Source organism: Uloborus diversus, chromosome 1, assembly GCF_026930045.1.
Source record: "Uloborus diversus isolate 005 chromosome 1, Udiv.v.3.1, whole genome shotgun sequence".
Classification (NCBI taxonomy): Eukaryota; Metazoa; Arthropoda; class Arachnida; order Araneae; family Uloboridae; genus Uloborus; species Uloborus diversus.
This window is the reverse complement of record NC_072731.1, coordinates 28,248,069-28,392,247: the sequence shown is the minus strand read 5'-3', so window position 1 is coordinate 28,392,247 and position 144,179 is coordinate 28,248,069. Positions and strand designations below refer to the sequence as shown.

The 144,179-nt window shown below is 34.3% G+C and overlaps 3 protein-coding genes across 7 annotated transcripts; 1 reads left to right on the top strand and 2 right to left on the bottom strand.

Annotated features, from left to right (window-relative positions):
- Positions 1–23,129: 23,129 nt before the first annotated feature.
- On the bottom strand, positions 23,130–60,897 carry LOC129234509 (solute carrier family 52, riboflavin transporter, member 3-A-like). Of its 5 annotated transcripts, none has more exons than XM_054868514.1 (7): positions 60,777–60,897; positions 52,822–53,015; positions 42,160–42,401; positions 40,431–40,716; positions 38,774–38,977; positions 30,694–30,924; positions 23,130–24,005 (listed from the first exon to the last, which is right to left on the bottom strand). In XM_054868514.1, the coding sequence occupies exons 2-7, from the start codon at positions 52,981–52,983 to the stop codon at positions 23,802–23,804; spliced, it is 1,329 nt and encodes a 442-aa protein (XP_054724489.1). In that variant the 5' UTR covers positions 52,984–53,015; positions 60,777–60,897; the 3' UTR covers positions 23,130–23,801. The 5 variants fall into 5 exon arrangements, with proteins under 5 accessions (XP_054724489.1, XP_054724486.1, XP_054724487.1 ...); XM_054868511.1 differs by having other exon boundaries at positions 52,822–53,072; positions 60,777–60,859; XM_054868512.1 differs by lacking the exon at positions 60,777–60,897 and adding an exon at positions 57,002–57,072 and having other exon boundaries at positions 52,822–53,072.
- A 17,659-nt stretch (positions 60,898–78,556) lies between these two features.
- On the bottom strand, positions 78,557–113,272 carry LOC129228567 (ATP synthase subunit alpha, mitochondrial-like). The gene is made up of 10 exons (XM_054863253.1): positions 113,128–113,272; positions 112,866–112,938; positions 106,470–106,639; positions 105,167–105,340; positions 103,734–103,900; positions 91,400–91,548; positions 91,169–91,320; positions 88,500–88,832; positions 81,226–81,370; positions 78,557–78,998 (listed from the first exon to the last, which is right to left on the bottom strand). Exons 1-10 carry the CDS (start codon positions 113,191–113,193, stop codon positions 78,766–78,768), a joined length of 1,662 nt encoding a protein of 553 aa, XP_054719228.1. The 5' UTR covers positions 113,194–113,272; the 3' UTR covers positions 78,557–78,765.
- Positions 113,273–113,545: 273 nt separating this feature from the next.
- LOC129234508 (60S ribosomal protein L6-like) lies at positions 113,546–140,803 on the top strand. The gene is made up of 6 exons (XM_054868510.1): positions 113,546–113,650; positions 113,883–114,169; positions 115,254–115,397; positions 121,252–121,300; positions 127,951–128,138; positions 140,592–140,803. The coding sequence occupies exons 2-6, from the start codon at positions 113,894–113,896 to the stop codon at positions 140,751–140,753; spliced, it is 819 nt and encodes a 272-aa protein (XP_054724485.1). The 5' UTR covers positions 113,546–113,650; positions 113,883–113,893; the 3' UTR covers positions 140,754–140,803.
- Positions 140,804–144,179: the final 3,376 nt, after the last annotated feature.

The following is a 144,179-nucleotide window of genomic DNA, read 5'->3' as shown; positions in this document are numbered from 1 at the left end:
ACAGTACGTAATAGTGACGTTCCCAAAAGTGCCTTTATTCGACAAATTTTGTCTGGTTACTCGGCAAGTTTTGGAACAGTACTGCAATGTTTTTTTTTTTTTTTTTTTTATAACGACGCCTTATGCCTCATTTTACATTGGATGTAGACATGTATGGAAGCTCGTAATTTATCATTCAGCAAAACTTACAGTTTATTCGATAAAATGTCTATTCCCCTCCCACAAATTTCATTTCGAGGCACCATAGTATGTGCTAGTAGTTCGGATCCCGCTTTAAACTGAAGCTTCCCCGACAATTCATAGACGCACGTCGTACTCGACTGTTCAGTCAAGCATTCGTACACCAAATGGTTTGTCGTTTGGGCTGCAAGCTAAATGCCAAACAATCAGTATGTCAGCAGTAAGTTTCCTCACTTAAGCCAGGGCTAAGCCAGAACTACATGCAAAGTACCGAGAGCCCAGTTTGACATCCAGAGACTTCAGTTTACGTCCCTGTTATGGATTCATCAACCAAGAATAATCATTAGCCGACCTGGAGGCACATGTCACCTCATTGAAGCTGAGATGTCCAACCAACTGATTCATAAAATAAATTTATCAAACTAGCGAGAGTTCGAAAGCGATGATGCGGTTCATCTCGTACATTGATGTAAAAGATCATTTAGTAGGGGAGCCCATGATGCTAAACGTGCATTTACTCGAGCGTCGTGGGGACCTATAACATTTTGTAGTTTAGGTTTAAAGAAGAAGAAAATGTTACTTTACGTTCCCTTTTATTGGCGGGGAAAGTGTCTACTGATAGCCATAAATGTAAAAATTAAAAGAAAAAAAACGTTTACATTGACATACTAGAGCGTGTCAGATATTGATAGATAGGGGCCGTGGTTGCCTGATCGGTAAGGCATTGGACTTGGGGCCGGACGGTCTCGGGTTCGATCCTCGCTGGTCGAAGATTCACCGTCGTCATTAATGGGGACTGGGCGACGTTAAATATGCTCGTGGTCACAATGTCCTCCAAACGAAACGATAACTCTGGGGGTGCCAGACCAGGCTCCTGGCCTGGTTCTAGTTTCTCGAACTGTCCATAGACGGCACCACCATCTATTGTGTTGTCTTCTGAAGGCAAGGCGCCTGTCACGCAGTCCTTCATAGTTTGAGTGCCAGAGGTTCCTTTGATAGTTGATATTGATAAATGCTTCATCTTGTCTGTGAACCGATGGTATATAATCCGCCGATTTGTGTGGTAGGGGGTGGGACTACTTTCTATCTAGAGGGATAGAAAATAGTGAACAAAATTTATTTTTCGATGGCGTCAGATACAGGGCCCGATCAAGCCAAACTGGTGCCCAGGTCCCTCCCCCCCCCCCCACATGAAAAAATTCGAGCAATAGTATACTAGAAACTACATTTTAAAGGAACATTACTACATTTGAAAGGAAATCTGGGATTTCAATACCGAACACTTGATAGTCACCAAACTAATCACAGTTAAAATTTCCTCTTCAGGCAAAAAAGAGTTAAAAAACTATATAAAACTGCAAAAAAAAAAAATCTTACTTATTCTGACATCAAGCTTTAAAAAAGCTTCTTTCTGGCTTTAACAGAGGCAAATGTGTTGATCAAAAAATCGAAATCTATGTTTGATGTCACAGAATTTTCAATGGTCAATAAAGAAAACGCCTGTAAATTATCCTGAGAAACGCAGCTTCTCAAATGATTTTTTATTCTTTTCAAAAATTAAAAGGAACGTTCACTGGAACAGCTGTTGATAGGCAAGGTAAGAAGAAGCTGCAGGGGTGAATCCACATTCGGAAATGTTTGTGTAATGTTTAATGATCTTATCCTTTTAAAACATTCTCCAGGAGAAGGGTTCCTACCTTTTGCAAAAAAGGAAAGTGTGTTAATTCTTCCGGAAAATATTAATCTATGTCATCCGAGTAATTATTTTGAAATTCCAGAGCTAAGGGACGACTTCTTTACGCGAATTGTTTTTAACTTGATGAGGTTTTGAGCTGATTTTTTTAAAAAATTGAGCCTCCTCTCCCTTAAAGTTGAGAAAAAATAAAATGAGCTTTAAAAAAAAAGGAAGTAAGTAAGTGAATTTAGGCTAGGCTATTTTGGTGCCCCTAAATTTGTGGTGCCCAGGTCCGTGGACCCGCCGGACCGTGCGTTAATCAGGCCCTGGTCAGATATTCAGAGGGGATGTTAAGTTAACCTTAAAAATGCCACATTCAAAAGACTGACGTTTTGAAGTGACGCAAACGCCTAGCAAATTTTAAAAATGAAAAAAAAAAAAAAAGATTCTTCATGTTGAAATATTCGAGCATGTCTGATTTTTATACAGAAGGTTCAGTTTGATGTTTCAGTCATGGTAGCCTAAATTCTGACGATTTTTTAGAGGGGTATTATTAATTTGACCGCTAGATAAAAAATTCTCGCACGTCATACCTATTAAACAATGAAGTATTCCGTTCCAGCTGTCTAGTCACCCGCCGCCTCTCCGTGGGCGAACTTTAACAGGTCCGTTGCTTTGCGATCAGCTGTAATCGCTTACTGCGTACGTGCAAGTTTTGAACTTTGTAGACAAGTTTTATTCCTTCGGGTGTGATCGGTAAGGCATTGGACTTGGGGCTGGATGGTCTCGGGTTCGATCATCGCTGGTCGAAGATCCACCGTCGTCATTAATGGTGACTGGGCGACTTTAAATATGCTCGTGGTCACAATGTTCTCCAAGTGAAACGATACCTCTGGGGGTGTCAGACCAGAAAGTTATTCGGCTCCTAGCCTGGTTCTAAATTCTCGAACTGTCCATAGATGGCACCACCATCTATTGTGTTGTCTTCTGAAGGCAAGGCGCCTGGCACGCTGTCCTTCTAGTTTGAGGGCCAGAGGTCCTTTGATAGTTCGATAGTTTATTACTTCGGCTAGTAAAAATCGTCAGATTATATTTTTTTCGCGGTCCTTGTATTGTTTTCCTTAAAATAAAAAATAATCAACAGCGCTCAAAAATGTCATAAACACATTTTTTTTTTTTTTTTTTTGCGACTTTGTAACCTTCCAACACCTTTACGTCACTCTCAAATCGTTAGATTTTCTAAATGTAGACTTTTTAGCTAGTAATCAACCCATCTTATATTAATCTGACGCGCTTCAATAAATCTGATGATCAATTTAGTTTTACTACTCTGATTGACTGTAATGTCTACGAAAAAAAAGGGCCAACACTTGGTGTGGGAACTCCGCAGGATGTAAGGTATCTCCCCTATGATATAAGGGGTGCCAAAGATAGGGTAGGGTGCCTAGAGGAAGTTCTAATTCTCCAAAGAATGCGATAAATCGAAAAAGTATGGTGACCCCTGATTTTTCCCTTATTTTGGATATCTGCCTCTAGTTCGGTTATTGTCTTCTCCATACTGATGAATCCAGATTGAGGACGAAAGTGCAGTCTTTGGATGACAAAACCAGGCTGTCAGTATTTTACGTGTAGTAAGTAATGTTGTCTGAACTTGTTTTTTCTTTCCTTCAATTGAAAATATTTTCTCGTTTTACATGAGATTCACTTTCGGCTCTTTAATTGCATTTTCTCTTCTTGTTTTATGAGAAATCTTAAGTACAACTTTAAATTTAATATTCTCAGAAATGCTCAACGATATCAAACAAAATACAAGGGACTTAAATTAAATAACCCTGATAAATTCCGTTCACGTATAACTACTCTCAAGAGCGTCAATACAAACAAAACAACCCGCCTAACTTTTAAAGAACCTCGAGATCTACATAAATTTATAATTCCTCATATTTACCCTCCGTACATTGCATCAAAAATTCATCGCACGCAGCCTCGTGTCTTCATTTGAAAAATATCGAAACTGCAATGGCAGGACTAGTGTCATTAAAATTGATTTCTTTTGTCGTCATTAACATCGGAAAACTTTAGATACCTTTCATTATTATTCTGCTCGTTTTATCTACTCTGTAACCTCTAAAATAATAATTTTTAGTCGTTGTACTGGTACTCAAAACAAGTGTTTTTTCTCAGTTATAATTCGATGTTTAATATCAAAAAATGTTCAACTTTATCATACCGTATTAGTTTCAAATTATTGCTTTACAAAGTACGAATAAAGCTCCTATCACGCCCGCCAGTGACTAAAATTGGCCGACTCTGGTTCCGACTTCGACTCTGGGAATTTCCGAGACTTCGACTCCGATTCCTTTATCCCAAAATCAAACCAACTTCGTCTTTAACACCACATAGTTACCAGAGTTGTGCATTCGGGGGGAAAATGTTAAACTTCGACTCTGTGTCTTGGAATTGTAAAGCCTTCAGACTCCAACTCCAAGACAGTCTCATCTTTAAGTATGTTGTCCCGATGTCCCTGAATACGGCTTCAGGACGCCGAAATGTCCCGTTTTCAAAAGGAGACCTAGATAAGACAGCAGACTAATAAACAGATTTAAATTTTAAAAAAAAACAGATAGAGACCCAACCACAGGCAATGCCAGTAGTTGAGTCTCTATCTGTTGGCAATTTTTGAAATATACTAACTTTTGCATTACTATTATTCATTACGAAGAGTTTGTAAAGTACAAATAAAAGCATTTAAAAGCGAGTTAAAAACTCAGCAACTTTTTTAACTCGCTTTTAAATGCTTTTATTTTTACTTTATACACGTTGTGCCATTTTACTTATAAGGATAGTTTATCTTATAAATAAGTTATGGATTAGAGAATAGACGCAGACCAACAAATGCATGTCTACAAGCGATTTCACGCTATGAGGAGGATCATGAAATTGTGAGTTTGTGACAAGATGCAGGAAGGAGGTGACAATAGCTGTGACATCATACGTTTTAAAGCCACCCCCCCCCGCACACACACATAAATTAGTCTCGCTGTCAAGCAGAAAAGGATGGAATTTTAAGTGTGTTAGAAAACGGAAGTAGAACCTTCAGATTTCTTTTCTACATAGATTTAATCAAGTCTAAATCCCCTTTTCTTAAAAATTGAGGAAACCCCAAGTACGAGGGGGGACCCAAAAGAAACCGGACTAATGGTGCGATGCCAATTCTAGATGTAGTAGAGTGTTCTCGAGCTAGATGGCTCAAGTAGAGACCTTCACAAACCAACTGTGCAAGTGGCGTCAGTTTAGTTGATAACGTCTGATCGTTGGTTTTCTCAGGTGTTGTTGCTTTCCGCCTGCGAACTCATTATGGCAGATTTAAAAAGAACAAACTGTAAGCTTGAAATTTTGCTTCCTGCTTCAAAAGTCGTCAACGGAATAGCTTACCAAATGCTTCAACAATCTTTCAAGAACGATGCTATGAGCCGTACATAAGTTTTCGAGTGGTTTGGGTGGTTTAAGCATGGTAGTATGAATGTTGAAGATCATGCTCGCTCTGAGCGCGCTTCAACGTCTTGAAATGATGAAAGCGTTGAAAAAATCCGCCAAAAAATCAACGAGAGTCGTCGTTTTACGATTGACGAAACTTTAGAAGAAACAAGAATGAGTTGGGGCTCGCGCGGGCGATCGGAACAATAGTTCCTTCACCATGATAACGCTCCCGTACACACAGCCTTCACTATTAACCGTAACTTGGCCTCTCAGGGGTGGCTAGTCGTTTCTCTACCCCCGTATTCACCAGATCTAGCCTCCAGTGATCTTTTCTGTTCTGGAGGATGAAATAAATTCTGAAAGTGAAGCGTTTTGATGATGTAGATACTGTAAAAACTGCTTCGCAAAGGGCACTGGACATGGTCAAAGTTAAAGAGTTCCAGGGGAGCTTCTAACAGTGGAAAAAAAGAATTAACAAGTGTATTGCATCTAATAGTGATCACTTTGAAGGAGACTAAAGAAATTTTGTTAACAAACTAATATATAAATGTTTTAGAACAAAAATCCGGTTATTTTTGGATCCCCCCTCGTATACCTAAACTCGAGTCTTCAAAATTCACCAAACGTAGTTATAAACTCCGCAAATCAAATTGCTACATTTCCCACAATTTCTCCGCAATTTAACTAGCATAACGTAAAACAAAAACAACTATTAAAAGTTACTTCCTGCTATAAGTTTGGGAATGAAACAAAATGTTCGAGCCTTCTAACGAGTCCCAATGGACATCATTAGGTTAGAAGACATGATTTCTTTTTTTGACGTTCCCCTGCGCAGCGACTTAGTTCCCTCTCAATGGGAAAAATATTTTAAGCATGGAATTCATCAACGAACTTTATGAATAGAATGTCATGTTTGGGAATTGTTCCTATTCATAGTTATTCTACTCATTTTAAGCAGAGAATTTCTGAAATTATTTCATATGTGGCAATTGTTGGAAAGGAATTAACGTTTGCTTCATTACTATATAAGTTTGCCATACTCCGTTCGGCCGTACGGATTATCCTGGGTATTGGGTGCGTGTTTACTTAACGTATTCACTTTTATTTTCCTGATATATTAATCTATAGTGAGGCAAATGAAAGTTGTCCTCTGTTAATATTTCAAAAGTAGGTAAATAATGGGTGTTTGTGAGAGAGAGTGTGTCTTTGTGGGAAAAAATAAAAACAAAAACAGTGCCTTAATCAGTGGCGGATTTTCCATGTCTCAAATGCCGCTATTGCCAGGGGCCCTGACGACGATAGGGGCCCTGAAGGCGACATCCAAAATGCACATGATAAATGTTTTACATAGTGCTGTAATAAATGAAGGGTCCCCCCAAAACTGTATTGTTAAAGCCCCAAAACCTGTGAATCCGCCGCTGGTCTTGATGTGTAAGGAGATATACACATATTAATTACTACATTATTATGCCGAGCAGGGGTTCTCAAACTGGGTGCCGCGTTACCCTGGAGTGCCTCAAGTATTGACGAGGGGTGCCGCGAAGTGTCCGAGTTTTGTGGCAATTCCCTCCAGGGCTTGAAAGGCTTATTGACGATTACCAATACAGCAACAACGCTGACTTTGCTAGAGAAAGAAACTGCTATATAAGTTTTGTTTTCCAAATGTTATAAGTGAACCTTTCGTATTCACGTATAATTATACGCGAACCTTTCGTGATGCGGCAGATATCAAGTCTTTGATTCTTCTTTCACTCGCTGTAACATCTCACGATCAAGTGTCGTTCATTTTCCAATAAAATGGAGCACCCTTCATTTTCTGACATTCCTTCACTAACGAACTTCCAAAACGACAAGGTTCTGATAACGACAGTCCCTTTCTTCCGTGGCCACCCTGCTCTCCAGACCTAACTACAAGATATCTTTTATAAAGTTACATGAAAGATCGTGAGTTCATACCCCATGGACCAAGTGCTTTACAAGATTTACGCCATAAGATCACAACCGCATTTTCCAACATTGATCGTGACTGACATGTTACAGCAAGTAAAACAGACGGTATTTGCCGCAATACCATCTATCGAAAATTTCGAAGCAAAACTTGTAGAGTTTCATTCTCTAATTGCTGCTGTATTAGTAATATAAGTGTTTCAATAGGGCCTCCAAACCCCGAATTTGATATGTATATGTATATAGTAGAGTATAATGGAGATAAAAAAAGGTGCGTGAAAAAATTCTAATTTTTTAAAGGGTGCCGCAAGTCGAAAAAGTTTGAGAACAGATGCAGAGTATTTATAAGGATACATAATTCATATATCTCTTACTGTATCCCTGTATTACATTACTGTACCCTGTGTTACCAATTACTATAAATTTATCTGTCGATACAACAGACAAATAAATTGGTGGAAACTAGTGTTTAAATGTAATTTGGAGAACCATGTACAGAACTTCGAACCTTAGCTTTTTCACTGCCAGTTTTAAGATCAAACTTTCGCAACACGCCATCTTGCATCACAATAATTGACTTCATTAAGCTTTATATTTTCTAACAGAATACTTCTTTCGATCCAATATGTCCAAAAACAGAAAAGTGATTCAGTCTGAACAACTTAGAATAATTTAGAATGTTCTAAATCACTTTGAAAGGAAAGTGACTTCCGACGAAGTTATTTCAATCTGTGTCCAGAGCTACACTGAACGCTGAATAAACATCCATGTTCTTTTACAAACTGGTTTTCCACAGCCCTATTTTACCAAATGGAATCGCTCAATCCTCCACCCATCGGGAATCATCTCATCAATATCGAAATATACTCTTTTTAATTTCTATCAAAACTTCAAAAGATAAATACAAAGTATCTCGAAACTATCCATTTTGCTACTAAAATATATGCTTTTCCTCGGTGAAAATTATTTTAACCTTATAACTTACACATAAAAATATTTCGCACATTTAACATCGAAAACCGCAGACGAGTTTTCATAAAAATGATAAAAAGAATTTGCTAGTAGGAATAGATAGTTAAATGGGAACTTTGTGGCACCATATAACGGAACTGGCTTCGTTCAATCGATAAGAACGGGGAAAGGAGCTGAACAGGCGTAAAAGGAAATTTAAAAGACTCTAAATTGCCGTCGTGACCAACGTTCAAAAATGGTTATAATAGTTGATGTGACTGAAAATCACATCTATCTCTCTTCTTTTTCACGCTCTTCGGAGAGGATCGAATTTAATCTGGTATCTATTCTTCAGTTTCCGAACAATTTCAGGTGAAGTCATTCTCACGTAAATTGAGAAAGTTCACCCCTGTTGGATGGCTTCATGGCGACTCGTGATGAATTTTGATTAAATATTTAGTTCCACTCAAGCTTTACGTGGAAGTGCTAATTTTAAAAATTTGCTTTAGTGGTGTGATATATCTTTCCAGACTGTTAGTTATGCTAAAAGAAATGGCATGTGATTAATTCCTCGATTTGTACGGAATTAAAATGACATTTCAGAAATTTCAAAGAACAAAAAATCTGCGGTGCATTATTTTAGTAATAACAACAGATTAGTTTATTCCACTTATCTTTTTTGCTTTTCTTTTATTAACAATTCAAAACATATAAGAAAATATATGGATCATACTCACGAAAATTTTCCCATTTTAAACTAAACGCCTCGAAAAGAAATAAACGCTCTGAAGATCAGACTCCACTTAATGAGTCTGACCTTGAAAGTGTTCCCCTCTGTATGCAATAGTCATACCTATACTGCAACAAACATGGAGAACTATCTTCCGTAGTATTTTCATTAGGAATAGCGGTCAATGTCGCAGAGATACATTTTGTATTTTGCCCAACAGACTGCAGTTATCAAATTGTTAATGGAGAAATTTCCGATTTTTTTCAATATTAAAGTATTAGCTCACACACATACACAAGTTTAATAGTTTTTTCTCTTTCCTAAAGAGAAATCTTAAGCTGCAGATAATTGTTCAAGTTATTAAAAGCAAAATAGTTTACTTCTCGATGTAAAGCAGCAGTCTAGATTCGATATTTCGCCATTACGCGATCCAATTATTTCTCGTTCTTCAGATGACGTTTTTGCTTTCGCAATAAATTTGCGCTTGACTACAGAAACTTTTTGGATTTGTACCTGTTGGTAGAATTGACGAGAGGCCATGTCAGCCTATTCAGAAACTAGAGGCCCATCTCTTGAGAGAGCCCGGCTAGGAATCGGATTGGTATAAATTTGACAAGTGTTATGGGGAAGGAGATCCGGTGACCTAACTGACAAGTGGCCCGCCTTGGCTCTCGGCGGCCCTACCTGTTGTTGTTGTTGTGGATTTGAACTGCGAATTGGGAGGTTTCAAACTAGTATGCATGGGTGCTTGTTCACCACTCTAAAAAGTGGTTGATATTCGCGGCAATATATTATCAAGTAAAGGGTTAGAAAAGACAAGACAACGAAAACTGCATTTTAATTTTTCATTTCAATTTTCTATCACCTTTGGGCAAAACCGAACTTTATAGGGTCGAACAGTGCGTGAAAAATTTGTACTGAACGTTAAAATTACACCGTACCTAAATTAAAATTTCACGGAAATCAAAAATTTTAAACAGAAAGAAAGAATATTAGAAGGTACGAATCAAAGAAATATAGTTACTTACGCGAGTACATGAGCAAAAGCAGTCATTTTTCATTCTTTAACGTTTTCTTTATATAGAGACATTTGGATAAAACTGGGTACTAAAACTATGTTTTCTCTTAATTAGCCATAAATGATTTGAATTTAAGTGATGAATTGTTTTTCCAGTTTCAAACACAAATGTGTTGCAATGCAAAAGGTCTACAGTTTAGAGGGCAAATGAATCGTTTTCTTTAAGTATGCTATAGCACTCAGTTTTAAACTCAAACAAACTTGATCCATTACCTCAATTTACTTAAAATTTTAAGAACAGAATAACAAAGCTTTCATCATGCTCCGTTGCACTGGAAATCTTCATGTGCTCAACCTTAATAGTTGAGACATTGTATTCAAACTCCCAAAGGTTTTCAATTGGAAGTACAATTCATTTCAAAAGATATATGCTTCGTTACTTTTCGCATCGCCTTCATCTGTTTCAACGCTCAACTCAACATTTTTATCAAGTTATTTAAAAGCACAGTATTACTAAACAGTTTAAACTTTAAGTTTTCTTTCTCCTTGTCTTTTTCCACAATAGTTCGGGTTTATGAGGTAAAGAGGAAAGATTAACTATCTTCTCTAGCAACTTGTTAGATTTCTTTATAATTCTAGGGATTTTTTTTTTTTTTTTTTTTTGACTGTTTGGTTTCGCCTGACTGAAACGTGTTAAACCCTTCAGAACTCACGCCGAGAGAAAATTACTTCCACCCAGAAGAAATGAGAACTTTTTTTTTATTCAACAAATATTTCATTTTTTTCATCAAGTACTATTATTTTTATAACACTTGGTGTTTAGAATGAATAATAAATGAAATATTTTGAACTATGAAAAACGTTTTTAACAGTTTGTTTCTTACGCGCGAGTTCTCAGGTCACTCATTTTGACCGAGTTCTGGAGGGGGAACAGAAAAGTCAGCGCAGCATATTGTTCAAGCGCCATGTTAAATATGGTTTGATAATATAAAATACTAGATTAAAGATTCGGTATCAAGCGCATTGAACTCAAAAACTCTTTAACAAACTAGGAACTATTGTTTTAAAACCTTTGGGGGTCATTTCACGTCAAATCGCCTAATGCCATTTGCCGTCATGTCTCAGATTTTGTCCATTAATTTTTACTAACAGATATCTATGAGAAAAGTCCAAATTATTTTTTTTAGATTTTTTGAATAAAAATTGTGTTTTGGAGAATTTTTTCAAAAATTCGATTTTTGATCATTTTTTGAAGTCACCGTTTTTGGCACGAATTCAGAAAATCTCTCTAATTTCTTGATTTTTCAACCAACTAAAAGCTGAATTTGGTATCAATTTCAAACTAATCGTTTTCTCTTTCAGTGTGAACGACAGAAAGTATTCTATGAACAGTTGGGTGTTGCCACTCTTTATCTAAAGTCAGTTTTTATGTTTTTTCAATTGGGAGATTAAATAAATTATATCTCCGGAGTTCCTACTACGATCTGCATCAAATTTTCTCTTTGTAGCGTATTTAAATCACTCTCCAAAAAATCATCAAAAATCGAATTTTTGAAAAAATTCCCCAAAGCGTAATTTTCATTCAAAAAATCTAAAAAAAATTAATTTGGGCTTTTCTCATAGATATCTATTTGTAAAAAAAAATGGAAAAAATCGGAGACATGACAGCACGGCCGACTATTTAATTTAGGCGATTTGACGTGGAATGATCCTTGGGTGAAAATCGACAAAAACTTTTGTCAAGAATTGAATTAAAAGGCCTCTTCAACAGACTAGAAACTACTATTTTAAAACCTTTGGGTGAAAATCGACAACAAGTTTGAATCGATTCGATTCGATTCCGAGTCACAACTGACTACAACTGTATTTATGTCGAGGACTGCATACTAAGTGCCTTGCCTCCATTATTTTTTTATACCGATAGATGGCAGCACCATCACCGGATCGAACAGCTAAGGAGAATTTAGAACTAGACCAGGAGCTAATAGCTACCTGGTGCTAGCACCCCCAGAGGTATCGTTTCACTTGAAGGACATTGAGACCACGAGCATATTTAACGTCGCCCAGTCCCCCTTAATGACGACGGTGGATCTTCGACCATCGAAGTTCGAACTCAGGACCCTCCGGCCCCGAATCCGACACTCTACCGATCGGGCTACCACGGCCCGCAACAAGTTTGAAGAGCAAATTTTTCAAGCATCGGTGTTCGAAAACAAATAACTTTCACGAATTTCTTTGAACACCAAAGAACGTGGAAACTGTCCGCCACTTGTTTCATTTGATTTCCAACTGATTACAGAACTAACTTTGTCAATATTACTGTCACCCTGTTTTAGACACCATAATTTTATGCAACTTTCCCGTGAGTGAAAGAGATCTGGTACTCCATGTAAAGGGCCATTCCACGGAAAACGGTCATTTTGTCCCGCACGTGACGCCTCATATATTTCATTAAAAATAATACTTAAAAATATTGATGAACATTAACGTTTTCTGCTTAACGAATTACAAGCGAATGTGTTATTTACTAAGCAAAAATTTCGCCATTATCACCCTTTTAATTTTTACTTTTTAATGAAATATGTGAACCGTCACGTGCGAGACAAAGGGTTGACTTTTTCGTGGAATGGTTCTAAAGCTTAAACGAATATAAAATTGTTAAATTATATATTTAAAGTAAAGTTCTTAATCTTTCTATCAGTAAGTGTAATATTCTGATCGAAAAACTCGGTATTAACCTTCCCTGGAGAAAATAGAAAAAGCCTTCCACAGGTGAATTTTGAAAACCTGCTTGCAACGTTATGAATAATATGTTAGCTGTCTTCCTTCACAACTGATGCTTCTTTCGTTATTTGATACGAGAAGGTAAAACATTGCTCTATGCATGAAACGAAGTAGAAAAAAAAGCTCAACTGGCATCCAAACAGGAACACTGAACAGCTTCAGCCTTATATGATATCTGCTATATATATCTGCTTTTTTTTTCCAAATTTTTCCATCCTTCAATGTAATTATGATTTTTCAAAGTGATTATGTAACGCCTGCTTCAATACTACTTTACTTCAGAATCACCACCATTTCGAAATCTTGGTTGCCAACCTTCCATTATACTTTTTGCTAGTAATTGCTATATTAAGTAATTGGAAGGGGCCTTATAGTACGTGTAGTAGCAAGCGTTTGACCTTTCTTTCTTGCTCATGATGCTAGCTAGTACAGAAAGGTGGGTTAATGTTGCCATGAACAGGTACCATTTGTCCAAGCAAAATGTCAGAATTATTCTTACGCACGTATTTACCTGACTACTCGACTCTCAGTCAGACACCTGAAGCTCAGTTTGGAGCCTTCTTACTGGTTGAAATGAGCTTCGATCGTCAGTTAGGCAGTCCGACGAGGTTCGAATCGTCTGGTGAAAACGGACTTTAGATGCCATTTGCAAACATTTATCAATCAGACACTTCTTCAAACTCGAGTTTAAATTCTTTAATTCGTTCGGATACTTCTGTTGACATTGTAATTCAAAGCAAAATGCCTTGTTAACTTCAGCTTTGCTGCAAAAGCAAATTTTCTGCCCTTAATAAGGCACGGCTTATACTTATTTTATAATAGAACATTTAATTTACGTTACAAAAGAAAATTTTACATAAGTCCATGTCCATGTCAAAAGTTTGACAGAGTAAAAAGTTTATCATCGTATTTTTGATACAATTCAAATCAAGTACGCTTCTGTTTATTTTAAGTCACAAGTCCTGTTCATATCGCAGCAATTGCCTTAAAATAAATCACAGTAATAGACAATAAACATTGTTTAGATTTGTGTTACTTAAAATATTATCCAAGAGAAATTCTAAGGAGTCATAAAATACGCCGAGTGGAAGAATAAGTCCTCCAGAGAATCCTCGGCTTAAATAGTAACTTTTCCTGAATTACCACCTTGTCCAAATCAAAGAGATTCTCAGGAATGATAATTCGACTAACGGTAAATAACGGTAGACGGTAAAATACTCGGCCAAGACAGTTGGACTTGATAGGCACGGAATTTCCGACTTGCGCTTACTCCAATTCTCTCTCACAGTCTAATAATTCTCCTCGCAAGATAAGACAAGGAGGGGCCCTCGGTATGGATAATGTTTGATGTAGGAGGAACGCAGTTTAAACCACGTCTCTTGGCACTACTGGAGAGGAGGATTTATGTAACAATGCAGCAAGATTTATTGAGTGGTTACTGGAATAAGGAACGGGATAAATGGAGCAATCGAGGGTTTACTGCGAAGCAAGTTAATGAGATTTTACCAGCTGGTTAAACTTTTTCAGAACAAGGAAATTGAGTTACGTAGGAGATGATATTGTCAAGAGCAGTTTTGCAAGGTAAAGACATCAGATGATTTATTAGAAAATATGACACCTATTTTAATATTTTTTACTTGTGTGAAGTTTGATATTGTAACGGATCCGGTGCGGCTTCCAACTTTCTTAAAAGGACGACACAGTTCTTGATTAAAAATACAGGAAATTTATTTACACTATGTACAGGAAAGAGCGTCAACAACTGCTAAATTAATCATCAGTAATTAAACAAGTATCACTCAACACCGTAAACTCAACGGTTACACACGTATTTACTTCCAAATACGAAACAACACAGCGAAATGCCTCACAATAAACAGAGCTAATACACTCTCAGTACAAATTCTCAATCGAAACTAACTTTTTATCCAGCGTAACGGCCTATATACACACCGAAAAGAGAGCTCTCAAATATTCCACAAGATTCGAAATGCTTCTCGAAAATCGTAGACCGTTATTTTATTTCTTCTTTTTATTCATTCAAGAATCTTATCAATAAAAATAGGGGGACCATATACTTCAATCGAATATATAGGGGCTGTATATTCATTACAGGAATCTATTTACAGGTTACGTTGCTACAATAATTACTATTTACAGAATTTGTAACAATATTTTTCAATGCTTTCTTTCAGATGCGTAACAGAGCTATAGCAATGAAAACAAAGCTCAGTGAAGGTAAAAGCTGATAAGTTCTGTATTGAAAGCGGAGTTTTTAATCCTCCTGAGTGCATAGGATGGGTTTGTAAAATCAACAATGTGTAATTCGTGTTACATTTTTGTTATTTCAAATGTTTTATGAGAAAACCGTGCATCTCTAGCTTGTATTAGTCAACTCACTAGTTTTTGAAATTAGGAATATTTTAAGAATTTAAAAAATTAAAATACTTTAGTTCAACCTGAGTCGGGGCACCGTTAATCAAGTTGCAGAACAGGATATTTACGATATTTTTAACAAAACATTCATTTCATAAGATATGTTTACTAAATATAAAACAATAGCACAGTACTTATTTACTGTTCACCAGATGTTTTTAGAACTGATCAAATGTCGATCAAAATCCAAATCAAAGTAGGAGCAGAACCTTCATTTTTTCTCTTCTAAATTGTACCCTGTTGTAGCTTTTCTTTCTTCTTCTTTTTTGAATTTTTAAGTTGACTCCACTGATTACTAATAAGCAAATGTTATTCCTGTAAAAGAAATAACTGTTGTGTGCTTGATTCATCGAATATCAGCTGTTCGTGAATCGTTTTGCGATCGAAGGTGGTGATCTAACAAAATGTTTTTCTTCATTCTTCTTATAGACACGACAGCTATCTCACGAAGTTATGCAAGGCAAAAGTTTGCGTATCGAAGTATTTTGACACGTTTTACTCACCCCAACGGCTTATCTTTCAGCATCAAAACTTAGGTTTACTCTGCATTGTCACATAGCCCGGAAAACTGGTGATTTCTTTCTATTCCGGAGATTCAGTGGCGTAGCCAAGGGATAGTCTGAACCTCTTCCGAAATGAGAGAGAAAATTTAAAATTGAAAAAGTCTGTTTCTTTACACAAAATTCGTATACACAATAAAATGATGATGAATGCGAATTATGTTTTCATTGTGTTGTCTGTTCGTACACATAATAAAGCTCGAATTTGAGAGCATGCAAATTTCATTGGACCCCATACAAAATGAAAACCTGGCTAGACTAATGTGGGTATTAGAGCCCAAGCGTCTATAGTTGGTGCAAACCATTGAGAAGTGATAAAATGTCAGGAGTGAAGACTTTCATTCGTGAAACGAATATCCCAAGTCACGTGACAGATTTCAAAGCAAAGCACTGGAACAAATCAGGTTTCTTTAGCTAGTTTCACGCAAAACGTGTTAACCATTCGTTGGTACAGAGGGCGCTTCCGCAGGAAAGTAAAAAAGACTTTTTAACAAATTACCAGCAACTTTCGATAAATACATACATACATAAGCACATACAGACGTCACGAGAAAATTCGTGGCGCTTAACTCGGAGATCGTCAAAATTGATATTTCGGACGTCCATACGTTCACTAACAAATTTCGGAAACGTTTCTGGGTATATCGGAAACGTTTCCGAAATAGTAGGAATCCTTCATCCAATAGCGAACTCCTCAATATTCAGAAAGCTTTTTGTTATTTCAAGATATCTAGAAGCGGAAGTGATGACGCAACGCTTCGAAACCTATTTCATCCTTCCAACACAGGCGCCAATGAGTCGGAAATAACGAGAACTTCTTTTTTTCTTATCTATGGTTGCTGCAGTCAGCAACTGTTTAGCATTGGATTGCTTGTTATTTCATGTCTAGAGAGTAGTAAAATGTGTCGAAACTAATTATACGCTTTTGCATTTTGGACTGCCCTTGATTTTTTAGACGATGTACGCAGCTATTAAGTTAGTTAATAACCATTTGCTTCTTTACAATTTCCAATGCGACCATAATTAGATATATATTGTGTGTTCAAGCGTGAATAGTTTCAACACCCGTGTTTATACTTAATGAAACGAAACCCTTTGGATTACTTATTGGAGTTGTAATGGAGGTACTTAGATTTTCTTCCGCTCATGTTCACTTGTAAGTATTAATGAATATTTTAAAACATGTTGTTATATACATTTATATTTTTGTTGATTTGCATTTGATGAGGCTCCAATTGTAACTGTTTTTGGGTTTATCGAATTAATTTAAAGTTATCTTACATACCTATGTGCGCGGTGTACTATTTGTTGTAACCAACTGAAACTGATTAATTACGCAAAAGAAGTAAGATTTATATTTGAGAAGCAATCACAGAAAAGTTATTTCGAAATACTTGGATGTACATACATTTTGGTTCAAAAAGAAAAAAAAAATCAATTGTTTAATTCATTAGAAATATGGTAATGCAAATATTTTCTAGTATTGTAATATGCTTCACAAAAAATGTGCCGGTATAATTTATCTTTTTTTATTATAATTTATTCATTTATTTAAAAATATTTATACCATTAGAAAATGACCATGTTATCTATTAGTAAGAACATAGTTATGAAATTAATTCATCTGCTTATTCATTTTGTTAAATGTGGTTAACAATAAAAAAATTCCTTGATATTAGTTCCGAAAATAACATTTCCTTCGTGGATATACTAGTTTAATGTAGGACACTCAGGAGGAATGAGTCAGTGGCAAAAATGGAACAGCTGCATTTACATGCTGAAATAAAAAGTAATATTATTTCATGTCATCGTTTTAAAAGTGATCAGTTTTTAAATACTATGTTATTAATATGCAATGCACATATGGTGAGAAGACGAGGGGCGTTCACCACGCAGACTGTGCTATTGACATTTTCAAGGGGTTGCTTTTTTTAAGGTGGGGGGCGCTTTATATCATTTAATGGGTGCACCATCACTCTTATGGTGTGGGGGGGGGACTCTCGTATATATGAAATGGAATAATCATGTAATAGAGTTCAATGTTTTAATAAATAAAATATATAATGCATTTTGCGCACACTCTAAATCAGTAACCTATTTTGATTAAGTATCTATATTTGTGATAAACTGGAAAAGGGCAAGAACAGAAGAATAAACCCGAATGGTTCTAGAAGGGGGACTTTGGTGTCATATTTAAATTCATCAATTTCTCTGTTGGTACTTTTCGGTACACTTTGTTCGTCAAAGAAATTGACTTGACGTGAACGAATTTCGGAACGCAAAGTGTAGGTAAGTTCTGTCAAATTTTATTCGAAAATAAAAGCTATCAAGTTTGATACAAGATATGTTTTTAAGTTCTGCATTAAAAATACAATATGTTGATAATTTTGTCTTGAAAATATTGAGAGAAAAACTGAAGTTTAATATTGTTTAACAAACAATCCCACTTTTGAGAAAGTACTCCCCTTCCCTCCCCCGACGATTTTGTGATTATGAATGAAACTACTATATTGTTTCATAAATTTTCAAAAATTTATAACTGTGCATATGTTATGCTGTTAACCATGCTATTTGTCATTAGAAATTCAGAAAAAAAAAAAATCCACGAATGATTCTAAAATTGCTTGTTTCATTGCTCTTAGATATGAAAGAATTGAAACTGATATGGCATGCAATACTATAGTAAAGAATTATTTTTTAGAAAAAATCACGGAAAAAGGATTCCGAAATTCTCAGAAACGTTTCTGAAAATTGTTTGGAGAATTCCGAAATACTCGGAAACGTTTTCGAAACTTTCATGAACCACAGCTGCACAGAATACTCAGAAACATTTCTGGAAATTACGGAAAGAGGATTCCGAAATACTCAGAAACGTTTCTGAAAATTACAGAAAGAGGTTTCCAAAATACTCAGAAACATTTCTGGAAATTATAGAAAGAAGATTCCGAAATACTCAGACACGTTTCCGGACATTACAGAAAGAGAATTCCGAAATACTCAGAAACGTTTTTGAAAATTTCATGAACCGCAGCTGCACGATATACTCAGAAACGTTTCCGAATTTTTTTTACAGTGTTCTTAGGTACATATGCACGTACAGTCGGGAAGAGAAAATAATTCACATTCATGCGATGGTGAACAAAATAGAAATTTAGGCGGATATTTAAGTGAAATTTTTTTTCGCGAATACAATACTTCCGTTACCATGCAAAAGGAAGTAAAAAAGCACCAATGTTTGAATTTAAATCGTTCTGTGAAACTCATAAAAATTCACACAGCTTTTTTTTTTTTTTTTTTTTTTTTTTTTGAACCTGTTTTAATGAAACCCCCAATTACTCGAAACTAAGTTAGGGTTTTACTAATCGGTATCTTTTATGGAATTGAAACTGTAGGTAAAATTCTTACCCTTTACCGATCTTTTTTGGACGTCTGCATCTTTATTACTTGGAGAGTAATTTAAAACAGTTAAAAAAATACAAAGTAATTTTTAAAGAAACTCAATATATTAACACATTATTTACAACTTCAAATAATTATTCACAAATCGAACTGCAAAAAAACTTCGTTCTATGTTCCATCAATTTTATTTATTTTTTCAGTTCACTTCTGCTCTGTGATGGAAGGAAAAGTTTAAAATAAAATGTAAGAATGAAGGCTTTCACGGCCGGGGTCAGTAATGTTGTAAGATTCCGGGCTGTTGTGCCGTGCCCTGAGTGTTCCACGAATGGACAGAATCTGCGAACCAACTGCTATTGAGAAGGAACTTTCCCACCTCACAAATGTCTTCCAAGCCAACGGCTTTTCGAAGCAAGAAATTAAAAGAGCTTTCCACCCCGAAGTGGAAAGACGACCACCTGAAGAAGAACCGATCAAATACTACCTCCCCTACGTTGAGGACTTCACCGACAGAATTGAAAGACTGCTGCGCAAACACAACATCAAGATTGTTTTCAAGCCTACCCATCGAATCAGCGACTTACTACGATCAGTAAAAAATGCGGGACACCCTTTGTCCGCTGAAAGAGTTTACAAGATCCCGTGTTCTTGCGGATTGACCTACATTGGAACAAAAAAATAAGCGTTAATCTAAGTTTAAAAGAACACCAAAGAAATTGCCGTCTGGGCCACACTGTGAAATCAGCAGTCGCCGAACACACTTTTAGTGACGGCACCCATGGCATTAAATTCAAAGAAACCAAAATACTTTCAAGGACTTCCCACTATTACGCCAGATTAAACAGAGAAGCGATTGAAGTTTTCAAACATCCCAACAATTTTAACAAAAAACAAGAAGGGATTAAGATCAACAAACTTTGACATGCTACACTTAGACGGATTATCCCGAGAGATACTTCTAGTCAACCAGAAACAGCGACGGACCCACAGCAGCCAATCCCCAACCAGAATGAAGAGAGCTCAAGCTTCAGCCAACCAGAAACAAGAACGAACGTTCATCAGCCAATCCTGGACCAGAACGAAGGGAGAGCTAGCTCTACCCATATAAATAGTGACAAAATTTCGGTATCTGCATCAGTTGCTAGGAAGTCGCTTCCTCGGAAACTTCGACCACGCAAACACTGAAGATGGCCGACGCAGATGAGGCCGAAACGTTTGGAGTAACAACACTCATACCACGGCACAGCAGCCCGGAATCTTACAACATTATTATCTTTACTAATAATAAAGCTGAAAGTCTCTCTGTCTGTCAGGATCTCTGTGACGAGCATAGCGCCTGGCCTAGACCGTTCGACCGATTTTCATGAAATTTGGCACAAAGTTAGTTTGTAGCATAGGGGTGTGCACCTCGAAGCGATTTTTCAAAAATTCGACGTGGTTCTTTTTCTATTCCAATTTTAAGAACAAAATTATCATAAGATGGACGAGTAAATTACGAAATTATCATAACGTGGAACCCTAACATGGGTACAAGCCAATTGGCGAGAAAATTCACCATACATTATTTGTAAATATACAGGTGAACCAAAAGACCTTTTAATGTTTCTATTACGGGCAAAGCCGTGCGGGTACCACTAGTTTAAAATAAAAGTCTGAGGCTAACCTCGATTAGTTGCGACAAGGGTGACGTACCACACTCATTCGAGCAACGCCGTGGAATAAGAGGAAAAATGATGCAATAAAGATAACATACGAGGAGATAGCATTCAAAATCCTAAATTAGAAAAAAAAGCATTCATTTTAGAATGTTTTTCCGCTTTTATAATACATGTTCCAAAAATATCCAGTTCTTAAAACGTTATTCAAAAAGCGATCTAGCATTTCACGACCGTAATAACCACTAAATCTTTTTATCAAGTGAAAAATGACAAGTAATGCATCTTCAGAAATTGCCGAATTTTAAATCTCATTTACTCGTACGGGAAACCGAGCAAGATTCAGATCAACTGCTCCGACGTTGCATTAAAAGGAATTAAGATATTTAAAATATATCTGGAGATTATTCCTTACGGGCAAAATATTCGCGAATAATACTCCTTTAAGAGCATTATGGAACCCATTCGATCGCGCTATTCTAGTAGGGAATGTTTCGGGGAACGTGTAGTTGCTGGTTTTGGATGAATTTATGTGAGCATAAAGGCAATTGTTTCAAGCAAGCAGAAAGTTTATTGTCGAGTAAAGAGAACTTTTATGGATTCTTTGAATCAGCAACGCGTGTTTTACTTCCTTGCTTTTTATTTTTAGCAGATATGACAAGCAAGTATTTCCGCTTATGTTAAAAACTGCTTAATGAGCAAAACCTCTAGTTATCAAAAAACAAAAGAAAAAGAGATTTATGTTGGCTGTTATTTTTTATTGACAGCAGTAATTTTCAAAGTGTACGCTATAATACTTCCCTGTTATGTTCAATTTAAAAAAATAATTAATCTCTACATAGTATAAAATGAAGTCCCCAAAAAGCGTCTGTGTGTTTGAACTCGCAAAACTCTAGAACTACCCGGCCGATTGCGCTGAAACTTTCACAGTTTGTTCCTTTAAGTCCTGAAAAGGTTTGCAGACCAGTTCGTATAAAATTCGATGAATAGTTCTTTTTTTATTCCAATTTACGTCCAGTTTTCACATTAGTTCTCAAATATCTCTACAATATAAAATGAAGTCCCCAAAAAGCGTCTGTGTGTTTGAACTCGCAAAACTCGAGAACTACCCGGCCGATTGCGCTGAAACTTTCACAGTTTGTCCCTTTAAGTCCTGAAAAGGTTTGCAGACCAGTTCGAATAAAATTCGATGAATAGTTCTTTTTTTATTCCAATTTACGTCCAATTTTCACATAAGTTCTCAAAGATGGGGGTGAAAAATTATTTGCACATATTAATATTACATATCGTTACAAAGGGTAGAATTTTCCGCGTTCTATGCAAGTTGTTTCAATGTTCTAACTTAATTACGGGGGGGGGGAGTTATTTGCGTTTTTAGCTCGAATTTTTTTAGGCATAGCTGAAATTTAGGCATTACTTTCTTCATTAAATAAATCAATAAAAAGTGAAGGAATTGTCCCACAGCTTTCTTTTTGACGCCATTGGAGAAAGCGACCTTTTTTACTCCAGATCTAACTCGACCTATGGTCGAAAAAATAAGCTTTTATCTCGAAAGGAAAAAAAGTTACAAGCCTTTTTAAATAAAATTTAAGAAATCTCGATTCCATTCAAAATGTGAACCATTTTCTTCCGCATTTTAATTCCTTAAACTTATTTTATTTAATGTTTCCATGGTTACGCATTTTAAATCCATCTTTCTGGATTTAATTTCTCAAAAGTATTTTAATATCTATTTATATTTTTTTAGTAGTATTTATATTTTTGTTTGGAAAGGAAATCATGAGGTTTTTTTTTATTTATTTTTTTCGCCTGATTGTTGAATATACGTCACTTGGCACAATTTTTATTTTCAAGGTGGACCGGGCAATGCAGCTAGTTGATTAATATATGAAGAAAAGCAAATGAGTGAGTAAAAGAGTGAATGAATAAGCGAGAGGATGAATAAATAAGTGAATTACTAAATCAAGGAATGTAAAAAAATAATTAATAAAAGAATACGTAAGTGTTTTAGTGAGTAAACGAAATAAGCTATTTCCCTTTGCTCCATCCACTTTGCCTCGCATGTACTCGACTACTGGAGCAAAATATTTAAAATACAAATAAGCTTAGTATCAACTAAATAAACATTGCATCATATATTGGAAGGTCTCAATTCATATTTAAGATGTTAATAACAAGAACTTTATTATTTTATATTATCAAAAATAATTTTTGTCTTACAACAAATATTACAATAAGAGAAGCAATTTTTGAAAACTGTCTGTATTATTGTAAGCTTTAATCTTCGACGGTATTTTTTTTTCTGACTCGAATAGACTACATGTGCAACTGCATTGTTAAAATGTTATCAGATAGGTGGCGCTAAACGCAGAGTAAATATTGCAGCATTTCACTTTACCCCGTTATTTCACTTTGCGCCGCATTCCCCTACTTTGTAAAGGGATGGGCCACATAATTATCAGGAGTAAAACCCTATGTGGATTAAACCCCACCACAACAACGGAAGGGACAAACCTAAAATTTTGAAAAATAAACTTATTGAAAATTTTAAATCTAAATTAAATGATATATCTTACCACAAATCTCACACAAAGTATTCGTGCGTTATTAACGATACAAGCAATAGTGACACAATAATCAAAGTTTCTTACTTTAGAAGAAAAACTTTCGAACTATAAGAATATACTATTAAACTAAAAATCAACCGCAAATAAAACATAATAAATGTTTTGCGTGTGTGTAGTGTTTGAGAATAAATCAGTCAAAATTGCCACTACGTAAAAACATGATTTTCTCCAAAGTATTTTTTGAGTTACGCCACTTCTGTTGCCAGAATGCAATGTGTAGACAATTCGTTTGTCGAACATAGTCATACAATTTAATCGCTGCTTATTCGAGATCAAAGGTATCACTCTATTTGGCAGTGAATCTTTGTACTCCGCGTGGATTCATCAAAACATTCATCAGGAGCTTTCAGCTTGCAACAACTTCAGATGAGGCACATGTTTTCGTCTTCGAAGAGGTTGAAAACATTTACCAGTAAGAACATTAGAAGAGCCCCGGCTGCAGCACCAGCTTGCGTGACAGCGCCACACCAAAAGAGTGCTCTGTGGCCCCAGAACTCTTCAAGTAAGATGGTTACCATTGTCTTGATGTAAGAAAAAGTAAACATGAAAGTAACCCAACACACCACCTATTAAAGAAGAAATTACTAGTTATGCAGTACTCGTATCATGAATGATGAAGTAAAATGCAAGACTAAATTTAAAATACAAGAGTTATTTCTTTTTTTAAATTTTGATAGATAGTAATTGATAGCTTATTTGTGTCAGACCTTTGTCTGCGTTTGTAATTTACAGAAATCCAGTTTACATCAGATTTTTACCAAATATTTTACAGAAGTCTTCTGATGGTCAGAAATAAACATAGGGGATTTTCGACCCTCTATGGAAGTCTTTGCTCGCCATAGGGGGTTTTCCTTCCTTATACAAAGCCTCATCTTATATCGGATCTTTGCCAAATTTCGCATCTAGAGGTTCTTCGATGCTTAGGAATTTATAGGGAGTTTTTTGTCTCTTTTTAGAAGGACACCCCCCCCCCCTCTATTGCGAATTTACTTAAACAAATCAATGGTTTACGTGAGACATCTGCCAAATTTGTCACAGAGGACCTTTGATCTTCAGAAATTCACATAGGGTTTTTTTACACCCCCTATGGACGGGAAACGCCGGCAAAACAGTAAAACGGAATGTTTACGCCTTTTAACAACAATAACTAAATTTTCCGAATTAATAAAAAAATCCAAAGAGGTCTAAATTTTAGTCACAAAATTGCTTTTATCAATATTTTACACTACATTTTTTCTTTTATTTAAGCCTGATTCTTGAACATGCGTCACATGGTCCAGTATTCTAGGCGCCACAAGGAAACAACTAAATAATCTTTAAATTATGCTCTAAATTCATATCAAAAGATCCCTTTTAAACCCTATGCACTGAACACTAATGCACTATCATTGAATATGAACAAACACTTATGATTGTATATGTTCCATTTTAAACTTTTCCTCAGGACTTAGTTGCTTCATTTTGACATTCTTGAAGGGCTTGAAACTCACTCCATTTTCGGTTGTAACTTTCCAAAGTGAAGATTTATAACAATCTATTCCAGATAATAGTACCGTCGCAACTCTCTTCATTGTTTCTTTAGAAAATGGGTCTTTTTCACTTATTATTTTGCTGCATCTCATGGGCGTCTATATGCAAAATTCTAAGGGGGGGCTCAGATATTTTCCCCATGGTTTAGCAGGATATGAAAACAGATTTCTGTATAGATTAAAACTTTTAAAATTTCACATTTTTAATAACGTATTCATTAATAGCTGGAGAAGAAATGTTTTTACATTTTTGCAAAGAAAAAAAGTACTAAAAGCAAGGAAGTTCTCATTTCAAAGAGGGGGGGGGGGATAGAGTCGGATAGAGTGGGTAGCTTTTTGCTCTCGAAATTCCTGAGTTAAAAAGCTTCCCGCCAAACAGCATTTAAACAATTTAAAGGATATATCCTTACTGGTAAGCAGTGGCGGCTCGTGGGAGGGGCCGGAGAGGGCCCGAGTCCCCTCACTTTTTTCAGACAATAATTCATAACTTTTTATTTTCTTTCTTTTTTTTTTTTGGTGCGTGCGTGCGTGCTTGAAATTTAAAAAAAAAAATGGAATGTATGTGTGGGAGGGAAGGGGGGGGTGGTCCAGAAAATATATTTTTTTGATATTACTTTGTTGCATTTTCCCCCTGAAATGAAATGATTCCTCCTAATATTCTCAACTTTTCCTTTAAGAGGGAAATTAAAATTTGAATTTAAAATTTTCAATAGTTACAGCTAGTTGACGCCCCAACCCCTCCCCGCCCCGTATTATTTCTTTCTCTCATTTTTTAAGTTTGTTTGAAAATAAAAGTCTCTCCGAATCCCCCCACCCTTCCCGCTAAAAACATTACGAAACATCTCAACTTTTATTTCCAGATTTTCAATTTTGCAACATTTCCAGGGAAAGTCTCCGAATACCTTACAACATCTGTATTCGAAAATCGCTTAAAATTGAGTTTTTGGAGCTTCAGTTTCAAAAGATTGCTGTTCCTAACGTTACCAATTATGGTCCTACAATCGCGTTTTTAAGCCTTCATTTTCAAAAAAGATTCAGGAAAGGGTCCCCAAACCGTCTTCCTTTAATATCATCAAAACATATAGGTTTTTTAAACAGCGACTTACGAAAAATTTAAGTGGAATAAATCTCTCCTCCTCATATTACCATAGAATCCTGTGCTTAAGTTTTTAGGACTTCAATTTTGAAAAAAAATTCCAGGGGAGAGCGTCAGTATCCCTTTTCGTAAAAATCATGAAAGTTTGTCTACAATTGCGTTTTTGCAACTGCAATTTCGAAAAATTGGAGAGGAGAGGAGGAATTGACTTATATTTATTTAAAAAAAAAAAAATGAAAAAAAAAATATCGGGGAGAGTCCCGAAGTTCCATCGCTTAGCATAACGTCAATAAATATGGTCTAAAACCGCGTTTAAAGGATTCGATTTCTGCAAATTTCCGCGGAATCCCCCCCCCCCCCATCTGAATTGTTTTTTCCCCTTACATCACCAAAGACAGTCTGAAATTTCGTTTTAAAACTACTTAAAAGTTTCACCATTGAAAGATTTGATGAGCAAATCAAATCAATCAAATTGTTGAGATTTTTTCCTATTGTGCCCCTCCCCACCCTAAAAACTATTTTATAGTTGCGCCACTGCTGTGTGTTGTGTTGTATGTACATGTACATGAGTGCATATATTGTCAAAATATTATTTTTTTAATTCAAAAAATGTTTTCCCATTGTTACACAGAAATCATTACTTGTTTTAAGTTACTGCTCATGTAGTTTTAAAGAAAATGTGAGAAGTTATCAGTGATTTGAAGAAAATAAAGAGTTCGATAGTTTTTTTCTTTGTCTGCAGAAAAATTCTGTATCTGGCTCATGGAATAATATGCAGAAAGGTGCATTTGCATGAGAATCGCTCAGAATTTTTTTACTACTTAGTTTCTTAATTTGTTTATTTTTCCTTTTTTAAAAATTTAGTTTATCTATTTTTACCTTATTTATTTTAAAGCTAATACTGAGATGTATTTTTCATCTTTGTTAAAGGGTTTTAATTTATAATTGTTACATATTCCTCTGATAACAATATTTTCGCACTTTTGTAAATTGGTCTTGCTTAAAATAAAATTAATTTTACTCATTCAAAATTATTAGTTATTAAAAGATTAAACATAATATTATTATTAAAAATATTAAATTAATATTGCTTTTAAAAATTTATTTATTATGAAAAGCCTCCCTGCAGCCCTTTACCGGTCCTGCAGGGGGAGACGTACTGCCGCTCCGGAAAGCGTACTCGATATAAACTTGAGATTGATAATTTTCGTGATGTATTTTGTAGCTTTTCCCAATCTGATTTTTAAATTTTAATTTTGAAAGTCAGGGGAGTGAAAGTGCACCACCCTGGCAGCGATCATGGGCATAATCATGAGATTAATATATTTCATGATTTACTTGGTAGTTTAAGTATTTTGTAGCTTGTCCCCTGTTTAAAAGGATTTAACATTATTAATTTAAAACAAATTGAGAAAATTTAAATATTAAAGGAATATTTTTAAAAAAATTCTTTTTTGTTTTCTAAACGCGATAGGGGTGGGGGAGGGAGGGGGTGCGTGCACCCATGATCTGGCCCTCTCACTTTTTCAAGGCACGAGCCGCCACTGCTGGTAAGGAATTCGTGATGGAGGTAGGTTCTAGCGAAATAGTTTTGATGAAAGAGGAAAACAGGGAGGATGGTAGTTTGGCAAATGCTTGGCTGGAGAACTAGATATCATAACTTTTTAAGGAAGGCCTTCTTTTCTGTAGGGAAGAGTTAAAGGTTTTCTTGGCGGGGAAATTTTTACAACAGGATTGTTTTTGATGAGAGATCACATCTTTTTTCATGGATATTATTACTTTGTGTATGTTTTTAGAATTGAGAATTTTAAGTCATAAACTCTCAACGCCATACTTTCTGAACAGCCCTCGTATATGTAAAAACACTATTTACAATCACGCAATAAGATTACAGTCATTGAAATTTAGAAATTCCCTGTCGGTGAAAGTCTATTTATCAACTAGGAGTAAGAACTCAATTAGTACTATTTTAGCCAGTGGCGGAGTTACATGTTTGGGGGTTGCCTTAGAGATGAACAGATCTACATAAAGTATTTTTATGAGGTTTTTTAGATCCCCTTCGGGGAGCCCTATGGCTTGGCAAATTCACCTTTGCTTCTAGCTGGATGCATAAAAGTGCGTTTAGATCGGGTAGAATGAAACAGATTTTCAATGTTACAACTTTAGATTCTCTCCCCCCCCCCCCCACCTTTTTTTTTTTTTTTGATGAATAGGGAAATAAAATTTTGTGCCTTGCGTCCAAGACCATACTTTCTAAAAGTAACTGCATTAGAAAAATTTGTTTTTATGATTTGTTTGTTAGTGAATGTAATCATGTTTCCTTTTATTCCAGACTCTGAGAAGAATGAAAACGCCACATTACTATCTCCACGAGATTATTCTAGGTAGATAATCGCCCTATACATAATTACTGCAGAATAGCAAGAAGGCTTAAATCAATAACATTCAATTTGTGACAATTAGGTTGCATGCCACACTATGAATCCTCCAAATATAATCTAAAATCATTTAAGAAGAAAAATCAAACAAAAAATGAAGAAAAAAAAATTAAATTATATAATTTTTTTTTTTTTTTTAGGTTTTTTTTTTTTTTTTTGGTTTTTACGCAGTCAGTTTTTTTGTTTTTATTTATTAATTATTTTTTATTTTACACTTTTTATTTAATTTTCATTGACTTAGTTATTATGATTATAAGACGGTAAATTTCGCAAATCTTGTCATTTCATTCATAAGAGTTTATACTGTTAGGTTTAGTAACTTGCGGTGGTCTAAACTACTGATAATTAGTCCCTCTAGGGACCTAATTAGGCTTAAAGCTTAATGTGCTTAACCTTTAGCAAAAATGCGCGAACTTAAGTCAACCACAGCCCAGCTATATAAACAGCCTGTATAACTCATGATGACGCGAGCTCGGAAACGTCGTCAGTTAAATCTTTCTCGCAAAACTAAAAAAGCCCGCCAAGTAAGTACGCAAAACTGAGTCCCCTGAATCACGAGAAAAACAAATGCAACATGTTAGAGATGAAAATCGAATTAGTAGACTTTCTTTCTTTTGGTACTTATCGCACAGGCTTTATTTTGATGAGAACTACAATCCGAGTGTCCTGCCTGCCTCCCTTACGCATGATATATTTTTATTGCAATACAGAATACATATAAACAACACATGAAAGAATTTTCATCAGAAAGAGGGGAAGGTACATCCGGAGCGAGGATGGGAGTCGAACCCCCCCGCCTCAATAGTGTGGAAACAATCGCTTAGACCACTCGGCCACTGAGGCCCCAATTAGTAGACTTAGTAACAAAAAAATTCAGCCAGCGAAAGCTACCTGCATTTGTCGCACGGGGGTAGCACGCGACACGATCCCAAACTGACAAAATGACGACTGGCTGTTGTTATGGTGAACTTTGATTACTGTCATGTGTTTAGTGACACTCCCAAGGTTAAGACAAATCGATTGAATCGATTGACGTACGTAAGAATCACCTAAAAGGGCCAAGGCGTTCAACCTCTTGAACGCCACATAGGAATAAACATACATACATAGACTTATAAACTTATTACATTACTTTGCTTCGCGCACGCGCAGTCGGGTAATTATGCTCTGAATAAATGTAAACTACCCACAAAAGTATAATTTACATCAAAATTTAATCTTCCGTAAAATAAAGAGGAAGAAAGAAAAAGTTGTTTCTATATATTCCAGAGTACAGCCTTTACGAAGAGCGGAAACATCTAAATTTTACTTCAAAAAAAACTGGGAAGATGAATTTCATCATAAACGCTTTTCATAACCTTCTACGTAACAAGTGAACTTAGTTGAAACCAGTTATTTCGCATTTGTAGACTTGCTGTAGAGGAAAATGTAAAGTAGCAAAACTTTTTAAAAAACAACCTTTTTCGCATGTATCATCTTCAAAGAATGATGACGCTTACACAATTACTTGGAATCACGCGCAAGACTGTACTAACTCAGATCTGTACTATCTATATGTTACCTAGCCTTCATTCACCAAAAGTTTAGTTTCAAAGTTTATCGCAAGCGTGGTATTGTCCGTTTTGCAAGAGAAGGCACTTCGCCCCGTCTTTTTGAACGCAGATTTCAATTTTACGCGGGAGTGATCGGTAAATATATCCCCATGCTTGTAAATAAGACAACCAGACAGCCTAATTTGGGCTTGCATTTTAATGTGCAAAAATGTGTTAGTGTCCTTTACATCACTTGCTTCACTTGTCTTTTGCTACTTCCGTTATTCTTACATTTTAAAACTGCTGCTTTTACGACAAAATGCTATGATCCGAATATGCCTTTTGCCGAAAACAGCGAAATGGAATCGTCGGATACCACGCGACGAAGGTGGAGTCAAGTGCTTTCTCGTGGAAAACGGACAAGACTAGAGTTTATTTCCATACATTACATACAATGAAATTTCATTGCAACGAACTTCAAGGGACCGCAAATTTTGTTCATTGTAACTGAAATTTCGTTGCAATGGAATTCAAGCAATGTGTTACAAATTAAACCGCGACTGAAAATGTATTTCGTTCAGAAGGATACTTCGGTGTATTGGTATTCGTTTTAACGGAATTTTATTGTATTTCCATTTACTCCAACAGACCCTACTTACGATGAGGATGGCGCCAGTTAAGGTGTGATGAAGAGGTGGATGAGGAGACAGAACAGCAGTCACCAGGGCGTACAGCGAGATGAGGGTCGCGGCGAGTGATGTCCACGAGATCCAAGACACTCTCCTCATCTCCACGAACATGGCGAAGAGACAAGCTGCTGGATAGGCAACCCCGCACAAGGTCACAGTCAGGTGGAAAGGTCCGTCGCCGTAGGGCAGACAGCTGTAAGACTAGAAAATGAGGGTTCTGTTCTTTCTGAGAATGTTTTGCCCTCCACTACATATAAAATATTACACTCGACCTCAAAAAATGAGCAACAAACTGAAAAATGGTGTGGTCTATATGCCGGAGAGCACATAACCCAACTTTGCCGCCTCGTACTGAGGTCCCTTTGGCGCAGCAGTAAAGTACTGGGTTACTATTTCAAAGGTCCGTGGATCAAACCCTGCCACGAAGGCATCGTTTACACTGCTCTCCACGTCACACAGTGGTGCCAGAGTGGAAAAAATTTGATTTTCGAAAGCGCTTATTTTGATTATCTGGTGTATGATTCTCACACTATATAAGATACAGGATATAGGAACGGCATGATTTTTTCCGCTGTATCGAGGGTATTCCCATTAATTTAGGCTCAAAGTCAGAATTATGTAATTTTGACCAAATTCCACCCTACTCAAGATGAGTGATAAAAAAGTGTAAAAGAGTTAGAAAAAAATAATCATTTTTTTCCCCTGTTCTACGATGGTCAATTAAACCTCTCATCAGTCAAACAGTGCAAAAAAATATTACAGCGCTTTACAACGTTATAAGTTAGGAATTTGAAATTGGCATTGAGAACAGCTAAGATAACAAAAAAAGCTCCGGCTTCCTCCACAATGGGGAAGGTTATTTATCAAACTAGGGGTGCTTAAGTAAACATTAGAACACAAATCACCTGCCTTTATCTGCCTATCCGATCATAACACAGAAAAGAAAGGAAAGGGTTAGAGTACGTATTTGTTTGTTGCACTATTTTGTTAATAGAGTTGGCTCAGACAAAACATTTCCCCACGTCAAAACCTTTTTTATTTGAGTTCAGTCTAGTTGCTAACGTTGTCTAGTCATGAGCTCTATCAAAATTAAATACCGTGATTTGTGTGAGTGCTTGTGAAGTGGTACAAATTTCGACGTATTCCTTCGACAAAATCACCCTGAATTTGATGAAGGAAACATTTCTTTAATGCTGACAGCTCTTAGCAAGAGTTTCTTGCCTCATTTTAATAAAAAAAAAGATAAAGTAAATCGAGACCGGGAGAGGTTCAAAAAATTGTTCAGCGAGTGGATGGAAAATGAATACGTTTTCAACATACCGGAGCAGGAATCTACAGGATGTGTTGGGAGACCAAGTTAAGACTTTGATGATTCTGGTGAACAAAGCAAAAATAATAAAATATGTAAACTTCAAGCATCATACCAACAAAGCTTGATTAACGCAGCTGTGACACATGAAAAGCACGATAAACCCAAAGCTTTGTCAGCCAATCAAGCATTAGCAATATTTCTCCAGGCCAATCTGACAAAATATCAGTAGGAGGTGATTCGACAAACACTAAAAGACCTTGGATGCCATGTTTTTCCAAGTTATAAAAAATTAATCATCTCAAAGAAGCAATGCTACCCTGATAATATGTTAATTAGCGAAACATCTGCAGTTGTTCCTTTGCAGAATTTGCTTGACCATACAGCTAAACAAATTCTAAAAACAAAACCCCAAGAAGAACTAGAAAAATTAAATGAACATGAATTAATATTGACAACGAAATGGGGATTCGACGGTGCCTCAGGTCAAAGTAAATTTGCTCAAAAATATTCGATCAGCAATAACGAAATAAGTGACTCGAATTTATTCATGACGTCCATAGTTCCTCTGAAGCTCACAATTCCAATTGATGTTGATCAAAATGGATCGATTTGGGAAAACGGCCGACCTTCTTCAACAAGTTATTGCAGGCTCTTGAGATACATCTTCCAGAAAGAGACACTTGATTTGGCACGAGTTGAAAAAAAAAGGTTGAAGAAGAAATAGAGAAGTTGGAAATTACCCAAGTTGTGATCGGCATTAATGTCATCCGTATTCGACACATGTTGGTGATGACAATGTTGGACGGCAAGGTAATTCAAGCCATCACAAATACAAAGTCTGCAAGTGCCTGCTACATATGCAATGCTTTACCTTCGGAAATGAACGACTTAGCAAAAATCCAACAGAAACCTCTTAATGTGAATGCTCTCGAATTTGGTATCTCTCCATTACATGCCAGAATCAAGTGTATGAAATACATCCTTCACATTGCATACAACAAAAAATTAGAAAAATGGAGGACTACAAAAGACAAAAGAGACATGCACGAAAACGAAAAGAAACGTATTCAACAAGAGTTTCTTGAGAAAGTCGGCATCAAAGTGGACTTTGTTAAGCAGGGTTGCGGATCTTCAAATAATGGCAACACAGCCAGACGTTTTTTCAATGATTGCAAGGTCACAAGTGCAATAACGGGAGTCGACGAAATTCTAATCCACCGGATCGCTACCATTCTGGAAGTCATAAACAGCAATGCAATGATTGACCCAGAGAAATTCCGACTATTCTCAAAAGAAACAGCAGAGCTGGCCATTGAGAAGTATTCATGGTACTACATGCTATCCACAGTACATAAGATTTTGTTACACGGTGCTGAAATAGTGCAGAAGTCAATTCTCCCAGTTGGAATATTGTCAGAAGAGGCACAAGAAAGTAGGAATAAAGATTACAAAGCATTCAGGATCACCAACTCGCGGAAAATGTCTCGTATATCCACCAACGAAGACGTGTTCCACAAGCTACTGGAGACTTCGGATCCTTTTATTACGAACATGAGACCCGAACCAAAGAAAAAGCATCTGGAAATCAGTGAAGCAGCTAAGGATCTGTTAATCTAATTTCCTTGAATTTGAATCGGTATGTATTCTTTCAATTTAAACAACTATTGACTAAGAATCTCAAACTTTATTATTTTTTAAACTCTCCGGGTCTTTAAGCTTCCTTGAAGGAATCATTTTAAGCAATATTTAATTTAAATATATGCTCAAAATACTTGTTGCAACTTGTTTTTATAAGTACAACCTGTTTCGGAAATTTAAAAAAAAAATTATATTTCCAATAGTCTTTCATTTCCTAATTAGATATTTAATTAACTTCAAAATGTCAATAAAAACAGTTGAACTTTATGTATTTTTTTGTTCTTTTTTGAATGAGACCGGCCCCAGCATTCTATGTTAACCCGTTCTTGAGATATTGAATTTTTTCCACTTTTTGGCCATTCGGCCCCACTGTGCGTCATGCACCACAAAATAAAGACTCGGATACACAATAGATGGCGCCATGTAACGCAACAACCGGAGGAGTAACAACCATACGTCAAAAAATTTTTATTCCTCACTTAAATGTCCTCTGTATGCGGATGCTAACTTTGCACGCTACTCGCTCTGCAGCAGCAACAGGCTCAGCTACAGCCAGAAAGCCGACTTCGGCGCCCCAACTCTTAGTTATGTCGCTCTCGCCCTCTCTCTCGCTTCGCTCCATCACTTGGGGGAGGGGGGAGTAATGTAGTGTATGACGAAGAGCACATAACCCAACTTTGTCCCCGAGCCTTGTGGTAGTTTTGGCTCAGTGGTATTGTTTTACAATCTCAAAGGTCCGTATAGATCAAATCCTGTCACGGACATATTACTCACTCTGCTTTCCACATCATACGCCACAATGGTAGTAAATTCAGAACAATTAACAGAAATGTGATAAAAGTTTTACATGTTGAATAACAGAAAACAGAAAATTACCCCTAAAAAAAGAAAAAAAAATGCAGGTTCGTGGCTCGGCAGCGACGGCTCATAATTGCAAGATTTACAATGTTCATTGTCTTTTGCTAGATCAGTGCTCAGTCTCCAAAGAAGCCATGTAATCAAGACGTTAAGAATCAGGGAAAGGACTGCACTAAATAATAATATGTCTCCCAAGCATGCCCCCAAATGTGCTCTATAGGGATCAAGACAGGCGAACGCACGTGCTATTTCATTTCAAAGCAGTGTATACGCAAGTTTTGTCTCGGTAACTTGATTTCTCAACGAATTATACTCAGTTTACTATTTGTAGCTCATTTGTTTGAGATAGAGTGTAGCAATTCTTTTCCATCTCAAAAACCCTGTCCTAATCTTCGTCAGAGAAAAAAAAAGTTTTTGCTTTATTTTAATGGAAAATGTGGCAAAGTACATATTCCTTGAAACAATTCCCTCAAAAATGTAGCCATCCCATGGGGCCTAATAGGTCATATTAAGGCGTGAGATGCATGTCATATAGACCCCAAATATGTGCTACTAGTCATACGAGAAGGGATGAAAAATTAATTTGTCTTATATTACAGAAACTTCATTAATGAACTGCTTCATCAATAATGCTCTTAGACCATTTCAGTGTTTTGTCCGAATGTATAGTCCTCAACATGACACTTTTTTTGCCATAACTATTTAATTTACTGTTTGATTAGCACATTGTTTTATTTTGTGTTTATATGTTGGTAGGATTAACTCAGAATAAAATTTTGTGCTAATCAAACAGCAAATTAAATATTTATGGCAAAAAAAGTGTCACGTTGCGGACTCTACATTTGGACAAAATACTGTGAAATAGCCATGTTACAAGCGGAAACTGTTCAAGATCTTTGATCAATGAACTGGCATTCATTTGCACCATCGTTGAATCAAAGTTTAAAAACCATTTTGTTTAAGTTCAAGATTTCGGTTGCTGGGCCACGGTTTTAAAGCTCTTACACCGTCATTCTTGAGCACAAACTTACATCACATGGCATGGATTTTGTGGTGTCCCAAATGAGCAGTTATTCCTCAAGCAAAGCCCCAAGACACGTTCAATGCATCTGTAACATTCTGAACTGAAACGCGTCCGTCACTTCGAATCATTTCATCAGCACATTCTCGGTATCTGTGACTGATATTGTTGAAGGTTACCTCCATTATATCATGCTTTGATAATCAAATATTATATGTAAAAAGAAACAAATTTAGAGCGATTTAAGCATTACCTTTCGATCCTTCCTCGTTAAATACTCATTGACAGCGTCCGACAAATCTTGGGGGCCAAGTTGAACGGACAATCAAAAAAAAAAAAAAAAGGTCTTTTAAACGAGGGAAAAGGTACATTTCGAATAAAATTTTTAACACATTTAACTTATTTTCACTTTTTGCTTTGTCTTCAAAGTTTGAAATAAAGTGTTTTATGAGTAAAATAATATTTACACTTGTAAAAATTTAAAATTTTCAATCAATGCAGTTTCTGATTTTCAGAACATATTATTAACCTCCTACGTGTGTGTAAACTTACACAAAAAAAATAGTAATTAAATAAAAACAAAAACTCGACTGCGTAAAAATAAAAAAAAAACTAAAAAGAAAAAAATATAAGCCCAGTAGTTTAGAATTTTATTAAGTATTACTGAATAAATACTCCATTAGAAATAGTTTTATAGTCGATACGTCGATACACACATAAGACAAATCATAAATTCAAAAGCAGAATAGAAGGATCAACAGTCGGAGCCCATTCCTTTTTGACCCAGTCGTAAAATTTGAATGGGCTCCGACTGCTGATCCTTCTATTCTGCATTTAAATTTAGAGTTTGTCTTATGTGTGTATCGATTCTAAAACTATTTCAATGGAGTAGTCATTCAGTAATACTTAATAAAATTCTAAACTACCTGGCTTATACTTTTTCCTTTTCAGATTTTTTTTTTTTTTTTTTTTTTTACGCAGTCGGGGTTTTATTTAATAATTATTTTTTATTTTACCCTTCTTAGTTAATTTTCATTGACTTAGTTATTATGATCATAAGACGAAACATTTCGCAATCTTGTCATTTTATTGAGAAAGTTTATGCCGTGAGGATTATTAAGTAGCTTACAGTGGTCTAAACTTGTTAGTCCCTCTAGGGACCTTACTCGGCGTAAAGCTACATTTGCTTGACCTTTAGCAAAAATGCGCGAACTTTAATCAACTACAGCTATATTAACAATGCGGAAAAGTCGTCAGTCAAATCTTTCTCCAAAACTAAATAACTGAATTTTTTTAAAGTACTAAGCACTTTTCATAATGCATTCAAAAGGACAAAATAACTTTTCTAGGTCAGAAAGGACAATTTAAGAATTCCTGTAGTTTTCGAAAATTCCAAGAAAATGACACCACAAACGAAGAAAAGTGCGGCTCAAGTCATGTAGAGTATTTCTTATCATTAACTAGTTTTCAATCATAACTTTGAGTGTTGAAACATGCATATTTTTTTCTTATAGGGAAAGTGATTTGAAATAACTATAGAACCGCACTTTTCTTCGTTTGTGGTGTCATTTTCTTGGAATTTTCGAAAACTACAGGAATTCTTAAGTTGTCCTTTCTGACCTAGAAAAGTTATTTTGTCCTTTTGAGTGCATTATGAAAAGTGCTTAGTATTTTTTTAAAAAATCAGTTATTTTATTCTTTTTAGTGTAAACGTATTTCAGAAACAATAATTTTACCATCACGAAACTTCACCTTATTTTTTCATATAAATGCTCGGTACTAAAAGTGAAAAAAACCTATATACGTGTCTGAAACTTTAAGCAGTTGGCACTAAAAATTAATCTTCGTTCCTCTCTAGGATTTATGCTTGCTAATTTCATGCTTGCTTCAGAGAAGCCTTGGTTCAAAATTTTCATTATGATTGCTTTTAATATTACTGTTACAAGGCAACAAAACATGTAATAATTTGTTTTATATTTAAACATTTAAAACGGAAATTACATAAAACTTTCTGTTTTCCATCCTAACTGAAATAATAATTTTATTTTAGAACTTTAATTGTTCAGCGTTAAGTTATCACTTAAGACTAAGCAAATCATTTAGTGAAATCCCGGAGTCTCTAATTGGTCTAGTCGCTGAGATATAAGCAAAAGCAGGCCTCAGATTCCTCCTTGACAAACAGGCCAAGTATAATAAAAGGCTTAAAAAGTCCGTCAAGAGAGCACACGTCGCGAAACTCAGTCCCCTGAATCACGACAAAAACAAATGCAACATGTTAGAGATGAAAATCGAATTAGTAGACTTAGTAAACAAAACATTCAGGCAGTGAAAACGCTACCTGCATTTGTCGCACCACGCAGGTAGCGTGCGACACGATCCCGAACTGACAATATGGCGGCTGGTTGCTGATATGGGGAATTTTGATTACTGTCATGTGCTTAGTGACACTCCCAATAAGACAAACCGATTGAAGTAAGATTTATCAAAATCGGCCAAGAGGTTTAGCCTGTACAACGCCACATAGGAACAAACATACATACATAGACTCTTAAACACATTACTCTCCTTTGCGTCGCGCACGCGCAGTCGGGTAAAAATTAAATAAGTCAGTATTATGAAATTGAATTTGGAGTTAAAGAATTTAGCCATTGGGTCGTTAATTAAGTTCAGAAAGTTGTTGATTTACAAGAAAAGAAAATGGTTCCTATCTTTAAATAGCTGTGGTGCATCGATATGATTTAAAATTAAGCTGAACAGGGCGGCTGGTTGATGCCTATCGCAAAATGATGTGTAGGCAAGCCATGTCACCTCGAATTTCCCTCTGAAAGTGATAAACTAGAAAAATAATTTGTCATATGTATCTCCTAAAAATATTTCCTGTTTCTCACATTTTTTTTCAGTCACTACTCATGACCCCGATACTTATTAACGGGTCACCTTGCCACGTCATATTCGTACTTTGAACCCCCTTTCCTTTCTAAAAAGTTTAGAAAAGATAGAAAAATAGAGTTCAGATTTTACCAAACTTATTCATACTGGAAATTTCTCAGCCCGGTTCCCTTGCTATAGAACTCCTAGTGTCTCCTTCTCTCGCGGGAGCCAGGATATATTACAGTGTTGAATTCATAAACTAATTTCTAACATTTGAATAATAACTTTGGACTTTAGGGTTGGAAACCTGAGCTTTTTATTTTATGACCGTTTAGTCATTGAAATCTTACTTGTAAAGCTGGAAAAATTCCAAAGGTAGCTACTGAAGCCCAGCCTTGCAGAAATAGCAGATAATAATACAGAAGGTGAGAATGTGGTGCGTTTCGAATGATGACGTCACCGTTCTTAAAGGACACATCGTTCTTTTGCAGCTCATTCAGCGATTCCAACTCATGAGCCTGATCATGGGAATTATTCCCTTCAGTTGACGGAACCTTAAAAGAAGTAAAGCTTTTTAAACACAGAATAATAATACTTTTATCCTTCACAATGATAAGGATTTTTAAAGAAACAAATTTGAGGTTGTTAAACATTCTACGCATTCTGAGTAGGACTGTGCGATATCAAAATTTTAAATCCGTGATATATCGCTCTCCAGATATCGATATTTCCACGGAAGAGAACAAAATTTTCGAGGGAAGGGAGCAAAAGTTATGGTTTATTGAGTATTTTATTAAAAAACAACAAGAAATATTACCAAATATAATAAAAAACAATTGTTTCTCTAATTCAAGACTTTCCTAGAGGGGGGGAGGAGTGTGAAAACAGTATAGCTAAAGATTCTGTTCAACTTTTTGTTTAAATCTTTTAATTTGAGCAGTTTCAATAATTTGAGTATACTTAGAACTATATTTCGTATTGATGTCTTAGTTTAATTTTAATATTTTAATGCCTATTTTTAATAATTTAATAGCTCTTGCATTAAGATATTTTTTTCTTCCTCGTTGCATAACATTAAAGTAAAATATTAATAATAAATCTTTAACGAATGCAGCTATAAATTTTGGAAACAATCACACCATACACCTATTAAGCACACAGAACTATGAAATATACCTTTACTAATTTATATGTCACTAGCTGCATTATCCAGCGTTGCTCGGTCTAAGGCAAAAATAAAAGTTTCGTCTAGAAGAAGCATGTTTAACAATCAGGTTTTTAAAAAAAAGAAAAAAAAAGGTAGCATAAACACTTTCCGTCAATTGTGTAGAAAGAACAATTTTATGACTCAAAATTTAAATTTAAACATCATTGGATTTTTTCGTAATCTGATTCCGTTTCACGGATTTTCTGGTGAAACCCCCCTAGGTGGTCCATCACCACACACTCAATCGGGACGAAAAAAACTTATGTGAATTCCTGAGCATCAAAGGATCGATGTGCCATCGATACAGAAGTTATGGCACCGTCGACAATAATGCACAGAACAAGATAGGGATTATGTATAAAAATAGAGAAACGGTTTTTTCTTCCCCACGATGTACATTTCAATGAGAATAGACAGTGCTGTATATTTGTGAAATTGATAGGAATCTTACTTTTGGATCAACCCTCGTACTTAAAGCTGTAGCTCCACAAATGATTCATAGAGATGCTCTGCAACGTACCAATAACACTAATCAACATTCGTACTCAAATACAGCTCAAATTCACAAATGTTTGTTGTTGTCCGCCTATAATAATGCTATTCGAAATAATCGATGCCAGCTCCTGGGGTTGTACTCAAGACCTGCAAATGGCAAGAAACCAATGCGCAGTCAAATTAAAAACCGGACAACTAACGCAAAACTTCAAAAGATTTTGAACGTAGACGAATTTTTACGACTTGAAAGGTGCTATATTCTGCTCATTAAGACGATGATGACTAGAATAGAAACTTTTACTAACCCTTTCTGCTTGGCACAGGGGCATTTTGTCCAAAGCGATGAAAGCAAGCCAACTCACAATCACCAGAGCCAAGAGGAAGCCAAAAAACCATTCTGGCGAAAATCTCGGCTCGTTGACATGAGGAATCATTTCGAAGAAGGTGACATTCTGCCCCGTCTCCGCAGAAAAAGTAATCCTAGTCTCATTCACGCAGGTGGGATCTTCAATACCTTGAGCCATTGCAACCAAACTTGGAAGCAAGCCACTCAGTCCTTCCCCAACTAAATAAGGCGTTAAATAGCAGGCCCTGTAAAATAAGGGTTATGTGAAAGATGGTTTCTGAATCAACAAAGAAGGTGCTTAAGATAGTTAAGGCTTCAGACCACACTAGTGCGAGTGGTACACACACAAACTTATTGACAATTTTATTGCAAAGTGTTAAAATTCTAAAATAGTTAATGACCACCAATATATGAAACGTGTGGCTGAAAAAAACTACGTATCCCCTAAAACATTTATTTAGGAAAACTTCATATATCTGTCGCTACAAAAAAATACGAGTTACGGTATTTTTTCCTTTTTTTTTTTAAACTGCTTAAGACCGCTACCAAAGGCAAGACTTCGAAAGTGCAATAATCTCCGCTCATAAATGTTTGAAATCTTTAATGTGCTCTTTAAGGTTTGAATTTAAATGGGATCACTTTTACACTCTGACTGTCTCAAGTTGCTGGTATACCTAAGTATTGAAATTTAAAAACTGAAAAAAGAAATGCATTGGCGAAAAAAAGTAGGAATTTGAGATATTTACTTTTCCAACTACATGCTTCAAATTTTTTTTCCAGTAACTCGGCTATGTCCAACATAGTTAGTCTCAGCTGAAACCACTTTTAAAGCGGTTACCACAATCACTTGGGTAGCCGGTAAGCTTTCCAAACAAGGTCCTTTGTCTTGTCCTTTGTCGATAGTTCCAGTCTTGACCATCGTAAATAGAAATAAATCCACCAAAGAGATATCAGAACAGTAGAGAGGTGGCGACATTTTTTTCCCGCTGGTGCTTACAGACTTTTAGAGATTAGCTACTGGGCGCATTTGCGTGATGTTGAGGCTGCGGAAATGGATGACATATTTTCGCCCATGGCTGACACTTTTTTTTTCTTGTTGTTAAATGCTGCAGTGGTGTGACATCGATAAAGATGTTTACAAAACATCGATCTTTTTACCAACGACGTACTGGGGGTGGGGGGGGGGGGGTCCGAACATTGATGTTTCGCTATTCAATGTTTTATAATTAAATCAAGAATTTTTTTTTAATCAAAATTATTAACAACATAAATTTTATTGTTAAGAAATATCAAAGCAGAAAAATGCAAATGTGATGATTATGTTCATGAAAATAAATTTATGCGAAATGCTACATTAATAGTCGGTTTTCTTTAGTTAGTTGTTTAAAGAAAAGATCTTTCATCAGAGAAAATAAATTAGCAATTCTTTATTCCAGCACATTGCTGACTAAAATATTGAGAGTTAGTATAGTTCCCCCTACTTACGGTTTTCCCCAACAAATCTTTGGTTTAAACACTTAAGTTATAAACTAACGTTTAAAATTTGCGACACTGTAAATATGTTTCAATTTGCTATCAAAATTTTATAATCTTTGTATGTATTTCATCTCGGAGACGTGCGGAGTAATGGACGTTCGGATTACGGAGGTTTGGATTAAAGAGGTTCTACTGTATTCAAAATTGTTTACCTAAAATTAGCCATGTACGGCAAAAACGTAACGGAGGAAGTGCAATCCACTAGAGACAGGCCAAAAGACAGTAAGAAGAATGCGAAGCTGATGCCACTTGCTGTCCAAGTCCACATGAAAATCACGAGCAATGTGGATAGAGCACCAATTGCCAATTGTAGATGATTGGCCGCTTCTTCAGTGACGTATTTCGGCCACCAATGATGGCAGAAACCGTAAGCTATGGGTCCGATGTTAGCTACCTGAATTTGAGGTAAAACAAAGACGTTAATGTAGGAACAAAAGAAAAAATTTAAAATAAGTCTATTCGGAAGAGCGTAGCTTTCCAGAAGGGGGAAATAAATAGCATAAAACCCCACTTTGGAGATTCACCCTGAGTGCCATACTGCCGTGGACAGGTAAACGGCAGTATCTGCAGAAATGAGTTTTCCAGATAGTTGAAGAAATGCGTGTTGGATTCAGCACTAACAGTAGGGAAATGTTGGAATTAGACTTTTTTACGCGCGTTGTTTTCAGCGGAAACCATATAAGCAAGCTTGTACAATAAAGCTAACGTACAACAGATGATAAAAATGCAAAAAAAGAATTTAAAAATTAAAAATTTTCAGTTTCTGCCCTTCACCTGCCCACGGCAGCATAGGTAGCTAAATGGCACTCTGAAGGGGGTGTCACTGGTGCCACATGCAACCTGCAGTTTTAATAGTAAACTGGTCGCAGCCAGAGGCAAGTCTAAGTTTATTATGAGAAGCAATAGCCTTAAAAAAGTACTAAAATCCAGCTTATAACAACACAAAGTCTTCATAAATAGTATGTACTTCGAAGGCTCTTCAAGATCAAAGGTCCAAGCTCGAAAGATTCAAACAATGATAAATACATAATCTTACTGTAGAATAGCACTCTAAAATTTTTAACGCAACTGATTTAATGTCCTTAAATGGCCCATTACTGGTGCATTAACCTCATTAGATTTTCACTGCATCAGTTTTGTTTTCTGCCTTCATCGCAACTAATATATCTTCATTTTTGAAAATGTGTAGAATCTTCAATCAAAGCTCAAGATATTTTTCTTTGAAACTCAAAAGAATTTTCTCTTGCATTACTTTAAAAATGCTAATTTTGTTGCCATGAAAAGGCAATAATGCCACTAAAAATGAGTTTTAATAGCGACTGTTCATCATACGAACGCATTTTAATTTTCAATAAATCACATAAATGTATGAATTTGTATAACATATATGTTATCCATAAAAAAAATAAACTTCAAAAGCAAGCGCACTTACAAAGCGAAAACAAAAAGTATTGATAAAAACAAACACTTAGAGAAAGTAGCATTTCACAATTTGAAAATTTTCAGTAACTAAAACTCAACTATTTTTTTTTTTTTTTTGTCTTTTTTTAAACATAAATTCCAACAGTCCTTTTAAGAATTATGGACATAAAAGCTAATGCATAGAAACAATTTTTTTTAAGGTCTTATTTGCAGATGAAACGTAAATTTTCTACAAAAATTTCTTGAATGAGCTCCTTTAGAAAAATAATTGGAAAACACTTTTCATTTCTTAATTTGATTTTTTTTCGAACGATAAAAGTTAAGATTTCTTTTTGGCTACACTTAACTACTTTCCACTTGCACTACAAATTTACATTTAAGCCATATACAAGTTGATGAAAAAAAGCACCCTGCTACAAAATTGTATCCGAAGTGCATGATTTCTGTTTGTTTTGCTGCACTGCGTATTTGCCCTTTTAAGTGGTTATTTATGATTAATAGATTTTTTTTTTCTTATTAGAAGTTTAATCGCTTCATTGCCTTCAATTACGCTATGATGAAAAAAATCGAACAGGATTATACGTAGTACAGTACTGTAAAAGCACTTATTTTCGCGAGCAGTAGTTTTTGCGAAAATGAAGGTATCCTTTCGTGAGCTGAAAATTTCGCATTTCATATGAACATTGTTGAGAAACAGCCACGAAACAATATTTCACGAGGCTTAAACTTTTGCGATTACGACGGGAAGCGAAATTAGCGAAAAAAAAGTGCTTTTACAGTACCCGATAATAAAAATCTTTGCTGTTTTAAAATGGCAAGATTTCTTTTCGAAGGGGAGATGGCGTTACATTAGTAGACTTAAATGCCAGCTCTGAGCCCTCTGAGCATTAGCTAGAGGTAGAGTACCTTTTCTCACGATGATTCACGTTGGATACTAACGCAGTGTGCAGTGGGTAGAAACTGCGTTTACTAAATATGTGTTTTGTTGTTCCATGCGTCACTGTAAAGAAAGAATTCTAGAACGTTCTCGGAAAACAATTGCCAGTTAGTGTGCCTAGTTTCTGCCAGTAATATATCTGACAAGAAACAGGAAAGTTTCCCTTTTCAAGTCAGTAAGTTTCCTAAAATTAACCTGGAATGTTTCTGAAGAATTTAAAAACCTTCGCAATAAAAGCCACTCATGCTTCTGGAAAAAATTAGGAAACTCCCAATAACAGTATTAGCTCATAGTATTAACTTGACACCTTCCTAATTTACCAGGAAAGCTCCTAAAGCGAATATAGCCGAAACTAAAACAGAACAGTAAGCAAACACAAAGCTGTTTTTTTGCCTGCAATTTTGCGAATCTACTACATCCAGAGACTGCATTTTGCCCTCGTTTGGGCATTTGGAAGGACTGACAGAGCTGAGGGAGAAGCACCTAATAAAGAAGCTATGTACATCTTTACACCGGTAGCTAAAAATATTTTCCACAGTGAGATGTCTGCTTTCATTTAACTTGTGGTAACTCCGGAAACTTTTCGCTAACATTCTTCTTTTTCATGGGAAATCCGTGAAAGCCCGGGACGTTCCCCCAAATAATCAGTGACAGTTCAGAATTTTCTTGCAGTGATGAAACAAAATAAAAATCTGTATTAATAACGGTTGAATCGTGCATTTGGTATACTTCTATAGAAATAAACATCTTAATGTGCTTTATTAATTGAAACTATAATACACGACAAGTTAACAATGTTGATAAAGCTTTATCTACCATGATGCTTCATTTAAAGTCAATGTCATTTCGTTTTAACTTATGCACAGACCAGTGAAAATGATAAGAAAAACATCGTATAGGGTAGTTGAGGGTAAAGCCTCGCAATTCTCAGTTTTTATACCACCATGGTCAATAAGGGGCATATTTTCCCATTTTTTCGAATTAGAGTCATTGCGTGGGTTGTTACCTATAATCCTTCCAAATTATAGCATCTGATTAGTAATAATTGAGAAAATTACAATTTAGTGAGAAAACAAAATTGCGAGGTTTTGCCCCACAAAATGGGGTAAAACCTCGTAATGCGGATTTTTACCCCACCAAGATGAATGTGATTAAAAAGGGTGACTGCTTAGTAAAAATACTTGAAAAACCTCCTTGAACCATATCGGTTTACTGTTATTCAGCAGTACCGAACTTAAATATCTCACACTTTAAAAGTTTAATCTTTTTTTTTTTCCTCTCTGTCACAAAAATAATATTTTCTTCTCCACAAAAGGAGGATTAATTACCCGGGAAAAATGACAGTCGCATTATAAAAATTAGTTTAATTGACTGAGACTATAATTTAATCGAATATGTAGTACCCAGTGCTTTAAGTAAACAGTACACTAAGTTGAGTTTTCTAAAAATGTTATGGATGGGACCGTGTCCTGCTGAGGTTACACAATTAATTAATAACGCCTTCATTTCCAATGACTCTTCCTGTGTCTCAGTACATTTGCAGGCATCTAGATGTTTTATGTAAAAAAAGCCCCTCTACATACCCTCCCCCTTCTTGTCATATTGAAATTATCTAGGCCACAATGTGCAGGGATAAGCTTCGAGTTATTCTCTACAGTTTCACTCGAAATTATAGGGAAATTTGTTTCTTCTTCGAACAAGCTTTTGTTTCATTTTTCAAAGATATCTTCAATCGATATTTTTGAACCTAACTTTAATGTCTACCATACAGAACGAAGAGATGCCTGCAATTAAGTTACGTGTTTCATTAAGCTCGACATTTATCATGGTTCTGAATTGTTTTTCTTCTGAAGGTACTAGAACAAAAAATGAAACGTACAAAAAAAAAAAAAAAAAAAAGAGAAAAAAATATTACACAATGAAAGCACATTTTAATTGAAATGAATGCAAGATTTTTCCTAACAAATCTTATCCAAATTAAAACTTCATGAGTAAATGTCCACCAACAATTAATTTTTTAAGTTGAATAAGTTGTACAAAACACATGCTAAACAAAAATATTTATAATATTTCAAAAAAGAGACAATTTTCAGCCGAGTGGAGAAAATCTTTGATCTTTTGGAGATGCGGGGTTTTACCCCAAAACAACTGCGGGTTTCCCCCATTTTGTCACTTTCTGAAAAACGCGCCATTATGCTTTTAATCAGCCATTAAAATAACTGTTTTCATGCGAAAGTGAAGCTTTAATGTACCAGTATTAACGTGTAATTCATTGATTTTTCTTTTCAAATTCTACATTTTACAATGTTCAAATAATGTACTAGAAAAGTTAGATCAAAGTAGTAAAAAACAGACTTATCCCCCTTTCTCGTCTCTGGAGTGCCTAGTCAGGACAAAAGGCGGGGCTTTACCCCCACCTACCCTAATTGCGCAAAACTGCAGATTAGTGCAAACACGTGTTTCGAGGTTACAAGGAACCCCTTTTTAAATGAGAAAGCGCTTACTCATTTTTTGCATTCCTATTGGTTCTTTATTGTTTATAATTTTCTCATTGTTTATTCGGTTAATACGCTATTTTTACGTTTTAAGCTACTTACTGATCTGCCTCTGCGTTTTTGCCGAATGTCTTTTCTTCCGTGGCTCGTTTATTTTGCATTGAAAAATGGGACCCGAAACACATGTTTCAGTATTGCGCAATTATACGTTGTTGTTTCTTTTTCTTTACAACGTAAATGATTCAGTAAGTTACCGCCCTATAGCCAGGGCTAAGGCAGAAATACGTGAAATACACCGCCAGCTCAGTCATTTCCAGCCGAGGACTGCAGTTTCGTGCTTATTAGCACTCATCAGCCCGGCATAGGAAAGTGTATTTCACGTATTTCTGCCTTAGCCCTGGCTATAGGGCGGTAACTTACTGAATATACCTGCCTTGCCTTCAAAATTCGAGTTGAACCGAACCATTGTTTCGGTCACTCGTCTGGTTTGCGCTAATTCTATATTAGCTACCAGTTTGTTTGGCACTCTTGGCTTCCTTAAGAGGTTTTCCATCTCCAGCTCAGTCACTTTCCTATGCCGGGCTGATGAGTGCTAATAAGCACGAAACTGCAGTCCTCGGCTGGAAATGACTGAGCTGGCGGTGTATTTAACGTAAATGATGTTTAACATACTTTTGTTTGAGAAGCTGCCATTTAAGGGAGGCTTTTCCCAACTCGAAACACGTGTGACATATCGACTTAAAATAAATATGAAGAGAAAAGAAAATTAGCATGTGGCAAATTAAAAGGGAACTAAAGCACGAATTTCTTAATCAATGCTGGTATGGGTATAGGATTTAACAACGAACTCTTTGTCAATGCATAAAAATGTGAATTTCTAAAAAAACGTAAGAAATTCAAGAATGTTTCTCCATACAGTATACAAGACATCTTGAGATTTTTGTCCTTTTCGTCCAACTCTTCCCAATTGAGACTCGCTTTTTTTTTCGTCAGAGAGATTATGTATACTCAAACAAATTTGCATATATTTTAGCAAAGGTGGTAGGGTTTTTCCCTGTTTTGACACTATGCTTGCAAAGAAACAACATGTACAGAATTCTTAAATTTTTATTAAGAATTATTATCAAGCAAGAATGTCGACGATAAAATAGGTCATAAAGTTGGCGAGTTGACTACATTTGTGGACCACATTTGCGGCAAAAAACCATAATTAATGGTTGAAGACAAGTAGAATTCTCTGGGGTTTTATTGGCTGGTAGTCGTTTGGATATAAAAGTAGAGATGAAGTTGCCTGCGTTTGATTGCGACGCTCTACCGCATACAGTTGAACTTGCTTAAGACGAACGCAAGGAGACCGCGATATTTTCTCGTTATAAGCGAGTGCTCGTAAAAAAAAAAAAAAAAACACGAGTTTTTGAAAATAGTCATAACAATCCATTATAGTTGCTTTTTTACTTCCTTTTACTAAAAAGGAAGTATAGCATTCGCAAAAAAATTTTCACTCAAAAATCGACCTTAATTTCCATTTTACTCACCCCCGAATGAATGATGAGGGTTTTTTTCGACTAGATCACACGTGGATAAGTGCATAAGAACGTATAGACACGCGAAATATCCATAATGACGATTCCCGAGTTAATTACAACGAATTTTCTCATGACGTCTGTATGTACGTATGTGCGTATGTGAGTATGTATGTCGCATAACTCAAGAACGGTAAGTCCTAGAAAGTTGAAATTTGGTACGTAGACTTCTAGTGGGGTCTAGTTGTGCACCTCCCCTTTTGGTTCCATTCGGGTGTTTCTAAAAGGGTCTTTTGCCCCTTTTTGGGGTGAAATCATTGATAATTTCAATGTAAACTCAAGTGGTGTTATAATTTGGCGGATACTTGGCGATATATCGCCAGTTTTTTGGTCCCTCAAGTTTTGTCGCCAACTTGGTGACAAATTTGGCATTTTTTTTTAAAAAATCTGTTTTAATTTGGCCATTGTTGATGATATTTAAAGAGTAAATTATTAAATCACATTAAAATTGCCAGTAATGGGGAAATGATAATAAATTAGAGTAAAAGGAAGTCATGTGATGCACACATCAGCTCGTTTCTTCTTCTTTTTAATCACTGTGCAGTACCAAAGAAGTTCGTTACTTCGCTTTGCACTGTCTGAATGTCTTCTTTTTATGTCACAGTTCTTGGGGAATATACATACACAAACATTTTTTAGTTTTAAATTTTTCTTTACTCCACAAATTTTAAAAATGCTGTCATCATTGTGCTTGAGATTTATGACTTATCACTAACTTTGGCTGATTTTGGAATTTTGAAGAAAATTTGCTAAAAAATATAAGCTGAGTTGGAAATCAATAGAAATTTCATGAATACCAAAAACATTGCTCGCTTTAAGCGGGGTTTGCTCGTTAAAATTGAGTTATGCTTCCAAATACTTATCAATGTACCAAGTATTTCTGATTTCCTCGCTAAATTAGGGCTCGTTACAGACGAGTTCGACTATAGTACTTAGAGAAGTTTTATTGTATTATTTTACTCAGTATATACTGTACCGTTTATAGCAAAACCGTATACAGTGAGTTTATAGCTATAACGCAATAGTTTCACGTTTTACAGTTATTCTTCACGTTTTGCTGTCCATTGTTTATTTTTTTATAGCGAAACTATGACAATAACGAAATTTTTATTTGGTCCCTTTGACTTCGCTATTAACGGACGCAGCTGCATATAGTGAAACCACTCTGTAAGTGCCACCCACCATTTCCTTGAAAGCTCGCCCTTAAAAAGTGGTGGGTGACCCCCACTAATAAAAAAATTCTCTTCTCTCATTTTTCATCCCACTGCTTTTAAAATAGTTCTTCTTTCAGTAAGTTATATTTACTTTAGATGACATGCTTTTAAATTGTAAATAAGCATGAGCTATGAAGTTTCTAGCGTGAAATTTGCTTCAATACGCATTTAAATTTTTCAAATATATGTATTCATTTTTCCTTTTTATTTTCAGAAATACTTATTTCACGTCGGTTAAAAACAGCTGTGGCTGATGTTAACATGTTCCTTCTAGTGTAATATTTTAAATCTATTTTTGCAATAATTATTCCAGATTTTCTTTTAACCCAAACACCTAAAAATTGAAAAGTCAAACAAAGTGTGAGGAACACCTTCGTAAAAGCTAGGGGTGCGACATCGATGTTTTGGAAACATCGATGTATTACATTCGAATGTTTTTGGAACATCGATATTTTAGGTTCGATGTTTTTTCGATGCTGGTGTTTTTGCATTTTAATTGAAAATTTTTATAAATTTCTCACAGAGAAGCGACTTTGTTTGAAAAACATCAATGTTTCAAAACATCGATCTTCGGGGAAAAAAAAAGAAGAAGAAAGAAACTAGTATGTTGTGGCTATCACGAAACTTTCTTCTATATTTTTCCTTTTTCTGATCCCTCCCCATACTTGACAAGGAAGCAATATTCCTAACAAAAACAAAATGACACATGCAAAAACTTGACGACCATCCCAATGTCTGAATCATTGCAAAAGCAAAGCAAAGAGCGAAAATTGAAAGTTATTTTAAAAGCCTTGCTTGAATTAATTACAAATATCTTATTTGTAAACAAACATAGGATGGCAACAGTTAAAAATTTTAAATCATTGAGATGATATTTCCGATCATTTTCATACAATTAAAATCACGAGAAATACGCAGACGACAATCTATTACGATTTATCTTTCTTATTGTTGCATTAATAAAGCTATTTTTATTCACTAAAAAAATAATGATAATAAAAATAAATCAGCACCTCTTGGCGCGATTGGCGCCAAAATTGAACCAAAGCCTGTTTGCATATGGATTCACATGTATTCCAAATTTCAACCAGAACGTAGCATTACTTCTTGAGATAGGGCACTCACAATGGAAAAAAAGAACGGGCGATTGCGCAACCCCCTTTTTAGCTGTTGACACCAAAATAAAACCAGCTCTTATACCCACTAAGGGCTACTTGTCAAAAAATTTTTGTTTGATTCCGTCGTTATTTCTTGAGATACAGCAGTCACAATTGATGACAAAAAACGTTCTATAACTCAACCCTCGTTTGAGCTATTGACACCAAAATTGAATCAACACCTGCTCCTGTTAGGGGCAACATGTGGACAAAATTTTGTTTGATTCCGCCAGTTACTTCTTGAGGAATAGCGAGCACGCGTAACTCAAAAAACGTCCCATTGCTCCACCCCCCTTGGATGAATTCGCGCCAAAAATGAATGGGCACAAGTTCACATAGGGGCACATATGTGTACCAAATTTCGTTCGATTTCATGCGGTAGTTTTTGCTGTAGAGCGGCCACAAAAAACTGGTCACACACAGACGTGACACACATACACACACACACATACACACACACACATACACACACACACACAGAAAGACAGACATTTTCCAAAAATAGTCGAAATGGACTCAGCACACCTCAAAACGTTCGAATCTGTCAAAATTCGAAATTCGAAAATTTGCACGAATCCAATACTTTCTTCTATATATTAGATATAGAAGAAAGTAAAAACGATGGTATCTATAAATTGACTTTAAAATATGGAACTCTCGGAAACATCGACATCAATGTCATACCCCTTATATTTTTTACAAAGGAATTAATGTACCGAAGCCCTATAAATCTCAAATACAGATCTCATTTACACACGTATATGGTCTGAACTCCAATCAAATATGTAAAAATTCGCCAAAATTTGGAAAAGAGGAGGAGCTGAGCTCCTGTGAGCTGTCATGCAAAATAAGTTCAGGTTTTTACTGAATCCTGGTTGATGTATCTATACCATCGATGTTTTAATTTTTTTACATCGATGTCGCACCTCTAGTAAAAGCTCACGGTCCTTTATTGTGTTACCAAAAATCCACCTTCACCCCCTGCTTATCACCTGTTTTGAAAGAGCAGTTCATTGGATTGAACTTGGACGCTTTTGGTTCAATAATTTGATACACCTGTTTAGGGTTTAGGAAACATGAAAAGTTAAGGAAAGTGAAAATTTCAAAAAAATATGCCCTGAAAAGGAAAAGTCAAATAATTATAATTTTAAAAAATAATAATTAAATAATAATAATAATTAGTAAGGAAGATAATGATAATACAGTAAAACCTCGTTAAGTCGTCACTCGAGGGACTAAAAAATTTTGATCACTTATGCGGAGTGACTACTTATGTGGAGTGGGAAATGAGGAAGGAAAAAAACTTCTCACAAGTACTTTCATGAATAGCTGTAGAATTCAGTGAGAAAAACCAAAAACTTGTATAATCCATGTCTATAAATTATTGGAAACTTTAAAAAGAAGGAAAAAAACACTTGTTATAGTTACCTAGTTTTATTTTCTTTTACTTATACATTACTTAACCATAATAACTCATTTTAATGTACTTACTGTTCATTAAAACACTTGATCAGTGTTGACTGATGAAGTTGTTGCTTACTGAAAATAAATCTGTCTTCTAACGTGCTTCAAGCTTTAAATTCTGCGTCTGTTGTACCTTGTTGTACGTTAAATACTGACAAACGTTCTCCAGGTACTAAATTTTGTCTGTCTTGCTGGATGGAGTTTGATTCATATGATTGGTACTAGACAGAGTCGCAGCAAGAAGCAATGACCAGAAGTGAGAAGCGAGATTTCGATGAAAAATCACTCTCACACAGCATTTCAACTAAGCCTAACGCTATTTTCTAAGATCGATAAGAAAAGACAATTTTAGAAAACAATTTTTGAGTGACTAGTTAACCGGGATAAAATTAAATTTGGTGACCAGTAAAAGAGGATCATTTTACATTACTGTGAATGAGATCTTGTCGGGACCAAAGGAAAACAACGACTTAAGCGGAGTGACCACTTAAACGGTTGACTACTTATTGAGGTTTTATTGTATCTTTAAAGAGTGATCTTACTTGAAGGTAGAGAGCCAACTGGGAAGGTAGAGCCCATCCTTCCGGAAGTCTTTGTACAAGCACTGGTAGCTCCACCCAGAGTCCTGTCATTGCGATCCAGGACCCTAAACCGAACGCGGCGCTCAAGAGCTGGACGCGTAGTTTTGGACGCCGATTGGCCATCAAATCGGCAAAATGGGTGCCAGAAACTTAAACTGAAAATGGAACAAAACGTGCGAGATGCTGGAAATTTTTATTTTGTCAAAATATTCCTGTAATTAAAAGATAATAAGATAAAATTTTTAAAAATCGAGAAAATTTGTCACACTTGCAATGAAAATTACACATGAAAAAACAATTAACTACACCTTTTTTTTTATTACGTTACTAACTGCATTGCCCGGCTTCGCACCGTCTACCTCGAAAATAAAAATTATGTCAAGTGAGGCATGTTCAACAATCGGCCTTCAAGTAAAGAAAAGAAAATACTGTAAAATTTCCCGTCAAAATAATCATTCTTAAAAGAAGAAAACGGTAAATCGAAAATTCCCGAGTAAATTAAACGCAACCCTCCATAAATACAGCTAAAATCCTTTTTTAAAAAAAAGATAAATTATTAAATAATAATCAAAAGGGGAAATTTTTACCTCAAAACAAAAAAAAATTATTTAGTCAGAGCCGGGGAAAAAAAAGTGGTAACCATCTGAACGCTAATTTAAAATGAGATCGCGCAAACGATAGTTTTTCGATAAGGTTATGTCATTGCAACGTATGTGTTGCAGAAGCATTTCGCAAATCTCAAAAGTTACTTCAAACTTTTTTTTTAACTAAAATGTTATGTAAAATTGCCTTTTTGCGACCTGTTGTACATACTATATCAATTTCTGGCTTTGTGTACATGTACCTGCGTTTGCGACCATATGTTCCTGCATGATTCTAGCTCCTTATCCTCCTCTCTATCCCCTCTTAAAATTTTGCCTAAGAATTTAGACTCACCCTGTATGTAGTGTTGATTAGCTTCTCTTTAAATAAAACGAACACCCTCTTGTGAAAGACTCTTTTGAAAACACTTTTAGGACATAATGTTGGTAAAAAGAAACTGTCCACAAACTTGAGACTATCATAATTAAAATTTAATCCGTCATCAACTCGAGACCAGTTTAACTTTCTTCGGCTCAGATGTAGAATAATCATTTTCTTCATCATTCGTTTATTTTCTTGTGAGAAAATATCGAATTGCCTCGTGAAATAAACAACCAACTGCGAAATTAACAATTAATGAGATCAGTAGGGTGAGACAAGTAAAGTGTTAATTAAAAGATCTAACTATCGTGGATATCATTCTGAAAAGATTTTGGTTTAGGCAGAGAAAGTATAATTAACTAAATCTTAAGGTTTGCTAATCTTGCGGAACGAAGTGCTTCAATTTAAGGAAATGATGCAGGATTAATCAACGCGGCGAGCATTCTCCTCTTAACCTGCAAAAATAGTTAAGTATGGTAATTAAAATGTTTGCTAGTTAAAACAATTAAATTAGAACACATGCAGTTAAAACTAACCAAATTATACTTGGATGTCGAAACCAACTACTTTTAAGACTTAATTACTGAATCTATTTGAGTTTAAAACTTTTTTTGCTGAATTCTAACTATATTTATATTTGTATTATCTAACTTCAAATTCTAGGTTAACAGTTTCGATTAACATAACATTTTGAATAACATTTGAATCGCTGTATTAATGGTTCTAATTTCAATGCCTGTTGAGCAATTTACTATATTGAGAATAATATTTGCAAGAGTGCCCACCTAGAAAGGGTCATGGCGCAGACTGTGCCATTGAAATTTTTAGGGGGGTGTTTTCAAGGGGAAAGTTTCTCATTTTTAGAGGGGATTCTTCGCGATATTTAGGGGGTGCACCCTTGATTTTAGGGGGGTGGGCACCCCTGATATCTGCTTTATCATTGTAATAATGCTATAGTTCATCGAGAGATAAAGATGTTAGATTTGAGAAATTTGTTGGAAGGAATTCCAAGTTCTCGTTTTATTCAAAAAGAAATTATAGTAACTTAACAAACAACATGGCATCTTGGAACGCCAGTCTGACACCACTGCAGCTGAACTGTAAATGAGAAAACGAAGGGATACAAGTGACAAAATTAAAAATTTGGAGATGTCTAGTACAAGTCGTTGATGAACTTCTTCTCTGTTTTGGGATAAGAGATAGTACTAGTAACCCCGGTAAGTGCTGCTGTAGGTTAGAGTGCTGTACCTTGGGACACTTTTCATATTTTGATCTTTTAACATCAATTATTTGCATCAAATTTGAAATCTAAAAGTCAGATTAAAATACCCCAACATACTTCTATGCAACATATTTTTTAAAATTCAGCCAGTTTGAAAATAAAATGTTAACAGCCATTTTTTTAAAGTAAAGGTTCCAAGCTGTCCCAAGGTACAACATCCTATTGTACCTTGGTACACTAGGATGTACTATGGGAAAGTCTTCATGATTCAGGAAACAACCATATGCTTGAACCAATTTTGCACCAGAAAACAAAAAAAAAAAAAATAATAATAATAATAATAGTGAATAAAATCATGAATATTTAATAATGAATTATGAATAATGAATTATTATCTAACACATTAAATGTGTTTAAAAGACTACATAAGATTAGAACATTGTTCCATGTTCCTAAACATATCTTAATTATTAAGAACCATGCATATGTTCATGTGTTATACCTTCGAACGTGGCACAAAATGTTTGTCTGGCCCATGGATAATCACCACGTGGTTTAAGAAAAACCAAAATAATGGTCATCTAGATGCACTATCATTATTCTCTCATAAGCAAATTATTTAAAGTACTTCTCTTTTATAACAAAATATAATTCATTTGATTTATTTACAAATACATATAGACAGAAAATGAATTAAAAATGAAGAAAATATTTACTTTTGAGTTAGGAAACTTTCTTTCTCTCACAAAATCGTCAATTTTATCCATTTGATGCTGATTTTTACTATGGCACCATTTAGTGGTGAATGTTACTATAAGAGACTACAAAAACATGGCTACTAAAAATAGATTTTTTAGAAATTAGCAATGTCCCATAGTACCAACGTAACAAGGTACAACACTCTCCCCTACGAAAGAAACTTTTCAATAAAAGCCTACCTACCTTATCATTAAACGCGTTTCACTCAAAACTTGAAAATGTCCACTTACACATCCCTTTGTTTTCTCACTGTCTCAAATGTTAAAATGTTTGCGAAGCGATTCTCTGTAATTTTGTTACAAAGCATTGTTTTTTCGCAGCAATTAAAAATCAGTTTGCTTATTAAAATGTTTTGTTTATTATCCATACTACTCGGATTAACCGTATTCGTTTATCTGGATTGCCTTTGGTCCCAAATAGTCCGGATAAACGAGGTTGTATTGTATATAAATAACCGCATCAAAATTAATTTGGGTCTAAAAATTATTGTTTACTATCAGGGGCGCCATGAACTTAGATTTTTCTCAACTTGCCGAATGGAACTCCAAATTTTGCAGAATGGAACTCGAAATTTCGAAGAACGGTGGTAATTTTGCCGAATGGAACTCATGGCCCGATTAAGATATCAGGGGGGCCTAGGCCATATGCTTTTTTGGGGCCCCTGTGTAGTCAACCCTTACAATTTTACCCGTTCGCAAAAACAGTTTTAGCTCTTGGTTAAAAAAAATAGCCATTTGGGGGCCCCTAAAAAGTGGGGGCCCTAGGCCATGGCCTATTGGCCTTTTCAGTAATCAGGCCCTGCTACTCCAAATTTCGCCGAATGGTGATAATTTTCACGAATAAAACTCAAAACTTGCCGAATGAGGAAATTTTTGCCGCTTCTCAGACAAAATTTGTCGAATAAGGCAATTTTTGAAAGGTCAGAGTGATAAAAATTTTTACGTTGATAGTCGAGCAGGACAGATAAAAACGAAAACCTAGGCATAAATTACTATTTGCTCAATAAAAAAACACCGCAGAAGCAGAAAGCATATTATCGTTAGTCATAAGTTCATAACTGAATTAAGTATGCTTTAAATTAAATGAACTTGAGAATTTCATGATCGGAAAAGAAAAAAAAATCTAAAAAGTTTCAAAAAATAAGCTTCTTCGTAGCTTAATTGGGTTGTTCAGATAGATACAACAAAAAACACTCACCAGCGGTATTAATTAGAAGTTGAATTTCCATCACATGTCGGACCTCCGAGGCTAAAGGTTCACGTAAAACTAAATTGAACTATCGGCATTTTTGTTCTTTCCATTCGATTCGGAAATGTAAACATTAACTTATCGTTGGCATATAGCCAATTTTCAAACAAAACAGCTCTGATGGCCAACTTTTTGACGTCAAAAATGGAGTAACATAAGTTCAAGTAAAAAATTCTTGTTTTCCTGATAAAATGGGTTTTTTAAACAAAAATTGAATGAATTAGAAATTAGCGAAGTTAATGAATTGAAACAAGTGGGAATAATATAATGATACAAGCCTAATGAGTTTACCCCCCCCCCCCATTCTGAAAAAAAAAAATCTCTCTCTCTCTCTTGGCATTACTTTCTTTAAAATCCTTTCTCTTTTTTGGTTTGTGTTGTGTGTGTGTGCAAGTGTTCTGGCAATTCGAAAGAAACTTTTATTGGAACAAAAATCTTCTTCAAACTAAATGTTCTTAATTTAGTTATGTTTCTTTTTTGAGCAAATCACGATTGCTTATTGCTTTCATTTGACTGTTTTTGGCGTGCTACCATTTTTCCCAACGGCGCGGCGCCACCCTCTGCCAGCACCACCAGTCGCGTCGGCCGGCCTCACGATGCTACTCCTCTAGCGAAAACCGTCTCCATGTCCTACACACACACGCATACATACACGCACCAACACATTCGCACACACACATACACCACCATACACACACATATCCCTACACACATACACAAACACATACACACACACATATCCCTACACACATACACAAACACATACACACACACATATCCCTACACACATACACAAACACATACACACACGCATGCATACAGCCACCTACACATACACACAAATACACACAACTGCTCACACATTCATGCCTGCACACAGACACAAACACATATGCTTACACACACACACACATACACATACCCCGCTTCCACGCACACAGACACTCATACACACAACTACCAACACACTCATGACTGCACACAGACACAAACACACATGCCTACACACATACACATACCCCCCCCCCACACACACACATACAAACACACACTCGTGATTGCGAAAAACATTTGAATTCAAGATGAGAAAATTCAAATTAATTTTTCTTTTTTTTTATGGCAGTGAAATTTTTTGTGCGAGAGCTTTGATTTTCTGCTCGGCAAACTTTTGAGTGACGCAAGTCGAAAGCGGCGTTATTTGTTTTGTGTGACGAAAAGGCGTTAAAATAGGCTTGCCAGATTTCCGAGATGTTCAACCGGAACACAGGAATACTGCCCCCCCCCCTCCCTCCCAGCGTAGCGAGTATTCAAAAGGGTACACACCCATGGTTGTTTTGTAAGAGTGTTTTAAAGGGTAATTCGTTCTCAATGCTGTGAATTAATGGTCACTAATTATGAGCCTAAACCAGGGATATTAAATAATACATGACGCAAGCAGATACATTTAAAGATTTTATTTGCTATAAATGTTTTTTTTTTTTTTTCAGTTACTTTTGTAAGAAGAAAAACTTTGAATGCAGAACAAAAATTTGAACAATACCTACATGTTCTTTGCATTGGCTAGGACTTTTTTAGAAAATCTTTTTTGTTTTTAATCACGCTGTAAAAATATTCACAAGCTAATCCGATATGAGCTTTAGAAGTCAATGTTACAAATCTGTACCTCAGAGCCACTGTAACAACGTCAGTCATATAATCGCTCTACAGGAGATAGGAAAAACATTTGTTTGGCGCATGCAAAGGATGGGTAGAATTACATAATTACATTTGCTTGGCTCGGTGTGGACTAGGATTCTACATACAATGAAGTAATAAACAGAAAACCACAATTTTTGGACATGCAACAGTTTGAATCTGAGGTACAGAAATGACAAAGTTATTTATTTCAAACAATCCTTCACAGTAAATTACATATTTTTAGACTTTTTTTGTCATCTGTAATCAGATTTAACTTTTTCCGGGACGTGAAGTAAACCGGCCGGGACACCGGGATTCTGTCTGAAAACCGGGACGTCTGGCAAGCCTACGTTAAGACGATCTTCTCGCTTTTTACTTCCTTTTTCAAAACTTCCTTTTTCAAAAAAGGAAGAATTGTATTTGCGAAAAAATTTTCACTCAAAAATCGATCTTATATAATTTCCATTTTTCTCACCCCCAAATGAATGTTGAGTTTTTTTTCGACCCGATCACACGTGGATATATGCCTAGGAACGTACAGACACCCAAAATATCCATTTTGACTACCCGCGAGTTAATTATAACGAAATTTCTCGTGACGTCCGTATGTACGTGCGTATGTGTGTATGTATCTCGTATAACTCAAAAACGGTATGTCCTAGAAAGTTGAAATTTGGTACGTAGACTCCTAGTGGAGTCTAGTTGTGCACCTTCCCTTTTGGTTGCATTCGGATGTTCCTAAAGGAGTCTTTTGCCCCTTTTTGGGGGGAAATCATTGTTAATTTCGATGTAAACTCCAGTTGTGTTATAGTTTGTCGGATACTTGGCAATATATCGCCAGTCTTTTGGTCGCAAACTTGGCGATTTTTTTTTCTTGTTTTTTTTTTATATATTTAAAAATTGGGTTTCAATTTGGCCATTGCTAGTGATATTTAAAGAGTAAACAATTGAATCACATTAAAATTGCCAATAATGGGGAAAGGACATTAAATTGGAGTAAAAGGAAGTCATGTGATGCACACATCAGCTCGTTTTCTTTCTGTTTTACGTGCGTTCAAGCTTCCTTCCGGTCACTGACAAGTAACCCTACTCAAGTGTGAATCGCCGGTTGGAATAAAACTTCGCATATCGATAAAACGTGTAAAAATATTGAACCCATATTTTTCTTTATCGGCAACAAACACTTTTAACGGGTTGAAATTTACTCCAAAATGTTGGATAATTTGAAGATTAGAAGGTACACTATATTCTTTTATTTTGAATTTTAATTACAAAAATTCAAATAATTATTGAAAATTCGAAAAAAAATAAGCTAACTAAAGTTAACGTGTTTCAAGATTTTTCTGAAAATGCTATTTATCGGGGTAAACCATTCGTCACAATCTTACCCCGTTGCGCGGCAAGTTGCCGATGAGCAATTCCTTGTCAGATAAATCACCTTCTTGACCTCAACATTTCCAATTTTAATAAAATTTGGCATGGATGACACACTTGACAAGATAAGTAATCCTGCCAATACTTAGATTTCTATACTCTGAAAATGTTCAAAATATAAACCTGTCTAATTATAGTAGAATGAAATTTCAAAAGATATTGTAAAGCTAAAAAATAGAGCTTTCTATTATAATGACGCACAGGGTTATATATGACTTTCCTACGATAAATTAAATTTTCGGAGTTATTCACCGTGAGGGGGGTAATACAATGGCAATGATTTACAATCTAATCTCAAAATATTTCCTATTATTTGGTTTCTTTTTCTTTTTCGAAGCTTGCAACTGCGAACGTGGAGTCAAGAGCCATTTCCTCATAGAATCTCTAAGTTCCGTCATTTCGATTTTTTCGGCGGAGTTGGGCGGGAAAACAAAATGTGTATGATATATGCAAATTTTATGGAAAAACAGCAAAAACCACTCCAACTTATATTAAAAAAACATCGAGGTTTCAAAACTTGAAGTGCAATTCACCCCCTAAATGAATCCGTATTTTGCTTCTTAAACCTGTGGTCATTATAAATTAATACAATGAAATGTTTGGCAATACTTACGATATTCAGCTTAAACAGAAGCCAAGTAGTTCACGTCGAGGAGAAAATGAAAGACACAAGTCAAAATACTCTTAAACAAGAATCATCTGTTTGCTCAAAGTTAATACACGATAGAGTAATGTTCCTACACTAATAAGAAAATGACAAATTCATGTTTACAGCCTATGGACTTCAGCTGCTCTTCTAAAGGATTCCTGTGTTTGGAAATGCAGCATCTGCAGGTTTATTGCAGACACATGAAGGATTTATGCCAGCGTTTCTTAAATTGTGTTCCGCGGAACCCCAGAGTACCACGGAGCTCTCTCAGGGGTTCCGTAAGACTTGCATGTTTTCTTTCCCCACCTTTCAAGTTTGTCACCTAAAAAATCGATAAAAATAACAACTTTGCAAAATTAAGATAAACTATTACTTTCGTATACTCTAATCTGAGCATCAGGGTTAGCCGTTAAAGGAATAATTTTATTTGTCGCCTAAAATCATGCAAACTTTAGGTTATCAAAAATAGGCTGAAAAGCCCTGTGCCTATAAGATTTTAACTTTTCACTTTTCCGAGAACTATCACAAAACTCCTTCTCCTCACCTAAAGTCTCCAAAGATAGCCTAAAGTTGCGTTTTAAAAACTTCAATTTCAAAAAAAAAAAAAACGAAAGAAGTTATTAACTCCCTCTAATTTCAGCAAACATTGTTTCCAACTGGCTTTAAAGTTGAAAAAATTTCGTTGGACACCCCAAATCCCCTATCCTACAACATTACCAAGTATTGTATAAAATTACGACTTTTGACCAGGGCTGCGGAGTCGGAAGAAAAATGGCCGACTCTACTGGATTTTGAAGCGTCCGATTCCGAATCCGGCCTTTTTATTTATTTATTTATTTATTTATTTCAAATCCCCCCGCCCTCAAGGGAAGGGGGAAAAACCCCTGAAAAGAGACTGAAATATTAATTCCTTTTTATGAAATTTTCGCGTTGTATTTTATCGTAAACCAAAGATGTATACAACGTTCAAAAAAATCAATTTGAAAATCAAATTATCCAATAGTTGCGATTTCTTAAGTAAGATTACTTAAAAACCTCATTTAAAAAAAAAAAAATTGAAAAGGATGGCTGATTTGCTTCCCTTTAATGTTTAACAAATAGATGTTGATCAAATGGGTGATACTCGAAAAAATGTCACGTGCATAACGCTAAGTTTTTTATTTTATTTACCTAACTGTTAACTGAATATGGAATTAACTGTTATGCTTTGATAGTATATTAAAGCATGTATTATTCCCCAACAGCATTATTTTTTGAAGCCTTTGGTTAGCTGGAAAAAATGAAAACCTTAGCGTTATGCAAGGGACATTTTTTCGAGAATCGCCCAAATCCTATGCTTTCAAATTTTTGAAAGCTGTAACTTGAGAGAGAGAGAAAAAAAACTTTTTATATAGCTAAGTCAAAAAGCTTTTCTTGAGAGGGCGTCCCCTCCCCTCTCCCGGGTAGCACCCATCTGGTGGGTAACACCTCAACTTAATTTCAGAGTTTATAAAAATTCAAATACTTTAATTCTGAAAAATTCCCCCAATATTAAATCTTAAATTTCATCAAAAAATTTCAACGAAAATATTGCACTATATAGCGGGGAAAGGTCGGGTATATGTACGTCTGGAGCTAATTTTACACAAAATGCGAACGAATGCTTTTACTATACCTATCTATGAATAGCTTTTACTATACCTGCATTTCATGGCTCAATTTTTAATTTTAATTTTATTGGCAGCTTTCGAATTAACCTTAATATTAAGTTGTTTGGATTAACTACAATTATTGAGTGTTGTAACCAATAAATCTTGCAGTGATTTTATTTTGTACTTTTTAGTCATAACGAAGCTTCCTTAGAAAAGTCTTCAGATTAAAAAAAATATTTATATTTTATCGGATCTTTTTGATTTGCGCTTTCCTCTGGCAACAGTTATTTGAATTTACAAAAGCACCCTCACAAGGACGTAGCCAAGGGGTGGGTCCATGGGGTCCAGACCCCCCCCCCCCCCCTTCCCGAAAGAACCCTCTCCTTTTTTCTCAGTTCCTGCATCTCGCATCAACAAAATTCTTCCGAAAGATAATGATTTTATAAAACGCAGCATTTTCTCCCCTTAAATATTCCCAGTTATCGGCAATTTTCTCAGCGCTTGAGTCAATTCAGAACACGAGAACCTCGTGCAACGACTGCAGGTTCCCAATTTTCGTCTGCTTTTTGCTGTGTCACCTACTCCGTCCGAAACGGGGAAATGACTTTCAAACCAGCTGGGTCCTGTGACCTTGAAATTCAGCCCCTCTCCTTGGTCCATCAAATTGCCATTGGCAAAGTAAAAACAAGCATTTATTGCCACTTCCGCCGTATCCCACAGTCTCATTGGCGTGGTTTTCTTTATTTCTTTCTCTTTTCTTTTTGGATTTTCGTGGATTTCGTTGACCCATGTTGTACGAAAGACAGCCAGAGTGAGGTGCGTTCCTGGTGAATCAGTAATTGAATTCCGATTCTTTTCTGTTTCAACACGCAGTTTTTATCTACGTTATACTTATAGGAAACATATCTTGAACAAAATTGTATGCAAAAGAAAATTAAGTTTACCCAAACTAGGTAAGTCGCAGTGCTCCCTTTTAAAGTTTTCTTGATAATATGAGCAATTTTACGTGTTAATGTGTTTTTCATTTAAAAACTAATTTTAGATTCTAAGCCAGCAGCGAAAAAAGAAATTCTACACATTTCGTGTGTTTGAGGATGAGAAAAATAATTATTGATTTTTTTTGCATTTTAACTCTATATTTTTTGGCATGGTTCATTTCAGATTCATTTTATATTTTGATAAAAATTTTATTTGAACTTTTAGATTACTTTTAACATATCTCTCCTTTCTGAGTAACAAATTACGTAGATTTTTTACTGATGTTTTCCCCCCAATATTTAAGCATGATCATGGAACATATTAAATGCCAAAAAAAAAAAAAAAAAAAAAAAACGTGTTTGAAGGTAAAATAAATGAATAAATAAAACTTGAAGTTGATGTAACAAACTTTTTACGGTATCAAAATTTTATAGAAAAATTATATTGAAAATTACTTGAATATTTTACTGTGATCAGTTAATGAATCTACAAGTTCGGCCATATTAACGCATGTAATAAGTAATTTATTAGAAATTATTACTTTTAAATCTTACTGAATTCTATGATCTCAAAAGAAAAACAGTTAGTTTTTAATTGACGAAAAAAAATCTTATTCGATGTTGTTCCATAAAACATATTTGTATTTGCATCATTGGAATACATTTTCTGATTGTTATTCACTGGCTTTGTAAGGAGTTATTTAATTAGCATTTATGCATTCATCTTTAGTAAATTGTGAAGGTAGCATTAAATTAACAAAAAACAGGCATGAGCATTTAACTATAAATTACTAGGTGAAAATTACCGCTATTTACTGCGTTACAAGCAAAGAAACAAAAAAGGTGAATACGAGGTAAATGTTTTTGAGCTTTATTTCTTTTATATATTGCCTTTTGTTTTTAAACACTTATTTTCTTCAAGTTAAAGATATTTACTATTTCTTGCAATAGAATGTTTTGCTAACGTCGTATTGAAGAAAAAAAATCATTACCAGCGTCGTAAAATATGATATGTATTGTTGTTAAAATTAACAACATGTTGTTAAAATAAAGTTACACAGATGCTTAATTTAATTCATTAGGTATACATTCCATTAATCGGCATGTAAAAGATCCCTTAGGTCATTTGACTGTGAATACTCTTGACAAAATTAAATTCCTTTTGCAGTTTCGCATCGAAGAGAGCTCAGGTGTCTCCATCTGGTGGAAACTGGGCATCAAATTTTCCTGTGACATTCACATCCGCGCCTTAATGGTGGCATATTAATGACTGGATGCCATATCGTTGGTTCGCACTAGTTCCGCAAAAGGCTAAAGCCTCTAACACAGCCCCGTTAGAAAGAAAAAAATAATGATAAAAAAACGGCAATACGCCTTTTCCGATATTTAAAATTTTTTCGAACAGCTTTCACCCTTTGAGGAATAGCGACTTCACTTGAGAACACCATTTATTTCTTGCTTCTCTTTTTTTTCAGCTGACTGAAATCACTGTGTCAGTTGGCTGAAGAAAGAAAATATATATATATATAAAAAATGGTTGCAACAAAGGAAGCCTCCGTCCCCCAAAGAGTTAATAGTTTGTTCAAGCTTTTAATTGATGATTAGGAATGATCATTAGAAAACGGATAAGATTGAAAATATCATTCTATTTCGTGGTATCAAAAGAATATTATAAATGTAAATAAATAAAAACTAATTCAAGCTTTTTAAATGAAACCTTGTTAATATTTTCGTTGAGAGAGTTGTGGGATTTTGCCCGAAATGTTGCTCAAATCGGACAGGGTTACGTTATGTAACATTCATATAGTTATACATTCGACTCCATAGATATAGATTTATTTATCCTCATATAAATAATGCCGATGATCGAGTAACCCGCGTGTTTCAACAATGAATTCGCACCACGGCATGATATGTAATTCGATAATATGTTTTGGTAATGTTTAACATGCAAGGAAAGGCTTTATTGTGACAAGGCTGAACTCGATCCGGTAACTTGAACAGTTTTACTAATAAGACTGTGTCATATCAGAGGAATGAAGAAACAAAAACAATGAACGCTATCTACTGGAGTTTAGGGTTAATCCACTAGTGTTAGAGTTAAAATTTCAACTATCAAAATATCACCAAACAGGCAATTGCTTCGTTCAAATGAAGAAGAGTTGAAGCAATTTTCACCCGTCATGCCTTGACGGGTGACTTTCTAGTTTTCAAATAAAATGGCATAAGTACATATGTACATATTTTGTTGAAATATATTACAAAGCTTTAATATTCTATTAAATAATCGCATGCATTTTCCAAGTAATTTCTAGAACAGTTTTCGTTTTCCGTTTTTCTTTTCTTGTGCCCTTTTTATTAATAGAAAATATATCACTTATTTTCAGGAGGACAGAGGTTCACCCATATTTGGAAACTTTGTATGTGATTACCACCTAATATAAACTTTTTGCTAACTAATTTTAACTAATGACTCTATTAATTTCAATTATTTAATTAATTTTAGTTAATTATCATATTTTAATGATCAGTTTTAATTGGATTTATCTTAGTCTTGTGTAATTATCAGCTACTAATTCTGCTTTAGCATGCCTCCTCTTTTGAAGTTCGTGCAACCTTGGACCCCCCCCCCCCCTTAACAAAGTTCTAGCTACGTGCTTGACCCTCAGTAGTTTCCCGACTTGATCTAGCGATATACATATACATACAGTCCTTTAACTATTTTATAACTGAGATCGAGGTAAAAGATATATTATTATTTTTATTTGAAAGTGATTAATTAGAAAATGTTAGGCAAAAAAACTGTTTATCAGTTAAGTTAAAAAATAAGCAAACTAGGAGACGCGTAGGTAGGTGTTACAGAAAGTTTGATAATCAAGCCAGCTGGTTGCCACAATGATAGTTATTTTCTTATTAGTGAACCTTTATACATGTAATCAAATTAATTGTTAGCCAGTTTTTTAAAAGATGCAAGGAGAGTCAGTGAAAATTAAAGAAAAAGAAAGAAACTCGGAGTCGGAATCGGCATGTTTTCGAACGACTCCAACTCCGACTCCTTTGCCCAAAAATCAGTTCGACTCTTCGACTCCGACTCCACAGCCTTCTTTTGACTTCAATTTCAAATATTCTGCTCTTAATTTTACCCATGCTCCCAGTATCTATGGCAGGAGTTGAAAGGACAATTTCAACCTTTCAGAAGTGAGAACCAATTTAAGGAGCAGTACTGGTCATAGGCAGCTGGTTCACCAAAAAAGTGGGGGGTGAAAGAAGTGCAAGGGTTAGAGAGCAAGGCCCCTGATGCTGATTTTTTTTTTTTTTTTTTGTAAAATTGGTCTGTATTACTGGCTTTTAATAAAACTGATTTAATAACTTTCAAAAATGAGATATATGGCACCGAAAATCGGAACGGATGGCCACCTTAGACTCTTTTGCCCCTTCCATTTTAAAGACCCACTCTTGTGAAATATGATGAGAAAAGTTTATTAATTTGGAATTTTTAGTTGTTACTTTCCTGAAACAAATAAATCCACCCTCATTTTTCAATCAATCTTTATATTTTGACTCTGAAAAGTAAAGGGGCAAGGCTTTTTTACTTTTGGAAGTGAGGGGGCAGTGCCCCCCCCCCCCACCTCCACCCCCCGCACGAGCAGCCTATGAGTCAAGGGCGTCTAAATGATCTATTGCTGTCTGATATCAAAGTCTGATTTTTAAATAACCAAAAAAAATGTTGCAAAAAAGACACTTTAATTTTTAAAGTTAAAAACATTTTTTTGTGTAAAATTAAGTGAATTTTGACACTACTGTAGGTAAACACGTCAGTTCTTTTCCTAACTAAGAACATATTTTAATCATATAACTCATGCATAAATTCTAAGGTTATTTATACCTTTTTAAAAATACTCAGAACCACAACTATCCTCATATAAATAATGCCGATGATCGAGTAACCCGCGTGTTTCAACAATGAATTCGCAACACGGCATGATATGTAATTCGATAATATGTTTTGGTAATGTTTAATATGCAGGGAAAGGTTTTATTGTGACAAGGCTGAACTCGATCCGGTAATTTAACTGTTTTACTGGTAGAGCTGTGTCATTTCAGGGGAATGAAGAAACGAAAAAACGGTCAAAAATGAAAGCTACCTACTGGAGTTTATTGTTAATCCACTGGAGTTAGGGTTACCATTTCAACTATCAAAATATCACCAACAGGCAATGGCTTCGTTCAACTGTAGAAGCAATTTTCACCCGTCCTACCTTGATGGGCGACTTTCTAGTTTTTTTTAATAAGAAGCAATAATTAGCAGTTAACAACACGTATCATGATCTATAATGAAGTTTATTTAATTATCAATTCAATGACAAATAGAGAATGGGATAGTCTCTTTGAGGTAAGAGCCTCGGCCCCATCCGAAACAGAATCCTGGCCGCCACTGCAAACTATTAACAAAAACCAGGGGTTCCACAAAAAAAGTGAGCATTAAAAAATGTTCCACAAATCAAAAAATTAAGAAACACTGATTCATGCTACTGTTAGAATACCTTTTCAAGTTTACTCTTGGGAAAAGTTATGCATAGAAAATAGTAGTGCAAGCAGTCTCAAAATAGGATACCTTGAGGCTTTATAATTAATTTAGGATTTCTTAAGATTAAAATTTTAAATATACCAGTTAAAACTGATAAAACTTTAAAACTGCAGTGAAACTTGTTTCCCCTCAAAATAAAAATTTATTTTTCCTCTCCACTAACTTTTCATTCAAAAATCAATGTAGATGTTAAGAAATTTTAATTCGACATCTTTAGAGGAGTAGAGCATGGCAGTATCCAGAGAGGGGAAACGTGGTTCGCTACCCCCGTACCAAAATGGAAAACTATTTGAAATACCCCTCCCTCTCAAAGGAAATCAAAAAATTGATTAATTGACGTTTGATTCAATTTCAAAATTTATCGACAAGTTCAACTCTGGTAACTTTGTGTTTAATTTTGAAATCGCATATAACACAAGGTACAGGGCACTAAAGAAATCTCCCTTTCCCACAAACTCTTCACAAAAAAGTGTATTATTACTCATGACCCTATACACTATGAAAAGGTTTAAATTTGGAGGAGTGCTTCCACCAGGCCCGTTATTTCATGTGTGAGAGGCATATGTGATCAATAGTCACTAGCGAACCATAGTCACCCTGAACTACAGCTTTGATCATTTTTTTTTTCAAAACCCGAACATGCATTCGCATTCCGCATTTGAATGAGGAATCTATGGTTGTAAAGAGCCAACGGGGTTTGAGCTACAGAAATAAAGTGGGAAACATTAGGGAAGAAACCTATAACTAAGTTCCCCCTCAAAATTCCCAATGCCCCGCAAACTCCATAACGTTGATCTCTTAAACTTGATGCATGATTATGTAAAATTTCCTTCAAATAGTATTACAGTAATAGAACCTCGATTAACCAAAACTCTCCGTTGACCGAAGTCGGTTTGTTCTTCACTCCCCCCCCCCCCTCCCACTTTCTACTGTCATGCCGGCTCCACACTCTCCCTGAAAAGCACGAGAGGTTTTTTTGGCGAGAGATTTGTGACGTCATGGCGAGGGAAGCGTTGAACGAGAGAGCCGTTCACACTCTCGGACGAGGTGTTTGCGCGCGCAGAAGCCGGTGATGTCACGAGCATTCGCGCGCGTTTCAACTGTCAATCCGCTTGTTTGTTTACAAAATGGACCACGAAGTAGATGCAGATTTTGCGATGTGCCTGTATTCTTTTTGCATACAACTACCTACACATTTACAACAGCAAGAAGGCAAAAAAGAAGCCGAGGAAGAAGAGATGGTGGTAGAAAAATATGTTTATCCGCTATTTTTATGAAACTGTTTTATGACAACAAATGTGAATTTAAAAAATAAGATTATAACCAAAAATGGCCACAATATTATACAATTTAGTTATAAAAATAAAATATAAAGACCTGTACTCATGATTTTCATAGCATTAAATTACACTGTGCGGCAAAAAAAAAAAAAAAAAAAAAAAAAACCTTCGAAATGCTTCTGACATTTTGTCGGCTGATTCTTATGTAAAATGACCCCCTGAATCCGAATATGACCTCCGTTTTCCTCCTATACGTCCCAATTTTATTAAAGTCCCCCCCCCCACTCAAGTTTTTTAAAAATTTCCTTAGTTTTAGAGCAAGTATTTTTTTTTTCTTTTGGAGGTGAAAGGAGCTTTATATTAACTGCTAATAATAGTTTTGATGGGCAAGAGAAGTTCAAAGTTCAAGATTATGGACACCGATCGCAAAAAGGGGGACTTGGGGTGTATACCCCCCCCCCCCCCCCAAATATTAGAAAAATAACGAAAAACGATCTTTTTATTTTGCTTTTTTAAAAAAGATGTTTGAAAAAAAATTTAAGTGCAGAACGAGAGTATAAGACTCTCTTCCATGAATGACTCCTATATCCAAAAAAATGTTCGCGATGTAAAAGAAATTTAAAAAAAAAAGTGTCTTGTGCATGTCGCACGTTGCATACGAGTTGAATCGCAGATTTTCATTCGAAAAGACATTCTTCTGGCTGATTCTAAGGTAAAATGACCCCTTGTTTCCATATACGACCACTTTCCCCCCATCTCGCCCCCCTTTTTAGAACTTCCCATATCCCTCCTCTGATTCAGAGTCTTTTTTTTTTTTTTTGATTTGGAAGGGGAAAAGAGCATTATATTAACTGTAAACATTAACCGTAAGAGATGTGCAAAGCTCAAAATCTTGTGCATATGTGGCAAAAAGGAAAACATGGGAGGCACTCCCCCCCCCCCAAACACACTGCGCAGCAAAAAAAACTTTCAAATGATTCTGAGGCTATTCCGCCTGATTCTTCTGCTAATTGACCCCCTGAATCCAAATATGATCTCTGTTTTCCTCCTACACGTACAGATTTTTGTAGAAAATCCCCCATTTTTGAATTTAGGGGGGGGGGGCAAGTTTTATTTGTTGCTACATATGCACAAAATTTTGAGCTTTGCACATCTCTAGTCATTCAGGGTAATGTTTACGGTTATTGCAATGCTCTTTTCCCACTCCAAGTTTTAAAAAAATGGCTCTGATTTAAAGAAGGGGTGGGGGAAAATCTAAAAGGGGGCCGAGATGGGGGAAAAGTGGTCGTATTTGGAAACAAGGGGTCATTTTACATAAGAAGCAGCCAGAAGAAATGCGATTCCATGCATCAAACCTTTTGCTTATTTTTATGATCTGTGTGCTTTGCGTTCCAAATTATAGGCTCTGTTTGAAAAATTTCCAAAAATTTCAACTCCAAAGAGTTGTTCCAAACCTAATTATTAGACATGGTGAACTGCGATTTGCTTTCAGAAAACCAAAACAAAGCAAATTCCGCGCGGCGGACAGATGGCGCTGCAGTAGCCTCTCGCGCTCCTTTGACTCGGGAACAATTTACCGACATTTACTGGAGGCAACGCGAGACATTCGCGAGAGACACCAAGAGGCGCCGAGTTCCCCATCCACACTCTACCCCTTGTCTTGTCTTGTGCTCTCGTTGGAGAGTGTGGAGCCGGCGTCATACAAAATGTTTTCTTAACAAATGTGCATTTTTAAAGTTTTTTTCACACATTCCTTTTGCATGCAAGCCGTCCTTCCAAACTACGAGTGCAGATAAATATTTTGGAATCCCTTTTTTAGAATTCCTTCTCGCAAGCCCAGTTCTCGGTATGAGTGTAATCCTCCCCACTTTCAAACGTCCCTGTTAAACAAAAACACACCCCATTTCGAAATTTGGAAGGTCATACTGCCGAGCTCCAAAACAGTTGAATGGGTTTGTACCCTCTGATTTTAAGCAAGTGCAAAGAACCTAACAGAGAAAATTTCATTGCATCATGAAAATGTAACAACCATTTTCAAAGATGTCTGTAACATTTGGCCAACTGTCACTGAGTTTTCAAGCTTTTTCAGTACAATGAAAGGTTTGTGAGAAAAATTGTAGGGATAGAGAAAATAGATTGGTCGAATTGTGACATGGATGATGCAGGCTTCCAGTTGCTCAATAATGAGGAATTAATAGCAGAAGTTCGAAATTTTCCAAAAGAAAAATATAATGATGAAGATGATAATGATTCTTGCTGAAGTAAATATAATCCAGTAACAAGGATGCTTTTGAGTTTCTCAAAAGGCCTTGTTTGGTTGGATCATCAGGAACAGTGTGATTCCTTTGAACTGTTTTAAGAAAATTTCTTATCTGCACGGCAAAGGATGGCCAATTTACACCAGACGAAGCTTCCATTTAAACCATTGTAAGAGTTTTTGTTTCATAAATCAATTTATTTTCATTTACAATTTCAATTTATTTAACAGTTAAAATAGTTAACAGTTTAATGACGATACTACATATTAAACTAGTTGATTATTGATAAGTTCTCGATTATCCGAAGTAGGTTCAGTCCCAATTACTTCAGATAATCGAGGTTCTACTGAATTGCTAAAATTATTGTATGCTTTCAATAGCTAACTTTTGTTTCAGTAAAATTGAATGAACGCTAAAAATACATTAGTTGAAGAAACTGTTTTTGTGCTAAAAAAATAATTGAGATGATAGAACCTAAAATTCTCATTTTTTAAAATAAATATTTGAAAACTCTCGGGAATTTAAAAAAAAAAATTCCCCTCCCACACACAAACAAAACAAAAAAAAAAAAAAAAGTTTGTTGTTGGGAATAAACCCATTCTTCCCTCTGTTTACAACACAAAGAAGTAGAAATACTTTTTTTCAAAGTTACAACTTCAAAAGTAACTTTAATGCCACAAATGAGAGACTACAGAGTATCCACTGCTTAATAATATTCCTAGGCAAGACTTCAAGCTGAAAATCAGGAAATTACTGTTGGGGTTTTTCCCTTCCTTTGCAACACATAGAATAAGAGGCACGAATAGCCATTGCTTTTGCTATTCTTTTAAAGGCTTGAACTTCATAATTTTAATGCCACAAGTGAGAGACCAGCGAGTGTTCACTCGATCCTGCTCAAAAATATTCCTAGGCAAATCTTGAAGCTGAAATTCTGGGAAATTGCTGTAGGGAATAAACCCAATTTTTCCCTCCCTTTGCAAGCACAAAGAATAACTAGTAGGGATAACCATCGCTTTTACTATTCTTTCAAATGTGTTAACTTCAAAAGTAATTTTAATGCCACAAATAAGAGACCACCGAGAGTGCACCCTATTCTATCCTGCTCAGGAATATTCCTCGGCAAGTCTTCGAGGTTTAATTCAGGTCATTAGAAACGAAACCAATAGGGTCCTATCGCAATTTGTGATTGCGAAACATATAATTTTAATTCAAGATTTCAAAATTCAAACTAATTTTTTTTAATTCTTTCCTAGTTGTATATTTCTGTTATACTAGGGGGCTCCGCCCCCTGCTCGCTGACGCTCATCAACCTCAGACGATTGCTTTGCGATCTTATTTGATTCGCAAAGATTCAAATCGTTAATTAGAAAGAAACGGATAAAAACGCATTACAGTAGACCCTCGTTTTACGCGGATTTGACACCTGTTTTATTTTACGCGTATCAGTTTCGGTTTTGCGCAGATGCGGCAATGCAAACAGATCAAATTTTTCCCTCTTTCCTGCATTTAAGCATGCTAATAATCGAGCTTGGGCAGGGTTGGCAAAAACCCGGGTTTTTTTAAAAAAGCCCATGGACCCAGGGTTTTTTTAAATAAAACCCAAAAAAACCCAACTAAAGTTATGTTTTTTGAAAGAAATGTGGGTTTTTTTTTTGTCTTTTTTTAAAGAAAATGTGGGGTACTTGTAGCATATTGTAGCGTAAGTATATGGACGAAGTGCAAAAGTTTTCTTGGGGTAAAAAAAATCTGGAAAACTAGTTAAAATTCAGCGTTTTCTGAAGAAAAGTATAAAAGACGACGAAACCCAAGAATGGTGAAGTTTCAGATTTTTTAGTTTCCATGATTACCAACAGTTAAGGCAGAGTTACTTCTTGAGTGATAAACTCTATTGTTCATTTTTAATTACTACATTTTTTATTTACTTATTTATTTATTTTTTTGCATTTTACTTTATTGTATTTCATTTTGTTATGCAAAACTACTGTAGAAGCTCAAGTAGTTTAAATCCCTATTTACTGAATTCCAGCTTAATCAAGACATTTCTTTGAACTTTATGTTGCCTGTTTTTCTATTTCTGTGTACAGAGTAAGAAATATTAAACTTTTTCGTAACATAATGATAATACTGTACATCCTATTCCGTTTTCTGTCCGACTGTTTGTAAAACCTGTTAATTTCTAAAAAATATACCTAGTTTATTCGAGATTTGTGACATGGTGGGTTTCCGAAAATAATCCACATGAAAGCCTTTTTGCTAGAGTAGTTTCTTCTGTACAATCTACAACTATTGAGAAAATCAGAAGTGACAGGACTTAGTCAAGATAATTCGAGTTATTTAATGACCAGTTAAAGAAAAAAGTTAAATATATATTTTTTAATCTTTGAAGTATTTTTTAAATGCCGTTAAGAGTTAAATACTATTAAAGTTCAAAATTCATTTTTTATGTCCATTGTCTGTGGTGCAGAACAAATAAAAAAGAAGTTTAAATTGTAAAAGTATTTAAATTAATTAATTTTTTAAAAAACTTCTCAGAAAATTTAAAAAGACCCAAAAGTGAGCTAAATAATGGGTTTTTTCAAAAAAACCCATTGGGTCCAATCCGGCCAACCCTGAGCTTGGGTCACTGGAGCCATTTTATGTGATTGGTTTTTAAAACTCTTTCCAGAAGTAAAGTTATTAAAGTCACAGATCAGAACTCACTGGAAGAAGAGCAATAAAAAGTGACAAAGACCAAAACCAACGAGGATACCGACATCGCTGACGCACAACCAAAAACGTTCACTGAAAATTTTGAGCCATTCCTAGACAATAGAAATGATCTTTCTGATTTGTTAGTGAAGGAAGATTCTATCATGGAAATGACGCCACAAGTGATCATGGATGCGTTTATGCTCTGCAAAGAATTAGAGAAAAATTCTTAATGACTGCCAAAAGACTATCATAGCCAGCTCCTCTTTATGAACATAATATGAAATTAATTTATATTTTCTTATAACATGTTGTGCATAAAATTCGATATAAGTACACATTAAACTTATTATACAGTTAGTCATCACTAGAATGTAGTATTTTGTTATCTACAGAACCAAACCCCTATTTTAACACTAGTATTAGGTCTCAATTTACCTGGCATTTCCGTGGAACGTAACCCCCCATAAAACGAGGGTCTACTGTATGACCCTTTAGAACAAAAAGCATCAATTCCCTGGGTTTCAAAATAATTGTACCAACTTGCAGAGCCGTAAGGGCTAAGATGCTCTCAAACATTGCATAACTGGAGTTTTGTACGTTTGAAGTCGCTGTCATATTCGTGGTCTTTAGTAATATATTTTACTCTTTAACTCAGGGCTTGAACAAGGCCCGATTAAGGTATCAGGGGGCCCTGGGCCATGTGCTTTTTTGGGGCCCCTGTGTAGTCAACCCTTACAATTTTAGAAAGTGGTGAAAACAGTTTTAGCTATTGGTTAAATAAGAGTAGTCATTTGGGGGCTCTAGGCCAGGGCCTAGTTGGCCTATTCAGTAATCAGGCCCTGGGCTTGAAATGAATTGAGCCTAAGATTTTCCGTTAAAATCGAAACCTTTAAAATTTGTGAATAAGAAAGAAGAAACTAACGAATTTAAAAAATGCAACTATGGCAACGCCAAATAAAACATCAATAATTTTAGTGGAGATGAGATTTTTTGAACTTGATTAAAAAGGCTTGTAACTTTTTTTCCTTTTGAGATAGAAGCTTAGTTTTTCGGCCAAAGATTGAGTTAGATCTGGAGTAAAAAAAGTTGCCCCTTAAAGTGGTGTCACTGGAAAAAACTGAAAGAAAACAGTGGGAAAATTCCTTCTCTTTTTACTGATAGATTTCATGAAGGAAAAAGTACCTAAATTTCAGCTAAGCCTAAAAGAATCTGAGCTAAAAACGAAAACTCCCACCATAATTAAGTTAGAGCATTGAAACAAATTGTGTGGAACAAGGAAAATTTCACCCTTTCCAAAGATATATAATATTAATATATGCAAGTAATTTTCACCCCTTTAATAGACACCCCAAGTGCAAACCACCGGGGCTCAAAGTAATTTTGTACAAAATTACAAAGCTATGGGTGATATGCCCTGTCCTGGACGCAGTCCTGCCAGACTTCCCTTTCAGAATTTCTTTGACCTTACTTTTTTTTAATATAAAGAGATTAATTTTGGATAACTACATGTTTCAGCCTTGAAATTTCAGAAAAACATTTGCCAGCCCTACGAGCTAAAAGTAACTATGAAAGAGATTTGGGAAAGTACAGTCCTTCAGGGTAATTTCGAGTACCAATTTCTCTACTTTCAACTACCCCACGCCTGTTTTAATAGGGTTGTTGCAACTATTGGCATAAAAAGAAATAAAAGCTCCTAAAAATTGTGAAGGTATCCAAAATTAAGAAATAATTGATAAAACCATTTGAAATGAATTTTTTATCGGGCACAAAGTTAGCCCTGACACTCAGTGTAACTTTGAGCCTCGTCAGAAATGTTTTTTTTTTTTTTTAAATCTGCTGCAGTTGGGAATTTTAAATCAGAAATATAATATTTTTAAACATTTTAAAGCTCCCCATTTGTATTCTATAGCCTCCATTTGTCCCAAACTTTCTAAATCACGCCCTGAGTAGCTGCATGTATCATAAAAATTGGTACGTTAATCGAATCTTTCCTTTTTGTGACCTCAGTTATATCTTGTTTTTGGATAAATGGCGCTTTATTGTTGTCCCACAACAACCGCAATATGACGAAGGATTACAGTACCCACACCCAGATATACAGACGAATATGTGAAAGACGCTTGCAGAAAATTTTCCAAAATCTGACAGTTTCAACTTATTTTAACTAACGAAGTTTTTATCTACCGTTGTTTACATCCCATAGCATTTCTTGATTTTGGTGAATGTGTGGCGATAACTTCTATTACATATAAAACCAGGGTTCATAAACGTGTGGTTAAAAAAAAAAGCCCCGACTTTTCCCGGTTGTTTTTTTTTTAATTCCAGGTTACTCACATCATTCAAAATTAAGCTTAAAAAGCGATATTTTCAAAATAATTAAAATTGTTTTATGTAGCCCCAATGTGGAAGAACTGAAACATTTCCCCTCATTAAAAAAACGGATTTTTTTTCCTTTCTTCTCAGTCAAAATTTTAAGTTTTTTTAAACACTTTGTTCAAAATTGTTTTAATTGGTTTACTACTTGTTGAAAACAAAGTACTTTCAACTTTTTTAGCGTTCCTTCGATGCCATGTTTCATACGTAATATTAGTTAGCGTTTTGCTGTAGACTCAAGGCAACCTTTTAGCATGTTTTTGGTTTAAAATACTTAATTTTTATTTTCTTAATAGTACATAACACAAAACATATTTGAGCAAAATACAAAGCTATTTTTCAGTATAAATATGATTAACTTGTTCCATCGATCGGCATACCATATAATGCACAATAACAAAAATCAACATCCGCCGATGAAAGGCCAATGCCAATAATCAGTTTCTTTCCTATATTATAGGATGTTTACTTTTTTTTCTCTAGGAAATTACTTTATAAAAATTCATAATTTGTTGCACATTTTGCTACTTTCAATAGTCTACATTAAAATAAACATCCAATTCTGTTTTGGAAGTTTACGTCTACTTCCATCATGCAAAACACCAAACATGGCGACTAAGTAAAAAATTTAAGATAATAAGTAGATTTTTGAATTTGAAGCACAAAAGTAGTTATAAATAATAAATAATTCTCAAAAAACTGTAATCAAGACAAAATAGTCAGTTTTCAGCACATAAGCTTCTAAATCAACTAGAATAAAAAAATGTTCTGAAGATAAAATTTTGCATTTTTCCAGAAAATAATTGTGAATTATCCGGAAAAAAAGGCACATTTCGCATTGTTTTCAATAGTTTGCATTGCAATAAACACCCATCGCCATTTTCGGGAACTTAGGTACTTGAAAAGTCTTGTGTACTTCCATCTTGGGAATGACCAAATACAGCGGCTACGCCCAAAAATAAGAAATAACTTTTGAATTTGTATCATGAAACAATTTAAGAAAAATAAATCTTCATGAAACTACAATTCAGTTGAAAAGTTTTTAGCACATTTGCGTCGAAGTCAATGAGGCTAAGATTATGTTTTAAAAAGAAAATTTTTCATTTCTCAAGAAAATTATTTAATGTAATAATAATTAGGCATTTAAGGATCGTGTCTACTTCCATCTTGTGAATGACCAAACATGCAAACTATGATTCACATGTAGCTGAATAACTTTCCGATAAAAAAAAACAATTTTCCCCGATCGACCCTCCCACATTCAGACTTGTGCTTCTGAAGAAGTAAATTGTCTTCTTCCCTGTCAAGTTTGTGCATAATTCCTGTTCACCCGTGGAATTCTTTTCTTGGGGAGACTATTGAAGGTCAAAGATGGCAGTCAAAATTTTTTGGGTCGCCACTTTTTCTCTTGCCAGCGTCATTTTGCCTCAAAAAATTTTTTTTTTTAAGGAAACATTGATAAAAATGAAGATTAGATCTCATGGAACAAAGGTACCACAGAAAAATTTGGGAAAAGATTTTTTTGGGAAAAATTCAACTTATCCCTGAGATTTTTAACTGTCATTTCCCCTGACAATTCCAGGTTTTCCCGGAGCGTATGAACCCTGTGAAACTGACATTTTTATTAATCATATTTTAGATAGCATGTTAATCTCATAATGGCACTTCATTTGCATTGAATTAAAAATTTTTGCGATATAGGGCAACAGGTGTGCAGAGATTTTTTTTTCTGCAGAAAATTTTAAAATAATCATTTGAGTTTGCAGATAGTTTTACACTTTATCAAGATCTGACTGTTCTTTCCTTTTGATGATGAATAAAAAAGCTTTTCAGAAGAGCAATCATTTTTGCTCTTATGAAAATTGAATTTTCTTGTTTTAATTGTGACATCATTTATGCAGAGGTGCCATGTCTAGTAATTTCAAATATTTCCAAACACAGCAGAATATAAGAGTAATTAATTTATTTTACAAAAAGGTGAACAGATTTTCAAAGGAAAAAAATGTCAACATGACATTTCAGAAATCAAGTTCCCGTGAAAATGAGAGGCAGTACAGAAATTAATACTATAACAAAAATGGACTATTTATATCTAGTCAGAGATAAGTTACAGCTTAGATGATTCTTTTTTTTTAAATTAGGAATTTGTTTATTTCTATGCCTGGAAGGTTACTACAAAGTCTGACACAATTTTCTTTAACTTCTTGTCTGTTTCATCACTGATTTTACCCTCAGATGCGATAGTGGTAAGGATGTCTTGGTGGCTAGTTTTGATGTGGTGCAAGAAATCTTTTTCGAAAGCTTGGATACGTGATGGGTCCAATTTATCCAGATAACCCCTGACGCCTGTGTAGATCACAGCAACTTGGTCTTCGATAGGCATAGGCACTGAATGAGAGAGAAATGAGAAAGTGTCAATTCAAGAAAATAAAAACACTGCAAAGAGAACAAATCTGTGGACTGTGTACAAAGATTACATTTTATAACATAGTTGGAGCTTCTTTCGGAAAGTTTTACAAACCCAAAATTGATTTGTACAGTTAACTTTTAAGTACTCCCAACAGTAATTGTGTAATAAAAACTTTTCATGTAAATTACATTGCTTTTTTCAACTTCTTACAGACATAAACATGCTAAATAATGTAAATCAAGAATAGATACCTTCTCTCCTTCTATAAGTTCCTTTATTACTTAAAAGGAACTTCATACAAAAGGGTTCATCTTTGTAAACCCAATCTGAAGATAATACTTAGTATATAGACATTTTAAAATGTTGATGAAACTTTAAACCATTAAAAAAGCTTGTTTTGAAATCTTAAAAATGAAAAAAAAATTAAGACTGTTTAGAAATTAGGAATTCTCTCAAAAACAATACATGCCCTAGTAATTTTCCAAATAAAAACCACTTTAAAAAATAAATAATTATTAAAATAAAAAATATATAATAAGCCAATTAAAAGTAGAAGAGGTTAAAAAATTTCACTTTGGAAACAGTTACAGGAGGCAAAAGGATAGATACTTCAAGCACAGCAAGCAATTGTTCGCGAAACACTTTAGATTTTGGCATGTTTATAAAACATGGGGTTTTGCTCATACAAAATTTAAATAAAGTTTAAGGATCTTTCAGAAAAAAAAATAATAAAAATTTTAGTCTTCAAAATAGATCAAAATTTTGTAGACCAAAAAATAGTGAGACAAGAAATAATGCAAAAGAAAAAACATTTGTTTAACTCATTCAAAACAGTTTTTCAAAGCAAAAGTAGCTTATTTCTACATTCCTTCTACAGTTGGAAGATATAAAAAGTAATGAGGAATCAATAACTAAAAAGTGCTTTCACAAAATGTTTAAAGAGAAATTTGATAAAAGCATTTTGACTCATACATTAATCCATGAATGTGTGTAAGAGAGGACTCAAACTCATTTATTCACATAAAATACCAAACTCAATTGTGAAGCGATGAGATTACATTTTGCTTAAAAATAAAACATGAAGTAAAATTTTTAAAAATCAAGAAATTATTTAGGGCAATATTTTTTTCCTTTTTCAAACTGTGAGAAATAAATTGTAAAGTTTCAAATGCAAGAGTTTCAGCTAAAAAATGGAAGTCTATCAAAATCTGGAGAAATAGGCAACTCTGAAAATGGATAAGTAGTTGAAATCTGTGAGGGTGGAACATTCAGCGTCAAATATTTTGTCTGTTTTCATCTTCTAATCAGAATATTAAAAAATTTTATGATTGGATTGAGGCAGACAGCCCAACTAAGAGAGAAGCGAGATCAAAATTTTGATGGTGAAAAAATAATAAGCTGTCTGAAGCATTAGGTCAGTTTGTATTCAAATCCCCTCGAACAAAATAGATTCATTTGTTCCATGGTCCACAGAAATCTGTTTAGCCCTTTTCCCCCCTTCTTATTTTCATTTATTTTCTGAAGAAATTTTTTTTAAAATTTGAATATTTTTTTAAAATGTAAAAATTGTGTTTGTTATAGTATTGTAGCCATATGTCTTGCACCTTACCGTGAGGTATGCCAAAGTATAATAACATTATGTATGACAAATGTAAAATAAGTGATAACTCCATTTAGTATATAAAAATTTGAAAATTGTAACTAATAATCAATTTCTTGTTTTTTTTTTTTTTTTTTTTTAAATGTAGTTCCTCATGGACCTACATGCTCATATTTATCCAAGCATTTAAAATGGATAAACCAAACAATTGGTAGGTGCGGGGGTCTCTGATATCTACAAAAATCAGTTCAGTCCATTAGAAAAAATACTTTAAGGCCATGCATTTACAATATAAAAATAAGGGGTTTATAAGGAGATAATAGCTAAATTCAGGAGAAAGGTACTGTACATTTTATTAATAAGTCATAGATTCCACTAAAAATGATAATATTTCATCAGTTTTTACTTATACCAGATGAATAAAAAGTGAGAAACATCAAAAGTAAAACAAGAGGTTATGAGTGATCGCAGAATATTGTGTTCTTAAAATAACATCAAGTAAATTACATTACAAGTTTTTAGCCATTTCTTAATATTTTATGGGCAGCAAAACATCTGATCCAGCTTCATAAATTATAAAAACCAACAAAAGCAGAATCCCTTACCATATTGTCCTTGCTTCAACAGTTCAGTAAGCCTAACTCCCCTGCTCAACAGTTGTTGTGTGGAAGCATCTAAATCAGATCCAAACTGAGCAAAAGCAGCTACTTCACGATATTGGGCAAGTTCTAGTTTCATGGAACCAGCAACCTATTCAGCAGAAATTGAAAAGAAAAGATGTACTGCATGTGGTTAATTAAAAGAACTTAACAATAGATAAATAGCATTTACATGAACTGGAAAAAAAACTGGACTGAAATATGATTGATTCATACAGGCTTTAGCTAATATATCATCACAACTGAAAGCACAAGTGGCAGTAATTAATTATTAAAAAACTGAGAATAATTGAATTTTGCATGTGATTATTTTTGCAGAGTATAAAATCTTATCTACAATTTAATAGCCAAAACTGATCAAGTAACACTCCTGATGTCACCAACAACTAAATTAAACTATTGTCTGGCTTGAAATTGTAAAATAAGATACTGAAGAAAGAAAAAAGTAAAGGTTTTCTCTTAATAAATTGTCAGCTTCTTAATCAGTTATTTGATGAAAAATTAAAGATTTTTTAGAAAACATAATTAAAAATAATAATGGGTTTAATTTTCTTTTTCTTTTTTTAATATTGTCTACGCTTTCTTGCCACTGTTATTACCTTTTTGGAACAATAGATTGGCAAAAAATCACTGTCTAAATTTTTAAAAATTTCTCTGAAATTTTCAGAATTTAATTCATTAATACAGTATACTCTTGATATCTTGAAAACCTTAATATGATGAAAAATTATTTTCCCCCCTTGATTTTGCGTATTTATCCAATGTTATTTTTCATTCTGATGTAGAAGGGTTTTTAATAAAAACCTTTTATGTCAAATATGTTTTGAATTTAAATATAATTTTTCTGGAAAAAGTTTGTCTTGAAGCAACTCGAGGAATGTTTCCAAAAAATTCTCATGTTTTTCTCAGGGGTTAGAAATGATTTGTTAGAAGTTTGTCTACTGTAACTTTCATTCTACAAGGTGTCTACTAGGGTGGGTCGAAAAAAAGTTTTCTAATTAATTTCTAATAATGCGGAAAACTTGCGCATTAGTATCCTAATGACGGGGAAAAATTTTTTAAAAAATTGAAATCACATAAGAGCCTTCAAGTTGAGAAAACATTTTTTGAAAAATAATTTGCTTAATTTCTGATAGTAAAAAAAATACACTTTCTAGTCATCGAAATATACAGAAAAAAATTGGGGGCACATTGTTGATCATTTAAATTTGCACAGAAAGCCTTAAAATACCATTTTTAAAGTAAAAATTCTATTATTTCAAAAACTCTTAAGCTGACAGAAAGCTATAAAAATATACTATTAAACGTCTGTTTTAATGTTTTACAAACATTTCTCTTATGCTGAAATGACTCGAGACTCACCACGTGTGGGACCGTCATTTCAAATTTTTCCGGGGGAGGGGTCAAAGGATGCAAATTTAATGGAAGTTTCAACGGATAACAGCAAAAATCACGTTCATCCAAACGTAAATATATTTATTTCTCAAAGCCGTGGTGGGGGCGATGCCTCCCCTTGATCCTTTAAATGACGAGCCTAATCAGATGGTGGTGGCAGCAAGTCGACTCCAGTTCACCATCCTAACCAATTAATTAACTTCAAATATTCAAGTTACGGCAGGAATTTGACTTTCAATGAAGTTCAAAGTCTTCTATTGCCATATTTACAACAATGGTAGTGGTATCAGCTTACACTTGAGCGACAAATAAGTTCCGGATAATCTGTGGCTTAAAAATTGATGAAAGCTTGAAGAATTTAACGTGACATACTACTGGAGGTTCATTTTAGACTTTCAGTATTTTTTTGTAGTCTAACTCTCGAATGTGCTGTGTGCAGTCCAATATCATTGCCACATATTAGGATGACAAAAGAAGAAGTTGCTATAAATGACGAGATCAAGGATTTCTCATAATATTATTCGGAAAACATCTTTTTGTTTGAATGACCTTTAGTATATGCTTTGGACCATCTTTCATAGTGTAATGCATCTTAATACCAAACCAAACAGGAGCTATAATTTTTCCAGCATCTCCATTACGCTTGCTGGACTAATTTGGGAAACATGAAGTCTTAACACTCAGTTAGCACAGTTAAACGTTGGGAATAACTGAGAGGTCAGGGATTCTTAACAGCTAATTCTGGATCACTTGTTGAAATTTTCTTCTACAGAAAAGTCACACAAAATGGGTAGGTGTTGGAGGGGGTAGGTAACAACTTGCTGTTACCTACACGTGGCAAGTCCTGAGTCATTTTAACATAATGGAAAAATAAGTAAAGCATTAAACCGGATGTTTGATATTCTTTGAAAGCCAATGTCCTGCCACAACTTGAATATTTGGTACCACACTCATTCCGTAGAGAGATGTGGAAAACATGTGACAGAGGCAGCAAGCAACTATTGTGAACATGAAAACCCAGAAGGTTTTCTAGCAAATAACAATCAGATCAAGAATATTTGACACAAAATCGGAATTTGAAGAACTTCAGCATAATGAATCCCACATTAGTTGGTTGATTGGGTAGGGTGCTTTTTTAAAGGTTAGTTTAGCTACTTTCGCTATTTTTTTTTAAAGGTTGGCCCAGCAATGTGACATTTCATACGCCTTACGTTTATATTAATGTTAAATGTAAATTTCAAAATATCCCTAAAACAGATTGTTTTTTGGAATTGCTTCATTAAATCGTTAAACATCAAATACATCTCTTCACACAGGAAAGAAGCCATTGATTTACCAGCCTAGAATCTTATTTTAAAAACTTGCAATTCTTTTGCCACTGAAATAAAGAAACCCAACTTTTTACAGTAAGTTACCACCCTATAGCCAGGGCTAAAGCAGAAATACTTGAAATACACCGCCAGCTCAGTCAATTCCAGCTGAGGACTGCAGTTTTGTGTTTATTAGCACTCATCAGCCCGGCATAGTAGTGACTGAGCTGGGGGTGGAAAACCTCTTAAGGAAGCCAAGAGTGTGAAACAAACTGGTAGCTAATATAGAATTAGCACTGACCAGTTGAGTGACCGAAGCAATAGTTCGGTTCAACTCGAAGATTGAAGGCAAGGCAGGTATATTCAGTAAGTTACCGCCCTATTGGCTTCAAGCATAACTGCAGTTCGGTGTGTTGCTGGGAGCGGCGTGCTCCAATTTGTCAGTTCCAAGTTGTCGAGAGGACTTCATTTTTAAGATGTAGGAAATAAGTTCGTTGCGCCCGGCTAAAGGAGAGGGCAGGTTCCATTGGTCACCTTGAGACATTTTGATGGTGAAGGAAATGAAAGAGTGAAATATTAGAGTTTCTTTCATGGAAGTTGATGTTGTTGGACATAGTCTTAACAAGATCGTTGAAGGTTCATGCTGGATTGGACTAAAAGTATCCTGGAGTCTGGCTGGATTGGATGTCCGAGTGTAAGGGTTCTTCACCGGATGTGGCGGTTCTTTGTGTCCGAGAGGTCAAGTCTATGGGAGGACCAGCATGACGGCTGACCACAAGTGAAAATACGGGCTGCAATCAACTTTCACGTAGGATCCTATGGATGGATCAGGCCTTCAAGTTTTGATATGCCAAGTATTAAGGACGGAATATCCTGAGTGGTATAAACTTTCATCTTGACTTTTACCAGCACTATTCTATTTTTAGGCATTGGACTCAAGGTGGACTAGCATTTGACTAGTCCGTAAAGTTTTGGAACTGAACGATACTGTATTAAGAAAAGTGTTCCTATGAATGTTCTCATGGGGGGGTTTATTTTCAGTCAAAATGTTTGTGGGTTTAAAAGTACCTTATTTACCCTTGTTGATATTAAAAGTTTTAAGATATACTTATTGTTATTGAATAAAATTGTTTTTTATTGTTAAATATGTGTTTTTAATTCCATTTTCCCCTTGAGCAGATCACTCCACAATTTAAATTGGGCTTGCTCTGACCTGTTTTAGTTGCTTGAACTTCGGGTATTTTCATCCACGGTAGCCCGTGAGTCAAACAGGCATGGTTAAGGGCCATCTCCTTGCAGTCAGACTTTACCATGTTCAAAACACACTACTTTCGGTGTTCTACCATATCAAATCAACCAATGGTCAAAACGTCATGTCTTTAGATTTTGCTCATTTTTTGTTCCAATGGAGTATTACCACAACAGAGAAAATATACAAAGTTTTGGATTTTTTCACTCATTTGTTTTCGAATTATAATATTTTAAAGTTTTGACGAAGTTGAAAATTTTCCCTGACACGTTTTCTTTAAATGGCCGTAATTAAAAAACTATTTGACTCAAAGAGTTAAAACTGGTAGTGTTTTGTTCTGTATTTAATAAGGTTTTATAAAATATATGACATGACCTAGTTCTACCTTTTTCTTTTTTTTAACATTTTTTTGAAAAAAAAAATTTTTAATTTAAAAAAACTCAAAATCGAAATTTTTAATTTTTTTGAAAAAAATTTATGTTATTAAGTTTTACTTTAGCAACATTTATGCAAAATTTCATGATGGCATTATTGTGGTATCATAAGAAAAAAAAAATTTCCTCTTTCAACATCTTTATTCATGTAACAATTCATACTACTTGATCAGCTGGATCATCCAAAGGGGGTGGAGGGTGGAGGGATGGCAAAGACTGTGCCATTAAGATTTTTAAGGGGATGTTTAAGGGGCATTTTTCTCTGTAAAGAGGTTTCCTCCCTGTGTGGGGGGGGGGGGGGGGGTTGTATAGTATTTGAGGAGGTGTTATTGGCACCCTTGGCTTGATTCCTTCAAATATATATATAGATGTTTATTTATACAGAAATATATATATATATATATATATATATATGCAGGTTTTTTTTAAATAGCCAAGAATTAAAATTTATTAACTGAAAATATATTAGTCTACTTATGGATGGCAAATGGTCCGTAATCGAAAGTGTTGAAATAATTCAGTAAAGTAAATGTTTCCAATCAACATTTTTTCAATCCTATGTTCATGGGTTGATACAGTAGAAGGGCTTGACCATCATGAGTCATGCTTCAGCACCTACATCCCTGCTACCCATCCCCTAAGTAGCCACTTTTACTCATCAGCTGCCTGCTGTAACGAACCCTTAGGCTTTCTCCTGGTGTAATATGAAACCCGTCTGCTTTCTCCCACTACAGAGGCATTGAAATCTTCAGAACTTTGTATGTTCTTGGACAGTGCACATTCTATATTTTACTGCTTGCTTTCTTTGAGAAATTTTTTTCCAAGTTTTATTCTTATTTTACTGTTAAATTTATTCATATTTTTGTTAAGAGCCAACTTTTAGTTGAAAATGGATAAACAATGGAGAATATTTTGCTGCAATCCATTTAAAAAGGAAGGACATTGGGTGAAAAAAGATCTAAGCACTGCAAGCTTGTGGGTGACAACACTAACATATGGCATTGAAGAAGGAATGAAAATTTGTACTGCATGTCACATACAATTAAGTAAGCAAAAACATTCTTCAGTTCCTGAAACTGATGATGTTATGAATGAGATCAGCAAAGATCCAAAACCAGGCTCTAATACAGAGGATCCCGATTTCATGAGCCCTCATAATGGGGATGTACAGTTTGAAGAAATTGTGGGCTATATTGCTTGTGCCTATGACAGCAAATGGTGGATAGGATATGTAATCTCAAAAGATCAGGTAGAAGAAGAAATCCAGATTTTTTTCCTTCATCCTAGTGTACTATCATCATCATTCATTTATCCAAGAAAAGCAGACATTTTGACCATTCCTAAAAATTTTGTTCTATGCAAATTACATCCTGTCACTGCTATAAGCAGAAAATACCAAGTCTCGAAAGAGGAGATAGCAAAAGTAATTGAAATCTTACATAAGAAGAAAGTATATCTATACTATAGGACCTACAAATCGAGTACTATGGTAGCAAAGAGAGTTACACACATCTCAAACTGCTTCTTAATGGGCTTAAAAAAAATATTAAATTTTATATTGTAGCAATGAAATTATATATAAATAAAACTTAAATTTGCTTTTAAAATATGGCTAAAAAAGCTTCAGCAACTTTTTAATTGAAGTTTTAAAATTTAAATAAAATTTAGTTTTTTTATTCAATAATAAATATTTTTTCACCGAAAAAATTGTTTGAACTTGTTAATATGCTTGCAATACTGCCAAGTACTTGTTTTTCTACGCAATAGTCCCGGTTTAAAACCTTAACTACTTTTCATTAGAACAAATGTTTTTTACAAATAAAATTAAAGCAACTGTTTGAAAGAAAAAATTTTTTTTCTCCATGATGCCACAAAAATGCCATCATGAAATTTTGAATTTATGTTGCTTAAAGAAGACTAAGTACCCGTTTTTTTTTTTCCAAGAAAATTAAAAATTTTGATTTTTAATTTTTACAAAATATTTTTTTTTAAATAAATGATTTTTTTTTTTTTTTTTTTGGAGCTGTTTTGTTATACATTTTTTAAAACCTCCTAAAATACTGAACAAAACACCAGAAGTTTTAACCTTCTAAGTCAATTAGTTCTTTGATAATAGTCTTTTAAAGATTACTAAACAATGTAAAATTTAAGGTGCTTCCAGAGTTAAAAAAATTTATAACTTTGGAAAGAATTGTTGAAATAATTTGAAACTTCAGATTTGTCATCATGGAGGTGTGTATCATAGACAGATAAAAAATCATTACATTCTAAAACATTGACCTTAAAAATTTATTTTTTATTGGTTGATTTGACATAATGACCCATTAAAGCACTGTTGAAAGAGGAAAAAAAATTTTTCTGCATGATACCAAAAGAATGCCATCTTGAAATTTTGAATAAGTGTTGCTAACAAAAAGCTAAGTAACATTTTTTTCAAGAAAATTAAAAATTTCGATTTTGAATTTTTACAAATTAAAAACTTTTTTAATAAACAAATTTAAAAAAGATTTTTTTAGCAACTGGGCTTTATTATATATTTTTGAAAACCTCATAAAAGACTAAACAAAACAGCACCAGTTGTAGACTTCTAAGTCCAATAGTACTCTAATAATAGCCCTTTTAAGATTTTAATCGATGCAAAATTTCGGATTCCTCCAAAATTTAAAAAATGTATAACTTTGACTAGAATTGTTGAAAAAATTTGAAACTTCAGTTTTTTCATCCTGGAGGTAAGTATAACAAACAGACAAAAAATCATAACAATCCAAAATATTGACCTTCAAAATTTATTTTTTTATTGGTTGATTTGATATGGAATGACCTTTTCCTCACCTGCTTCATGGCCTTGGTCTGGGCGGCGGAACCCACCCTGCTCACGGACAGGCCGACGTTGATGGCCGGCCGGATGCCCTTGTAGAAGAGCTCGGTCTCCAAGAAGATCTGTCCGTCTGTGATGGAGATGACGTTGGTGGGGATGTAGGCGGACACGTCGCCAGCTTGGGTCTCGATGACTGGCAGGGCGGTCAGGGAGCCCCCCTTGAAGGTCTCGTTCATCTTGGCCGCTCGCTCCAGGAGCCGGGAGTGGAGGTAGAAGACGTCCCCGGGGTAAGCCTCTCGGCCGGGGGGCCTCCTCAGCAGCAGGGACATCTGGCGGTAAGCCACGGCCTGAGGACGAGAAAAGGGACGCTTAATATTTCCGTCACTGCACGCACCGAACAGATTTCCGATCGCCGTCGGCCGAGGTTGCCGAGTTTTAGCCACGGGAGGAAAAAACGTGGTTTTATCCACCTGGCAAAAATAGGTTTTGCCAAAGTAGCAAAAAAAGAATTTAACAACTTATGGACACAGTTTTTACATTTTTTTTTCCTTCAGCAAGTTTAAAGGGTAATTCTACAAGCAACTGACTAAGATTTTTAAAGTGAAACAATTTTGTAATATTCAACATATTATTATTAATTTCCCTCCAATTATTGTATTTTTCAAGCTGAATTCAATATCATTGAATTCTCAAAATATATTTTGGATGATCTTTAAAAAAAAAAATGTTAAAAGCATGGTAACAGACTGACATGCTACTATTTAAAATGTCAGTCAGTTACCGTGTTTTAAACTTTTTTTAAAAAATTGCCCAAAATTTGATTATACAGTTAAGTTCTGTTTCCTAAAAAATACAATAATCTGGGGTGGGGGGAGATTATTTGCACAAAAGTATATTTTGAGTTGAATGTTACAAAATGCTTACTATTTTGCTTTAAAAATAATAAGTCAATTTCCTGTGGGATTGCCCTGAAAGAACATAAAAATGTTTTGATAAAATTTTAATTTTAGTTTTATTTGTTTGCTAGTTTAAAATATTTTATTTACTCTAAGAGTTTAATGTTTCACAAATATTTGTTTAAAAATTATTTTAAACAAAAAAACAGAATTTACAAGTGAGGTCATGAGAAGCAAAGGGATATAAGTCGACTCCTTTCAAGTTTCAAGCAAAACATGTTTGAAGTTTAGATCCTAGGTAGACTTTCACTGCATTTTTTTTTTTTTTTTTTTTTTTGCTAAATCATGCTGTGTAACAACACCTATCAAGGCTACAAGTATAATCTCTTGCCCCAAAACAGAGGAGAGGTTTACAAATCAAGATATATTTGTTTTATGTATGTGTACTTCAAACACATTTGAATTTAAATCAGGACTAGAAAAATCTTGAAAACTTTACCTGTCCTACCGGGCATGTTTTTCTAAAAGGTACATGCCCGAATAAACTTTTATATGCCCAGTTTTTTTTAATTGTATAATAATAAAAATATTTGAGCTTGTTGTCTAGCATTAATCACACAAAAAATTAATTTCACAGCTTTATATCTGATTCAAGAATTATTTCAATATACAACACAAAAAAAGTTTAAATAAACAGTACATAATAAGTCATTAAAAATAAAAATATTTAATTTCAAAACTGTAATAATTACATGCCCAGCTGGGCATGTAAGGGTAAGAGATTCATGCCTGATCGGAATTTTTACATGCCCCGGGCATGTTGAGAAATATAATTTTCGAGTCCTGATTTAAATGCAACAATTTTTTGATTTATCCTCGCTTTATCCCGGGAAAAGTAGGAAAAGTATCAGAGCCTTTGTTTTAAATGACAACAGAGAGAAAACAAACCAATAAAATGATTCTACTCAAACTACATGAATTTTAATATATACAAAATGTATCAAAAACAGTGGCAGATACAAGGGAGGATCATGGTGTTCATGACCCCCCCCCCTAAACCGTCAACAATATTATTTGTCTACATTCTGTTCAGACAGTTTATGAATAAAATGTAAAAGGTTTCAGTAGACTTTTCAATTCATTAATTACTTTTTAAAGTAAATATTTGAAATATCAACTCCTTTCATTGCTTATGAAAATAATTAGTAATTTTATGCTTCACTAAGTGCTTTATTAGCTGATTTGGTGCTTTTTATTGACCCCCAAACAGTTCCAGAAATTTTTCGCACCCAAAACCTTAGGTTCACTCATGGGGGGGGGGGTCATTCTTTCATGGTGAACCCCCCTAAAATGGTAGTCTGCATCTGCCCCTGATCAAAAGGTTAATCAATGTCTGGGTTTAGAGTCTCACGGAAAGAAAAAAAAAAGCAGATTTCTAGCCTTATTCCCCCTTCCCCCATGACCAAAAACATTCAATGTGTCTAAACTAGCTCAAATTTAAAATAAAATAAAAGCAGGAGCTACTATTCTACTTCGCAAATAAAAGGTTTGTTAGCTTTTTTCAATTTTTGGGATAAAACTGAAAAAAAAAAAGCCTACAACAATACTGTATTTAACTATTGAAGGTTCTCACTTTCAGATTATTCTTTCCCTTTTATTTTACTTTTCCAAAACTGTTTTGCAGATAAGATCTTTTAATTTTACTTTGACAGTGCTAACTTAGAATTTAGAAAACAAAACAGTTCTGAAATTAAGTAGAAATTTGCGATTTGCTTTTCAAATAGTACCTGTTTTGATAAATCATCATAGATGATAAGGCCATGCATGCCATTATCTCTAAAGTATTCTCCCATGGCACAGCCAGAATAAGGAGCCAAGTACTGTAGAGGAGCAGCTTCCGAAGCAGTTGCAGCAACCATAATGGAATATTTAATTGCATCTGAAACCAAAAACATTGGTAAAAAATGCAGATTCCATGTTTAACACAAGAACTACATTATTTATGTATTTTTCTTTACCTGAATCTGTTAGCCGTTTCACAATCTGAGCAACTGTACTCCTCTTTTGACCAATGGCAACGTAAATACAAAATAGTTTTTTCTTCTCATCAGCTCCTTCATTGAATCTTTTTTGGTTAATGATTGTGTCGATAGCAATGGCTGTTTTCCTAAAATATATTTCAATAATTATAGTAACATTCATTAGCAGAGAAATTAGAGAAGGGTCATTTCACGGTAATTTAGACATTTTTTTAGAGTCAGTAACATTACCTTTTTTTTGCCGTAACTTTAATTTACTTGTTTGATTGCACATTATTTTATTTTGAGCTTTTCCTACCAACATACCAACTCGAATTAAAATAATTTGCAAATCAAACAGTAACTTAAAACATTATGGCAAAAAAAGTCATGTTACGGATTCTACATAAATGTCAAAAATACCATGAAATGACTAATTTATAAACAAAAAATGATCGAGAAAATCACAAATAAACGTTATTATAATTTGGGTTAAATTAGAACAAACCTAAAATTCAATTCCATTAAAATCAGCAAATTTCAACACATTTTTTCTCCCATCTCCAAAATTGTGTTGTGCAAAATTTTAATCCTTTTTCTCTGCAAGCTTTTTTTTTGTTCATTAAAAACTCTATTAACACTTCTTTCAGTAGCGGATTTACTAATGAGGCGGTGGGGGCGACCGCCCTCTCCGTAACCGTCATTTTCTGATCACAAAAACATGAAATTGAAGAACTTACTACTATTTTAATCAATCCACTATAATAATAAAATCTGTTCGCGTCCGTCTGTCTGAAGATCGATCTTCTCGAGAACAGCCGCGAATCAAGAGTCGAACAAGATATCGATCAATTTGAAATTTTCCAAAGAAAACAATAGAACCAATCTCGTGACTGTACGACTTTAATTAGCGGAGATATTAATTAAAACGTTAATTAACATAATGTTATTCAGGAATTTTTATTTTTTCCTGTTGCCATTTTGCGTATGGGTGAGCAAATAAAATTCTAATAATTATTTTTAAAAGACATTTTTTTGGCTGCTGTCCAAATCTTAAAACAACGTTTCCATCTAGAATTTCATTTTAAATTAGTTTAAAATTGGTTGCTTCCTATTCAGACATGGCCTTTATTTTATCGTCTGTCATTTTATTTTTTACAGTCAACGTTCTTAACTCTTTTCAGCTTATGAAAGTTGTTTCTTTAGTTATGTTTACTTATTGTAGTGTAAGTTTATCATTGACCGGCCTCATATTTTGGTACATTTAGGATGTGCGACTAACTATGTTTATTTTGTTGGACTTTTTCCCGTCACATGGGTGAGTTTTGGAATTGTAATAACTCTCTATTTCCTTCCTGTTTCTATTTTTGAAATGCAGTTTGTATTGTTAAAAGAACATGTTAAATTAAGATTGTTTGGACTTCTTTAAGTGAAACAAGTTGAACAAAAAAGATTGCTTTTAAGGATTTTAACTAAAGCTAAATTGGAATCTGATGACTTAGTATTAAATTAATGCTTATTGGTATTTATTTAGTCTTGGTGCTTTAGTTTCACGTAATCAACCAAAAAGTGTGTGTCATTTTATGCAAAAAGCTGATTGTAATTGTACATAAATATTTCAGATATAGTTTATGAGATGTAATTCACATTTTAACATGAGCACAGATTATAGTTGATAATGTATCTATTTTCATCTTTTGTGCTAATTGAAAATACTCATAACTTGTATCATTGATAACTATGATTAATGTTAAAGGGATTTTTGCCAAAAATTATGCTCTACTGGTATTTTGCAAACTTTGCATTACGCGTATTTATTTACTCCTTAGCGCTTTAGAAACTGATGTCAGAGTAATACAAAAACATCCAATTGGACGTCTCTTTCATTTTTTAAGTAGCCCGTGCAACGCCGGGCACGCAGCTAGTTACATTCTATAAATCAGGCAGTGAGAAGCAAAGGGATGTAAGTGGCAAAATTAAAAATTTGGACATAACCTGCACAAATGGTAGTTGAACCTCTCCTCTGTCTTGGGGCAAGAGATAGTACTAGTACTCCTGGTAGGTGCTGCTGGATAGCATGATTTAGGAAAAAAATCAATGAAAGCATACCTAGGATGTTATCTTTATATGCGTTTTATTCAAAACTTGAAAATGTCCCTTTAGACTTACATTCCTTTACTTCTCATCTCACTGCCTCAAATGTGCTTTAAATTAGTTTTAGACAGTAGTGAAGTCGAGGATGGACAGCATTACCCACTTTTTAGTTTTAACCCAAGCTCGTCCTCTCCCTTTTTTAAAAGTTCAATAAAAAATAAAATATTTCAAAATGCTTCTGACGTAATTCTTACTGATTCTTATACAAAAAAGACCCCCTGAATTCAAATACAATTACCGTGTTAACCTTTGTGTCCCACTTTTAAACTAGTATGTTGTGGCCATCACGAAACTTTCTTCTATATTTTTCTTTTTTTTTTTTTCTGATCCCTCCCCATGCTTGACGAGGAAGCAATATTCCCAACAAAAACAAAATGACACATGCAAAAACTTGACGACTATCCCAATGTCTGAATTATTGCAAAAGCAAAGCAAAGAGCGAAAATTGAAAGTTATTTTAAAAGCCTTGCTTGAATGAATTACAAATATTTTATTTGTTAACAAACATAAGATGGCAACAGTTAAAAATTTTAAATCATTGAGATAATATTTCCTATCATTTCCATACAATTAAAATCATGAGAAATACGCAGACGACAATCTATTACGATTTATCTTTCTTATTGTTGCATTAATAAAAATATTTTTATTCGCAAAAAAAAAAAAAATCAACACCTCTTGGAGCGATCGGCGTCAAAATAGAACCAAAGCCTGTTTACATATGGATTCACATATATTCCAAATTTCAACCAAAACGTAGCATTACTTCTTGAGATAGGGCACTCAAAATGGAAAAAAAGAACGGGTGATTGCGCTACCTCCTTTTTAGCTGTTGACACAAAAATAAAATCAGTTCTTATACCCACTAAGGGCTACTTGCCGATAAATTTTTCTTTCATTCCGTTCATTATTTCTTGAGATACAGCAGTCACAATTGACGACAAAAAACGTTCTATAGCTCAACCCCCGTTTGAGTTATTGACACCAAAATTGAATCAGCACCTGTTCCTGTTAATACCAACATATGGACCAAATTTTGTTTGATTCCGCCAGTAACTTCCTGAGGAATAGCAAGCACGCGTAACTCGAAAAACGTCCCATTGCTCCACCCCCCTTGGAGGAATTCGCGCCAAAAACTAATGGGCACAAGTTCACATAGGGGCACATATGTGTACTAAATTTCGTTCGATTTCATGCGGTAGTTTTTGTTGTAGAGCGGCCACAAAAAACTGGTCACACACAGACGTGACACACATACATACACACACACACACACATACATACACACACACAGACAGACACATTTTCCAAAAATGGTCGAAATGGACTCAGCACACCTCAAAACGTTCGAATCCGTCAAAATTCGAAATTCAAAAATTTGCACGAATCCAATACTTTCTTCTATATATTAGATATAGAAGAAAGTAAAAATGGCACCCCCCAATTTCTTTTAGTTTGAGTTTCATAGCCATTATTTATTTGGAGGTAAAGGGAGCGTTATATTAGCTATTATCACTCTTCTAAGAGGGCTAGAGGAGCAAAGTGTTGGGAAATGTGTCTTTACCTTAAGTTCATAGAACTAAATAAAAGGTTTACAGAACCCCAACATCAAAAAGCCGTGCAGTCTGCCAGTAAGAAATAAAACATACTCAAAGTAATTTTAAATAAATAACATTTATTAAAATATCACAGTATACAACAATAAACATTTGTTAAATGCCAAAAATAATTTAGAGTGTACAAAACCCCCCAATAATCACAGAAATTTCAAAGTTAAATTATTAAATAAACACTTTTAGAAAAAAACGCGAAACATTTTAGAAGAAATTGTAAAATGTCACCTTCCTGCGCTAATGCGCATGTTTACATTGCTGAAGACTTCTTGACCAAGTGTAATCGAAGAAAACTGTTCCATCATGCACCGGCCGATAGGCTTGCTTAGTTCTAGCAGAACCTCTTCAAATACCGGAAAGCAAACTTGTGCATCCACAGGGATCACACCGGAACTTTCTGGAACTCTGGTAGGAACGTCTAGGAAATCCAATCATGAAGGTCACTCTGAAGGACATCGATGATTTCAAACTGATGACAGTCCCATACCACCACAGGAGCACCGGTAAATCAATCCAGGTATTGGCCAAGGTTAAGTGTTAGGCCTAATGGCAATGAACTTCATCTCCTGCGAACTTCTTCAGCAATGTTGACATTTTTCCCTCCATTAGCCGGAGTAATTTAGAACATTCTTAAACCTTAAATACAACACTTAACACTGAATAACACTTATCTCAAGCCCAGCTTAAATTCAAAAACGTTACATCATCAACGGCTCGAGCGCGCCGCAACTTCAATCAACAACCTAGCATGGTTGCCAAACCTTCAAAGACCAATCCCTGATTGGTCAACAAAAAATGGCAAGACGCCAATGGGGAGTAAACACAAACAAAAGTGAGCACTGAAAATATTTCGATCAATCTATTTATACGTTCTATGACCGCGATACGTCATCCCATGACACACCCTACTTTGCATTGGAGATATACATCTCAACTATTCCTGATTGAGTGATTCAACAATCTTTCTATTCGTTTTTTCGGCTCAAAGTAGCCAAAAACATCTCAACCATCGGGTGTTACGTCATAGGATGATTTCGATGTTGCACGATCATGCCCGAATCAATTTCAGTTATCCGCCGCTGGGAAACAAGACGTGGAGTGGCAAAAACATATCGGAGGTAAGTTTCAAAAAAAACTTTAACATTTGTAATTGAATTAAAAGCGCTCCAAGATACTGAATAAAGGCTTTTAAGCCCAACACAAAGTTCAAAAACATGAACATTTGGAGTTAGTTGGAGAACTCATAGGGGTGCACCCCTCTTAAAAATTTAAAAAATTATCAAAACCTATCTTTTTTTCCCTAGGGGCTTGCTTTACAATGGTTTCACTTGTTTTTGGCATAAAACCAGAGTATAGAACTCCTATGAAACCTTGTCCGAAATCCGAAAAAAGGTTCACGTAGTAAAATTTTTTTATAAAGATATTTTTTGCATCATATTTTGAACCAAGCTCACTTATAAGTAAAACTATCAGCTTTTCAAAGCCCTAGATGCAGGTGGAAGCAATTGACTCACTGACCCCCCCCCCCCCCGGGCGGGGTGTCCATGTCCTACACACACCCGCCTTTACACACATACACGCCTATGTGTACACAAACAGGTCTATGCACACATGCACGCTCGCTAACACACACATGCCTACAGACACAGCTATACACACGAAACTGCCCAGGAGGAAAGGCAGGCTTGGGGGGTCAGGAGCCGTTTCTAGAAACATTTTAGGGTCCTGTTGCAACTAGTGTTTGCGAAACACATAACTTTAATTCAAAACTTTAACATTTGTAATTGAATTAAAAGCGCTCCAAGATACTGAATAAAGGCTTTTAAGCCCAACATGTTCCCCCCTCTTGGAGACCTTTTATTAATTACATACATGAAACAATTTAAATACTATATACAATATAAACATACACATGAGCTTACAATTTGAAAAAATTTATTTTTTACATTCCACCCCCCAATTAAAAATAATTCTGCATAAGGAGTTTAGACTATATTTAGATAATGGCTTCGTGAAAATGTCAGGCTATGTTTACATTCGTCCTAACATATTCAATAGAAAACAATTTTTGTTCAATTAAATTTCTCAGAAAATGATATCTGACATCTATGTGTTTAGTTCTCGAGTTTTCAATTGGGGATTTCGAAAAATCAATAGTTGCAATGTTATCACAAAAAATTACAGTTTCTTTTAGTTGAAAACCTTCAATTCCTAAGTTGTTGATCTCATCAATTATTCTTTTCAACCAAACTATTTCTTTAGCCGTTTCTCCCAATGAGATGTATTCGGCTTCCATGGTTGATAATGAGACACATTTGTGTTTAAAGGTTCTCCAACTTATCGGAACTCTATCAATACAAACTATTGAACCCCCCATTGATACTCTATCCTCACGATTTGCAGCATAATCAGAATCTGAAAAACCTCTAATTCTGATACTGTTAATAGCACTTAAATTAAATTTATAGTTACAGGTGTATTTCAAATAGCCTAATAATCTTAAAAGAAAATCCCAGTGTTTCTTACCAGGATTAGCCTGGAATTGTGAAAATATATTAACTGCATATGAAATGTCTGGACGAGTTTTTCCGGCAATGTATGCCAAGCACCCTAGCAAATTCCGGTACGGGAGTTTCTCCATCTCTTTGATTTCGTACTCGGTCTTAGGACAATCATCCTTAGACAAAACCGTACCTCTTGAAATTGGAAGGGTAGATATAGGCACATTATACTCAGAAAAAAGGTTTAAAATTTTGGAAATATAAGAAATCTGGTGAATGAAAATTTTACCATCATTCTCAATAAATTCAATTCCCAACAATTTTCTTGTTTTCCCCAGTTCTTTAATATCATATACAGTTTTAATTTCATCAATTACATTTTTAACTAAATTTTTATTCTTGGCAAAAATCAAAATATCATCCACATATATTAACACGAAAATTTCACTGTTCCTCACGTAAACACAATTACATCCTATTATTCTTTTAAATTGGAATCGCTGGAGAACACCATCAATTTCATGAAACCAATTTCTCCCGGACTGGTGTAGTCCATATAAGGATTTCTTAAGTTTACATGCATAGTTAGGATGAATTTTACTTATAAAACCTTCTGGCTGCCTCATAAAAATATTTTCTTCCAGGTCAGCATATAAATATGCATTCTTTATATCAATTTGAAAATGACACCATTTTAATAAAGATACAAAAATTGTGAAAAATAGTCTTACTAAAGAAAATTCCACCACCGGGCTGAAGACCTCAGAATAAGACTCGCCAGGGATCTGGCGATTTCCGCCTGCAACAAGCCTTGCCTTATATCTTACAATCTCATCACGATCATTTTTCTTCAAATCATACACCCACCGGTTCCCCAGAATGGGCTGATTCTTAGGTGGAGGTACAAGTTCCCACACACCTCTCTGTTTGATGACTTCTAGTTCATCTTCCATAGCAAGTCTCCAGTTCTTCAGCTCGGGGGTGGATAAACATTGTTTATAGGAATTGGGAATTAATACTTCAACCAAACTAGCCTCAGGGACTTCTTCCTCACTTTCATCAGAAGTAACAATTTCTTCCTGGGGTTGATCCCCATTAGAAACTTCCCCACTTACAGGATTTTTGGAAGAAAAGTCAAAAAATTTGGGGTCATATTCTATTTTGTGGTCATCACAATATTTTAATACTTCCTTTGGGGATCTCAATCGAACTTTCTTATTCCCCGCAATTGTGTAATAATAGATATCTTTTTTCTTCCCCGTTTTTCTCTTCTTCACTTCCCTAATCCATTTAACCTTATTACAAGGAGTTCCCTGAGTACTTTCCTTAATTCTTTGATCCAACTCAATTTCACTTATAGGTTTGATAAAATTAAAATTTCTTTCTGATTTGGATCTATTTAACGATTCCCCCCATTTGACATTCTCATTAAAGTTAACATTCATGGTTTCTGTTATAGTTCTGGTGTTAGGATCCCAAATCCGGTATCCTCGAGTCCGAATGGCATATCCCACCATTATCCCCTTTTTAGCTCTCATATCTAATTTCCTTAATTTAGACTTTGGTAATCCTATGTAGGCTAAACAGCCAAATACTTTCAAATGTCTAACAGAAGGCTTATTCCCACAAAAAAGCTCAAAAGGGGTTTTCTTTTCATTTCCGACTACAGTCCTGTTTCTTACGTAATTAAAGCACATAGCTGCTTCTGCCCAAAATTCCTCTCCTAGCCCGGAATCTCTTAACATTGCTCTAACACCATTCATAATCGTGAGATTATACCTCTCCACAACGCCATTTTGCTGAGGCGTATAAGTGTTAGTCCTCTCAATTTTTATCCCCTGGCTAGTGAGATAACTTTCAAATTTATCATTAACGAATTCTCTCCCGTTGTCGGAACGAACAGCTTTAATTTTCCTATCAAGAAACCTCTCATTTCTTTTCTGAAAATTCAAAAAAACATTGAATGCCTCGTCTTTACTCTTTAAGAAAAATACGAAAGATTTGCGAGAAAAATCATCAATTAGACAATAAATGTATCTTTTCCCCCCTAAGGATTCAGTCTGAAAAGGACCGGCCAGATCCATGTGAATTAGATCAAGAGGAACTTTTGACCTACGCTCAGGAACAGACCTAAAAGAGCATTTTCTCTTTTTACCCAATTTACAAGGTTCACATTCAAATCTGGGCCCCCTTTTAATTTCAAGACCTTGGGTGGCTCCTAACTTACTTGTTAAATTAATAGTGTCCATATTTGTATGAGCAAAACGTTTATGCCACAGCTCCATGTCTACATTCACAGCATTGGCCCTTTCAAAGCGATTCTTAACAGTAGGGGTATCAACATAATTTGTATTTTCACAATTTACATAAAAACTTGGTTTAACATAATAAAGTTTATTAATTAAGACTGCAGTAAACAATTTAACATTTTCTTTATTAAAGACACAAATTTTACCCGGATACCATCTTATTTTAAAACCTTGTCGGTCAATACATGATCCGGAAAGTAAATTGCGGCGCAATGTTGGAGCATAGAATACATTATTTAAAGTTATTGTTATCAGCTTCCTATCTGACTATTTTGAAAATTACCCTACCTATTCCTTCTACTTTACTTTTAATATTACCAACTGCCACCTCCATTTGGGTATTTTGAACAGGCTTTAATTCTGTGAACAAATTTTTGTCCCGGCAAAAATGTGCCGTACTTCCTGAATCAAAAAGCCAGGAATTTTCACATTTAGGAATAGTAGCGTTAGCCGAGATTTCGTCAGATTCTTCCACTGAACAAAACATGCCAGCAGCTTGAGCGTCTGATTTAGATTTATTATTTACATTTTTATTTTGACTATCTTTATTCCTGCTCCAACACCGCGAGGCAATATGACCCTTTTTCTTACAATAATGACAAATTTTGTTTTTAAAAAAAGGTTTACTCCTTTCATTTGCCACTCCGTGTCTGTTGGGTTTAGAAAAAACATTCATTGCCGAATTTGATGTATCAGGTTCTTTAGTCAAATATTTGATTCTACCCTCCTCGGCTAATAACTCATCTTTTACTTTGGAGAAGGTAAACATACTTGCGTCCCACCGGTAAATAGCCTGGACAATACTGTCAAAGTTGGAGGGCAGATACCTAATCAATTGAAAAGTCCGAATCTTTTCTTCCATTACATAACCATTATCAACAAGTTGTTTATGGATTCCCCCCAACCTGGCAGCGAATAACCCAATTGATTCGTTTTCATTTAGTTTACATGAAAAGTAGGACTCCCACAATGTCGCCATCCTGGCCAGAGATGGGGGTTCAAAATTACCTTTCAGTGTATTCCAAGCTTCGCTTGGGTCTTCTATATCGTCTATCAGCCTTTTTACTTCGCCTTCTAAGTTTAAATAAATTATTGCCAAAGCTTGACCACATTTCTTCCGGTCAAGTGCAGGAATGTTTTCCCCCTCTAATTTCTTTTGGGTTACTTCCCATAGGTCTCTTTCAATAAGGACCATCTTAATGTCTCTGGACCAGGTGGCCCAATTATGGGATCCCAACTTTTCTATATTTCTATAATCTTTATCCATTATCAAAAAATATTTCATTTCCCACGGGCAGACTCAACCACGCTCTGCTACCACTTGTTGGGAAATGTGTCTTTACCTTAAGTTCATAGAACTAAATAAAAGGTTTACAGAACCCCAACATCAAAAAGCCGTGCAGTCTGCCAGTAAGAAATAAAACATACTCAAAGTAATTTTAAATAAATAACATTTATTAAAATATCACAGTATACAACAATAAACATTTGTTAAATGCCAAAAATAATTTAGAGTGTACAAAACCCCCCAATAATCACAGAAATTTCAAAGTTAAATTATTAAATAAACACTTTTAGAAAAAAACGCGAAACATTTTAGAAGAAATTGTAAAATGTCACCTTCCTGCGCTAATGCGCATGTTTACATTGCTGAAGACTTCTTGACCAAGTGTAATCGAAGAAAACTGTTCCATCATGCACCGGCCGATAGGCTTGCTTAGTTCTAGCAAAACCTCTTCAAATACCGGAAAGCAAACTTGTGCATCCACAGGGATCACACCGGAACTTTCTGGAACTCTGGTAGGAACGTCTAGGAAATCCAATCATGAAGGTCACTCTGAAGGACATCGATGATTTCAAACTGATGACAGTCCCATACCACCACAGGAGCACCGGTAAATCAATCCAGGTATTGGCCAAGGTTAAGTGTTAGGCCTAATGGCAATGAACTTCATCTCCTGCGAACTTCTTCAGCAATGTTGACATTTTTCCCTCCATTAGCCGGAGTAATTTAGAACATTCTTAAACCTTAAATACAACACTTAACACTGAATAACACTTATCTCAAGCCCAGCTTAAATTCAAAAACGTTACATCATCAACGGCTCGAGCGCGCCGCAACTTCAATCAACAACCTAGCATGGTTGCCAAACCTTCAAAGACCAATCCCTGATTGGTCAACAAAAAATGGCAAGACGCCAATGGGGAGTAAACACAAACAAAAGTGAGCACTGAAAATATTTCGATCAATCTATTTATACGTTCTATGACCGCGATACGTCATCCCATGACACACCCTACTTTGCATTGGAGATATACATCTCAACTATTCCTGATTGAGTGATTCAACAATCTTTCTATTCGTTTTTTCGGCTCAAAGTAGCCAAAAACATCTCAACCATCGGGTGTTACGTCATAGGATGATTTCGATGTTGCACGATCATGCCCGAATCAATTTCAGTTATCCGCCGCTGGGAAACAAGACGTGGAGTGGCAAAAACATATCGGAGGTAAGTTTCAAAAAAAACTTTAACATTTGTAATTGAATTAAAAGCGCTCCAAGATACTGAATAAAGGCTTTTAAGCCCAACACAAAGTTCAAAAACATGAACATTTGGAGTTAGTTGGAGAACTCATAGGGGTGCACCCCTCTTAAAAATTTAAAAAATTATCAAAACCTATCTTTTTTTCCCTAGGGGCTTGCTTTACAATGGTTTCACTTGTTTTTGGCATAAAACCAGAGTATAGAACTCCTATGAAACCTTGTCCGAAATCCGAAAAAAGGTTCACGTAGTAAAATTTTTTTATAAAGATATTTTTTGCATCATATTTTGAACCAAGCTCACTTATAAGTAAAACTATCAGCTTTTCAAAGCCCTAGATGCAGGTGGAAGCAATTGACTCACTGACCCCCCCCCCCCCCCGGGCGGGGTGTCCATGTCCTACACACACCCGCCTTTACACACATACACGCCTATGTGTACACAAACAGGTCTATGCACACATGCACGCTCGCTAACACACACATGCCTACAGACACAGCTATACACACGAAACTGCCCAGGAGGAAAGGCAGGCTTGGGGGGTCAGGAGCCGTTTCTAGAAACATTTTAGGGTCCTGTTGCAACTAGTGTTTGCGAAACACATAACTTTAATTCAAAATGTCAGAATTCAAATTAAATTTTTTTCTGAACTTGCTTTCCTTTAGTAAAAATTACTCGTATTGCTTTCTATAAACGTTTGGAAATAACGTTTACTCATCTTAAAAAAAGAACGAAGCAAAAGCAATGCGAACAGAGCAAACAAGAAAAATGATAAACTGTGCCGAAATCAATCCCCTAGTTGCCCACCACAAGCTCGCTTCGATTCAATACTGGTAAGGTCATGCGCTGTACCACTGAGTGACGTCATAATCTTGCCTAACACCTTGTGCGATTCTCCTACGGCAACCTCTCCTTGGCCTCTAACATGGTGCCGCATTCCGCAAAAGTATCGTTAACGCCAAAATTAGCGAGATAGTTTTCTACAAAGCATGAAAAGTCCGAAAGAGTTGGCAGGTATGACATACCTATAAACACATGATACAATAATTTTCACTTATCAAGTTGGTAACTAAAATCTGAAAAAAGGTTGTGGTCCTAAGCATTCTGAATTTGGGGCACGAAACCTTATTTAATTATTTTGAAACCTAATTCTTTAGGCAAGAAATCAAATCTGTGCTTCAAGTATTTGATCTGGAAAAAAAATATATACATACCCAGTCTGCCTATCACCAATAATCAATTCTCTCTGTCCTCTACCAATTGGAACCAAGCTGTCAACAGCTTTAATGCCCGTCAACATAGGCTCTCGTACGGAAATACGAGGGATGATGCCAGGAGCTTTGACCCCTACCCTGGCACGACGTGTAGCATTGATAGGTCCCTAAAATTAAACACAGGTTAGTATTAAATACAACAAAATATCTTCAAGTAGGTTTTTAATCAAATGCAAAAATATTTCACAAGATGTGTGCACAAAATTCTACTTTAAAACTAATTTATTGTACATTACAAAGAATTGTAATGGGTAATGGCATACCAATCATACCAATCTCTTATCAAAATGCACTTGATTTTTTTCCCCCCTATGACCTGCTAAAAAATAATTTGTTTACTTTAATTACACGTGCCTGCAAAATTTAGGGGGATTCCAGACTTAAAATTTATGGCAGTTAATTTGTTTGTTTTTAGCACAGATTTCAAAAATGATTTCTCACTGCATTTCAAAAATTTAAGAATTTCAAATTTTCCAAAAATTAATTATACTTGATGCATTAGTAGGATTAAATAGATGACGAATCTGAAGAAAAGAGTGAGGGCTCATTGACCCCTTAATTTCTAATGAATGCTGCCATTAAACAGGCCCAAATATTGCTTTCAGTGCATTCTTTAGTTTAAATAAATTTTGTGAGACATGTCACAATTCTCCGTTTCACCACTCTTGATGACAAAGTATGCAAAAAAATTGCAATTTTGCTAAAACGATTCAATGTCATCAACACATGAGAATAATTGATTAAACCAGGCAGACTTGTTTCAAGGCAAATTGCCTCCTCCTTTGTTGGTGCCTAGCAAAGAACACTGCTATTAAAAAACAAAGCTAAAATACATGAGAAATGATGCCTAAATTATTCAAGCTTTAACATTCTCCTGATTGCAGTTACATAAAAGAGTTCAACAAGAGTTCTACAGAAAAGAAATATTTACAAAAGCCATTTCACATACTGTAAGATAAGATTCTCACAGCCCTTTCCCATCAAAAGAAATATTCTAAATAGCTACTGGTGAAAATAACTATTAATAATGCATCAATGTTGCATTATCAAAAGTATTCAGTTATGTGTTTCAGAATGGCCACATAAGATGTTACTAAGTTGAGAAAATAAGAACTTTTTTTCAACCAGTATTTGTCGATTAAAAAATAATAATTGCGGGATTCCCCTAATCATTGCAGGCTTGTTTTACTGTTACTAAAAACCAAGTTCATAACCTAAACTTAGTTACTACTTACTAGAGAGTTTAAAATATTTTTCAAAAAGAGTGGAGAGAAGAAAGTTATACACAAACTATATTTTGTGAATTGCGATTTTATTTGATGAAATAAGCATATATGATAGATGTTTATAATGCATTAAGACAGTTGACTCACCTTTCCATCGATGGGATTACCTAAAGCATCAACAACCCTGCCAAGCATTTCAGGTCCGACAGGCACATCCACAATAGCACCAGTTCGCTTAACTATGTCCCCTTCCTTAATTAGCCTATCATTACCAAAGACGACAATACCAACATTATCAGGCTCTAAATTTAAAGCCATACCCTACAAAAAGAGAAAAGAAATTACACAAACAGTTCAAGGCATACATAGTACATGCTAACTTTTTACTGAGAAGAAAATATAGGAGATTTGGAGATGCTTTAATGTAAGGATCGATTGTACTAGTAGAGTGTTGTCAGCTAACCATTTAAGGGAGATGGGGAAGGGAGTAATTGCCTTACTTCATTTTTAAAGTATTGTCTGCGGTTTCTGGTCACGGAATCGAAATTAAATAAAGTTGAATTTTTTATTCATAACATTACATTTTGTGCAGAAAAGTTAATAACCTATTATATGGTGTGACATGAATCAAATATTGCAGCTTGAACTGCAATGACCGTAGATTCATAGAAAATATTCCATTGTTCATTGATTAATCATAAAAGATAAAAAATACTTTTTGTGATAAATATACATTTTTTTCTATGATCTCAAATGTTACGACTTTTTTTAATACAATTTTTTGGGAGACAAAAGAAAAGCATGACTTGCCGAAAATAGTGATATGGCAAGGTTACTGAAACATCTTTTGCAAAGTGATGTTACTGTGCTTTAACTACTATTAATGTTATCTCTGCAATATTTGTGCCCTCTTAGTGTAACAAAAATGAACTATTAAAAATTTGATAAAACTGTGGAACTAAAAAACAGTGCTTTGAATGTAAAATATACATGAATGCACCAAAGGCTGATGCTGATACAGAGAAATACTGTAGTTTTCTTCAATCTGAAAAATTTGTAAACTCTTCTTCTGTATGGAAGTCTCCCTTCAATTTAAAAAACTTAATTTGAGCTCTGATAGTTAGCAAATGGATTACTTAGTAGTTTTATACTTAAAATGCTACACTTTTAATAAGAAACGTTTTTGAAGCATTCAGGGTTTGAAAAAAGAAAATGATTTTTAACAATGTTTATTCAAGGGTGGAGGCAGCTTCTGGTTTTGGAGGGGGTTATTTCTGAAAGGGATATTTGTGGGCATTAATTCGGAGTCCAAGATGAATTTTTCGAGATATTTCCCAAAAAAGTTTTAGGCTACCTTTAGTCACTTAAAAAGGGGACCCCCCCCCCCCCAGATCGGCACCCATGTTTATTCCAGTTTATGTGCATGCTTAATATATCAAAAGACTTTTACCTTTAGGCCGCTAGAAAATTCCACCATCTCTTCCGCTTGAATATTTTTTAATCCATAAACACGGGCAATACCATCACCAATAGACAACACTCTTCCTGTTTCTTCTAATTCAGCTGTTGGGGTATGCCCAAGAATGCGTTCCTCCAATATACTTGAAACTTCTGCCGCACCTAAAATAAGAAAAGATCAAAATCAGTATAAAAATTTCTTGGATTCTGTAACAGGCAAAGCTAGAAAATGTGGATAGAGCTAAGACGACACTCCTGCAATCTCCATTTCCAATGAAATCTATGCCACCACACTTCTAAGAGCACTCAAGCCTATCATGCCATTTTTACTAGACACAATATCTCAGGTGACCATTATTTTTTTGTTCAAAACAAACATTTACCAATTTTAGGAATTTGCAAAGTATTTTTTTAATAACTTTTTAGTTTCTGACAGACAAAAACGGAAATGAACACTTAAAAGAAAGGAATTGATAAACTAAATCAACCATTAATTGACCATCCCTTAATCTCAGAATAAATGGTTGGTTATTAAATGCTATTTTTTTTTTTTTTAATTTATTTAGATAGAATACAAATGGGTAATCAGAGCATATCTCAATAAATTAATCGGAAGAATTAAATCGAACTTTGAGTAATGAGATTAAACATTTTATCTCTTGACAATTCTTACTAGCAAGAAAAGCGACTTTCTTGAAATTTTACAGACGTTTTGTAAGTGTACAGTGCTAAGCTCCAATTAAATATGTGAATTATAACTATATATTATAAGTGAGCATTTCATGGGATCTAGAAATTAGTTCCAGCAATCAAAATGAAAATATATATACTCATTTTAATCTTGTTTCGTACATATAAGTGCTCAAGTGGTCAACCATTGGCAAATCACCCTAAATTTGATGCTGACATGAAATGAATAACTTAATTTCAGGGATTTCGAATTGCTAAGGATTTAGAATTTTTAGTCAGTGAATCAGCCAAATTTTAAAAGTATTAACCAAATTTCAAAAGTCTTAGCCAAAGAGTAACTTCAACCGATTTTAATGTATTTTTGTCCGTAGAAGTATTTAATCAGAGAATGAAGTATAACTTAATTTTTAACAATCTTTTGGGCAGGGGCAATCGAGGAAAAAAATACAAATTAAGTACAGTTGTTTGACAAATCATAAGTATTTTTTGAAAAAATATTAAGTACCTTTCCTTTAAAAAAAAACTATAATAAATACTATAAGCATGTTAGGAAAGAAGAAAGGATTTAATCTTTACCTGATTTCATTCACTCTTCATGTGGTTTCTGTCCCAAGGTTATAAAATGGACAAGAAACATGGTTATTCTGACTAGTACAGCCAAAAAAAAAAAAAAAAAAAAAGACAGAAAACAACTTAAAGTAATATTTATCATTCTTTTAATTTGTAAGTTGAAATAAAAACGTTCAATAAAGTAAAGACTGCATTCATATTCCCCCAGCGGCAAAAAGTTTTGTAGCTGTCTGCGACAAGCTTTTAGAACTTCATAATCTGTCTGCAAAATTTCACTCCTGGTTTCAATGAAAGAAAATAATAATAAACGATTTTTTTTTAAATGATTTTGTTCGAAACATGGTAGGAAATGCCCCCCACCCCTAAAGACGATGATGCACCTCTCTAAATTCTATGAAGCACTTCCCTCTCAAGAACGAGACCTATACCCCAAACTGAGACCGAACTCTTTTTCAAATTCCCCCTCCCCCCCCTCCACCTTAAAGTTTCAATGGTGCAATCTGATGACCACATGATAAAATGACTACAAACTTTCAAAAGAATTAAAATATTTTCAAGATGCAATAGGATTGAAATTTGCTGCAATTTTTGGCGAATCACGTGCTTTGTTGAACATGCAATATGGAAAGTTTCCAAAAAATTAATTTTTACTAAAATGAGTTATGAATTTGAAACATTTTTAGTCTCCGACATTTGTAGAATAGAACAGAGCGCCATCTATTGAGAAGTGAAACTTTTTGATGATTGACGTAAAAAACTGCAAAAACGGGAGAAAATCGTAAAAAACGTGAAATCGGGAGATGGAAGTAAAGATGGAAGTCTCCTGTTAAAAACAGTACAGTTGGCAGGTATGATACAGTGTTAAGTTAGTAGAGGAGTGTGGGCAAAGTGAGATGGTTAAGATGACAGACTTTTTTTTAAAGGAACAAATCTGAACGTTGTATTAAAAATTAAGGTACATAAAGAAAGAACATTGTTTTTCTTATTAAAACTTGCATTGAAAATTTTTTTAATTTTGGCAGTAGATTTGAGTTTTTAAAAAAATAAAAAGTAGAAAATTCACTTTTTTTTTTCATGGGGCAAAGTGAAAAATAAAATAATTTTCTAATGAAATATTTTCTATTCAATCTAAAATATATTTTTGAACAAAAGAATAAGTAAATAAACGGTTAAATGAAAAGATAAAGAAACAAACGAATAAATCAATATATACCTAAGGAAAAATAAATAAGCAACTAAAAGAATGAATAAATATGAAAATAAGTGGACAAATCTTACGATCATATATGAGAAGGTTGATTTATATGGATGTTTGTTATTCATTCACGCAAAAACTACAGAATGGGTTTTAACGAAATTTCACAATAGCTTTAACATTAGAATAACACATACGGTAGTTTTTGTCCTATTATGGGGGACAAAACTCCCCATAGGGGGGCGATAAAACACAAGTTTCTTATGAATTCCCCAATGTTAGGGTAAAAAAATACTTGCACATATTAACATTATATGCCATCGAAACCGCCGATTTTACTGCTTAAGATGGCACCTGTTCGAAATTTCTAAGTAAAATACAAAACAAGTTATAAGCCTTTTAGTTCCATGTTCGAAAGCATTCATTAACCCAATTCAGTATTTCATGTATCATTTCAACTCCCAGTCGACAGCTAGAATTGTTGTGTTGATGAATTTTTTTTTTTTTTTTGCTTTTTGTCCGACTGTTTAAGGCTTCTCTCAAGACGAATCTTAAAGAACATTTTCCCACAAGAATGGCAAATAAATAGATTTGATTGATTATTTACCACTTTAATGGAACTTTAATAAAATTAATGGGTTTTTTAAATTTATTTGTGCTGATTGGACATTTACTCATTATCTAATTTACCAGCAAGGAATATCACCTAACTTTTTGCAGTACAGTAAAACCTGTCTAAAACGATACTGTTGGGACCTAAAAAAATTTTTGTAATAGACAGGTTATCCTTATACAGTTTGATTATGATTCATGCTGAAATTTTGCTGGGACCAAAAAAAAAATATTGTTATAGACAGGTCATCGCTATAGACAGTATCATTATACACAGGTTTCATTGTATAAGATTTCAATAGCTGAGGCATTTGGTAATTTTTTCAATTGTCGCTGTTTTTCAAGCTAATGACTACGTAATACTGTTTCTCGGTTTTCACCATGTTTCTGAAATAGCGACATGAAAATAATCTTTAAAGCTTTTGTTAAAATGTAAAATAATCTGCCAACTAAATTAGGCAAATTTATAAACACAAAATCTTTCATTAATTTGTCTTAGTGCACAATTTTAAACAATCGCCAAATTTCACTACTCATTTTGGATGAAAATGTTTAGCATAATTTTATGGTCACTAGAAGTAGCTCAGTAAGAACCCACAGTAATTTAAATTTTCCAACTAACAAAAGCAAGTATAAGGGGATTACAGGCAGCTACATTTTTTAAACAGTTTGTACTTCAATAGGCATATAGAAGGTTTTAAACTATGTCCAAAATAAAAATCATTAAATGATAAATCTTTTTAGACAAGTGAAGTTCAATCCATATTTAAGAAAATTTCCATATGCTTAAATGCCGTGCTTTCGTTTTTCTAAAAAAATGCTATTTTGATCTTTATTCTTATTGCCATTTCACTTTTATAGCTAAGGAAGAAGCTGCATTTACAATCACGTCAAAGCGGTGTGTTTTGAGCTCTTTCAGTGAAAACAGAAAACGTACGGAAGTAGAGATTTTTGCTCATAATTATTACTGACCCAGGCAACAATGGGTATGTTTGCTAGTGAATAAATAAGTGAATTAATAAAGGAATGCATATGAATTAATTGATAAATGAAACTTAAATGATTTATATTAAATGATTGAGTAAGTAAATGAAACAAACTATTTCACTTTGCCCCGCATGCACTTGACTAGGGTTGCCAGACTTTCCCAGTTTGACCGGGACAGTCCCGGATTTCAGACAAAATCTCAGTGTCCCAGCCGGTTTACTTGGCGTCCTGGAAGAAATCTTATTTGATTTTTGAACGATCAAAAATGTTTTGAAACAATAACTAAGAAGGATTCTTTAGAATAATTACTTTCTCTTTTTTTCACCGTACTGTATGAGAAATGAAAATTATAGAAGAGTGATATTCTGCTAATAAATTATAATACTATTTTTTCGTATTGTCTTGTCTCGACAATCGTTATTATATGGTCAAGCCCAATATTAGGTCCGAAAGGGTGCGGCTTTAGCAGCAGAAGAAATTTCGCTGCACATTACACCCCTTCGATAAGATCATAAGATTTAAGATCATAATTAGGACCATTTTTTTTATAGCATTGAGAAAAAGCTACACTCTAAAAACCAACCAACGAAGTGTACTCTTGAGTACCCGCAACATTGTTACGAGGGGGGCGTGACTTTTCGGCGTCCCGGTTTAGCATTTCAGAAATCTGGCAAGCCTACACTTGATTTGTAGAATTTATTTAAAATACAAATAAGCTTAATATTAACTTAATTAATACTGCATTGAATATTAGGAGGCCTCAATATTTAAAATGTTAATAACAAGAACTATCATTTTATAATCAAAAAATAATTTTTTACTTGCAACAAAATATTACGATATGAGTATCAACTTTTGGAAATTGCCTGTATTATCATATGCTTTAATCTTCGGTGGTATTCGTTTCCTGACTGGAATAGACTACTTATGTTATTACACACTTAAAATAGTACCAGATAAGTGTAGCTAAAAGCAGAGTAAATATTTCACCATTTTACTTTGCCCCATGTTCCCCTTTATTTCATCTGTTGCTTTTAAGTAAAAGATGTAGATTATTCATCAAAATAGTAGCAGCAAATGTTAACACAGGAGAATTGTTGCGGGATACTGGGCATCTTGTCACTTAATACCTGAATGTACAATTGAACTAATTTGAACTGCAATAGCTGAATTTCTGCATGTTTTCTTTGCAGAGCACCTACGGGTAATTCATGTTTTTCATTTGTTGGAAGGAATTCATTTTTTGGAAGGAAATCTGCAACAGGAAGCTGAAGTAAATTAGGGGCCTAATTCAAAAAAAGTGAATAATTTACTTGCAAACTTCTCTGATAAATGCATTGTTTTGTGTCCACTGTCTGTCAATAGTTTTTGAAAAAAACTCAGCCATCTTAGCAATTTCACTTTACCCACACATTCCCCTAGTATTTTTTCTATAATTTTTCCAAAAAGAGCCCCTACCCCTATCCTCCTCTTCTCTTTACATCATCAAAGGCAGCTGATACGTTTTAGACGTATCGGTTTTTAAAATTTTCTGGAGACACCCTCCCCCCCACACACACACCAGAGTTTCCTTCCTCTAACATCACTAAAGATAGCTTTGAACTATACTTGCTTCAAAATATTTTCGGCTGAAATGATTCTCTGAACCCAAAATCCAAAGTTCCTTGAAAATGCCCTAAATGTACAATGTTAAAACTACAGTTTCACATTTTCTCCCAGAGGTATCCTCCTTTTCCCCATCTTTACATCATCAAAGCCTAGACACATTTTCAGACTAGATCCGAGGGAGATCTCTCTACGCCCTTTCCAGAACTTTAAATCTATCTCCTTAGTTTCCTTTTTTTTTAAATGTATTTAGTATTTTTTGGAAACTTGTTACAGAAATAAATTTAGTCTTCAAAATTGTCTTTTAAGTTCAGAAATATGTTTTACAAATTGACAATTAACTTGTCAAAGTATACATGCAAAAATTGCATTAAGCAAAATTTATACATGGGGTCATATAGGTACCCTGCATGCCCTTTTAAATACATGCGAGTTTTACCCAAAAAGACTTTTAGGAAAGATGAATTTTTGTTCAATTGCAATAAAAAGAAAAATAACTTCGTGAAATAAAAACTGCATCAGAGGGAAAATCTTCCCAGTAGAAGTCATGCCCTCACTTTTTGTTCACCCACTTCGACCACTGATAACAAGCATAAAAAATTTGAAATCAGACGGAAATTCGAAACTCAGACATTGCTATGTATTCAAAAATATATATATATATATATGTGTATAAAACCTATTCATACCAGATTTGTAGATATACACAACAAATAGTAGCATAGATACCTGGTCCAGAAGCAGCTAGTGCTCTTCCAGTACTTAAATATTTTGAAAGGCATGGCGATATTTTAGGAGAAATCTAGAAAGAAAAGATGTTTAAAAATATTAATGCTTGTTCATGATAAAATATTATTTATTAAGAACGTCTTTTACATCAAGTCATGTAAGATGTAGGGGGCATACCACCTATCAAGAACTAAGTTTTTTTTTTTTTTTAATTAAGACACTCGGTACCTAATTAAATGTAAAAATATCAAAGTAAGTGTACCTTTGGAACTTTCTGAGAAAGCTGTTTTACTGCGATAGATGATAACCGAAGAGACATAAACGCCATGGTTAATTTTAAAAGTTTACTTTTTCTGTAAAGGACGAAAGGTGAACACGACCACAATCGTCGGCTCACAAGTGGAGTCCCCGAGTAATATACCGTTAACTGTACAAGATTTAAATATACATTACGAGCGAAATTTGTAAAATAATTAAATTTAAAAATTTGAATACTGATTTATAATGCTTTTATGTGTAAACATTAAATATATTTCGTTGATTTTTCTAAAAATTTTGAAATGTCCATATTTTAATATGAAATATACTTTTACTGAAACGCATCCGAATAAAAATTATTACGAGTTCTCAAGTAACCTTTTTATTTTCCAAAATGTCTTATTTTAATGAATTCTAACATCAATTCAATGTTAATATCAATTATTAGTTAAATTGTATTTGGCAACATTTCGAAATATGATTTGTTGCTATACCACATTTCATGTCGCCTGTGAACGTAAAATAAGGTGAGCGAATCTCAATGTAAAAACATCCATAATATTGGTATAATTACACTAAATTATATTTTATAAATTTTTTTCAATATATCTTTTTAATCCATTAAAGAAGTTATTTTTTGTCATTAACGGTAGCATCTTCCTTAATTTTGTTTGAAAATTTAATGCTCCGTAGATTCTCGCATGTTCTGATTATTGATTATGTAGTGTAATTGCATTGATTCCTTACTTGTTTCTGTAGGTAATAAAGCAATGGCAGACACGGCTAAAAAGGCCACCAAAACCGTGGCAAAGAAAGGTGTTAAAGATGAAACGAAAAAGAAAAGACCTCGCTGTCCAAGAAATTACAAGTTACCGGGTGGAGTATGGCGATATTCCCGTTCAAGTATGTACAGTCGCAGGTGTCTATACAAAATTAAGAAATCAACAACGCCTAAAGAAAAGCCTAAGCGAAAGCCAAGATATGTTAAAAAGCCTATTGGTGGCGAAAAAAATGGAGGTTTTCGTATTGTAAAACTGAAGAAAGAGGTAAGAAGTGTTATTGTTGCATTCTCATGCCTTATTGAAATTATACTAAAAACCTGTAGCTATACTTAAGAATACTCGCAAAAGACTAGACTACATAGTTATAAGGTTAACTGGATACTAATTTTATCTGCTCTTTCACAATTGCAAACTCTGCTCTCCAAATCCTCCGAACAAGCAATTTTAAACCAAAGCTATTGTTGCCTTGACAACAGGGATGCTGACACACGCGACTCAAACATAACTATTTGAAAGGCTTAACAGTTATGTTTCCGACTGCCAAGTACTCTTACTTCCTACCAGCGGAAATAAGAGATGCATTAACATCCCTGTGATTAATTTATAAACGTATCTTTTTTCAGAAGTTCTAGCATCTACGTGACACTAAAGATGATTAGTACTTAAAGACTAATATCAAACCCTGTGACACGACAGCCCTTGAGTGCCAAAGCCTGAGGTGCGCAACTCGGTTTTCCTGATCTAGGGCTCTGGGGTGCAAAGCAGATGTTCCGGTTGGGTTGTCAGTGTGAAGTGCAGCTGCTGAGCCACTGGGCTTCGAAAGACTAATTATAAATAGTCTAAATTTTTTTGATATTTTTCTCTGTTGATAAATGAGCTTTGTTTTAAATAAACTAAATTCTTGGAGTTTTCATTAGCTTTAAAGTTCCCAGAATTTATATCTTAGTTCTGGATGTCTTATGAAGAGTAGAAGGGTTAAAGAAAAACTGATATAGCTCATGTGGTTCAGCATCGACAAAAAGCATCTTCTCCAGTTGGGGATTGATAAATTCCAAACTTACAAGTGAAACTTGTATGCCAAAAGCGGTCAAGAACTTGTGAACCCTGGCACTAATAGATTTGCTACTTTTTATACAGGATTATCTCCATTTGAGTAAGGATTAAATTGACTGATTAAGCATTTTATTAAATGTTGGTGTAACCTGTTGCTTTTTCTTTGAAAATGAATTGCTGCATTGACTCGAAAAGATGCTGTTTCTGTATTCTCTTCAAGGTGTAATGTTAAATAAATTTAAAAGTGCTTTATTTTAATACTATGCTTGAGTTTGATTAAGTGCATAATTTTCAGAAAAAATTTTATCCTACTGAAGACAAGCCTAAACTGAAGAGGACAAGAAAGATGGTGCCTTTTAAGAAGCATAAACGCTATTTGCGATCAAGCATAACACCTGGAACCATTCTAATATTATTGGCTGGTCGACATCGTGGCAAGGTATGTTTTATACTGCTGATTTTTTAAAAGAGTTGAGGAATAGCTACCGGGGGTCTGTTAACGGACCCTTCATAAAAATCCGATCAACCAAAACGGACCTTTCACAAAATCCGGATCAAACAAAACGGACCTTTCACAAAATCCCGGACCTTGGACCTTTCACAAAATCCCGATTGATCATCCAAAACTCAACCAAAACAGACCCTTCACAAAACTCTGATAAACAAGACCAGATCTTTCACAAATTGTTTATTGAAAGAGCAAATCTGAAAGCAAAATAACGCATATTAAACACTGCATATTAAAGAGATAATTTTTGGAACCTTTTTTAATGCTTACACAAACACATTGAAAAAAAAATCTGGCACTCTTTTGATGCTCCTGCAAGGGATAATTTGCTACTGCCAAATGAATACAATGCCAGTTTGTTTCTGGGAAAGAAATTAACAGCTGAAAAAAAGTTTGGTTTTAAATAATTTTGTTTGTTTATTTTATCACAGTTAATTAGCAGCAGTGTTGTTGAAACTTTTCTGAAAAAGTGTTGGTAAGCACTTTTCTCCCTGCTCCTGATTTAATAAACAATAACAATAATATATATCAGCAAAATGAACTTAGAACTGCAAAGGTACTAGTAAGGGTGGGTGGAAAGTATGATGGTGTTAAACATTTATAATGACTTGATTAGAAAATATTCTAATTTTACAAGCTTGTCAATATTTGTGTTTTTATGGTGCTGTGCAATGTTTAACTTATTTTAGGAGAAAATTATGTATATGGGTTTGATTTTACGATGTTAACAAGGATGATTAACTTTAAATCAACTCTTTTACTTGCCATTTTTTTCTTTAGATGTCTTCATTTTGAAAAATACAATCTTTGAACGTCCAAAACGATAATCATATTTTGTTCTTTTTTCAAGCAAAATTCTATTTTCTTTTATGAGTCAAAAATTAAAATGCTGAATCTATGATTTAATTTTTTTTTTGCTTCAACTGTGTCCCCAGATATTAATGATATGTTTATCATAGGACTCTAAAATGCAATTTTAAAATAATTTTATGAAAAAATATTTCTTTTACAAGCCGTTTTTATACTTTTGATGCCTTCACTTTGAGAATAGCGATCTCTTTGCATCTGCTATGGGAATCTGATTTTTTGATGTTTAGTACGCTTTGTTGAGAGATAAACAAAATATCTCTTTTTATTTTTGTTAAAATCATATAATTTATAAGTTTTAATCAAAATTCTGTGCTTTATAAGAGTCTTGGGTCAAAAAGTTAAATGCTGAACCCCACCCCCCTCATCTTTTTTTTTTTTTTTTTTGATACAGTTATTTTAAATGCTGTACAGAAATATTTCTGGTATAATTTAAGATAATGTAGAATTGTAGATAAATATTGCTACCTGAGACATTGATGCCCCCCCCCCCCCCCCCGCGCCAAATACTAAAGAAACACCCCAAAATGATATTCTCAACATGAAAGAGAAAGACACTCAAAAAAAATTTTTTTGTTTGTAAAATTATTTGATTTTTCACAAAATTAATTCATTTTTCACAAAATTATTTGATTTTTTCACAAAAAACAGACCTTGTGAAAAATCCTGGGCAGACCCCTGGCTACTGTACTGATCCCTTCCCTTAATGTTACCAAAGATGGCCAACCATCGAATTTCATTTTCAGGACTCAAATTTCGAAAAGCCCCCATGTCCTTTCTTTCCTCATCTTTCAACATCATTCAGTTAATCTAAAACTACGTTTCTGGAGCTTCTAACATCGAAACATTTCTGGGGGAAAAATTGAACACTTACATAAACTTCAAGTGATCTTAATTTTTTCATTTTCACTTTAAAATATTTTTCAATCAATTGTTTATATAATATATATTTAAGTATGCTATTTTTATATTAAAATATTACTTGAAGAATATAATTATTTATTATTTTCAAGCTTCAAAATTTTGACTAAAAGCTTTCAGTTTACAGAAAAATCGGATGAAATGGATTTTCAAAATGACATTTTGTCAGGGATGGGCTTTTTTTTTTTCTGGAGTGGACAAAATAGGACAACCCTGATCTCATCCTCTTCCATCAAGCCATCAAAGTTGTTTCCCAAAATATACATATTCTCAAATTTCAAAAAATGTCCAGAGAGAGGCCTCCAAGCCTTCTTCTGTCCTACTAATCACCAAAGACTCTAAAAAAAGTTCCTAACAAAAATTTTCGGGGGAGAACCCGCAAACACTTATTTATTGACAACATACATTTCGAGTTCGTGTACTTGGTCACACAGGACCAGGGTTGGCCGGATTGGACCCAATTGGGTTGGACCCAATGGGTTTTTTTGAAAAAACCCATTTAAAAAAACCCATTATTTAGCCCACTTTTGGGTTTTTTAAAATTTTCTGAGAACTGTTTTTTAAAAAATAATTAATTTAAATGCTTTCACGATTTAAACTTCTTTTTTATTTCTTCTTCACAATATGCAATGGACATAAAAAATGAATTTTGAACTTTAATAGTATTTCTCAACTCTTAAGGGCATTAAAAAATGCTTCAAAGATTTTAAATAAATATATTTAACATTTTCCTTCAACTGGTCAATAAGGAACTCAAATTATCTTGACTAAGTCCTGTCACGTCAGATTTTCTCAATATTTTCAGATTGTACAAAGGATACTACTTTAGCTAAAAGACTCTCATGTGAATTATTTTCTGCAAACCAACACGTCACAAAACTCGAATAAACAAGGTATATTTTTTAGAAATTAACAGGTTTTACAAATGGTCAGACAGAAAACGGAATAGGATGTACAGTATTTTCATTATCTTACGAAAAAGTTTAATATTTCTTACTCTGTACACAGAAATAGAAAAACAGGCAACATAAAATTCAAAGAAATGTCTTGATTAAGCTGGAATTCAGTAAAAAGGGATTTAAACTATTTGAGGTTCTACAGTAGTTTTGCATAACAAAATGAAATACAATAAAGTAAAATACAAAAAAAAAAAAAAATGTCGAAATTAAAAACGAACAAATAAACAATAGATTTTATCACTCAAGAAGTAACTTTGATTTAACTGTTGGTAATCATGCAAACTAAAAAAATCTGAAACTTCACCATTCTTGAATTTTGCCGTTTTTTATACCTTTCTTCAGAAAACACTGAATTTTCCAGCTTTTTTTATCAAGACAATTTATGTGCTTTGTCCATATACTTATGCTACAATATGCTATGAGTATCCCACCTTTCCCCAAAAAAACCCACATTTCTTTTAAAAAACCCAGCTTTAGTTGGGTTTTTTTGGGTTTTATTTAAAAAAACCCAAAAAACCCTGGGTCCATGGGCTTTTTTAAAAAAACCCGGGTTTTTGCCAACCCTGCACAGGACCCATTTATGAACTCGCGTCCAATATGACGGATAGTACACACAATGCAGGGACAAAGTGTAGGACAGGATTAACAGCACAGAAAAGGAAGTTACAACCAGGGCAACGGGCGGGAATCAAACCCACCACCTCGGGGTCTTACTTATGTGGGCATTGTGAACTGTTCAAGTCAACAAACAAATCCATCAATGTCTTCAATTTTGATTTTCAAATGCAATTTTTGTATTTCATTATGCTCGTTACAAAAACTGGTAAAAATAGATTTCATCTTGATGTCGGACCTTTCTTTCATAAGGAAAGAAGTGCATAAAATTTTTGAAAACTTTATTTTCATTATTCCCCCCCTCTCCCCCATCAATGCTTCAGCTATTAGCTGTACTTACAAACTTCGGTTTCAAATGAGGATTGTACTTGTATTATCACATATGTATAAAGTGGGGCTTGTGTCATTTTAGTATTCAATGGGGGATGCTGGGCCTGCAGTGTTGAGATCCCTGTTTTAGAACATCTTGATATATGTATATAAAATTGTTTATACAGTCAAACCCATTGACACGAACTCTCTTAATGACACTGCCCTTCCTCGTCAGATACAACTATACATGATTGTTAAATAAGTCAGATTTGAACAAAAGAATAGAAAACCCCCATTCTTTTATATATGCAATAACTTCCAAAAGTTAAAAGATTTGCACCTGAATGCAAACATGGATGGCAGTGGGAAAAAAAAAAATTCTCTCCTTATAGGAAAATGGTAAACCTTGTTGCTTCAAGAAAATGCAAACTTCACCTGTAGACTATGCTCACAGTTGAAAGCTTGGTAATTCTGGCTACATAAATGCAAAATAGCTATATTTTTACTGTACAGTTGTCTTGTATTAACCCCGAACCACTCTTACTTTTAGTCTTTATTGCTGTTTTCAGGAATTTTCTCAAGATGAAAGTAGAGGGCAGAGCTTATTCTTAGAATACAGTACAATGGGCTATTTATGAACTTGCAATATTTTGCTCCCTGAGCTCTGCCCAGAAGGTCACTCACTGTAAGCTCCAGTCTTATCACTAAAATTCCACTGACTGGTCAACAATAGGGGTGTGTTTGAATAGCAGATAAAGAGATAGGGCCATTTAAATCCCTTTCTGTTGATTCTCCTGGTCATTGAAGCTTAAAAGCATTTAGTATTTAGATCTTTAGCATTTTCTCCATTTTTTTTTTTTTTTTTTTTTTCTGGTTCTTATCTTTTGGGTTTTCTGGGTCCCTGGGACCGAATTTTTCGCACAGCAGTTGCGTCCATTTCCTTCAAATTTGCCTAAAAGACGCCCTTAAGCGCAAACCTTGACACTCGAATGTAGGTTAAGCATTTATTGTTATTAACAATCTAAACTTTTTTTTTCTGAAAAAATGAACAGGAAAATATTGAGCACAGGCGTTTTTTTTTTTTCGTTGGTTGCGCGTCTTCACAGGAAGTGCTATTTTCTTTGGTCATGGTTGTCTTCACACCAAGTGTTTTTTCTTTTGTACGAGAAATTTATCCCCAGATTACACTATAAAAGGTTCTTAATTTAGGAACGTCACTTTACTGGCCACAAGAAAAGTTGTGCGAGTTTGCTAGGTGCCTGATGTTAAGTTAAAGCTGAAGATTAGCGGTAGCCACTCCTCACTTGGTGTGGAGTTGGTCCTAAGAGTGACAATTTAAAAATGTTTCATCGATCGCCAACTCCGGTCGCCACTCTTGCTCAGTTGCTCTTCAAATTCATTTTTCTTAAGATTTAAAGTGCCAGAAAATCCTGAAAGTACCCCCCCCCCCCCATTTTTAAAACAAAACTTGTAAATTTTAGGAGGGGAGGTATAATGGAGATTTTTTTTAAAAAATTGGCCAAAACTGTTTTTAGTTGTATTAATTTTAGGGTACAGAAAAGAAATAAGTAAATAACAGTTAATATTAATGAAGAGTGAGAAATTAATTAAATCCTTTCATAATTCTCCTGCTGTAATAAATTGCACGTAAGCGCCTTTTTTTTTTTTTTTTTTTGAAGGAAAGGATTTTGCACTTTAAGTTGGCAAATACCTCTAGCATTTATCGCTTTAAAATTCATCATGTGCTGAATGTAATAAGGATACAGTAAAAGAAGCAAAATCTTAAAAGTTCTTACTTCCCCTCAAGGGGGAGGGGAGGTATATCACATCTGTGCCCATATTTTTAAAGGTCATTTCATTAAAAGTAAAATTTTTATCATAAGTTTCAAAACAAGGCGAAACAGTTCGTTGTAACAGATATTTACTGTACTAGTATGTTCTAATTTTGTGACACTTTTGATTCACCCAATGATATTTATTTTACACATTTGATAATCAAATCAGGTTGTGAGTATTGTAGAGCATTGGTTGTGTTCTTTTTTTTATGTTGCTATACAAACTTTATTTAAGAAATAGTTGTTTTTTTTAACAGTAATATTTAATTTTTTTAGAGAGTTGTTTTCTTGAAGCAATTGGATACAGGATTGCTGCTTGTGACAGGTAAGAAATATCGTTCATTGAATGAGTTTTTGAATCATTTCAGTTTTTAGAGTACAAAAAAAGTACAAAATGAGAAAAGATACTAATGTAGCTAATTTTTGCATTCTTACAAACTATGAATTGAAAAAAGTTATTTAACATGTATTAACTATTGTAAATCTCATTATTAAAGGTATGCAAATTGATCTTAACATTTTAATAGAATACAAATTTTATAATTTTCAAAAGCATTTGGTAAGGTCAAGATTCACGGTCGTCGCTGGCCACGTGGCCACCTACTTTAAAAAAGTGGCGACCTAAATGTTCTCAGTCGTCATTTCCCCCCTGTTGTTCCTAGAAAAAAAATCATGGGATGAACAGGAATTATGCACAAACTCAAGAGGGTGGAAGAAAGTAAATTGTTTTGAAAGCATACACCTGAGGATAGACATAACAAGAAAGATTGTTTTTTGACCAGAAGGGCAATACAGTTATGTGTAAGCCATACATAGACCCCATATTTGGTCACTCACAAGACGGAAGTAGGCAAAGTCCTTAAGTGCTTAAGTTTGCAAAAAGAAAGCAGAATTTGATGTTAATTCAAATGCAAACTAATGAAAATAATGCAAAATGTGCTGTAAACACATTTTATTTATTTTTTATTTAAAACTTTTCTTGCGAAATGAAATATTTTGTTTTTAAAAATTCATCATATCCTTATTGCATTGGACGCTAATGTTCTAAAAGCTATAAGTTCAAATTAAATTGATGATTAATGAGGATTTTGCATTTTGTAATTATTTTTATGACACTAATTCAAAAACCTAAATCTTAATTTTTAGTGCAGTCACCATATTTGGTCCTTTTCAAGATGGAAGTATAAAGGTTCTTTAACTGCCTAAGTTTTCAAAAATAAAATTGGATGTCTATCGTTATACAGTGCAAACCATTGAACATTCAACAAAATGTGCCGTGTTTTTTCCCCCTGGATAATTATTTTCTTGAAAAATGCAAAATTTGTTCCTTCAAATTTTATCTTCAGGATATTATTTTATCAGCAAAATTATTTTTTGTAAATTTAATCTAAAATGCAGTTTTTTGCTGACTTTTCATCGATTTATTCAGGCCCAGGTTCATAAACTTTGGGCCCCCTTGCACCAAAATCTGTAAGGCCCCTCCCCAAAGGCCAGCAGGAAAGTATTAGAAAACTGAAGTTTTTGGGTCTATTTGGTGAATGATGGAGGGCGGAGGCGGACAAACATAGACCTGCCTGCATGGTAAAAGCAATCATTTTCATTTTTTGGTATCCAATTTGCAGGCTATAATTTAGGCAACCCTGCTCTATACCATATGAAAATCTGCTCCGCAATTTGCCAAATTCATATCCTTGAAACCTTAGCAAGAGAAATTGGGGGAAAAAACTTTATATTTTTGGGCCAAAGTATTTTTAGAACTAGATATAAAAATAAGAGAAGATAGATAATTGCAAAAAGAAGCAATTATCCCCCTCCCTTCCCTTCTTATCCAAAAAGCCACCAAAAGGGTTGGACATTAACTTTTTCGCTCTCAGAAATATTGGAGCTATTTTAAACTATTAATTACTTTCGTCATGCGCTTAATTGTTATTTCTAAATTTTCTATCGCCAATATTGTTTGTATTAGTGTTTGTTTAACGCATCTTATGTCAGGGTTTGTCGCTCCTTCAAAACTCTTCAAATGCTCTTTCATTAAAAAAAAAAAAAATTGAAAGGCCCTTTTCAAACTCTTTCATTTTTGTTTTCAAAACTCCTTTTTCAGTTCAAGACCATATAATCTTCCTCTATGACAGTAACTTAAAATACTTCAAACATCGACAAATTAACTTCGTCACAAGGGCGATTTCAATGTAGTCAGTATGTCAATTATTTAGTAAATAGCAGATTTTATATTGTAAAAATTGTTGTCCACAAGTGAAGCCATGCCTTGAGGGGGTAGAGGTTCATGAAATTGACAGGGAGAAGAGAGAGGGTGACAAAAAGGACATCACACAGTTAGTATAACAAAATGTTTATAAAATTTATGATATTTGGCAAGAGGCGTAAGGTGAAGTGTGACACTTAGGAAAGGGGGAAGGGATCAAATGTTTAAAAAAAAGTATGATATCATCACATTTCTGTGCAACCTGTTAGCATTATTTCAAAATCTCATTTTACTCCTTCCAAACTCCATAATTTTATTTCTGAAATTGAGTACAAACCCTGTATGTGATTGTATGCCTTGTTTTAAAAAAAGATTTGGGGGGATTGGGCACAGATCTTTAAAAGGAATAGATAGCCCTCCTACAGCGCAGCATATTTTGCCCGGAGAAAGTGGGGTCATCGTGATTCTTCCGAGAATCATGTGATCAAGGAACATCGTATCTCCCTCTTTTCAGGCCTACAAAAAAAAAAACTTTTGTTTTGAATAAGTTATTGAAATAAAATTTTTGAATGTTGCTACGTCAGCAAAATAAGAAAGCTTAGGTTCCAGTTAATGTAGTTTCGGCAAAAGCAGCTAACTGCATTAATTTACGAAAGAAAAAGTAAGATATTACAGCAAGTTGTTAGTTTCTTCCAAAAGAATATTTTTAAAGATTAATACAGGGTGGCGACAGATCAGGGAGATCAGGGAACTTTATTAATCAGGGAAATATCAGGGAATTTTGAAAAAATGACAAAAAATCAGGGAAAATTGATTTTTTTGAAAATTTTTTTTTTTTTTTTTTTACTTTACAAAATTAAGTACTCTTAATTCCCTACGCATTTTCCGCCAATTATCTGTTCAAAAAAAAAGTAAAGTTAATGAGGTGCGATTATACACTGCCGCATATTTGTGCATCTTTTTTCCTCAGCGTCAAAGTATTGAATCTTACTTATTAACCACAGGATGAACTTCCTAAGATTGCTTTTGTGTCTGTTAGGTTGTTAATTTTACCTAGCTTGAAATTTCCTTTTACGCTTTCAATGCTACGTAAAATAAACAACCATACAGGCAAAGAGAAAGCCTTCAATTATGCCTTAGCTCCTTTGCCTTTATTCCATTGTCTCAAAGTAATTAGCGTACTATAATCACGATTTCAAGAAGAAATCTTTGGTTTTTCAATTAATACTACAGAAGCTTAAGAGTTATTACTTCGCGTTTTTAATTTAATTGCTAAAATTGAACTTTCAATTAAAAAAACTTTGTTTTTTGCTGTTATACTATTTGTTGTCACCGCAGATTATAAAGGTTTTCTTTTCTTCAGACTTTTGTGATTCCTTAATTTTATAACCAAGTTGTATTCTTCTTTTATATATTTTGAAATTAACTAATTGCTTTTTTTTTCCCTCTTTTTCCCTTGCATTTCAAAGTTGTTTGTTACAAAAGCAATCTAAGATTTTTTCTCATTACATACAAATCATTTGAAATAGAGTTAACTTGTGTACTTAAGAAAATATCTTTATTCTTTTATTGTTAAAATGCTGTATTCATTCATTAAAACCTATGTTCATGATTAGAGAAAAGCTCTCTATGAATGGTTGTCAAATGGTTTCATTTGTTTTGCATAAATATGTTAATTAGTTATATAAGAATAACTACATTACTTCTATTCTTTCACTATTACTTGTTATTCTTGCAACAATTATTATACTGTTTGAAAACTTAGAACTGAAAAGTAATTTTAATAGTTTCTTAAATTCTTATGCTAAGTGGTTTCTGGAAGTAAAGTTTTTTTTTTTTTTTTTTAATTTTCTATAATCTTTCCATTGTATAAAAATTTAATATACTGTTTTGTAGGTCATCCCCCCCCCCAAAAAAAAAAAATTGTCTTTTTTTTTTAAACCATTTTATTAAAAAAAGTAGCATCTTTTAAAAATATATCTTTAGTTCAACAACTTTACATAACTTAAAACGTTTAAAATACTGCATTTTATACAAACATACAATGGATTTCAAGTAGAGCAAAGAAAGGAAACCATTATCATTGGTAACGTTAAATCAGGGAAATTTGGTGAACTTAATCAGGGAAAAGTCAGGGAACTTTTTTTCACAGTTCCTGTCGCCACCCTGTAATATTAAATGATGCGACTTACAGAAAATTATTAGACAATATTTTAAAAGTGCACATTTGTTTTCTTAAATTTTTAAATGCACAGCCCTGCTTTTTTGAAACTAACTGCTTGTTGTAATCCTATGTTTTTCTTTTGTAAATCCAGTTTTTTTTTCCTGTACTACAAGTAAAGATTTGAAAATACAGTCGGACCTCCATATATCGAACTTCCACATATCGAAATTTTCTATATATCGAAATCCCAGCAAATTTATATGTTCATTACATAGAAAAATTGCTTCTATATATCGAAAAAGTCTCTATATATCGAATTTTTTTTCGAGACATTCGTAGATTTTTTTTTTCCTCCTTAGACTGTTTGTCTCATGAAAAATGAAGGTTAGCGGAGAAAATTATGATCACTAAATTTTGCTACGAAACTCATAAGGAATAGGGGATTCAGGGGTGTGTAGATAGGGTCGTTGTTCCGTTCTGGAGTTCTTACATTCCCTCATGTTTATTTCAAATCTTAGTTGCAACCAGTAACACTAAATTCAGTTTCAAGTTATCCCTTTTGTCTCTTGATTATCATTCCTAGTATTTTTAGCTTCAGTAAAAATCATTCAAGTTAAGTAGATTGATTTTTTACTTTTCTCTCGATTACATTGTTAACACGAAAATCCCCTAATGTGGCGGTTCAAGTTGAATTTCTGAAGAATGAAGGTGTATGAAGGAGCAAAAATGTAATTTCTGTTATTTTTGATTATTAACTTTCATTTAATAATCCGATGCTCGTTTAAATTAGAAGTTGGGTTTCATGCACGAAAATTAGTTTTAATTTTAATGTTTTAGGATATTTTTATGATAAAATAAGATTGTTTCTATATATCGAAATTTCTATATATCGAATTTTTTTCCGGCAATTTGCTACTTCGATATATGGAGGTCCGACTGTATAATGTTATTAGTTTTAATGGTTTGTTGGTTGGAAAAGTGTACAAATACACCCACGGCATGCATTGTAAGAAGTTGATATGTTGGAAGTTATGTTAATTATAGGATGTGTGCAAAAAACTAGATTTTTAGATTTCATAATTTCTATGAAAACTGTGCTGAGATAAAAAGTATGTAAGTGCCCGAAATCGAGTTCTAATCTACATAATGACTTATAAGCTTAATCAGGATCACCTTGAAACGTTTTTCAGTGCGATTAGGTTACGACTGGGATTCAAAAACATTCAAACAATTTCGAAGTACCAAAAAAAAAATTATTAATTCATACTGAAATTGAAGAGTTCAGTTGTTCGAATTGCGCTGCTTTTGACAACCTTCAAATTTGTATCGTAACAAAGATGCTTTGGAAGAATGAAACTTTTCTTCCGCAACTTGCGCTCTGTTGTGAGCTGAGACGGTAAAGTAGCCTTAACTACAACAAACCAAAAAACAGGATTAATAAAATTTAAGAATTTTGGGATACATTCAAATATAATAGCTTATTACAACCATCGAAAGATGTATATTTGTGCAGAACAACTGAGTGTGTTAGTCGAATGTGAAAAAGGTTTAGAAGTATAATATAAAAAATATGATGGTACTCATAAAATTTCTAATAAAAGTTTTTCTAAATTTAAATGAGCATATGTTGAAAATAGAAGCAGCTGATGATCACTTTTGCAGTTTCAGAAATTAATCTAAAAATCACGATCAAACCAAAGTTGGTGTTTGTTACACTAACTAGGTAATTACCGGGATGTAATGGATGCAAATACTGTTTAATTAAATTAACTGATAATTTGATTCTATTTACTTTTGTATTTCTAATTGATTTAGGGTTTTACATATGGTTTTATGGAAAATTGTTGCACTGGTTTAAAAAATTGAAACATTACGCATTGAATCTATTTATCTATCTGTCTTTGAAAATTTTGTTTTAAATAAAATAAAATTTAAAAAGTTTTCTTTTATATTTAACATTGAAGATATCTAATTATACTTAGTATTTAAAGCACTTGAAACAAAAGTTTATGCGTCTGCACAAAAGTTGGGAAAATATCTAATAGATCATTCCATGCAAAAGCTGGCATTTTGTCCTTCATTTCATTAAAACGTGATAACTCAAAAAGGTAATGACCAACATTTTTTGCTAAAGTACGCCCATACATGATTTCTTAAGCAAAAAAATTTTTTGTTCATTCCACCTTTAAATTATTACTTTTAATGAAACACATGAGTTGTTACGTGCGGACAAAGTGGCCACTAGTGTTCCACCTGGAATTGCACTTCTATTTCCCTTAATTGTTCAAATGATCGCTGTGAAAAGCGATTCTCTTCTATAAGGGAAAGGAATCTCTTGTGAGGGGTGTCCCATGATCATGTGATGTCCAACGGCTGATGTTGACACACATTTTGAGGAGAAAAGCAGGGAGAAGGCACATCTACTCTATTTTAAGATCTATGGAGTGGGGACCCTTAACTTAGCAAAAGTTCTGTACATCAAATTAGTGTAGTTGCTATTTAGGAATTTGAAATCTCAGTTTTTTACCATCTGAAACTTTGAACTGTCTCTTGTTTTTTGTTTTCATAAGGTTACCTAATCTGGAAATACGGTTGTTTTTTATTTCAGGCCCACTTAAGGTGAATGGATGTCCTTTAAGAAGAATAAACCAGATCTACACTATAGCAACATCTACAAAGCTTGATATTAGCAATGTTAAAATTCCAGAGCATGTAGATGACAAATATTTCAGAAGGAAGAAGCCCCAGAAAAAGTCAAAGAAAGATGAGGAAGAGATTTTTGATACCAAGAAAGAGGTAACTATATTTATCAAATCAGGAAAGAGCTGATGTAGTTCATAGTGAAAATGCAGGGTGGCTACGGATCAGGGAGTTGCGAAAAAATAACAAAAAAATAGGGAAAATTGATTAAATGAAGAGAAAAAAAAATTACAAAATGAAGTACCTTGATTCCCTACAAAGAGAAAGCAATAACTAATGACTTTGCACCCATCTCTTTTTTAAATTAATGCTGATTAAAACTTAAAAGTTATCACTTTCTATTTTTAATTAAATTGCTATAGTTGAATTTTTTGCCGTCGTATTATTCGCTGTCACTTAAGATTACACGAAGGTTCCCCCCCCCCCCCCAAAAAAAAAAAAAATAATAATAATAAATAAATAAACAAAAGTCGATGTTTCAAGTTGCAGTACCTCTAATAGTTTTCTTTTTTGGTTAAAACAATTGTAAAAAAAATTTCATATAATTTGAACGGCAACCCGTGCCGACTTGACCCGAAAGTGTAAACCAGCCCCGTTTACTTGGCCGGATATATCTGGTAGAATCTATGTCAATTCAACAAGGGATGTAACATGGTCTCAGATTTTTTTTGAATTTAACATATGTTAAAATTCATAAAAGATTAAGAAATACGTTCCTCCTATCCCCCCCCCCACACACACATACACACAAAAAATCGCAGGCCGCCAAAGGGTCGTCATGATTTCTTACTTGGGATTTTCGTAAAATTTTTAAAACGCATTTTCTCAGGAACGATAGAACATATTTCATTGCGGTTTGTTTTAATTAAAAGGATATTTTTTCTTGTTTAAAAACAAATGTAACATTTTGAAATATTTGCTTTAGTTTTCTTCTTTCCCAGTCTTTTTGTAAAAAAATTTTACATTTTTGATTTTTCTCAAATGCTAATTTCAAAAATTTTAATTTTTTTAGTTTATTAGTACTACTGACCACTGCATTCCCTGAAAAGGAGAGCTTTCACTTATTCATTTAACAGATTTTAGAGGAGTTTGAAAAAATGAGGGTTTTTAAGGAACTGTTTACGTAATGGCAGACCTTAAAATTCAAAAAAAAAAAAAAATTGAAACAAGTGGCCAGGGAACACTTTTAACTTGGTCATATAGCGAAACTCGCGTTTCGAGTCGCCATTTTATCCGGGATATTGAATAAAGTGAGGACAGGATGGCATTGCGCTTAACGATTCTTTCTGCACAACGTTAAAAGGTTGCGTGGGGAATGTTTTTTGAATTTTCTGATCTGCTATTACGTAAAAGTTCCTTTAAAACCCTCATTTTTTCAATACCTCTAAAATCTGTTAAACAAAAAAGTGAAAGCTGTCTTTTTCAGGGAATGTAGTGCTCAGTAGTAACAATAAACTGTAAAAAGATGAGTTTTTAAAATTAGTAATTTTGAGAAAAATCAAAAAAAAAATCCAAGACCATGTTACACCCCTTGTTGACCACATGTACCACAAAATATTTATCCAAATTAAAAGTTATTTAGGTGTCAAACAGAAGACCTAAAGTTTATGATTTTCTTAAATTTACATATTGCAAGAAAACAAAAAAATTTCTATTTAGCTCTAATCTAGTGATGTGCCGGATCGTTTAAAAAGTAGATCCATGGATACGGATCTCGAATTTATTTTACCCAATTCAACTATTCAAGTGTAAAAAATTTTACGGGAGGTTTTTCCGTCAGAATGATGGCAGTCTCTTCAAAAAATTTCAACTGCGGCAAAAATATAATCAAGACTACGATTTACTCTTTAAAGAAATCTCTTAAAATTGAGGGAGAGTTGGAAGGAATGGGCCAGCGCTGCGTTAATGCTTAGATGGAATGTGAAAAATTATTTCTAGCTTACTCGGTAGATGTAGGATACAGGGGCAAGAGTGTAAAGCTGCTACTGGACAGGCGAGAAATAATTTTTCTCATTTTATTTCAGCATAAATGCAGCGCTGACCCATTCCACAAACTTATCCGACCAACGAAATGAAGAGCCGGGAACACATTTACAAACAGAATTTAGTCACTTTTTTTGAAGGAAGCCGAGAAAAACGAAAATGAAGAATAACAGAAACCCCAAATCAATAACGAAAACTAATATTAAATTTTTTAAAAAAAATGTCCCAGAGAGCCGACATCATATTAAGATGAATTTCGCGGATCAGAACACACATTTGTTAACAAATATGAACTGGCAGCTGGTAAAAATTTTAAATCATTGAGCTTTTTCTCCTTCTCTTCCAACTATGAAATTGCTACCAATCACGCGTATGAAGTGATTAGGGTGAAAAAACAACGTAAATAAAGCACAAATATTGGAGAAAATACAGCAGATAGCTATTTCAAGGCTACAATGGAACCTCTTCATCAGTGCAAAAAGCTCACCAACACAACCAGAAGTTGCGAAAGAATAAGTTTTTATTTTTAATTGTATCTCTTATAATATTGAAAAATTTTCTCATACAATCTTACATGATGAAATTTCTACTAGTGAAATTCTATGATCTTTTCACCTTGGAGAACTGAGTAAGATTGTTTAATGTTCCCCTACCTACTGTAAAAATCCTTCGAGTTTAATTACAATACTCTTCTAATACAGAAAGTAATACATTAGTACCAGTAATGAAATATGTGATAAAATCAAGCATAATTTTTAGCTTTAAATGACTTTAAACTTTTGGCTGAACAGATAATTGGGAGTACAGTGAATTTTATTTTTTCTTTCTTTTTTTAGAATTATCTCAAACTGTTCATTAACTGCTGCAAAATTTAGGATATTTGCTCAATAATATAGCCTAGTATTATCTCCTATGATGATTTTATAAGAGTGAAACTCATATGATCTTTTCACCTTGGAGAACTGAGTGAGATAATTTCCTTTAAAGTCTTCAATAACTACTGCAAAATTAAGGAATGCTATTGCATAGTGATATCTGCTATGATGATTTTATAATAGTGAAATATCTATGATCTTTTCACCTTGGAGAACTGAGTAAGATTGTTTAATGTTCCCCTACCTACTGTGTAAAAATCCTTTTGTATGCAGTAAAGTTTGGAATTGTAGCTTTCTGGGTAGTACACTTGCATGATGATTTTTTAATAGTGAAATTTTGTGATCTTTTCACCTTGGAGAACTGAGCAAGATTAATTTCTTTCTAGTTAGTTTGTCTTAAGGCAACATAAAAGAATTGCATGATCTGCAGCTTAAAAAGAAGTGAGTTGAGCGAAATAAAAAACTTCATTTGTGTTCAGTTATTAAAGAAAGGATGACTTTTCCAATGGAATTAAATATTTAACTTTAGAAATATTTAATTTTTTGGAAGGACTCTGAAAATGCGATCTGTTTAAATGAGTAGTGTAACAAGGATGAGGGGTTTTTTTAATGAACAATAACTGCACTACCAAGTGTAGAATGTTTGCTCAATCGTCATTGTCTAGTATAATCTTCCATGATGATTTTTCATCAGTGAAACTCGGTGGTCTTTTTACCTGGGAGAACTGAATAAGATTATTTACACTATACTCCCAATTATCTGTGCTAATTAATGCAAGGGTGTACACAGATAATTGGAAAACACATATAGGCCAAAAATGACCAAGCACTAAAAAAAGTGGATTAGGAGGCTATAAGTAAGGTACACAATGATATATAGAATACTTCGAGTTTAATTACAAAACTCTACTAATACAGAAACTAATACATTAGTACCAATAATGAAATATGTAATAAAATCAAGCATAATTTTTAGTTTTAAATAATTAAAACTTTTGGCTGAACAGATAATTGGGAGTACAGTGAATTTTTTCTTTTCCTTTTTTTTAGTATTATTTCAAACTGTTCATTAACTGCTGCAAAATTTAGGATATTTGCTCAATAATATAGCCTAGTATTATCTCCTATGATGATTTTATAAGAGTGAAACTCATATGATCTTTTCACCTTGGAGAACTGAGTGAGATAATTTCCTTTAAAGTCTTCAATAACTACTGCAAAATTAAGGATATTTACTTAATGCTATTGCGTAGTGATATCTGCTATGATGATTTTATAATAGTGAAATATCTATGATCTTTTCACCTTGGAGAACTGAGTAAGATTGTTTAATGTTCCCCTACCTACTGTGTAAAAATCCTTTTGTATGCAGAAAAGTTTGGAATTGTAGCTTTCTGGGTAGTATACTTGCATGATGATTTTTTAATAGTGAAATTTCGTGATCTTTTCACCTTGGAGAACTGAGCAAGATTAATTTCTTTCTAGTTAGCTTGTCTCAAGGCAACATAAAAGAATTGCATGATATACAGTGATGAATTATTTTATCCATTTTTTAAACAAAATTTATAGAACGTAACTTAGCATTTTTCAGGTCAGGTCGTGGAAGATATCAATAAGGAATTTTCATGCAAATACCTAAAAGCATTACAATCTTCAATTACATTTATTTGCTCTTGGTTAATTTTAATTTATCCATCAAGAAGGCTTCAGTTGGAGGTACTTTAAATATTAAATGCGACAAGTTGCTGATTTAAAATAAAGGAACTAAGTAGTTCAGAAGAGAAAGCAGTGTTAAAAAATTACAAAAAAGAAAAGAAAAAAATCTAATGCATTTTATTGCATACACTGTCAAATTATACATCATTATGTTATTACTTTTCATTGGGAAGTTAAAGTGGTAATGGCTTCGATTATGACAGATTTTGATGAATGGAAAAATGTGCCTGCATTCGGACATAACTTATAATAGAAACTGTCGTTAGTTAGAAATTAGTTTTACACCTGTTTCAGCTGTGCCATTGACAACCCTTTAACTGTTTAATATCTTTTTAGCTTTAATATAATATTGGTTTTTACACTGTTCATCAAGATCAGTATTTAAAAACTTTGTACCAATTTCGAATCTCTTTAAAAAATTGTATATCTTAAAAAGTTGGAGGAGAAATGAAAAAATCTACTTCTTTGTCCAATAAACCAGTGCTTCTCAACCTTTTTTACTTTGCGGCACACTTAAGAAATTTCTAGATCAACGGGGCACACTGAACTTAATTTCGCAATGGTAATGTAGAAATGTCTGGTAAAAAGACATGGGGAGGGGGGGGGGACTTTTTTTCACATGAATAAAACAATTATAACTAATGTAGTGTATTAAAATTTATTTAGAAAGTAGAAATATTTCGAATGTATTGAGGTTGATAATGAACAACAAAACTACTTATATCAGACTTAACAGAAAATTATACTTGATATGTTTCAAAGCATTTCAGTGAAACATGTCATTAAAGTGCACACTGCAGTCAAACGATTTATCAAAAAATGTTTCAAGAAAGAAGCAAGTAAGAAACTAAAACCAAGCACCTAACTTCCGTTTGACACAAATGAGCCACTTGAGCCTGCCTTGAGGAGCAAAGACATTTGATGTTCAGCTCTATGCTGGATAGAGCTACACGAAGTTCTTGATCCAGGCTCTTTAGCGATGATCTCTTGCTGTTTTTTATAAGTGTGAGGGCTGAGAAGCTGAGTTCGCAAAGATATGTAGTTGAAAATGGTAGCAGCACATCAATAGCAAGACAAGAGATAGTGGGATACTCATTTTTAACCAGCAACCAAAATTCGCCTAGAGGTACTTCGCTCAACTTAAACCTAAGCGTACGGTCGCTCTTGAGGTCCATAAATTCTTCTTTCGCCTTCAAAGAAAGGTCTTTAACTGATGCATCCGCAGATGAAGAGAATGGATCGCGAATCCAGTCATACTGTTCTGTGTTAGTATTCTTGAAATAGTGTTTAAACTTGTCCTGAAGTATTACTAAATGTTCTGCCACCACATTCAGCAGCTTTTCTTCCATTCCATTTCCTTCACATACCATGTTGACGGTCCGTTTGAACATGTCCAATGAGCCACGCTGTACTTCTTCTTTCCACAGCTGAATTTTTGATTTGAATCCGTTCAGCTTGTCCATGCATGTAACCAAATTCTCTCCTTGCCCTTGCATTTTCCGATTCAATTCGTTAAGGTGTTCGAAAATGTCAGCCATGTACGCTAGTTTTGCCAGCCAATATCTGTCTTGCATCAAACTGGCGTACTGCACTTCGTTTTTTAAAATCAAAAATTCTAGATAGTACCTTACCACGTGAAAGTCAGCGAATCTCTGTATGAAGAAGTAAGGAGTGGTGATCTGCGCCCATTTCTTCACAAAGTACGGAGAAAAGGCGAGAATTAAGCGGCCTCGATTTTATCAAATTCACGATTTTCACGACTTCAGCTCATCTGTTAAGTTCTTTGCCATGAGAGCTTCACGATGTATTAAACAGTGTATGGTTTGAACACTTGGGTTACGATTTTTCATATTCGACAGGAACCCTATGATAGGTCCTGTCATTGCAGCAGCTCCGTCGGTGCAAACACTTGTGCAATTTTGCCACTGGATCCCGTTACTTTTCGTATATTCATCTGTAACGCGGAATATCTCATCACCGGTTGCACGTTGAGGAAGTTCTTTGCAGAAAAGATAATGGTCTTTAATGCGTCCGTCAAAGCGCACAGTGGCTATGAGTTGTGCACAGCTTCCGATGTCGGAAGATTCATCGACTTGAAATGCAAATTTTCCAGCTAATCGTAATTTCTCTACCAATGTTGCTTCTATGTAACCCGACATGTCATCAATTCGTCTCTTGATAGTATCGTCAAAAAGTGGCACTCGGGCCACCTCCTTCTCTGCTCTGGGCTCCGGGTCCTAGCATTCCCCGTACAATTTCTCTGCACGCTGGTAAAATAAGCGTTTCACCGATAGTGTGTGGATTTTTCGTATTGGCAACTTACCGTGCAACATTATAGCTAACCTCTTGAGCCCTTTCAGAAACTTTTGCATTGGCTTTCATGAAGGAACTTTGCTTCGAGTTCTCTTCCTTCAATCGCTTGAAGTAACCTTTGTCTTTGCCTAAGTAAAAAGGATGTTTAGTAGACAGGTGACGTTTTAATTTGCTAGGGAACATCGCTTCATTTGAAAGTTTCTCCCCGCAAATGAGACACTCAGGTCTTGGTGATTTTACATCTCCGATCCACGAAAAACCGAAAGCGAGGTGTCCTTCCTTGTACTGCCTTCTCAGCGACTTAGCCTTTTTACTTGGATTTCCATCTGTATCAGTACATGCAGTCGCAGACTTAGCAGCTGATGAGCCTTCTCCAACCAAGAATTTTTCCATATCACATTCGTAATTAAAGCTCATGTTTTGCGCCAATCCGAATAAACACACTGAGCGTATGAAGACAAACCAGAATATCACTTCTGATTGTTGAGCGTGAATAATTTGTGTCTAAAATAAGCCGAATAAATAATAATAATAAAGCCATTAGCAAACATAAGTTTGAAAAAAAAATTTTTTTTTTCTTTTTTGCGGATCTGCTTTTTATAGATCAACAAAAAAATCTTCAAAAGCAATATATGGCTGATCGTTGGCGCCAACGTTTGCAACAGATAAAAGTAATATTCATTCGTCCTAGATTTTGTTTTTTCAAGTCAATTTTTTTCTTTTATTTTCTATTTTGCTAAAAGTCTCAGAACCGAGCTTTGAGAAACTACGATAAAATAAAATTAGTATCGGAACTGGAAAATAGGAAAACAAAAGCTAAAGCAAGGGCTAAAATTCTGGGCGGGAGGGCACGATCCCTGCCTGGGAGAGCGGGCGATACTCCCGTTTGCGAATGATTCAGAAAAAATTCTGTTTAATTAGTTGACTTCGTGGAAATTAGAATCCGTTTTCAAAAACTGAAAGTAATAGGATCACAAGAAGTTTAAAAGAGGTGGGCAGCAAATCCCGCCTCTCCCCTTGTTGGGTATGTCTTATGGCACATGATCGACAGGGTGAACTGAGAAGTTACAGAACGATACAAACGCTATTCGGTCGTATAAAATAAAATACATCATGGCCCTTTCTTTTTATATAACTACGAAAATACCGCGGCACACCGGGTTACTTGTCGCGGCGCACCAGTGTGCCGCGGCACACCGGTTGCGAAACCCTGCAATAAACTAAGCTTCTTTAAGATTGAGCTGTGCTTTTGTATCCCTATCATCACAATCATCTTCATTATCTCCTACTTCGGATTTTAATTTTGCAGCCTTCTTTGTTTTGATAATTTATTTTTCTCCCTCAAGTATCATCAAAAAAGGGAAATGCAACCTTTTCTGAGTTCAGGGACTACAAATGGTTAATGATTTTAGGTATTTCTGTTCCTAGATCATCTTCATAAATACTCTTGTATTGAACCAAAGATTTTACTAACTGTAGATCTTGGTTGGGGGTCAAAACTGGATCGCAGACAATAAGCCGTACTTTTCCGTAAATATTGTTGATAAACAACCAAATATCTTCAATACTTTTTATCTTTAAATCGATTAAGGAAAGCTTATCCCTGAGAGGATATATTTTTAAAGAGTAGGTATATGAGGCAGTGAGAAGCAAAGAAATGTAATTGCAAAAATTAAAATTTTCGAGATAATGATTACAAATAATAGGGGAACGTCTCCTCTGCTTAGGCGCAAGAGATGGTACAAGTAGCTCTGGAAGGGGCTGTTATATTGCATGATTTAGAAAAGCAGTTCAATGAAAGTCTACCTAGGATCTGCACTTTAAAAAACCTTAAAATGCATTTTATAAGGGACTTTAAAAAGTCCAATGAACTTCTTATACAGGGTGGCGACAGATCAGGGAAAAGTCAGGGAGCTTTATTAATCAGGGAAATATCAGGGAATTTTGAAAAAATTACAAAAAATCAGGGAAAATTGATTTTATGAAGAAAAAAAAATTTTTTTTGCTTTACAAAATTAAGTACTCTAATTCCCTACGCACTTTCCGCCAATTATCTGTTCAAAAATAAAGTTAAAAATTGCTTCTGTGTCTGTTAGGTTGTTTATTTTACCTACTTGAAATTTCCTTTTACGCTTTCAATGCTTCATAAAATAAACAACCATACAGGCAAAGAGAAAGCCTTCATTAATGCCTTAGCTCCTTTGCCTTTATTCCATTGTCTCAAAGTAATTAGCCTACTGTAATCACAATTTCAAGAAGAAATCTTTGGTTTTTGAATTAATACTATAAAAGCTTAAAAGTTATTACTTCTTCGCGTTTTTAATTTAATTGCTAAAATTGAACTTTCAATAAAAAAGAGTAATTTTAATAGTTTAATTCTTATGCTAAGTGGTTTCTGGAAGTAAAGTTTTTTTTTTTTTTTATTTTCTCCTTTCCGTGTAGAAAAATTTAATATACTGTTTTGTAGGGGTTTTTTTCCCAAAAAAATTGACTTGATATGTTTTACTTAATCATTTTATTAAAAAGGTAGCATCTTTTAAGAATATTTTTTTAGTTCAACAACTTTACACAACTTAAAACGTTTAAAATACTGCATTTTATACAAACATGCAATGGATTTTAAGTAGAGCAAAGAAAGAAAACCATTATTATTGGTAACGTAAATCAGGGAAATTTGGTGAACTTAATCAGGGAACTTCAGTTCCTGTCGCCACCCTGTTATAGGCATCCCTAATCTGCTACTGTTTTCATTTCTCAGAAAGAAAGCTCGAAATTTCACCTTGATTGCTTATTTTGTTTTTAATCTTCTATACTTGCTTTGAATTGCTTCGTATCGATATCATTCATCCTGAAATTCTTGAAAAATATCTGGTTGAGGACCAGTGGAAGTATCTATTTTGCAAATCAAAACTCCTTTCAAACCAACTTCTAAGATGTGGTAGCAACAAGCTAAATACAAAAACTTTTTCTTTAACAAACTGTACTCATAAAACGCAGGTTTGTACTGCAGAAAAGAGCCATAAAATGACTGTCATTTTAACAAAAGCCCTAACAAGTCCTCATCTAAAAACACAGGCCAACTATCCTGGGAATCTAAGTTTTTCCTTTCTCTGGGGGGGGGGGGTCGAAAAACCCTTGCAAGACTGGGATTTTTAAGCTAGTGTTTAACGCTGACCACCGAGGAGGAAAGCAACGTTCCGTATTTATGGCCTCTACAGCTAATTTCATAAGTTTTACATGCAGTTGTTTGTTTTGGCTTTGAGTTTTAGAGACATAACTATAGTACAGTGAAATCCTGTTACAACGAACTTCAAATTACCAGAAATTTTCTTCGTTGTAACGAGGTTTTAGTAATAATGAAATTCAAGCAACGTATAGATCAAATCGGAGCTCAAAATTTATTTCGTTGTATAGGTATTCGTTGTAACGGGATTTCACTGCATATATTTCTGATAATATTGCTGTTTTTGCTCTGATAGCTTAACATTATAAGGGGGTTACAACCATTAACTAAAAGAAGCAATACAATTGATATTATAATGTTTCGTTCTGAGGATATTAGCTATAACCTGACTTGGAAAATCCTGAATAATATTCAATCAATTTTTACAAGAATTTAAATGAAATAAGACTTAAATTCCCTATAAAATTAAACCAGAATGAAGTTTCTAGAATGAATAATTTTGGTTTTACAGATAAAAAAACTACGATTTTTTTGCTAAAAATTGCCATTTTTCGTAACTTAAGCCTCTTTGCGGCACGTGTTAATATCATTGAAATGACTTGAAACTTTGCAAATCACATTTTCTAGCCTATTGGCACATTTTAGGGGGTGCCGCAAAAGATTAGTTGAAAAATTTTTTTCCCCATGTACCTTGTGACCACCCTAGTATGCATTTTAGTAGTTAAAGAAAAATGATCATTTCAGATGGGGGGGGGGGGTTTAAATGCCTTCCTTTAAATTCTTAGCACATATATTTTGCTGTATCTATTTTTCGTTACATATTTGCGTACTTTTTTAAATGGTGAAGTTTCTTTTAACGCTCTTTTTTACAAACTAAGGGAAACGAGGTTTTTTTTTTTTTTTTTTGCTCTATTTAGATAAATGAATAAAGCGCAGTTTAGATTAGGAAATGGGTGGGGGGGGGGGTGTAAAATAGGTAGAGATGGATTGTATAAGTAGATAGTTGTTGAAGGCAGCAATTTTGGCGTAAAAGGGTGAGTGACACAAGAGGCAACTGGAAATAGGTATAGGTACAAAGAAGATGGATATAGATTAATGCATACTGCCGTCAAAATTATTTAAACAGCCGCCTTAGGAGGGGAACTTTGCATAAACACGGGAGGAAGGCATGAATTTTTTTTTTATTCAGCAGACTTCCTTTAAATTCTTGCCACGGGCATCGCCCTGTTGTCTATGCTTTTATCGATCTTTGATGTCTGAATTATATGTACAGTCAATCCGGTATAACTCGAATCTAAAGAGACCGACAAAAAACTTAGACTTATTGGAAGTTCGACTTACCGCTAGTTTCGGTTTTTGACATTTTAATATTAAAACGTATGAAATATTTTAACTAATGTGTACATATAACAGACAACATTACAGAACTTAAAAGTTTTAAAGCACGATATGCATAGTTTAGTCAAAAATTTTAGGAGAAAAAAATAGAAAACATGATTTTGATGCTGCTGTAACCACTTGAATAGAGCTAATTCTTCAGGAAAGATGCACATCTTCATTCATTTCAATTTTGGATTAATGGATTCTACCGCTTTAGAAGTTTCTCTTTTTCTTTTAGTACCATTGACAGAGTACTTGCTTAGACATCTTTAATTGTAAACAAAACTCACTCTGTCATTAAGGGACGTATAAGCAAATAATCGAACTAAAGAATCAAGGGGAACGCATCTTAGCTTAGGCGAGCCTTTGAATAAAGGTACTCAATCGGTTGACTTGACAGCTTAAAAGCAAATTTGTAGTCCAACAACATATCAAAATGTAAATAGTATAGTGCAACAAAAGAAAACAGGCTAACTCATATCTGTAGGTGTAACTCCTTTATCGCACATTAGCTCAATTGGTGCTCTTCTTGCTTAAAAGTTCTCGCGTGCCTGTGTTTGTACCAGTTAGCTTGAGTGTTAGAGAAATTCCTTTTTCATTTTGAGTTTAATATTCACGGCATTTAAAAGCATGATAAAATATTGATGCGAAATATCATTGGTGAATCATCTGTTTGTCAAGTGGAATCTCCTGTGTGTTTTTTTTTTTTTTTTCGTTGAAGGTTGACTAGTAAAATATTATGTAAGGCTGTTCAGAAGCAATAAATGAGATTTAAGATCAGACTCCGACAATGACCCCCAACATTAGCAATCTTACCGTTGAAATAACTATTCTCATATTTTTAAGTGCCTATCGATTTCAGTGCCTTTTTTTTTACCCACAACATAATTTGTTCATGGAATATTTCGTATACCTAACAATTTTGTCACTAAAATATTATTAGTATTGTTTTCTCTGTTTTGGCATATTGTCGCCTAAAGCAACAGTAAGATGTCTTAGTGCTATTTCTGACATTAGATATCTTAGTGTAGCTCTGAGGCAATGATATATGGACATTGTTATGTGGAAATCTTTCACTTAAATCCTTTCTCTTCCCAGGAGTACACTGTATCAGAAGAACGCAAGAAGGATCAACTAGAGGTTGATCGTCAGATCATTGATGTCATCCGCAAACATCCTGAGAGGAAATTTATGTTCCACTACCTTCGAGCGTTGTTCTATCTACAGAATAAAATGTATCCACACAAAATGTTGTTCTAAATTTGCGAAGTTCAAGATAAATAAAATGAAAAAGACTCATATGAAATTTTTTTTCTTTGTTCTTCATGTCTTCAAACTACGCTGTGTTATTGAGTTAGACTTCAAGACTACGCTTTACCGGCAGCAAATCAGATATTGCTTTTCCTCAAGGTCTAAACATCGAGTCTTATTAACCACATGAACTTTCTAAGGATGCTTCGTTTATTTTACATGGCTGGAATTTTCCTTTCATGCGTTCCATGCCTCTCCCTTAAGGTTATGTAACAGGGTGGCGACAGATCAGGGAGATCAGGCAAAAGTCAGGGAACTTTACTAATCAGGGAAATATCAGGGAATTTTGAAAAAATAGCAAAAAATCAGGGAAAATTGATTTTATGAAGAAATTTTTTTTTAAATTTACAAAATTAAGTACTCTAATTCCCTACGCATTTTCCGCCAATTATCTGTTAAACATAATGTTAAATTAATGAGGTGCAATTATATACTGTCGCATATTTGTGCATCTTTTTTCCTCAACGTCAAAGTATTGAATCTTACTTATTAACCACAGGATGAACTTCCTAAGATTGTTTATTTTACTGTTAGGTTGTTTATTTTACCTAGCTTGAAATTTCCTTTTACAATTTCAATGCTATGTAAAATAAACAACCATACAGGCAAAGAGGAAGCCTTCATTAATGTCTTAGCTCCTTTGCCTTTATTCCATTGTCTCGAAGTAATTAAGTACTGTAATCATTATTTCAGGAATAAATCTTTGTTTTTTGAATTAATACTATAAAAGCTTGAAAGTTATTACTTCTTCGTGTTTTTAATTTAATTGATAAAATTGAACTTTCAATTAAAAAAAACTTTGTTTTTTTGCCGTTACTCTATTTGTTGTCACCGCAGATTATGAAGGTTTTCTTTTCTTCAGACTTAAGTGATTCTTTAATTTTATAACCGAGTTGTATTCTTTTATATATTTTAAAATTAACTAATTGTTTTTTTTTTCTTTTTTTTCCCCTGCATTTCAAAGTTGTTTGTTACAAAAGCAATCTAAGATTTTTTTTTTCGTTACATACTGAAATCATTTGAAATAAAGTTAACTTGTGTACTTAAGTAAATATCTTTATTTTTTTATTGTTAAAATGCTGCATTCATTCATTAAAACCTATGTTCTTGATTAGAGAAAAGCTCCCTATGAATGGATGTCAAATGGTTTCATCTGTTTTTCATAAATATGTCAATTAGTGAGATAAGAATAACTACATTACTTCTATTCTTTCACTATTACTTGTTATTCTTGCAACAATTATTATACTGTTTGAAAACTTAATTCAAAATAATTTCAATTACTTTTCAGTTCTATCATAAATACACATATGTTTTTAAGAGTAATTTTAATAGTTTCTTAAAATGCTTATGCTAAGTGGGTTCTGGAAGTAAAGTATTTTTTTTTTTTTAATTTTCTATAATCTTTCCGTGTATAAAAATTTAATATACTGTTTTGTAGGTTCCCCCCCTCCCTCCCCGAAAAAATTGTCTTTTTTTAAAAAAACCATTTTATTAAAAGAGTAGCATCTTTTTAAAAAATATCTTTAGTTCAACAACTTTACACAACTTAAAACCATTAAAATACTGCATTTTATACAAACATACAATGGATTTCAAATAGAGCAAAGAAAGAAAACCATTCTCATTGGTAATATAAATCAGGGAAATTTGGTGAACTTAATCAGGGAAAAGTCAGGGAACTTTTTTTCACAGTTTCTGTCGCCACCCTGTGTAAGATTTTATTAAATCCCCCCTCCCCCAATTGCGCAAGATTTGATTTCATTTTTCAAAATAATAAAATAACGAATCTTACATCACTGGAATTGTTATTAAACTGTTTTGGGTACAGAAATGTTTACTTAAAATTTGGAATCTGGGCTGAAGTTTTTTCAACATTTCTTTGTATATTATGAGATACTAATTAAAAATAAAACATGCCTTACATAGTGAGGGTCTAAGTTTTAACTATTCATTCTTGGTAAAACCAATAAAACAAGGTTATCTTAATAAGTTTTTTACCTTCCAGACACATGAAATATGATCCTTGCCAAACCACTTAATTGGATGATCTCTAGTATATACAGGGTTCGTACGCTCCGGAAAAACCTGGAATTGTCAGGGATTAGCCCCCAAATTCCCCCCCCCCCCCCCCCAATATTTTAAGAGATGCAATCTTCATTCTTATCGATGTTTCTTGAGTAAAAATTTTGAGACAAAATGACGCTGGCATTTAAAAAAAGTGACTACCAAAAAAACGTAGACGCCATCGTTAGTCATTACGATATTTTAATGCCTACCTTTTCAAAAACATAGCATAATTGAAGGTTTTCTTTAACTGAAAACTATTGAAAATAACACAATGTGCTGAAAATAGTTTATTATTTTATTTTTTACTATTGATAATTTTCTTGAGATGAAATGTTATGTTCATAAAACTTAATCTTATCCTGATTGCCGTGGACGCAAATGTGCCAAAATAATTTTAAATTGTTTTCATGCTACAAATTCAAAAAAAAATTACCTTGTTCTTTGGGGTTGCCGCCATATTTGGTCATTCCCAAGATGGAAGTACACAAGACTTTTTAAATCTTTTTCCGAAAACGGCTTTGGATGTTTATTGCAATGTACACTACTGTAAACAACGCAAAATCTGCCTCTTTTTATTTGCTTTGCGTTTCTGGATAATTCGTAATTATTATATTCTGGAAAAATGCAAAATTGTATCTTCAGAAAAAAATTTTATTCTAAGTCATTTGGATGCCCTAAAAACTGACTTTTATCTTAATTGTAGTTTTTCCAGGATTATTAATTAATTATTCACAGAGGCGGCGATTGGGGCTCATAAGTGGGGGAGAAGAAAATACAAAAAGAAATAACCAAATTTTGTTAGGACTTGATAAAAATTTTACAACTTAACTGACATTTTTCTTAAGGTTTTGATGAATTATATACACAATAACTTATTTCGAAGAAACTTGGACATTAATTACACTTGCATTATTTATCCCGAAGTATTTTGAGATGTCACAAACACTTGGTAAAAACTTCATTGAAACAAATATGGCTTGTTTAAGTAAAACAATGCTAATATCTAAACAAGGAATACACAAACTAAAAGTTACTGCTTGTGCTAAATAACGTTTTGTAAACAAATGTACAAAGTAAAAAAAAATAATAATAAAATTAATTTGAATTTTGTCATCTTGAATTCAAATTATGTTTTTTGCAATCACGAGTGTGTGTGTGTCTGTGTGCAGTCATGAGTGTGGGTGTTTGTGCGTGGGGGCGGGGTATGTGTGTAAGCATATGTGTTTGTGTCTGTGTGCAGGCATGAATGTGTGGGCAGTTGTGTGTATATGTAGGTGTCTGTATGCATGCGTGTGTGTATGGTGG

Coding starts and splice junctions, on each gene's coding strand:
- LOC129234509 (XM_054868514.1), bottom strand. CDS start 52,983: ATGGCCAATCGGCGTCCAAAACTACGCGTCCAGCTCTTGAGCGCCGCG. Junction 38,978..40,430: donor CCCTGTGCCAAGCAGAAAGG/GTTAGTAAAAGT, acceptor ACTTCTTTTAAG/GTTCCGTCAACTGAAGGGAA. Junction 30,925..38,773: donor GAATTTTTCCAGCTTTACAA/GTAAGATTTCAA, acceptor CTCATTTTCTAG/TCTTACAGCTGTCTGCCCTA.
- LOC129228567 (XM_054863253.1), bottom strand. CDS start 113,193: ATGGCGTTTATGTCTCTTCGGTTATCATCTATCGCAGTAAAACAGCTT. Junction 105,341..106,469: donor AATTTTCTAGCGGCCTAAAG/GTAAAAGTCTTT, acceptor CTCTTTTTGTAG/GGTATGGCTTTAAATTTAGA. Junction 91,321..91,399: donor GAAACGGCTAACAGATTCAG/GTAAAGAAAAAT, acceptor TTTTGGTTTCAG/ATGCAATTAAATATTCCATT.
- LOC129234508 (XM_054868510.1), top strand. CDS start 113,894: ATGGCAGACACGGCTAAAAAGGCCACCAAAACCGTGGCAAAGAAAGGT. Junction 114,170..115,253: donor TTGTAAAACTGAAGAAAGAG/GTAAGAAGTGTT, acceptor CATAATTTTCAG/AAAAAATTTTATCCTACTGA. Junction 121,301..127,950: donor AGGATTGCTGCTTGTGACAG/GTAAGAAATATC, acceptor TTTTTATTTCAG/GCCCACTTAAGGTGAATGGA.